The sequence below is a fragment of the Trichosurus vulpecula genome, chromosome 4 (assembly GCF_011100635.1).
Source record: "Trichosurus vulpecula isolate mTriVul1 chromosome 4, mTriVul1.pri, whole genome shotgun sequence".
Lineage (NCBI taxonomy): Eukaryota > Metazoa > Chordata > Mammalia > Diprotodontia > Phalangeridae > Trichosurus > Trichosurus vulpecula.
In genome coordinates this window covers 192,411,416-192,555,594 of record NC_050576.1, presented here as the reverse complement: position 1 = coordinate 192,555,594, position 144,179 = coordinate 192,411,416, and the positions used below count along the sequence as shown (strand labels likewise).

Sequence of the window (144,179 nt, the reverse complement as noted above, 5' to 3'; positions counted from 1 at the left end):
TCATAGGAGCATAGAATTTTTTCATTTAATTTTTATTTTAGTTTTTTCAATTATATGTAAAGAAAATTTTTAACATTCTTTTTTTAGAATTTCGAGTTCCAAATTCGTTTCCTCCTTCTCACCCCTCCTTAAGAAGGCAAGCAATTTGATATAGATTATACATGTGTAGTCATACAAAACATTCCCATATTAGCCATGTTGCAAAAGAAAACACAGACCAAAAAAAACCAACAAAATTTCAAAAGTATCCTTCAATCTGTATTTATATACCATCAGTTCTTTCCCTGGAGATGAATAGAATTTTTCATCATAAATCCTTTGGAATTGTTTTAGATCATTGTATTGTTGAGAATAGCTGAGTCATTCACAGTTGATCATCATAAAACATTGCTGTTAGTGTATACAGCATTCTCATGGTTCTGCTCATTTCACCTTGAAACAGTTCATGTAAGTCTTCCAGGTTTTTCTGAGAACATCTTGCTCATCATTTCTTATAGCACAGTAGTATCCCATCACAATCATATACCATAACTTGTTCAGCCATTCCCCAATGGATGGGCATTCCCTCAGTTTCCAATTCTTTGCCACCACAAAAAGAACTGCTATAAATATTTTTGTGCATATAGGTCCTTTTCTTTTTTCTTTGATCTCTTTGGGATACAGACCTGGTAGTGGTATTGCTCACTCAAAGCGTAGAAACATAGAATTTTAAAGTCAGGAGTTCAATGGCTATTACCCATACTCAAAAGGAATCCCCACTATAAGATACCTAAGAGTATGATATAACTCTTAGTCTCTGCTTGAAGACCACCAATTAGAAAGAAATCATTCCATTTCTAAACTCTTTTAGGAAGTTTTTTTTTTTCCTATCAAGCTTACATTTGCCTTTTTTTGTAACTTCTATTGATCGCTCCTGGTTTTGACCTCTGGGGCCAAAGAGAACAAGTTTTAATGACAGCCCTTGAAAATAGTTACCCTGCCCACTCTGAGTCTTCTCCAGGCTAACTATCCTTTAATGGGTCCCCACATGGCATTAATTCAACCTGGTTGCTATCTTTTGAATAATCTCCATCCCTATGAAAGTCCTTAAACTGTGGTGGCCAGAACTGAACATAATACTATAAATGTGATCTGATGGAGACAGAATACACTGGTACTATCACCTTATTTAATCAAGTATTATATTAAGTACTGTGTGCCAAACACTATGCTAAGTGCTGAGGGATGCAAAGAAAAAGCAACCAAACTCAAGGAGTTTACATTCTAATGGAGAGACAGTATGTATACAAATAGGTACAAGGTACAGAATATATGGAAAGTATCCTTAGAATAAAATCCACTAGCTCTTGCAGGGACTGGGAAAGGATCTCCTGAAGAAGGTGGGATTTGAGGTGAGATTTGAAGGCTGCCATGAATTCTGAGAAGGAGAGGTGAGAAGAGAAAGCATTCCTGGCATTGGAATCATCTAGTACAAAGACACAAAGATGAGAGATGAGGAGCAGTAAGTACGCCAGTAAGTCCGAAGGAAAGAAGGCGAAGAAAGGAAGGAAGGATTTATTAAATTCCCACTATGTGCCAGGCACTATACTGAGGGCATTACAAATATTTCATTTGATCCACACAATGCTGAGAGTTGGGTATTATTATTATTATTTACATTGTATAGTTGAAGAAACAAGCAAACCGAGGTTAAGTTTGCCCAGGGTCACAAAGCTAGTTGGTGTCTAAGACCAGATTTGGACTTGGGTCTTCTTAGCCCCAGGTTCCCACCAATAGAACAATGGGCCAGTTTTCCAGAAGCCCATCCGACATTTGTCACCTTTTTGGGGGTCAGTTTTGCCAATCTGATGAATGTAATGTGAAACCTCAGGGTTGCTTTAATTTGCATTTCTCTATTAGTGATTTGAGGCATTTTTTTCATATGACTACTGATAGCTTTGATTTTTTTTTTCCTTTGAAAACTACCTCATCATGCCCTTTGACCATTTATCAATTGGGGAGGGTTCTTATTCTTATAAATTTGAATCAATATGGAGCCCAGCTAGTGGTTGGGCTATAACTGTCCTAAAGAATTGATGCCAAGTTCAGAAAGGGGGGAAACGTTGAGAGCTTGGAGTGCAGGGCGAAGTGAAGTGAGGGACAGTTGGCACAGAATGGTAGATGTGATTGTATCAAACATCTGATCAGAAAAGCCTGGCCCACAAGTAAAGCACATGGAAGACTTCCAGCATACAGACCTAGGGCAATCTAGTGAAACCTAGAACCCACTAGTGGATACCTGAGGTCAGGGAAAGGGATACCTGGAGGCTGCAACTATGTCACTCTTACCCCAGGACAAGGGGTCAAGAGCCTACAAGACTCAGAACAGGAGGATAATGAACAGGAAGCACCTTGTATCAAACAACTCCAACAAAATTTATTGGCCTGAGTCACCCCTAGGATCTTAGGAGAACGTGATGCTCAGTACTATGACAAAATAGTTGTAGGACCCAAGACAATATAGATCAGAACAAAACAATGCCTCATTTGTTCAGAAACACACAAAGTCATGCAGAGCCATGCTTTTATATGAGGCTTTGGTTGTAAGATCTACTAGAATTCCTGGAAGAAATGAAGCAAATATTTCTTTTCACATATTGTAAATGAAATGAGAGCTCTGGAGGAAAAAATAGGAAATGAAATGAGTGCTCTAGAGAAAAAAAATGGAAGCAGAATAGACATTAACATAGGAGGTATAAAACATATGTAACCAAGTTACATAATGCCTGGAAAATTAGAATGTGCCAAACAAATCAATAACTCCATGAGAAAATAAGAAGTACATGAACAAAACTGAAATATTGATAAAAGAGAAGAAAATGTAAAGAATATTTTGTTAGAAATATTGGCCTGGAAAACAGGTCAAAGAGAGATAATCCAAGAAGGATCTTGAAAGGGATGAACTTAACCCCTAAAATGGAGGGTAGTAGAAGAGATTAGAAAGCAGAATCCAACTATATGGTGTTTACAAGAAGCGCACTTGTAACAGAAAGGTTCAGTTAAAATAAGGAACGGAGCAAATTCTATAATGAACTCACCCCTCTCCTCTCTCTTTCCATTTCTTCCTCCACTGCTGTATATTCTTCTTATTGAACCCTACTATGTGACATATTATTCCATCTCCTTTCCTCCATTTTTCTTCCCTGGTGTATTTCTTTTTTCCTTCCCTTTTCTTCTCTTAAGATAATAAAAACTTAACAAAATCACACCTAGATTTGCTGTATTATTTGATCTTTGTACAATCCCAGTTCTCCCCCAATTATAATATAAACATGTCCTCCTTGTATAGTCTCTTCCAGTTGCTGAAATATATTTAATAACCAAATATGAAAATCACATAATTATATCAATAGATGTAAAAAAGGTTTTGACAAAACACCCCTTTCTATTTTAAAAACAATTAAAAATATGGTAACAAATGGACTTCTTACTATGGTAAATGGTATCTATTTAAAATCAAAAGCAAGCATTATATGTAATAAACTCTATAGTTTGTCTCTATTACAATTTCCAACAAAATTAGGGATAAAGGATGTCCATTATCACCGTTATTGACTGGAAATACTAGTTCTAGAAATACTAACTATAGCAATAAGAAATAAAAAGAAATTGAGGAGATAGACATTAGCAAAAAGGAAACAAAATTACCTCTTGTGGATATGATAATCTGGTTATGGAACCATTTAGTCCATTGAAAATTAGTTGAAATAATAAATTCCTGTGCAAATAAGGTCACTAAAATATCCATACACTTTGAACCAGAGACTCCATTACTGGACGTATACCCCAAGGAAGCTCATAGATAAGAAGAAAATCCCTCTATGCAATAAAATATTTGTAGCAGCACTTTTTGTGATGGCAAAGAATTGGAAACAAAGTAGATGTTCACAGATTGGGGAATAGTGAAATAAATTTTGGTACATGAATATGATAGAGTATTACTATGCTGTGAGAAATTATGTGTATGAGGAATACAGAGAAACATAGAAAGACCAATATGAACTGATGCAGAGTGAAGTAAGCAGAGTCAAGAAAACAATATACATAATAACTATAACAATGTAAATAGGAAGAAAAACTACATACCAAAAAATCAAAAGTGAATGTAACAAAGTAATAAAGATCAAGCAGGATTCAAATGAAGATGTATAAGAAGACACTCACCAACCCATCCTCTCGTGGAGGTAAGAAAGCCACAGGTTCTCTAATGTTTTGCATATGTTTTTGGACTTTTTCACGTATTGATCAGTTGTGCTGATTTTTTCTCTCTTTAAAAAATACTGTTTGTTATACAAGATAACTCTCTGGGAAGGGGAGAGGAAGGATATTTGGGATAACTATGATGATGTAAGAAACAGAAAACAATAAAGAAAACTTATTTAAAAATAAACTTAAAAAGCACAGCAAAAAAGTATCAGCAAATCAATAGAATACAAAATATAAATACCCAAAACATACTCTAACTATATATTATTAAAATACCCACCAGGAAGAAATGGAAAAATTCAATTCAAAATAACTACAGAATGTATACAATATTTGGGAATCTACCTACCAAGACACAAGAACTATAATTTTTTAAAAAATCCACCTGGAGGAACAAAAAAGTTCACAAATATTAAAGGAAAAATAAGAAAAGGTTGGCAATAGCAGATTTCAAATGACATTACAAAGCAGAAATCATCAAAACTATTTGGTACTAGTTAAAAAGCAGAAAAGTCAATTCATATATGTGATGTACAAGCTTATGAACATAGCATATTGCTTAATAAGCCTACAGAAGCCAGCTACTGGGATACGGATTCAATGAATATTGCTGAGAAAATTGGAAAGCAGAAATTAGGTTTAAACCAGGGGTTCTTAAACTTCTTTGTGTCATGGACGCTCTTTGGCAGTCTGATGATGCCTATGGACCCTTTCTCAGAATGTTTTTAAATGCATAAAATAAAACACAAGGATTACAAATGAAACCAATTATATTGAGGTAATTATCAAAATATTTTTTAAAAATTCACTGACGCCAGGTTAAGAACCATCCCCAACCCTCATTAGACAGTAACAACAAAGAAAACTTTGAAAGACTTAAGAACTCTGTTCAATGCAAGAAACGATTAGCCATGATTCCAAAAGACTATTGATGAAGCATCCCACATATCTCCTGAAAGAGAGGCAATGGATTAAGGTGCAGAAAGGGATATACATTTTCAGACATGGCCAATGTAGAAATATTTTGCTCAACTATGCATATTTGTTGCTAGGGTTTTCTGTTTTTATTCCTTTTTTTTTAGTCTAGAGGGGATAAAGAGCTAGCAATAGGTCTGGGGGGGAAGAAAAAAAGAATTATTTATAGTATATATAGTCAATACAAGGTACTAAAGGTAGCAGAATTTCATTGTCCATTTAACAAAGTAAAGGGAATACTGGCCATGTATCCATTGGCTGTGAGGCTTAATTTTGATGATGTAATCAACCCCTAAAGAAAGAAAAACTATTGCCACCATTCTTAAATCTACAATTGTACTCACAGGGATCCATAACTATGATGTTTGTTTCTTTGTTTTTGCTGCTACTGTCACTGCCAGACCTGTAAAATGAAATTAATTTCTCTTTTACATGATAAATTTATGTTTTTACTGTTATGGAGTTGGGGGCGGGGGGAGGGGAGGTGCCAGAGGAAGTTTGTCTGTGGAATGCAAATACCTTGGCCCAGTGTATTGGTAATTAGGGTGGGACTTTTTTACTGGTTTCTCTTTTGGAGCACTGAGGTAATCAAGTGCCTTTGATGAGTCTGGCATTTGTTTCTTTGATTAAAACGGAAGTCTTTGATGACCTGCTTAAGAAACAAGAAAGCCTAGTTCATGTAGATTTGAGTCACATAGTTGAGACGCCTAAAGAAATGTCACATGGTTTTGAGTCACATGGTTGTAACACCCTTTGAGCTTGAGCAGGGTATATAAACTCAGAGGTTAGCATTTTGTTTGGGGCTCTCACTCACTGGAAGAGTGTCGTGTGATTTGACCAGACGAGGCTATGGGTAGCTGCTGGACGCCCCCCTTCCTCGTGTCCCCCTTCCCCCCCCAACCTGCTTTAAAAACCGAGATGTTGGTGCCTCTCTCTCTGGTAACTATGTAATTCTTTGGTCAGACAGCTAGAGACCTGTCTGTTGATAACTGTTTGTTTGCTCTGTTTATATTGTCTCTGTTTGTAATTTCTGTTTGTATTCTTTCTGAAATTCAGAATGCTGGCTTTTTCCCCTGAACTAAGTGAATGATATATGTATATTTAATTCAACTGAGATTGTTAACCCCTTAAAGTTGCTTTTCTTAGAAAAGCAGATAAAAAAACCTGTGCTAGCAGCCCTTCTGTGTCCTCTTGTTGTTGGTCTTGTCGTTGGCCTTTCATCTCCACAGCAACTGCTAGCAGTATTGTTGTTACCCCCAGTTTGGAGAATGAGATCTCAATGTAACCGACGCATGATATCCAATGTGACATGCCTGCCCTCCCTGCCAACACACACACACTTTCTTCTCTCTAGGCTGATTCATTCACCCCAACCCACATTCACACTGTAGCCTAGAGGATTTTCCCAGATTGCAGGGCCTGTTTTGGCCCCAACCACATGGATACTACTCAAGCATTCTCTTAGAGTCTTAGTGATAACCCTGGTATGTGTGTGTGTGTGTGTGTGTGTGTGTGTGTGTATGTGTGTGTGTGTATTGGGGGCAGGGACAGCAATCTACTCCACTATTTACCAATGTAGCTTCTGAGCCCCCAGGAACATGCTTTCCCATTTATATAAAACCAGTCACAACACGACCAATTCATATATTTGATCAGCTTAAAATCAAGAATAATCATAACATATATACAATAGAAAGCAAAACAAATATAATCGTCCAAGTTATACAATATAAGATATACAATATAAGGTAAGAGCCAGAATAACTATAATATTTACTCAATAGAAAGAGCAGAAATAACAGTCCACCTATAAAATTGCATCACACTCTCCCACCCATCTTCATTGTCCACGGGGGGAAAGTAGACACACTTAAAGAAATCTAGCAATGAGGAACATAAGTAGGGAAACTCGTGCTTGGGGCATCGTACAACCCTGAACATCAGGCCTTGATATCCTGGGTCTCCTTACAAAACAATTTGTACCACCTGTCCACTGCTGGGTAAAAGTGCTTCTCTATCTGCTCCCCATCTGGTCCTCACAGCTCTCCTGTCAGGCAAATTCTTTTCTCTATTCCCCTAGGGCCATCAAAGCAGAGAGAGGCTTTATCATACAATCACCCTTAGAAGAGTACTGAAAAAGCTGTATGTTCTCTCAGTGGCCCTTAAGCCAGAGCACTGCCAAACTCCTCATAACCATACCAGCCCAGATAAGATAGCCTAGGATTGGCACTGAACAACCATAAAGGTAGTGTATCCTATCATAGCGCCCTTTTTTGTCCTCTTAGAGTCTGCCTCACTCACTTTAATCTGCCCTCATGCTGTCAGGTCAAAAGGTTTTTCCAGAGGGGCGGCAGTCATGGCCACTTGGTTACTACTAAACTCTCAGGGTCCATGGGATAGCTCTGGTATGGTGGGAACACAGGCCTATTCCCTACCACTGTGGTTCTTTAGCCCCCAATAGCATGTTTCCTATTTACACACAACTACTCTGACACTGTGGACTCTTAAGCACAAAACATTTGCTAAATGATAAAACAAGAGAAAGAATAATCATTAGAATTGTTCAACAGAAAGGAAGATCAGCAAAAATCATAATATAATAGTCCATGCATAATCCTGGGTCACATTCTCCCACCAATGCAAAGGAGAGTGAGCACACACTGTAGAAGTCTAATAAGCAGGCACACAAGTAGGAAAACCCATGTGCCCAGAGCAATTCACAACTCTGGACAGCAGACCTTGTTTTCTTGGGTCTCCATAGAGAAGAGTCTGTACCACCTGACCTCAGTTGGACAAAACCACTTCTTACTTTGCTCCTCTTTTACTAGACAAAGCCATTTCTCTGTTACTCATGGGACACTAAAGCATTGGCAAACTCTTAGCACACAGCTACCCTTGGCAGGGTGCTGGAGAAGTTTTATTCCCTTTCAATGACAAGCAATTCCCTTAATTTAGAGTACCGCCAAACTCTTCAGACAAGCTTGGAGCTCTGAGAAGTGTTTCCCTCTCAATCTGCAGACAGCATCAGAGCCATGCAGCTTTCTCCCAATCAGCCCTTCAAATAGTAGGATTCCCAGAATGGCGGTTGCGGATCCTGCCTCTTAACTTTGATTAGTTCCTATCGGCCACTGTTTTCTTTTTTCAGTAAGCAGCTCTTGTTACCTCTTGTGCCTTCTTTCCCTGATTCTTCCTGAACTTACCTGCCTCTTCTGCTTTTCTCTTCATCTGGTCATCTCTTACCCTTCCTCTGTCCTTCAGTGCCTCAAATCATGGCCTCCTTGCAAGCAGTGGCAAATGTCTAACATGATATGAAACTGAAAAGATTCAGCTTTCTGTTAGGTATGTCCTTAGCAGTCCTTATATAATCTTCCATGGTCCCCAAACAGTTGTTTTATTTATACTTTCCCAATTATAACCTTCAAAATTCTGAAACAAGTAATATGAAAGCGATAAGAAGCACCATGAAGTACACAGCAGCCATCTTGACCTCTCCCAGTGCTCTGCCTCCAAACAGCCTCTCTTCAGTATATTTATTTATCCGAAGGTCAATTCTCTTCCAGCTTCTCAGAACAATCTGTGTCTCACCTCAACGATTTATCTAAGAGGCATTATTTCTTCCTGAGCTGTCTTTATCAATGTTCCTTCCACAAATGTTCTTTTTTAGCCCTTTCAATCCACATACGAAAGGGGCAGTACCTGACACCAGAAGTAGTTACGGATCACATAAAAATGTAAATGACCAGAGAATAAGGGCAATTTTCCTACTGGGTGCTAGGCATTTCTTAATAGAAGTGATGCCCCACCTAATCTCAGTGTGGTTATGGCTCTGCACAATAATCTTTAGCAAGAATCTAATCAGACAGGGTTCAGTAAGCCAAAGAAGTGGGGAAGCCTTGGGGCACAGTTTTGAAGCAACATGGAAACATGCCTTCTATGAGCCTTGGAGAGTATATCAGATTGTATAATACACATCGTTGACAAGTGTGAGGTACCTCCCCCATATCGAATCAGTAAAACTCACCAACCTTGGCTGATTACCTTTTTTCTGTGAAGTTTAGTTGTGGCCAAAGGAAAATTAAGTCAATCGACATGGAAGGGCTGAGTGACTAGACCACACCAAAGAACCATTCCATATGACTAGGGGGAGTAAACGCAAGCCACCTTTTATTAATTTGTGTATTTGTAGGTATAGCTTGTATCCCCTAACAACTAGGCTATACGGCCCCCTCAGATAGCTGTCGAGACTCTTTTTTCAACTTCACTGTAAACCATGGGAGAATTAAATTCAAGATCGTGGGGAACACCATAGCAATGAGGGCCACAATGCAGCATAGACCGTCTGTCTTGCCTATATAGGTGATACATGTGTTCACATAGTTTTCCTTAATGTTCTTTACAGGGATATCTTTCAAATTTTGCCTTCACTCTAACGTTTATTTTGTTTTTTGCCTGGAAAGGAACAGGAGAATGGGGTTCTGAGCCTGGCCCATTCTGCTCTCCTCAGAGAGGTGATACTGGGCTAGAATTGTATCTAGCTGCCACCCCCACAAAAAAATCCCAAATCTTGCTAATCTAGGGGAAATGATTTTTTTCTAGTCACAATGTCTTAATCTACACTTGAAGCTATATCTGAAGACTTGACTCCTCACCAAATGCTATTTACACAAAGACCATTACAAATATTGAATAGCAAATAAACCCTTTTATCTAAGTCGATAGTAAATGGAAATAAGAGAAGTTATATAAATTAAAATATACCAGACAACACTAATTAAATAAGCTCTCCCACTGGGGGTGAGAGATCTTAGCTCACCCAAAAGAGAGTCCCTGATTCCATCCACAGAGGAATTCTCTGAAGTTTCTTGTGTGACAAGGTGGAGAAATCACAGAGTCAAGATATTGTCTCCTCTCCACATCAGCTTCTTCCCCAATCCTTTTCTCTCCCTCCAGGGGCCCGTCCTTGAAGAAAACCTAGAACTACCTATGTCCTCTCTTGAAGCTGGAATTCTGAAGCAAAAGGATCTCTCTACTCCTAAGCTCTTGCTAACTATACTCTTCATAGAGGCTCACAATATTGACTAATCATTCTCTTTACCAATTAGGATAGTATTATGCAAATGTCAAGTCCTGGAACCTGGTATAGTAGTAACAAAAATAATGTTATTAAAACAATAGAAGATCCCAATAACACCAGTGCAGAATGAGCCAGCTGCTTGAGGAGTTCCCAGCAACGTGAGTTTAATCCGTGTTAAAGCCTGACTGAGCTAAGCCGGAACAATACCTTTTTAAAAAAAAAAAATAAGCGTTTATTGATGCATTTTGTTTTTACACCACCAGAGTTTTTCCCAGTGTCCCTTCTCCAATTCCTCCAACCCCAGAGAGCATCCCATGTAACAAACAGTATTTTTAGACAAAAAAGGGAAAAAATTAGCATAACTGATCAATATATGGGAAAAAATCTGAAAACATGTACAATGTACAATACTTGTGGACATCTCCCACCTCTGCAAAGGAACGGGGTGGGAGCGGCTTCAGAGCAATACTTTTTTCTTAGCTTTCTGATGTCTGGTGCTTTTATCAGTCATTGTCGAGGAGGATCTGAAGGAGCTAAGGCAAAACTGCTGTCACTCTGCCATCTTGGCTCCACCTCACCCCACCCCAACCCCTCTCTCCCAAAGTGATATTTTTTATATGAAATTGAGTTGTTTGGGAACCAGATCATTAGCTGGGTCTTGCACAACAAGTGTCACCCAATGGTTTAGCACTTTGTTGTTATATAAAAGGGGATTCTGGTGGCGAGGTTCAAGCAAAGATCACTACATGTCAGAGACAGACAAACTTTTTATTCAAACTACCTTTAAGGAAATATATTCTTCAGTAGAATTCCCTGTTGGATATACTCACATACCACTTCACTTTTTGATAGAAAGTTCCCCTGGTTTCCTGATAGTTTCAAATAAGCTATGACAAGAGATCTTTACCTGCTGGGTGACAGTTAGGATGGGAGAGATATATGTGACAGGTACATGTGGTAGCAATGCCATAGCTATGTCCATCTACACCTGGATACTCCCCCTGCTTTCTGCACACAACAAAGTGTAGTGGGTTTAGTAATCAGATAATTAATTAATTAACCAGCTAGGGGAGAGGTGGTTGCATCATATATAATTTGATCACCAACCTAGTACATGGATCAGAGGTTAGTCAGTGCTCACGTCAAGATTTTCCTAAGGGCTGCAGTCTCTGTCCCCGCTCACCAGAGGGTGCTTCAACTGCACAGGAGTAACCTATGTTCCCCTCAGTTAACCACATGGTGGAGGGAGGCTCTTTGATTGTCTAGCCAGTGTCCACCATCTTTCTGTGGCCTCAGTCCTTCCAAGTGCTCTATTTCTGATGGTGCGACTCCTTCACTCGTAGCATCTGGTGAGGCAACCATGCTGTCAATGGAGTCTTCCTTCCTCTGATACCATCTAACCCTATGAAATAGGCCTCAGTTCTTGGCCTCTGCATTCATCCTTTTTTCTTACCTAAGTGAAAGGAATGGAGTCTCCAACTTTTTAAATTTGAAAGATCAGAAGACTGCTCCAATATCCCAGCATTCCAGAGACTGGCTTATTGAGGCAACATCAATGCCCTGTGGAGCAAGGACTTTGGTGAGCAACCTTTGGACTCCATTCCAGTGGTAGCTGAGATGAGCGCTCATCTGGAAATCATGTTGTGTCCAGACATGATCTTGGTGGTACCAGTGCTAAGGCAGCTAGGTAGCACAGTGGATAGAGTGCCAGGCTTGGAGTCAGGAAGACTTGAGTTCAAATCCAGACTCAAATATTTACTAGCTGTGTGATCCTGAGCAAGTCACTTAACTTTGTTTACCTCAGTTTCCTCATGTATAAAATGGGGATAATAATGTTTTTTACCTCCCAGGGTTGTTGTGGAGGTCAAATAAAATAATAATCATAAAGTCCTTAGCATAGTCAGTGCCTGGTACATAGTAAGTGCTGTCTGAAGGCAGGGGTTTGATCTTCTCTCTAGCAGATATCATGAGAGTGTAAAAGAGGAGCTAACAACTCAATGACTTTTAAAATGTGATTGTTTCCAACTTTTATGCCTGCTTTTGTCATTTTTGCCTTAATTGTCAACTTTCAGTCTTTGTCTCAATGAAATCAAGGGAAGAAAGCCTTTAACTCTTACTGAGACCAGAAGACCTGGGAGGGGGGGGCAGCTACAGGTTGGGGGGAGCACTCCAGGGGGCTAGGGAGGGATTGGTAGTAGCTAAGACTCAGTGAACTGCCACTCTAGCAAAGATGAGATTCAGTCCTGTTACAGATGGGAGAAAACTATCAAGTATGGGTTGTATCTCTAAGATACTTCTTTACTTACTAAATAAAGGCCAAACTCCTTAACCTGGCATTTAAGGCCCTCTACAAACTGGCCATAATTTACCTTTTCAGCTTTACCTCCTGTTCCCCCCTCACACGCGTACTACATTCCAGCATAAGTGGAAATACTTGCTGGTCCCAAAACCAACCTGGGCTTTCCCACCTCTGTGCCTCTGTTAATTCTGTTCCTTCTGCCTACGATGCCCCCTTTCCTCATTTCTGCCTGTAAAAATCATTTCCACGATTCAAGGTCCAACTCAAATGGCACCTTCCCTCTCCTATGAAGCCTTTCTTGATCTCCCTAACTGGAAGACATTTCTCAATCTGACTTCTGGGGCAATTTGTAAGTATCTCTTTTATGACACTGACTACCCAGTTTTGTAAGACTTATTTTATCTCTGAGCTTATCTTCTGATCCTAAGGGACAGAAATACAACCACACCCATTCCTAATCTAACTCTAGGGTTTATTGATGGCATACAAATCAACAATGGAACATTCACTCACAGAAAAAAGGACACTGGAAGATATAGGCCTCTGCCTCCCCACCACCTTTGGGCACCAGTCCTGGTTTTGTTCTGGGAAATGAAGCCGCACATGAAAGTACAAACCAAGAAGTCTGCTCTATTCAGATTATAGACCCATGTTGAGTGACCCTAGTATATGGAGAACTGTCTGGACTCTAAAATAAGATAGACAAAGTGAACAAGAGCCTTTTACAAATGTATTAATCAACAAATTATCATCTTTGAATATAATAGGATATTATTATACTACAGGAGACGATGAGGCCTGCCTCCCATCTCTTGGCAGAGAGGTGATGGACTAGGTGTATATAACAAGACAGATATTTTCAGACATGACCGATGTGCTATTGTTTTTTAATTTGACTATACAATTTGTTGCTAAGGCAGGCTTCTATTTGGGAAAGGGGAAAAGAGGAGAAGGGGGAGGGGAGTTGGAGAAGGGGACACATGCAAGCAGGTCTGTTTTGTTAATATTGTGTCAAATTTAGTACACACTTTAAAACCATATGTTAACAGAAGTTCACACTTTCATTTACAATCCTCTTTTCTGTTCTGTATTTATTGAAATTTATGTTTATTGATATTAGTGAAAATAAAAATGAAACAGCCTAAGAGAAGCAGATTACCAGGCACTTTTGAATGTGTCAATCACGAGCAGATCTGTTGAGGGAGAAATGAACCCAGGGATGTAGAAATCCCAAACCAAAATTCCCAAGGCAAGGCTGCCTGTAATGAATTCGTGGACCCAAGCATTCTTTAAAGTCAAGGAGGCAAGGATTTATTAGGCTTTACGTAAATAAAGCAGACAAGAGTTCTTAGGGAACCTGCAACCACACAGGGCTACAGGGAAAGTTTAAGTACAAGATTTAGGGATGAAACCTGTCAATTAGGTGTATTGGGTGGGATTAGGGAGTGGTTTAGGCGTGGTCATTTCTTAGAAGAATATGCAGCTTTTGTATCTACTGTGCAAGTATCTTACCCAGAGTTCACTGGGAAATAGCCCACAGAGGGGCTACCCGGGGGTGTGGTTTTGCCTGTGAAAAGTCACTAAGTCACCAAAAGTTCATGGCTGACTGGGAATATCCAGGTGGATTCCATCACGTGTCTTGTTAGACAAGATTAATGTAAGGGAGTATACATTTGACTATGTCTAGCATACATGTTAGACTCAGTGTATAGTCAGTTATCAGCACCTTGAATCAATCTATAGTTGGGCATAGCTGCTTACTGAGGAAGAAGCAGAGATAATTTTGGGGCACATTGCCCTTTAGCTAGAGAGAGGCTGCCTGGGAAAGAATATGTTTGAGAACTAGATGTGTTCTGAAATTGGAATTCTGCCACAGGCACAGGCAGAGGCTAAGGCGAAATGTGATGTTAGAATTAGGGTCCAAGCACAAGCACACCATCAGATCCATAAGAATATACATTGTGAGTGTGGGGTTATTGATAAATCTCTTTGGGTGTCAGGACTGCACTCATGAATTCATTAGTCATTCTATGTGTTTTTGTCTACATTTCCTTCTTCCTGCAGCCTAAAATAGTATGAAAGTAGACCTTTTCTAATTACTCTTGGTAATCCAAACAGTGTTGCCACGGCCTACAGTAGATGCTCAAAGGGTGTTGGTTAAATGAAAACGAATATGCTCCGAGTGGTTACACAATAGTGGGTACTGAATTGTCCACGTGCTCATCTGATGACCTTGTGACCACATGCATGCAGTTGTGATATTGAAGGGTGTGATCTGAGGCAAGGGAAGTTGTTCTCCAAAAGTTAACTTGGTTCTTGGAGACAATCTTTTCTATTTACGCGTAGTTGCCTAAAATGGAATAATAACAGTGGTTCATGTTTATGTAGCTCTTTCTTCACAATAATTCTAAGGACAAGAAAGAAGTACCTACTGACTGCTTTACTTCCTTGGGCCTCAGTTTCCATCTTTAAGATGAGATAGGCTGGTCATGTACCAGTATTATAATATATATATAATATATGCATATTATATATTACATATATATTATAATATAAATATAAAATAATAGCTAGCATTAAGTATACACTGTATACTGTATTAATTTACACTTGGAGACTCCCCTCCTTTTTTCACTCTTTTACGAAGTGTAGTATACTTAGTAATTATATAATTAATTATAATTTGGTCACCAGCCCAGTAGATGGCTCAGAGGTTAGTCAGTATACATGGGTTAGCATTTAATATATAATAGCTATAAAGAAAACCCCAAATGGGGTCACAAAGAGTCGGACAGGACTGAAAATGAATGAACAGCAACAACGGTAAGTGCTTTTTGGAAAGCATTTTACAGATCTCATCTGAGCCTCATAACAACCCTAGGAAGTAGGTGTTATTGTTATCTCCATTTTACAGATGAGGAAACTGAGGCAAAAAGAGGTAGGTGATTTGCCCAGGGTCACACAGCCAGTAAGTGTCTGAGGCCGGATTTAAACTCAGGAAGGTGAGTCTTCCTGACTCCAGACTGGTGCCCTAGCCACTGCTGCCCCAAGGAAGACTTTTTAAAATGTAAGACTCAAGTTCTGGGAAGGATCCTGAGGCCTTAAAACTAAGATGATTAGAGTGAGTTACCTTGTTTGTGGTGGCCAAACTAAGAGTGAGACTGTCTTTTGATTACTTCAGTGGAGCAGTATCACTTTTTTTTTTTCACCCCAGACCAGAAAGGGAAGTAATTAGAGAGGGAGTGATTGGTTTCTGAAGCTATTCCCTACTCCCACCCCCAATGCATAGTGCTAACATTGACAAAACTATTGTTCTCTTTAAGCAAATCAAAAGAAGTTAATTCTGTTTGAGTCAGAGAGAATTCCAATTAGCAAAGTAGAAAAGCTTCTGTATTAATAAATTGTCTCTGACAAGATAAAACATACAGTTTTTTCTTCCACTCTACTTAATAATATTAATATGGAAGTATGGGATGTATGGAGGGCAACTAAACTAGGTGGTCTAGTGGCTAGAACTCCAAGCCCGAAGTCAGGAATACCTGAGTTCAAATGTTACCTCAGACACATACTAGCTGTGTGACCCTGGACAAGTCACTAATCCCTGTTTGCTTCAGTTTCTTTATCTGTAAAAAGAGCTGGAGAAGGAAATGGCAAACCACTGCAATGTCTCTGCCAAGAAAACCCCAAATGGGGTCACAAAGAATCAGAAATAACTGAACAACGAATGGGGTATATGGGGTGTTCAAGGAGGAGTAGCACCTCTGGTGTGAGGGCTTATGTAGCAGCAATTTAGATTTGAAGACCTTTCCCACCCATTAATAGGCCATGTGAACTACTTACGTCACAGGAAGCCTAAGTCACATGTGGTAGGAAGAGCTTCCTGACAGGAAAAGAGAGAGAGAGAGAGAGAGAGAGAGAGAGAGAGAGAGAGAGAGAGCAGTTATGGCTGCTAATGGCAGTTAGAGCTGAACAGGCTGACTTAGCTGTACTGTGAGTTTGTTTTTAGGAAGATCCTAGCAAGGGGTTGGAGAGATTTTGGGATGTTGATGCTCCATGTCGTGACATTATGTATTGAATGTTTTACGGCTCTGACAGATTGGATAAATGGCTTGTGGGATATGGTTCTCTGGCGTCTGAATAAATGGTTTCCTTCTTCCACCTTCTATGTGGAGAGTCTCGTATACTTTGCAATACAGAACTACATAGGCATTTTGACAATTATCATCTTCATTGTTATTATTGCCTTACTGATACATCATTTGGCATCACAAACAGGATCGCAAGGTATAAAATCTCTATTTAGAGGCAGAAGGGCTTTAGAGGAAGAAATGGTTATCCCAGGATGGGAGGATGTAACTTATTGCTCCCTAGCAAGGGAATGGTCTAAAGGCACTGGTCTCTGTGAAGACCAGAAACAGAGGCTACACAGTGGAGGACTTAGAGATTTGGAGCCGTGCCTCAGACGAGTTACTGTTGAGCCAGAAACGGAAGTGCCAACAGAGATCTCTAGACAAGGCTGGATTTCACCTATCGTACCTGAAAGCAGGGACAGACTATTATGAGAGAGAACTCAGACTCAGTTGCTGAAAGGTCTGTTAATTCAAGTGAGAGTGCTTCTCTTATACCACTGCAAGATGGAGAAACTCAGCAATCTACTAACTTTGCTGTAAATTCAGCCAGAAGGCAGAGGGAGCCAAGGAGGTCAAGAGTGCACCTCAGTTCAGCAGTCTGTCTGGTTACCATGGTAACAGGGGGAGAGAAGCTAGACAGGAGGATACAATGTCAGATGCAGAAGATACTTTGTTGCATGATGCTTCTCACATGGGGAATGAGACATTGCTACACTCTCAAATAGAAATGCGCCCCATACAGCAAAAGAGGCAAGAAACACAGGATCATAATACTGTGTTCAGGAAGATTTGGAAAGATTTTACATAGCAGGAAATCACAAGATATCTTGAGTAGGTTCACCCAGAGAATGAGAGAATTGTTAATATCTTGGATGGTGAGAATCAGTGATGAAGGGGCCACAGGAGTGTCTGTAGATACTGTGGATTGTATGAGATTCATAAGTATTAGTCAGAATTCTTTTGTACAGCAAGTTTTTAGGGATTATCATTTGCAGAGAGGTAACCAAACAACCAATTTGTTGGCTTTGGCTGCAACAGGTTGTAATACAGAATACCTTGCTGATTCTATGTGGCCTACTGCAGATAGACCCTGGTATTCAATTAGAGATTGTATGAGAAAGTTAAAGAAGGAGGTAATGAGGACTGCTATTATGTTAGGGAACACTAAAGTTTATTATGAAACTCCCTTGGGAGTGTCTCATAGGAATTTGATAGTTAAAACGGCACCCTCCACTTATAAACATGTAATTCTGACTTTGCTAATTGCAGAAGTAGGGAACCCTCTTTCAGAGGTATTGGATAAGATTTCACAGTTAAGTGATTTAGGAGATTAGGGAAATGATAAATTTCCTTGGGAGAGAAGGGTAAAAAACCAGCAGATTCAAGAATAGAGTGACCAGAAATGTTTAGTGCTCTACTGAAAGCAGGGGTAGATTTTAGAAGAATAGATGGTATTTCAGCTGATAAGCTATACAAAATGTACCAAGATAAGGGGCTTAATAGCAAACAGAATAGAGAAGAACTGTCCCTACAAATCCTACAGATCTTGAACCCTTGTATCCAAGTGAGTCACACCTTCAGGGAGACTAGGAAATAGGCTAAGCCCCAGCTCAGATTAAAGAAACATGCAGATGGGATTAAAAACCCCATATTAATCTGACTACATATTGGAAGAATGGATCAAATACTATAACTAGGGCATTGATTGACACTGGGGCAGAGGCCAGCTTGATTTATGGAAACCCTGACAAATTTAAGCATGGAACTCTTATTACCATCACAAGACTAGGAGGGGCTGAAATATCAGCCAAACAAGTGAAACTGATGATGAAAATTGGACAATTGCCTAAGAAAGAATATACTGTGGTCATTGTACCCATTCCTGAATACGTCATTGGAATAGATATATTGAAAGATATGACTCTAATTTGCCTGAAGGGAGATATCAATTTGCAGTAAGGAAGATATGAATTAGTAGAGTTTTAGTGGGTAAAGATGGACCCAATCACTTTACCTGAGCCTTCTAAAGTGATTACTTTGAAGCAGTATCGTGTGCCAGGTGGGCAAGATGAAATTGCCAATGCTGTAAAGGAATTTGTTGAAGCAGGAGTGTTAATCCCTACAACCACTTGATGGAAAAATCCTGTATGGCCAGTATGAAAGTCAGATGGAACATGGAGAATGACAGTGGATTACAGACAATTGAATAAAGTGACTCCTCCCTTGTATGTTGCTGTTCCAGACACTGTTAACTTAATAGAAAGAATTCATAAATATGATGGGACTTGGCATGCAGTTATTGATTTGGCCAATGCTTTCTTTATGATCCCAATAGACTCCAAACAATGGGACCAGTTTGCTTTCACATAGCAGGGCTGATGAAATACTTTTACACAATTGCCACAAGGATATCTGCATAGCCCAACTATTTATCATAAAATTGTGGCTGAACATTTGGATGAATTAAAGTTACTTGGTGTGCAGCTTACTCACTACATAGATGATATTATGATATGGGGAGAAAATGTAAAAGAAGTGGAGAAGAGTTTGATACTTTTAATTGAGCATATGAAAAGCAAAGGGTGGGAAATAAACCCTGCCAAGAGTCAAAGACCAGCTCAAACTGTAAAGTTTTGGGGTATACAGTGGAATAAAGGACTGTAAGAAATTCTCCCACAAGCTTGACAGAAGATTCAAGATTTTCCTATCCCCACCAATAAAAAAGAGGCCCAAAAGTTCATAGGACTGTTTGGATACTGGAGGCACTACATTCCACATCTTGGACAGATTTTGAAACCCTTGTATAAAGTTACCAGGAAAAAGTATGACTCTGACTGGGGACTTGAACAGAGTAAAGCTTTTGAAGAACAGGAAGTTGCTATACAATTGGCTCTGGATTTATGGCCTATGCAAAGTGGAATTACAGGTGACTGTACAAAATGACTATGTGAATTGGAGTTTATGGCAGAAACAACAAAAAATGTACCTTTAGGATTTTGGTCAAGGAAACTACCTTCATCTGGATTACAATATACACCTTTTGAAAAACAGTTGTTAGCTGCATATAGGGCTTTGGTAGAGACTGAGCAGCTGACTCTGGGCCATGAAGTGATATTAAGGCCTGGAATTCCAATTATGACTTGGGTAATGAGTACCCCAGCATCTCAAAGAATTGGACATGCGCAAGAGGCTAGCATAATTAAATGGAAATGGTATATTCAGAATAGATCAAAAACAGGCAAAAGTGGAGTTTCTACTCTACATAAATCTATAGCAAGCATCGACATTGATGGGAATAACAAACCCTCTGTACCAAGGCAACAGTTGGTACAATCCTTGGTAAAATGGAATCATGGATATGATGGACTGACTGAAGAACAGAAGAAACATGCATGGTTTACTGATGGGACAGCAAAATATTTGGGCAATAAAAGACATTGGAAAGCAGTAGCCTATAACCCATATACTAAGAGAACTTTGGAAAATACTGAGATAGGTGGAAGTGGTCAATATGCTGAACTTATGACAGTACATCAATGTATTGAAACATAGAAAGGAGGACAGTGTCATACATTCACTGATTATTGGGCAGTAGCTAATGGGTTAGCTACATGGACGCCAACGCGGAAAAATCAAAATTGGGAAATTCATGGTAAACAAGTTTGGGGAAGGAAGTATGGGAAGATATATGGGACATGTCTTTGGTTACTAATTTGTCAGTTTTTCATGTAGATGCTCACATAGCCCTCACTGCTCCAGAACATGAGTACAATGCACATGCTGATCAACTAGCAAAGATTGCTACTGAACATATTGTCCCTACTCCAACACCAACTGATGATCCAGTACTAACAAAATGGGTCCATCAAACAGCTGGCCATTTAGGAGTCCAGGCCACACACTGGTAGGCACAAGAACAAGGTATTAGTATTTCTTATTCATTGTTGAAGCAAGTAGCAAAGGAATGTCATATATGTCAATTGGAAAAGGAACGAACTGTTCCTCGGGTAGTAACTGTAAAAATAGCAAGGGGAAAAGTTCCAGCCCAGATTTGGCAGATAGATTATATTGGACCATTACCCCAAGATAAAGGATGCATATTTATATGTACTTGTGTTGACACCTATTCAGGTGTATTAGTGGCTTGTCCTTATAAGAATGCAACCCAGAAAAACACCTGTAAAACTCCAAATATTCTAAGTCTATATTATGGAACCCCAATGCAGATTCAAAGTGACAATGGGTCACATTTCAAAGGTAATGAGAAGGAGAAATATTGTGTATTGAACAATATAGACTGGATATATCATATTCCATATTATCCACAAGCACCTGGATTGACAGAAAGAATGAATGTTGAATGAATTGTTGAAAGAACAGTTAAGAAAGTTAAGTTCTAATAATTTGTATCAACATTGGAAGGATAATTTGTTCACTGCTTTACATAATTTGAATAATAGGCCATTAGGCGGAAGTACACCTCTAGCCAAAATGATGACCCCAAATCTGCAAATTAGAATACATTAGACACCTAAGATCCAAAATATTGAATATTGGATTGTGAGGGAAGATGTCCCACCACCATATCCAGGAATACCTGGTTTGGCAGGTTATGATTTACTTTGTTTAGAGAACTTTTGGTTGAATAGAAAAGAGATATGAAAATTCTCTACTGGGATATGTATGAGAATCCCTAAGAATCATTATGGATGAATATTACCTAAACCAGGATTAGCAGCTCAGGGAATACATCTATTGGCTGGAGTGATAGATTCTAGTTATCAAGGAGAAATTATTGTGACACCCCAGAATTTGGGTTAAGTACCTATACAGTTGTGTAAAAATGATAGAATAGTTCAATTGATTATTATTCCTTGTGAAACAATACCTCTTGTGAAAACTAACCCTCCTTCCAAAATAACTATCAGAGGAAAGGAAGGATTTGGTTCTACTGATAGAATAAAATTGGGAGCTAAAGTGTGGGTAAAGCAGAAGCCAGACGATGTTCCAAAGGCTACAGAAATTATAGCACATGGTAAAGAAAACACTGTAACAGTGGTTTACCCAGGGGAAAACAATTATGAAATTGTACCCTTGACTCATGTATTCTATCACAAGTGAGGCTAGGATAGTCTCTTTGTTTCTTTTTTGGACTTTTGTCTATTAAATTCATTTGTGAGATTTGTTTTCTGCAGGCTTAGTACCATCCACCTGTAGATGCCTGATCGCTTAAGTCAGATGTCACCCTCTGATGTGTTCAGATGTCACCTCTGGACCTATCCATGATTGTGATATGTCATCTCTGGACCTGTCCACAACTGTGATGGACCAGGCATCAACCAAGTTCCAGATGCCAGCTTCTTAAAGAACTGACCTCTTAAATAGGACTCTTAATCTCTTGGGGCAGGGACAGTTCTATGTCCATTTTCAGCAGGAAGAAGCTTTGGAGGACGAGACCTTTGCCCCTTATGCCAAGATTTTGAGCCCCATTTGTTGAAGGGGGGAATGATGACGTTTTATATGCTTATTTTGTGTTATTCCTGTTATATTGTTGTGTAAAGTTCTGTTGACACCAGTTGTCCCAGAAATCCCACTGCCCTATATAATAGATATGAAAGATCTTGGGGCCAAATGTAATAGCAATTTAGATTTAAAGATCTTTCCCACCCATTAATAGGCCATGTGACCTGCTTATGTCACAGGAAGCCTAAGTCACACGTGGTAGGAGGAGCTTCCTGACAGGAAAAGGAATTTATGTCACAGGAAATTCAGAGAGAGAGAGGGGGGGGGGGGAGAGAGAGCAGTTATGGCTGCTAATGGCTGCTGTCATGATAGTCGGAGCTGAACAGGCTGACTTAGCTGTACTGTGAGTTTGTTTTTGGGAAGACCCCAGCAGGGGGTTGGAGAGATTTTGGGATGGCAAGGCTCCATGTTGTGATATTGTGTATTGAATGTTTTACTGCTCTGATAGATTAGATAAATGGCTTGTGGGATATGGTTCCCTGGCATCTGCATAAATGGTTTACTTTTTCTACCTTCTATGTGGAGAGTCTCGTATACTTTGCAATACAGAACTACATAGGCATACTGACAATTATCATCTACGTTGTTATCATTGCCTTACTGATACAGCTTGCCAAGCCCTTTTCAGGATTGTTCATCCACCTTTGGTGTCCACCTGCTACCCAACTCTCACCTGTGACTCTGAGAAGCTGCAGTATTTGCAGCAGCCACACCCCTATAAATCATCCTGGCAGACAAGCTAAACCAGGGTGAGGGTAACTGACAGGTCTAGACCCATTGGTGGGTTAAGAGGATGTCTAACTCAAGCATATAAAGACTTCCCTGGCAGAGCAGATAGATACAAACTATTTTTTATAACAGGCCATGAAGGTGGCTTAAGCAGGTGATGTAGAGCAGCTAGAGCTCAGTCTGACATAGAAGACATCAAAGTCATATACTGCATCTCAGGCCATCGCCAGCCAGTCATTCTAACTTTTTGTCTTGCCACTGGACTTTGATGACTTAGGAAGAGAAAGACTGACACCTTTTGCAAATTTATCTCATTTAAATCCAATTCATGAGCAAATCAAGACACCACCCTATGATGTCATTGGTTCTTCTTGAAAATGTAGGACAAACAACACTATGCAAGTAAAAATATCAGTCCTTCCAGTTGTCAAGATAAGGAATGTTAATTACTAGTGGTCTTCACCTCTTCTTCACCGCCTCAGTCAAGATAAATTAATGGTCTAGTGCCAGCCATATTAGTTCTAGGATGCTTTAGAAATTATAGTCCAAAAAGCAATCATTTGTGGGTTTTATAAATAGAATCTAGGCACTGCTCTCCTGAGACTCTGTCTTCCCTTTTGCAAAGACACTAATAAATGGACCATAGACACGGCTGATAAAAGTTTCTGCTAGTAAAAATGAGCTGGTTTTCATCTATGGACTACGCTATGATTAGGACTTGTATTTCTATTTGTTTTTTCCTTCCAGTATTGGGAATAAAGCACACAGAATCAAGCCACATTTTCTCATCCATGGCATTTATAAGACTCCTATATTCAGCTAGAAGTGCTATGTGTGGCTGCGGAAAGCTGTGATGTTTACTGGATCAGTTGGTGTTGATTTCACTTATAGGTGTTTTTTAGTCTTCTCATTTTGAGCTAGTTCCTTGAAAAGAGGAAGTTTCTATAGTAATCAAACTTCCTGCCCAGGTTTTCTATGGGTAACTAAAAGGATTGATTTTTATCAACAGACACAAAAGAGGGGGTATTATCCAACCCTTGCAGTCAGGTTCAGAGCTTTTGAAAAGGATTGAGCTCTTAATACTCTTTCCAACAAACTGGGCTTCCATATTTACAGTCAAATAGCATCTACCCCTACCCTCTGGATTCCCTTGGATATACTATTTTAGCTGTTAAATTTAATGTTCTACAACAAGTCACACAGATTAGCTTCTTAGCTTTCAAGACAGAATCACAGAATATTATTAGAGCTAAAGAGCCCTTAAAGAGGTAGTGTGATATATAAAAACTTCAAGAGACATAGTTTCTGGGCAATTAATTATTTTATTAATTATTGCTAGTGGATAATTTATAAAATGATTGGTCATTTGGTCATCTCATGTGAACCAAAGACTGATCATGGTGTCTTCTTGATGTGTTTATGCCCTTGGAAGAGTGGGTATTCCCAATAGGTGACAATCAACTCTGATTCATTAACAATTAATTAAAAGAATGAATATTACATTGTTATATATTACATATTGTCAAGATATTAGGAGACACCCCGTTTTCCAGAGCTAAGGCCCAGTAAGTAAGCTGTGCCCTGAGCTTGGCATCACAACAATCCTTTCAGCTCACCGTCTGGATGAGCTCACCCTCTGGCGAAATCATACAATTATTGTATTGCTTTGACCAGCACCAGGTATTTTCTGAGCTTGGACAAGCACCTGCTGTGTCCATGTTCCAGTCATGAAGCCCTGCTATGAATCCAACTTGTCTCATTGTTACTGTTACCCCTCATTGGCAGGGCTACAGCTCACTGCATAGCCATCAGTATGTGTATTGAGATCTCCCCATGTAGCCTCTGGTCCTGGTGGGGCCCCAGCACATGTGTCCTTCCTTGCAAGCTGTTTCCTTTACTTTGAAATTAAACTTCTGTTTGATTCCTGACTCCCCTGTCTCTAGCCTGCTCTGTTTGGCTCTGGCCATCCACAGGTTAGAGTCTGGTTCAGTCTAGTTGACATTAATTGGTGTCAGAAGTGGGATTGGACATGGAACTGGATCATTGGACTCTCCAGTACCAGTGGTAATGGACTAGGTGCTACCAGAGATTTATTTCTCCAGAGTCTGAACCTACCTCCTACACTCCCCTTCCCCCTGCTCCCCCACCCAAATCTCGTGAGTCCTCTGTCCTTGTCCTTGCTCCAATCCTCCAAGTTCCCATCTTGGTTGATCTCGCCATCCTTTGTGAGGAAAACTCCAGGGCCCCTCCAGTGACCCAGTTCATCTTGGTTCACTCTGGTAAGAATATCCTTTCTTAAACTGTATACCTCTTTTAATTGGCCTCTCTGTGTGCCTCTGCTGTTTTTAAACTTCACACTTTGGTAGCTGTGCCTCTGTAAAATTAGAATTGTAATTACGCACTTTGTTAAAACTATCTGTTTGTTTGTATCTGTCTTGCCATTGTGTTTGTGTCTTTGTAAAATGTAAAATGTCTGTGTCACTTCTGTGTTGTGAGCTAGATTCTATAACCTTGAAAGATTTAAGATGCAGCCAGCCAGAAAAACTTCTAAGGGCTGTGCCAGAAAGTTTAGAACATTGGGAAAGATTAATGAACTTTCATAGTTGAAGCAACTGTCCCAGTAAGCAGGACAAACTCCCACTTTAGGCTTTCTACAGGAGATTAAGTTATAAGAAAAGAGAAAAAGAAAAAAATCTGCAAGATATTTTTTTCTGTCATTTCAGTTTTGGTTATGTTGGAATTAAGAGAAATAAAGTCAGATAATCAAAGTTTGTGGAACTACTTAAAACATTTTAGCAGATTAAGGAGTTTCAAGATTTATCATTTTAAGATTGTAGGGGAGAACTCCTGGGACCTTGGGGCAATTCCAGGAACTTATTCCCTTCTGAAATATCTTACTAAGTTTTGGGGTACCACTCTGTAGAATTTGTTTTAAGGAAAAATAAGGATTAGATTTTACAAAAGTTTTAAAAGTAAATGGCAAGATTAATAGCTTCATTGTTCTAGAACAATGAAGGCAGCTAGTTTGTAAGTAATCCCAGAGTAAGGAAAGAAAAAAAAATAGGTAAGCAGTTTGTAACCTCTTTTTAACACTTCTTTGACATTTCTGACCATGGAAAGAGAAAAGACTACTTAAACCATGCATAAATAGAAAAGGCTGTGGTGAAGGAAGCTTAAAAACAGTACTAAGACATGGAATAGGGCAGCTAGGTAGCACAGTGGATAGAGGACTGGGCCTGGAGTTAGGAAGATTCAACTTCCTGAGTTCAAATCCAGCCTCAGACACTTACTGGCTGTGTGACCCTGTACAGACCCTCATCTGTAAAATGAGCTGGAGAAGGAAATGGCACACATCTTCAGTATCTCTGCCAAGAAAACCTCATATGGGGTCATGAAGAGTCAGACACAACTGATACATGGCTGGACAACAACAAATTAAACACTGAAACTGTGATACTTGAGTAGCCAGCTATTGCTAGAAAAACCCTGCCCCCAGCCCCTAACTGCAAACCCCAGTCTGCATAAAAAACAGACTGAGTTCCTGCCGTTTGGCGAGTGTCCTGGGCCCCTAAGACATTTCCAAGGAATGTAAGCTAATTACCAGGAAAGCCTAACGATCTTCCTTTGTCTGAGTGGGCTGAGAGACAACTCTGTCTCTTGTCTCAACAAAGCCAGCTGGAGCATCCCTCAGTCTGCCTATGGCCTTGAAGGATGAAAGCCTTAGCCCCAGATATTCTTTTGAATTATGTGACTGTTCCTAGCTCTTATCTCATGAGTCATGTTGTGGGATGTATGGCAAACTGGACACAGAGATTCTGGGTTGTAATTCAGTTGACACTTAGTCAGCTGTCTGATATGTTGTATCTACAATCTATTAAGGAGTTTCCTTTGATCATGGTCATAAAAGGTACAGGCGTGCCGAGTCTGCAAAATGACATTTCAAGAGATAATTAAGCACTGAATCCTGTATTCTCTATAAAAACTACCCTCTCCCTTTAAACGTGGTCATTTGATTTGGGAATTTTTCCCCGAATGACCGCCGGCTAATAAACTTCTCCATTCAAAACTTATACTCTGTGGTGTGTCTCACTCGCTTCTGGTATAACAAAACCATTCTGGTCCTGACAGGACTTCACAATCTCGGCAAGAAAGACACAGCATGTATCCCCGCAGAGTGTTCCAATGCTTAGTGCAGTTTTTAAGCTTTAATAGCTTATACATGCACGGGTGCACACAGGTACACACACCAATATACAAGTACGTACACACATATACACACAGAGCTGGAGGAAGTATATGTAGTTAACGTTCAGGCGTTTTTCAGTCATGTCCAATTCTTTGTGACCTTATTTGGAGTTTTCCTGGCAGAGATACTAGAATGGTTTGCCATTTATTTCTCCAGCTCATTTTACAGATGAGGAACTGAGGCAAACAAGGTTAAGGGTCACATAGCTAGTAAGTGTCTGAGGCTGGATTTGAACTCAGGATGTTGAGTCTTCCTAATTCCAGGCCCAGTCCTCTATCTGCTGTGCCACCCAGCTGCCCTGTCCCACATCTTACTGCAGTTTTTAGGCTTCCATAGCTTATATGCACACACATGTGTATGTATGTGTGGATATATGTATGTATACACATAGACACAAAATAGACATGAACAAAATAGACATAAAATATAGACCTCTTTGGTGTCCTCTGTATGTCAAAATGTTTGTCAATGATTGTTTAGTTCACAATTTTTAAAAATTACTTTTAAAAAAGGGCAGAAAGAACTATGTAAATGTGAAAACAAAGATAGTTTGGGGAAAAGGCACTGGCCGCCAGAGGTGGCCAGGAAAGGCTTTGTGTAGGTGGTGCTTGAGCTGAGCCTTGAAGGAAACCAGGGATTCTCTGAGACACTGGGGAGCATTAGGCACTTTCCAAACGTGGAGGGGAGCCAGTATAAAGACAAGGAGATGGAGTGCTGTGTGTGGTCAGTTTGGTTAGCCTGCTTGTGTATGTGAAAGAAAGTCATGTGTCATAGGGCTGGAAAGGTAGGCTGGAGCCAGGTTGTAAAGGGTTTAAAATGCCAAACGAATCATTTTATATTTGATGGTAGAGGAAATAAGCCACTCAAGTTTATTGAGTAGGGTACATATAGCCAGTCCTATACTTTAGAAAAACCACTTAGGCGGGTAGGTGGTGCATTTGGTGGTGTTCTTCCTTCCTTTCTCAAAGAGTACCATGACATCAGGAAGGTGATACCATGACTTGCAAGTGAATTGGATTTAAGTGAGAGGGGTCTGTGCAAAGCTCCTCTGGAGCCATCTGGATCCAGCTGCAGGATATAGATCAGGACTACTAGAGACAGGCCAGGATGCAGTTGGGAGACCATGGCCTTTTTAAGCTAAAGTCTTTCCCAGTTCTCAATTTGACTGAGGCAACGCCCATTCAATGATCAAGGCTAGGTAAGAAATGAGGCAAAGAATGGCCTCTTTTCCCTAGTTCAAAAAAACATATGTGTGTGTGTCTGTGTGTGTATGTATGTATACATACACACATACATATGTGTGTATAGTATGTATATATGTAGAAGGGGAATACCCTCAGGGTTTCTGGGCAAAACAGAAACAATTGCTATTTACATTCACTCTGAGCAATCAGGGCTTGGGCTAGGATCTATTGTTAGCCAATCAATGAGAGCCAGAGTGATTTGGGTTTAAGGCATCATCCATAAGAAAGAAATCTAGCCAGTAAACCCCAAGATCTCTTTCGAGGTTTCAGCAATCAAAATTTACATTCTTTTGCACAGAGCACCAGCAGGTAAGGGCATGATACCCTATGTGGAAAGGAAAGGATTTAACCTAGTAAAGAATGAGGAAATAGTAAGGGAAAAAAAAATCCCTGCATCTCTCCAATAATTGGTTATTAAAATTATCATTTCTCTCATTAGTGTAGAAAGAGCACTAGACTAAAAGTCATAAAGATTTGGGCTCACCTGGTCACTTGCAATTAAAAGATGTGTGACATTGGGCAAGTCACTTAAAATGGGGATCATGACATTGTCATCCTCACAGGGTTGTCAATGGAGATTTGTGGTAAATTTTAAAGGATAAAGATAGGAACTAGATCTTTGCTATTCCATTGGTACAGGGAACTCCAGGATGAGCAAACTCCCTCTACTAATGCCTGAGAACATCATCTCTGCAACTTAATCAACATATATCAGGGGTTCTTAACTTGGGGGTCCATGAACTTGCTTGTTAAAAATCTTTTTATTTCAATATTAGTTTCCTTTATATGCCTATTTTATTTTATGCATTTAAAAACACTATTCTGAGAAGGGTTCCAAAGTCTTCACTAGACTGCCAAAGGAGTCTATTTGTTTTACTTAACTATGCTTGTTACAAGGGTTGGGTTTTTTAAATTGCAAGAAAAGGTTAAGAACCCTCAAAAGTGCCTTCTCTGTAAGATTATCTCCATTTTGTCCTGTCTGTATCTTCTTTGTACATAGTTTGTTTGCCGTCTCCCCCATTTGACTGGGACTTGTGAGAGAGGGTGACTGTCCTTCGGTTTTATTTTGCTTTTGTCTCCCTGGCCTTAGCACAGCAGGCGCTTAATAAACGCTTGGTGTATATGTATATACTGAAATGTTAAGTGTCTCGTCCAGGGTCACATAGCCAGTATGTGGCACAGGTGGGACTTGAACCCAGGTCTTCCTACCTTTGAGGCCAGCACTCCTAGCCACCGCACCGGGCTGCTTTTCTAAAGCATTACATCAATTAAAGTTGGTTAGTGGGTCCAGCCCCGTCATTTGAACAGAAGGAAACTGAGGTCCTGAGAAGGGAAGGGGACGTGAACAGGTCCAGGCGGGCTCTTCGGCTCCAGCCGGCCGCTGGGGCCGAACCAATCCACAGGAGTGGGCCAGAAGAGCCCTTTCCGCGGGGTCGTACATTCGAGGTGCTGACGAATGACTTGGGTACCAAGCCGCCCACAGTCCCAGACCCTACTGGAGGGCGCCACTTCCACGTGAGGCCTCCCGAGCCACAGGCCCCACCCCGCACCGGCCCTCGCGCCCGGGGATTGGCCGCACGGGATAGGGGGTGGGGCTCACGCCAGGACGACGTGATGGCGTCATCAGCTGCCAAAGCAGCTTCCTGTTATCTCTGGCCGAGAGGCTGTAGTTTCCGGGCAGAGACGAAAGGGTTAGAGTGTGGAGGCAGTTCTCGTGCTCTTCATCTACCCCTGAGGTGAGTCTGGGGTCCGAATGGGGCTTTGGTCGGGGGATGGAGGGAGCTCAAACCGGGTCCCAGCGTCGCCAGAGAAAGTGTCCGTCCCAGACACCCAATCCTCGCTTGTCCCTCTCCCCAATTGCCGAGGCCCCCATCCCGGACCCTCCAGGACCCCCCCATCCCGTGCATCCTCGTTCTCTAGCCCCTACCTTACGCTCCATCCTATGCCACGCCCCCTCCCCATGATTTCCCACCCCTAGACCTGCCCTCCTGACCCCCCATCCCATTACACCCTCCCCACCATGATCCCTCCCCACCATGATCCCTCCGCACCCCCATTCCCACATCTGCCGCTTTCCACCCTTTCAACCTCCTCACCTACATCTCCGTCCACCGCCCCCCCCAACTCTTCCCGCTAATCTGTCTGTTCTAACCTTTCTACCCTACCTATCAAACCCACCAGTTTCAACCTCCAAACCTAACCAGCCGCGGCTCTCCATTCTCCCATTCACGAACCATTCAATTACCGAGCATTCACCAAGCGCTTAACACTGGCGATATAGTGGGGGCGGGGGGAAGCAAAAACAGGCCTGCCTCTCGAGGAGTTCGCATTCTAGTGGGGAGACATGTACAACATATAGGTATATACAAGACACATACAGAGGTGCTTGGTTCTGGGTGGGGAGAAGGGAGGGATGAAGATGAGAGTGGGCTGGGAAGGCCTCCTGCTGAAGGTGGAGCTTGAGCTGAGTCCTGAAAAAAGCCAGGAATTCCAAGAGGCTGAGGTGAGGAGGAAGAACATTTCAGGCATGAGGAAGAGCCATTGCAAAGGCACAGAGCTGGAAGATGGGGCATGTGTGAAGAACAGCAAGTAGGCCCTGATGGTTGGATTGTAGAGTTGGTGGAATGGGGCAACTGATTGGTTGGACATGTGGGATAGGTGAGAAGTAGAGGATGACACTGAGGTTGGGAACCTGGGTGACTGGAATATAGTGATGCCTTCCACAGTAAAAGGGAAGTTTGGAAGAGAGGTGGACTTTTTTGGGGTAAAGATAATGATCAAAGCCAGCTAGGTTGCATGGTGGATAGAACTGGATCTGGAGTTCAAATGCTGCCTTAGATACTTGCCATATGATTCTGGGCAAGTCAGTTAACCTCTGTTTTCTCACCCGTCAAATATGGATAATAGTAGCACCTTTTCCCATAGAGTTCTTGTGGCACCTATAAAAGTTATTATTAATGTAAGAAAAATAGAGAGATTAAACAAGACCAGGTTACAAAGGGAATTAAATGCCAAATTGGATGTTGTATTTGATCCTACAGGCAATAAGAAGGCAAAGGATTTGGGGGCTTTGGGGGAGGGCAGTTATATGATCAGACCTGCACTTTAGAGAAATCACTTGGACCACAATATGGAGGGGGAGAGAAATGAAGCAGGGAGACTAATTAGAAGGTACTGCAGTAATCAAGCAAGACGAGATGAGGGGCTGAACTTGTGTGGTGCTTGTGAGAGTAGACAGAAGGGGACTTATGCCTGAGATGTTGTACAGATAGAAATGACAAATTTTGTTAGTTGGTTGGATATAGGGGGTTGAGTGAGAATGAGTGGTTTAGCATGACATTGGGGCAGCTAGGCGGTCCAGTGGATAGAGTGCCAATCCTGGAGTCAGGAGAACGTAACTTCCTGAGTTTAAATCTGGCCTCAGACGCTTACTAGCTGTGTGACCCTGGGCAAATCACTTAACCCTGTTTACCTCAGTTTCCTCATCTGTAAAATGAACTGGAGAAGAAAATGGCAAGCTACTCTAATACCTTTGCCAAGAAAACCCCAAATGTGGTCACTGAGAGTTAGATACAACTCAATAGACTAACAGCAACAAAAGCATGACATTGAAGTTGCAGACCTGTGTGACTTGAAGGATGGTAGTGCCCTTGACGGTAATAGGGCAGTTCAGAAAAGAAATAGTTTTGAGAGGAAAGGTAACAAATTCTGTTTTGGACATGTGGAATTTGAGATCCAGTTCAAAATGTCCAGTAGGCAGTATAGGAGCAGTATAACTGGAGATATAGATATAGGTATATATGTATGTGTGTGTATGTATACATATATACACATATATTCATCTGCATAGATAACAATTGAACTCATGTGAGCTGAGGGGTCACCAAGTGAATATGAAGAAAGCTTAATGTACACCCACAGTTAGTGGATTTGACTTAGACAAAAATCCAGCAGACAGATTTGTGTGATGTATTGAAATGAAACTGTCAGATAAGTGGAAGAGAACCAAGAGAGAGTAGGAAAACAGAAAGTCAGAGGAAAGAAAATCTAGGAGAAGATGGTCAACAGCAGGGCCAAATGTTTCAGAGAGGTTAAAGGGGCATGAGGGGGACTGAGAAAAGGACAATAGATTTGGCAGCTAAGAGATCAGTACTTTGGAGGGAGCAATTTCAGTTGGATGATGTTGGAAATATGACTTCACACCTTCCCTCCCCCTCCCCCATCTTTCCAGTCTTCTTACCCACCTTAAATCCCTTCCTCCTTTGGTCCAAACTCCCCACCTCTTACTTTGCTCCGTTTACGGTTAGGATCGCTATTTCAAATCACTGTCTCTAAGACCCAACACTGCTTAGAGCACCTCAGTTAGTACTGAATCTGTTGACTCTCCTTCCAACCTCTGTGTCAGATCAGTTGGTCAGTTAACAACTTTTTATTAAAGTCCTACTTTGTGCTAGTCTGTGTGGATACAAATATAAAGAATGAAATAATCCCTACTCCATAGGAACTTAAATTCTAATGGAGGAAACAATAAGGACACATATAAATATATTCAAAACAAACAAAAGAGAATCAATTTACGTGACTGCTGGTCTAGATAGGCTCCTAACCAAAGGGAGTCCCATCTTGCCCCATTTTGTCAGTCTAGCAGTTATATATACCTGGTAAGCTTTGCCTTCCTCATCTCTCTTTTTTAATCTTCCTGATTCTCCTATATCTCCAACTCCTACCCCAGCACACCTATAGACTTGCTCTGATCCTAGCTCATAAGTTCCTGAAGTTTGCTCTCCACCCCAGCTCTGTCTGTGATTGGGTCCAGAACAGTCAAAGTCCCATAACTGGGCTCTGGCTTTGGGGTTTGACCTATCATTAGTTCTTATCTGTTCAGTTCTGGGATTTGTGTTTCTGGCTGAATTATCCCTTGTCTCAATCACTGTAATGGCAGGTGTTATCAGATACTTTGCATAAAACATGTCACATGTACCCTGCCTGGGGCAGCAAACTCAGCTATCACTTCCTATTCACTGACATCTGGATGGTACATGGAAGGATTACTCTAATGCTATTTCTTAGGGGGTACCTGCAGTTCACAGGAGTGATTTTGAGGTAAGTTATTGACTTATTCATCATTCTGGCTTAATGAATTAGCCTTCTCCCAAAACCAATTACCCACCAATCTGGTAGTGCATAGAAATGAGTCTAAACACTGATAATAGGGGAAGTGAAGAAAACAAAAGAAGTGATGTGTATAGTTCATTCTACAGATTAGTCTCTTGTGGAAATGGAAGCTTCTATTGGCCATAGAGACTGCTGGGGATCAGTTCTGCTTTTTGTGAGGTTTGGGTTTGGGTTATTTTTTTCCTTTCACCAGATGTCATGGGGAACATAATGATTCCAGAACTAGTGCAGGAGGAGTCCTGAAGTGGCTAGTGAGACTTATCTACAAATTGTTGCCTCTTTAAAAAGAAAACTGGTGGCAGCTGAACAAATACCCCCTCAGCATCCAGTCAGTGTTTGGACTTTTCCCGATAGCTGCCACTTAAACAGATTCTGTCGTCTGAGTGCTTGGAATAAGAAGCCACTTGCAGAGTTTTATTTGATTTTCTCTCAGGCAGGCCTCTTGCCACAAAGTATCCACATTGGTTCCTCACCTTAACTCCCCATCCTGGCTTTTTCATTCACCATGGTAATTTTATTCCTTTGAAAGGGTGGAGCTTTCTAGATTCCTCCTTTCAAATGCAAAACTCTATCAGCTAACATGTTTTGAAAGCAAATTCCTGTAAGAATGGGTCCGAGGTTAGGCACCTGCTAGGAGAATTGGAGGTGAAGAGGTGGGAGGGTACCGACACAAATTTTGCCAACCTGTAGTATTACATGAAAATGATACTTTATTTAGACTGTTCAGCTGTAAGAAAATTAAAGTTCTCAGCACTATTAAGAAGGGCCTCAGAGCTGCAATCTACCTTCTCTGACCCCAAAGCCCCATGATCTAGGGACACTTTTTTAAGGTGGAAGGGCATTTACTCACTGAATACTCACATGTCTGGAAGATCAGCTGTCTTTCTGAGCTCTGAATCACTAGATAACTTGGACATTATTTTCCAGCAGAAAAAAACATGACTCATGTATTGGTACAATAACTGCATTCCAGGCTGTTGTTCAGGGATTGCCTGTGTGTTGGGTGGTTAGGTTTGAGAAGTTTTATTTAGAGATCAGAAATCGCCTCTTTCTGGTGGATTTCAGCATTTTGATTGCTATTAGTGGAGATATCCAGGTTTTACACTTCCTCTTTTCAATTCTAAATCTGCTGTAAATCATTCTTCCTTTTCTTTTGGTCCTAGGCATCAGAGACAAGTGTCCTAAGTGTAGGGGTCGAAGTAGATGGGATGCCTGAATGGACAGAGCCAGGGGACTAGGAAATGGGCAGTCTGGATTTTGTTTCTAGCTCCACTAGGGATTCTTTAGGTGACCATAGCAAGCCTCTAACATGCTTGTTTCCACTCTCCCAGGAGCTTGGTAAGAATAAAGGTGGAGTAGTTTAACATCCTGGAAAGGAACATATGAGGTGAATTCCAGAAAATATTGCTGAGTCCTATGTTTGTGGGTTTGAATCTATTGTGTAAATCTTGACATAATTTTAAAAAATCGTAGAGAAGTATGCCTCCCACCTGGGTTTGTCTTAACTGTTACCGCTTCAGCCTCTAGCTTTTATGGTACTGTTTTTAGGAGAGAAGGAAGTAGAAGGCTGGTGCAGCTGTTTGGCTGGGGACTTCCATGTATATACTAAGTACTATGATTTGCAAAGCCTCTGCATTTTCTTTTGTTATTTCTCCTATTCCCTCAGCATATACACTCCTTCTCCCTGTTTCCTTTGGGAATGAATTATGCTTGTTGTTTTTCTTCATTCTACTGCGACTTCTTTTTATTGTACCGTTGGTTGGGTCTACCAGGCCGACTAACAAATAGTGAGAGGATGGAGGAGAAAAATACCAGGCCACATGACCACATAGCCATTTGAGAAGTGTGTAATAGTCACACTTGAGTCTGTCTCCTTCCCAGCTCCATACACAGGAGAGAAGTGTGTCCTGTCATCTGTTTTTCTGGTCTATATAGTGGTCATTAAAATCAATCAATACTGTCAGTGTTTTTTTGGTTATTGTAGTAATTGCATATTATATAGTCTCCTGGTTTTACTTCACTTTGTATCAGATCATACAAGTCTTCCCATACTTCTCTGAATTCCTCATAGTCATCATTTCTTACAACATGTAATATTCCATTCCATTCATATACTATAATTTGGTCAGCCATTGCCCAGTTGATGGGTACCTACTTAGTTTCCAGTTTTTTGCTATCACACACACAAAAAAGTGATGCTGTGAATATTTTGGTGTATATGAGAACTTTTAAAAATATCTTTTATCTCTTTGGTATATATGTCCTGTGGTGAAATAATTCCAAGTTGCTTTTCAGAGTGATTGGTCAGCTCACAGTACACAATTCACAGTACAATACACAGTACAACAGTATATTAATGTGCCTAGCTTCCTACAAACCATCCAGCACTGATTACTTGTCTTTTATTGTCTTTGCCAATTTGATAGGCCTAAGGTGAAACCTGAGTTTAATTTGCATTTTTCTTATTAGTAACATGGAGTATTTTTATATGATTATTGATAATTCATAAGTTGCCCATATGCTCTGAGCACTTATCTATTGAGGCTACTGTGTCAGTTCCCTATGTATATCTTGGGTTGCTGGGGAGAGTAGAATGTTAATTTCATCCGTGTGGAATCTCCTTTCAGTATAGAGCACCAGCTCCCCTGTAAGTTATAATCTTAGAAGGATATATGAAGCACTGAGAAATAAGACAACTTGCTGGTAGTCCAGTAATCATTACTGTCAGAGGCAAGATTTCTTGACTGTTCCTTAGCCTTTCCAAGGCCAGTTCTCTATCCATTCAACTAGGCTCTCTCCATCTTAGATATCAGACTTTTATCAAAGACTTTTTCCCCCCTCTGGCAGTTTCTCCTATTTTAGCTCCATTAATTCTAACAATTCAGTAGCTTTTAAATTAAATTACCTTGTTCCCTTGTTTGGCTAAAAATTTTCTCCTATCATAAAAAAAAGAAAGTACTTCAGCTCCCTAATTTTTTTTAATGATGTGAACTTTTACATTTCAATCATATGGCCATTTTTAAGCTTACTGTGAAATATGGTATAAAATACTGGGCTAACCCTACCAAGTAGTTTTCCAATTTTCCCAGCAGTTTGAAATTCTTCCCCAAATATGTTGTGTTCTTAGGGTTTATCAAACCTATTTCACAGGTTGTGTATGATTACTTCTAATTCTTTAGTCTTTTTCATTTATCTACTTTCCATTTTTTAAGCCAATGCCAAATAGTTTTTTGCTGGTTTATAAATATAGCTTGAAATGTGGTAATGCCATATCCCCATTATTCCTTCTTTTTATTACTCCCATTGAGATTCCAGTCTTTTGTTCCCCCAAATGAATTTTGTTATTTTTTTCTAATTCTATAAAGTAACTCCTTTATTATAGCACTAAATTAGTCAATTAATTTTAGTATCATTTTTATTATGTTGTCAGAGTCTAACCATGAACGAAGAACTTTTTAATTATTTGCCTTTCTTTCTTTGGTAAAGAGTGTTTTTAGTTCTCTTAGATATAAATCGTGAGTTTGACTCTCAGATAGTTTCTGTATTTTGTAACTAGTTTGAGTGGAATTTCCCAAGAGAACAATTTTGAAACACTTAAAACTGCCATAGCACCAAATTTGCATTTAGTTTGTTAACTCTGGAATCTTATCTCTCTATTGAAGCAAAATTAGCTATATATCTCTTAACAATTAGTAGTGTGTGTTACTTTATCTTAAAATAATAAAACTGAATTTCTCTTTTTTAAAAAAATCCACAATTCATATTGGCCTTCCTAAATTAGTGTGGTTTGATTATATCCATATTAAGTGTGAGAAGAACTTAGAAGTGACAGCAGGACTGGAAACATTGGTGGCTGAAATATACAGTATGATTTGAGTAGGGGAGAATATCCTGCACCTCCACATATCGTTATACTCTGCAAATAGAAGTACTTGAGATTCTCTCATTATAAAAATGACTTCATCCTCAAATCCCCATGGATGATAAGTGAGGCTGTTATTAAGTATTTACCTGTCATTAAGAATGATCCTGTAGGAGGTTATGGTCTTGAGGGAATGAGTTTTGAAGAAGAAATAGAGAAAGAATTTTGAAGCATGAACCTGTCTAGGGAGGGTAGACTTGAGTAAGGGTCCCTAGGCAACAAGAAGATAGCAGGTAGAAAGGAGGTAGAATTGGAGGGTTTGGGTACCAAACCTTCTGAATTGTTGCTGACCCCAGGTAACAATATGGAGGAGCTGAACATCCAAAGACAGTTTGATTTTAAGAGTAATTTTAGGGACCCCCTGTAATGCTTAACTGCAGCAAAATGTTTACTTGTGGCATCTTTCTTTTTCTTGTCCTGATTACCAACTAAGAGAAGAAGGAGGATTGAAGGCCAGGTAGTAGCTGAGAATATGGTAACTGTGAGAATGGGTACAAGGACTCAGGAGATCATGGTGGTGTTGTTACTGGTGGCCAACAGAGATTGTCATCGTAAAGGAGTCTGAAATGGTAGCTAAAGCAGGAATCTTCCTCACCACCCACTGGTAGCGCCAGATAGTGACAGAGCTTGCTTCCACAGTCCAGCCCCAGCCTGCACTTTCCTGACCTATATTCCACTGCTCCTCTACACAAACACACCATTTCATTTTAGCCAAACTTAACTTACAATACAAATATGTAAGGATGTATGCATGCATGGGTGTGTGTACGTGCACGTACACACACAAACTCACTTTTTCAGTTACTTGGCTGCTGACGTGATGTCATAACCTATTCAAATCCTACCAGTCCTTTAAGGCCAAGCCTGAATCCTAGTCCTTTCTTCCTTGTTCTCTTTTTCTCTTGCCTGTCTCTCCCTAGCTTGCCCAGGCTGGAAGTACAGTGTCCATTCACAGGTCCAATCTCATTTTTGTTAGTCCTTGTATTGTTGCCTTCAGTTTTCTATTATTTTATTTGTTTGTATTCTCTTTTCAAGTGGATGGTAAGTTTCTTGAGCTGAGGTGCTACCATGTCTTTTTATCCCCCACAGTTTATTGTAGATGATTAATACCCAACAAATACATGTTTTGATCTAATTGTTATGGGGATGACTTGTGGAGAGCCTCACAGAAGCTTGGACTTGTAACTATTTCTTGGCCAGTTTGCCCTTCCATAAGGAGTATGGTAGCAACCTGGGAACTCCCCCTATTGGGGCTGAACTTAGTGAGAACCCCTGATTGGCTTTTAACTCTACTGTGGCCTAGAACTCCAAAGCTCAAGGGATCCACCAGCTTCAACCTTCCTAGGAGAAGGGACTTGGGCATGTGCCACCACACCCAGCACTTCCTCTTCTTAAAGCCTTTCCAAACCACTAAAGCCTGAAATGATCTCTCCTGAATTCTTTCAGCAGCTATTCTCCCTGTTACTAATTTGACACTTAATCATGTACTTTTGTCATTCCTTGTATTGCCGTCTTAAGTCTTCTGGTATTTAACATGTTTGTATTATCTTTTCAACTGGATAGTAAATTTCTTGACTGTTGGTATCGCCATGTCTTTTTATCTCCCACAGCTTATTGTCCATAATTGGCACACCACAAATATGTGTTTTGATTTGATTGCTTTGGGGATGATGGAGAGACCAGGCTACTTGTCAGCCATGCTCAGAATGAGGGCCATGACTCTCTTCATGGAGAAAACCAGATATCCCGATAGCATTGTCCTGTCCCATCCTCAAGGTGATCCTTCTCTCACCAGGGACTGAGGATGTGGTTCTCATGGGCCTGTGCTAATAATGAGCTCTGCTGATTGATGGACACAGTGGGATGGTGGGAAAGAGGGGCTTCTCACAGCAGAAAGTAAAAAAGAAAATGGTGACACTTTAAAAATGAGCCTTTATCCTGAAGGAGAAGCAAAAGCAGCAACACCACTGAACCAAACTTCTTTCATTTTGACTCTACTGAGCCAGTAAAAAAAAAAAAAAAGAAGTACTGGGGGCAAGGGAAGCTATTTTAGTGCCCAGCCTGCATTGTAGGCTGCCCTAAAATATGGATTCTGAATTATTGGGTCACTCCCATGTTCTTTACTGCTCTCAGTCAGGGTAGCATCCGTTCTGACCTCAGCTTTGTGGTTAAATTTGGTTGGAAATTCCCTTCCAACTTGAAATTTCATGATTCTGTGAAATAGGCTTTACCCCTTTCCTGATCCTACAAGACTCCTAGTTATCCTTAAGTGCCGAACAAAAGTTACCATGCTGCTATTCCTAGAGCTGGCTTATCTGTATTGAACAGACCTCTTCATCTCCCAGAACCTTTTTCTACTCATTTCCTTTCTAAAAAAACTTCCATTTTCACTTCTCTTTTTCAAAAGAACACGTTTTATTAACTTCTGGCTTCCCCCTGGTAGGTACATTGGAGAATAGCCAGAGAGGAAGAGAACCATGGGAAGAGAAGTGCAAGGAGCTGAGAAGCTGAGTTCACTATGTGTTGTGGATGCTCTTTTGTGTCCTAGCTATCATGTGATGGTCTAAGTGAATTGCTGGAGGACTGGAGATGCTTTCAGCTGTGGAAAACGGGCTAGACCCTAAGGCAGCTATCCCAGTAAGTGGTTTGGTTTGGTGAGAAAAGAAAATGGAGACAAAGACAGAAAAGGAGAGGGAGAAACTGGGCAGGTGGTTTGGACATTTCGTTAACTTTTCTCTAACAAAGTTACAGTAATTTCTAAGTGGGCAAGCATATTTCACTTTCCAAAAAAGAAAAGCCACCCCCTGAGTCTAACCCTGAAGGATTGCCCAGTTACTGCTGTCTGAGCACTCCATTGAAGATTCTTATCCTGTCACAACCAATCTCTGATTAATAGAAATAGGTGAGAATTTTTCAGGTGGTTTGCTTTTTAAGGTAACCTTCACTTAAAAATACATGCCACCATCTTCCTCTACAAGTTAATTACCCATAATCACCCCCTTTTATTTCTCTTCCATGTAGAAAACATAAGCCCAGTTAAGTTCATAGGTATCATCTGGGCTCAGGGAGAGAAAAGGCATTAAGAAAAATAACTGGGCTGGACCCCACAGAAGTTCAGATATATGATGATGGGGAATGCTCTTTTCTTACATGTTCTTCTATGTGATTGCCTGCTGGGCCTCCTGTCTAATTTCTGGTAGGCTTCACCTGAGCTCATGCACTGGCCTCCCTGATTAGGGCTAAATCTAGTCGGAATTGGTGTCAAGCCCTTCTGCCTTCTATTCATACCTCCATCAGTTCTTTGGCTTGGTGCCTTTGGAATCTCAGGGTGAATGCAGGCTCTTAACATGGTCCAAGGGAATAGTGATGATAACACATTTGGAGAAATGAAGCACTGGTCTTAGAGTCACGAATCCATAGTTCCTGTCCTGGCTCTGATACCGATTAGCTGTGATATCACTCCCCGAGCCCCCAATACTAATGACTCCCAGAATCTATGTGGGAAAACCCTCTGCAAGCTTTAAAGTAATATCTAAATTCAATTTATTTTTATGAGGTTTTTTTACTTAAAAGCTCGTGTGATCTTAGGCAAGTCATTTACCCTTCTGAGACTCAGTTAGTTCATTTGTAAGATGGGGGGTGGTGGCGTTAAGCTAGATGGTCCCTTCTAGCTCAGAATCTGTGATCCTGTGGATCCCATGTTTTGGGAGCATTTGGTAAAGTGAGAGGCCTCAGAAGGCCACCAAGGAATGATTTTCTAAAGGCTTTTGGTATGTTGGCTGCTTTCCAGGTGATTAAGAAGAAGCTGGTGGGGTCTGTGAAGGCGTTGCAGAAACAGTATGCAGCCTCTGATGCTGTTGTCACCAGTGAAGATGGAGATGCCAACATCATGTGCAGTGCCTTGGAGGCTGTGTTCATCCATGGCCTGCAAGCTAAGTACATCAAGGCTGATGCTGGAGGAAAGAGGAAGAAAAAAGGTGGCCAGACACCTCTGCCTCAGCCATCTTTCTGGCCTCTCCTAAAAATCATTACTCACAGGTTAGAGCCCTATAGCATAACAGGAACGAAGATGCATTTCTCTTTGGAAAGGAATGTCACAGAGCAATATTAGTACATGGAAATATTTTAATCTCCCAAATGTATGTCCTGAGCTGCCATCTAATCTACTGGAAAAGTCTACAAATAATGATGCCTTTCTAGGAAACATTCACAAGTTCTGTGCGCAGCAAAAGAGACAGTGGGACAGGTGTCTAAGTGAACCAGAAAGCTAGCTATGAACCAGGAACCTATGTATTGAGGATACACTTCCAGCTAAATTCTCTACTAGGTACTGGATGTGGGGTATTCATTAATGAGGTATTTATTGAGTGTTTTTTATATGTAAGTCACTGTGCTAAGTGCCGTATAGGTATAGGACACAGAAGAATGTTCCAGTTGTAATTCCATCCCTCAGTGGCAGCATGGTGCCTTATGTATAAAAACACTCATCCCAATTTGAAACAATCCCTCTGTATTTTTATGGCATTTAAATTCTTTGGTTTAATCTAAATTTCCTGGTATTGTAGATATTTGTTCATTTTTTATCTCACCTACTGCACCACTTGATACTTGAGGGCAAGGATTATGAGGGTTAATATCATTGTATCCATCAATGTGCACCTTTGCATGTAGTAGTCAGTCTGTATTTTTTGAATAAATGTTAGGTCCTAAGGTAAGGCTTATGGATAAATAACAAAACTTTGGTGTCTTCTATGATATATTGACTTTGAGGATATACCCTATATATTTTAAACAGCCTTAGTAGATATATTCTCCAAGAAACACTTATGAAACCTGTTCGTTTTCTGCCTATTTGAGTCATTCTATGAGCTTATTTATTGCTTAGTCTATAAAATTGTACTACTTTTATTTGTGTTCTGATGGGGTTGTTTGAAATGAACTTTTTCCTCCTATTTCCTAGAAACACAATTACTGATTTAGAGCATTTGACCTTCATCAATACAGATGTTGGCCGCTGCCGAGCCTGGCTGCGGTTGGCCCTGAATGATGGGCTAATGGAGTGCTACCTGAAATTGCTTCTACAGGAGAAGTCCCATCTCTGTAAATATTATCAGCCAACAGCCTTGCTACTAGATCCTGAGGAGAGTGAGATCTTCCTCAGTTTATTACAAGGATTGACTTCCTTGTCCTTTGAACTCTCCTATAAGTCTGCCATCTTAAATGAGTGGACCATCACACCACTGGCACTGTCTGGCCTTTGCCCACTATCAGAGTTGGATTCTCCAACTGGAGGTGTGGAATTATATCGGAAGAAGTCCCTGGATTCCATTTCACAGTCTTCAGGCTCTGAGGACATTGAGGTCCAGCACTCAAGCAATAAGATTAGATGTGGCATGAAGCTTACTTCCTCCTCTCTCAGCCTCAACACAGCCAGCTCCTCTCAGTTGTCCTGCAGCCTGAACTCAGACAGTTGCCTTCTCCAGGAGAATGGTACCAGGAGCCCTACCCGCTCTGAGGAGCCTATGTCCTATGACTCAGACCTAGGGACTGCAAATACCTTTGATTCAGACAGGTCTTTGCAAGAGTAAGTATTCATTTAGTCACTTATTGTGCTTTTGATGGCCACTGTACAACACTACTGGATCATCCCTTTTTTCAAGAAATGTAGTCCCATAGGTGGCTGAATCTGCGATCTCCAAATACTGGGTGTAGACAGTTATAAGAGGAGTGACCAGAAACAGGTGAGATTGGTCAGAAAAGACTTCCTGAAGGAAGTTATGGACATGTTTGGCAAAGAGGAATCTTACATGGGCAGAAGCATAGAGGGGGAGAGGGTACGGTGATCGAGCATTTTACCCAGCTCTCCAGAAGGGCATGCCTGCCTGGTGGGTAATGAAAGGAGATATTAAGGAGGTAGGAATGATTCCAGTAGAGACAAACATTTCAAGTACTAGTCTAAATAAATTTGTTGGAGTTAATGGAAGAAAAAGCTTATCTCTGTAGATGCCAGCTACCAAAGCTCTGCTTAACCTGCCTTACTGTTTCTTCCTCCCACCATATCACAAGCCTTCATTTCCTCTTGTAGAGCAGTCATCCTTCTCTTTGTCATATCCTCAACCTTTTGGCTGGAAGACCTACCTCTTTTCAGACGGACTTGCGGTTGGAATTTTCCAGACCTTTGAGTTAAACATTTTAAGTGTTTGGGAAACTCGGTGCTAAAAACCAAGCAAATGCCCCTTTCTGCAGTGCTATTGGTTATTGAGGAGATTGGGGACCATATCTGAGAACCTCATGCTAGACTGCTGCTTGTGGAAAAGCTGCCCTTTTCAGAGCTAGAAGAAGACCTCACTCTGGGACAGATAGTGTAGAAATGCTTAAAATTGGTTGGCAGAGGTTCTTGTCTTTACTACAACCATGCTGTTATTTTAGTTCTTGACTAACTCCAAGTTACAAGTTTGACTTCTCTAAAGATTGTTTTTAGAAATAAATTGTTATTGCTAAAAATGTCACTTTAACCCAAAGAACCTTTTTTTTATACCCTTATCTAGATTAAGGGGTCTGTTCTTAAATAGATAGGAGCAGATAGGAGCACAGAAGCAGGACTGGATTCTCCTTTGTCCCAGCTTCATATTAGAATAGCCCTGATTTTCAAATTTGATTCTTCAGTGTTTGTATTAATAATTGTGGCTCTCCTGCTGCTAGACCAGATGTGTTGTTGCTATGTTCCAAAAAACTTGATTACTCATCGGAGGATCCTGGATTTGACAGTAGAATAATCCAGTGGCCAAATGGAATACAAGATGGAGAATATGGAGGGAAAAACAGTTGGCTTATAAAACTGCTTGAATTCTTAGAAGGGATAGATAAAAGGAGTTCTTCCCAAAGGTTGTTTTTACAGGGTCAGGTATGTCTCAGATACAAGGTAGAGCCCTCTTACACCTCACTCCTCCTCCCCCCAGAAGAGGTAGTATGATGATGATACACTATGTCAGCACTTCCTGACTCAGAATTTCTTGGGAAGGGAAGGTTTCCCTGTTTTCAGCAACTTCCCACACACCAGTTCCTAGTCTTATTTACTTGTTTCTGCACCCCACCCCCCCCAATCCATCCTTCTTTCTCTGCCCCACCTCGCTGTGGCTTTTACTGGTACAAAAGCTATCTTCTCTGTTATTGCTTAGAAACTCATTGAAATATCTCCTGAGAAGATTCCACATCTCTTGGATGCAGAGTTTAAAAGCATCAGCAATCTCTGTGGAGCCTTAATTGTTGATGGTACCCTAGCTTTCTGAAGTAGTTACCATTGAGTATAGTTACCACGCTTTTCTCCATCAGTAACTACTTTGCCCTTGTTACTTTCCAGTATTTGGACTAAATGATTTTCCTTAAGGAATACCTTAGTGAGCACTCCATTGCCCAAGGTTAGGGAGCTCAGTAGCTAATTAGCAGTGATCGCCATACTCGTAGACTGGTCCTTGACATTTGGAGTTTGGGCTTTACTGAAGGTGGAGGCCCAGCTTCCATTTCCTGCTCCCCCTTACACACATTGTAAATTTTTTTGTGCCCTTTGCTCTCACCACTCTTCCTCTTCCCTTCTTCCACTCTTTCCTTGCCTCTGATCTTCTAAGTCCTGGAAAAGGATCATAACACACTGGGAAAATAGGGCACTGTGTATGGAGGAGGAGCAAGGTATGTGAGTTGTGAGTGGTAAATAGAAGGATGCTTAGGGGAATTTGGTTGTGGTCTCTTTACTCAGCTATTAGCGGATAATTTGTCACACACAAGTCTCTGGGATGTTTTTTTTTAATTCAGCAAAGCAAAGGTTAATTTAGTACCAACCTCAGGATCAGAGGTTCCTCCACTTTAATGATCTCTTCCTTCTCCCATCCTTAGCACTACAGCACACCTACATTTGGATGGATCTGCAGGACTGCTCACCGCTCCAGGATGCCCTTTGGATATCAACCACAAACAAGTGCCAGTATCCCTGGTTTCAAGTGCCCTGAGGTTGCCTCAGCCTTGTTTGACTGACATTGATCATACAGGCAGAAGTTCATCCCTACAGCTTTATTGTCCTAAGGAAGAGACACGAGCACCCTGTGCATCAAATGGCCAGGAGACGAGCCAGGAGCATGCCAGCTCAGAGATGGATTATTACGTTGCTTCCTCCGCTCCCTCTCCAGTAGGTGTTGCACATTGTTCTCTTGGGTCAGTAGTTATTGACCCTGGTGGAGGGCTGCTTGGGAGGCAGCCTGGTGTAGTGAAAAGGCCATGTCCTTTCAAGTCATTTTACTTTTCTTAACCTTAGTTTCCTCATCTGTAAAATATGAAAGGTTGTACTACATGATCTCTGACATCCCTTCCAATTCTCAATTTCATTTCAGTAGATATTTATTAAGCACCTACCATGTGCAAAGCCCTCCCTGGGTGATACGTAGTTGAAATACATAATATCTGTCCTCAAAAGCATATAATAAAATAGGAGAGATAGGATGCACGCACATAGGTACTGTGCTAGGTAGGGTTAGAGGTGTCTGCTAACCTCTCTAATCTCTATGACTGAACCGAGATTGGAAGGCAGCAGCGCCAAGGCAAATGAGGATAGAGTGGGACCTTTGCTGAGATTAACTAAAGCTGTGTCTCTTACCAGGAGCCTGGGGGCTCTTTTTGGGAGCAACCTGTTTTTAGTACCCCTTCCCCACTCAGTTGCCACATCCTGGCTCTGAGCAGCAGCGTCTTTCTCTACCCTCAGGGTTTGTGTTTGATGGTTCAGTTCACCCTGAGATCTCAGGGCTGAGTGATAAGACCAGAGAAGAATCAACTTGAGGGGCTGAGAGAGCCCTAGGCTCTGGGGCCCTGGCTCTTCAGTTCCCAGAGCTCCTTTGGATGTGCTGGTTCCAAAAGAATAAGGGTGAGGCAGCCCTTAAAATGCACCATTCAGATATGGAGACTGAGAATACCATATTTCACCACATAGTTGTCGCACCTTGTTTTTTCAGTCCAAAAATTGCTTTATAACCTTTCATCGCATAATCGTTGCATGACATAATTCTGTTTGTCACGCCACTTAAAAGGTAAACTGAGCAGCAGCGTATTCACCAGTGGCATTTATCTCGAGCTCATTGCAAACCTAGAGCCTAGAATTCTCAGTGCATGTGCATTGTCAGTATATTTCTGAAAGCCAACTTGTGTGATTTGTTAGAGCACTGCAGTAGTAATGGTATTGTCACTCAGCTCAGTGAAGAGCTGTAGGCACAAGGGGAGGGGGCAGGCAGGCGAAACTGCCATGACTAAGTCATGGGATACAGTAAGACTTACATCTTCCTACGCTAGCTAAACTGTACGGTTTGTCTGCCAGCGATACATTAACGTACAAAGCATTTCTTTCTGCTGATGGGCAAATATAAAAACTATTCTTCGAGCTTCAAGCTGAAAGTGATTGCGTTTGCTGAACAACATGGAACAGCTTTGGAAAGACAGTTTTCAGTGAGTGAAAAGTTGGTGCAAGACTGGCATAAACTAAAAGACAAGGAATACCAGCACAATTTAAAAATAAAAACACAAAAAACCTTCACATAATGGTTGTACCCTACTTTTTTTTTTTCAAAAATTTGGCATGAAATTTGTGATGATTATGTGGTGAAATACAGTGGGCTGGACCAGAAAGGAATTTGGTTTTTAATCAAGAAACTTTTCAGTTCAACCATCAAATGTATAACAGCAGAGCTAGCCTCAGAGCCAAGAAGACTGTAGTTTAAATCCCATCTTATACACATACTAGATGTATGACCTTGGGCAAGTCACTTAACCTCAAGCCCTCTAGGCAATTCTCTAAAACTAATAAGTCATAGGGAGAGTGCCAGCCTGAACTGGCTTCTTCCCAAAGTTCCCTCCTCTCCACTCACAGCTACCACCCTAGCTCAGGCTTTCATTACATCTCCCCTAGACCATCGAAGCAGCTGCCTAATTGGTCTCCCTGCTTCAAGTCTTTGCCAATTCAGTCTGTCATCCACTTAGCTGCCAGAGATAAGTCTAACCATGTTCTCTCCCTACTCATAGAAAGCCACTCTTGTGGTTCCCTATTACCTCCAGGGTAAAATAGAAAGTCCTCTGGGTTTTAAAGCTCTCATAGCCTGGCCCCTTTCTACCTTTTCAGTTTTCTTACGCTTTACTCCTCTTCATGCACCTTAAGATCCAGCTACACTGGCCTACTTGCTGTTCTTCTCTACACAACACTCAGTCTCCCTATCTTCAAGCCTTTGTACTAGATGTTCCTTCCTCTCCACTTGCAGCCTGGAATGCTTTTCTCGCTCACCTCTGCCTCTTAGCTTCCTTGGCTTCCTTCAAGACTCCATTCAGATCTTTCCTTCCATTGAGGGGGGACCTTTCCTAGGCCCTCTACTCCTTCTGACATTACATCATCTTCCATCTACTCTTGTATGTGCTCAATCATTTACATGTCTCCTTCTTAGAATGGGAACTCCTTGAGGAGAGGAACTGTTGCTACCCATCATCCTTGTATCTCCAGCACTTAAGACGGTTCTGGGCACATTATAAGCCCTTAGCAAATGTTTCTTAACCTATGTCCTGACTATCCCTTTTCCCCAGCAGTATATAAAATTGTATTATATAAAATGTATTAAATTTCATATTTGTTATATACATATTTAAGGACCATAGACTAAAACAAGGTAGAGATAATAAATTCATAGTCATAGATTCATGCAATTTTCAAGCCGTGAGGGACCTAAGAGATCATATTTAGGATGCTTCCATGTGGCCTGCTGCCTGGGCTCCTGTGAAGACTGTAGGAGCTGCATGTGTGTGTACTATGTTTTGAATTGTTCCTGTGGTTGCTGAAAGGCAGTGGAAATGATGGTCATGTTCTGGATGTTGATTTTTTTCATATTTAGGAATCATGAAAGCACAGAGGAATTTGTCTGTGAATAGACAGGAGCCACGTATGTGCACACAAGAAAGTGAAGGAAATAAGAAGTTAGCTTTATCATTTGATTGAGAAGTATAGCATTAGGAGCAGGGGACAAACAGTGAGCAAGTTTTGTTTGTTCCAATGCAACAAAGCTGCTCTTACCACTTTCAATGCTGCCTGAGGCATTAGTAACTCCTCTCTATGACATTTAGATAGCAATAGGTTTTCTCCCAAAGGGATCCTCACTTGACATCTGTTACCATAGCAACTTCATGGTTTTGGTTTTTTTTAGCCTACTGGACCTGTGTTAAATGTATTAGCCTAGTTATGTTATGATACTTTGACAGTAAGGACAAACATTTCCATCAAAGCCTTCAGTACCAGCCAGGTGAATCTGTGAGCGGGTATCCTGAATTTGGACAGACTGCTACTTTAATAGCTGTTGGGTTATTCTTATATTTTTTAGAAATTGGTCTCCCTTGTATCTGTTTGACCTAGGAATGCTGTTGTTCATGAACAAGCTGCTGTTATGTTACCTTTGTAGCACATACAGGAAAGCTGTCCTGGATGACTCATCATCCTGTCTCAGAAAAATATACTACTTGCCTATCCCTTTTGAAAGGGCCCTACTTGGTGGAAGAGACTTTAAGGAGGGCTAGGTTTATAGGATGCTTCCTGGCCTTGTGGCTGAAAGCTTGTGCTGTTAAAAGGAAGAATTAGTAATTCACCCACAAGCTTTCTTCTTTTCTGAATTGGAGGGAATAGGTGGTCATTTAGCACCTAATAGAATTAATCTAATCAAGAGAAAATCTTCAAGTGCATGTGTTTATAGAAATCTAGTTGTGGGCGGAGGGGATGGGTTTGGTTGCTGTTGTTTACGGAGGGACTTCTAAGTGTGATGAGATGCAGTATGTTCTGCAACCACAATGTAAGTGTTAAAAACAACATTGTTAAGTGAGCTGTTCTTGTGACTTGTGGTGTGTGCCTGGTTTCCTTTGAATAGACTGCCAGACATTCAATCTGCTTTCTTGCCTTTTCTCTTCTTGGTTTTTAGATCTAAAACTGATCACATATAGGCAGGAGCTGAGGTAGGAAGGAAAAGGAATGGGAATCACTGCCCATCAGAGCTGGAGGGGGTGGTGCAAAGGGGATGAGAGGTGAGAGACTTTGACTTATATTTAGAAAGACTAAATGACCAAATAAAGAGCCTCCTTCCCTTCAACTTCCAGCATGGCCTTAAGATAAAAACATTGAATTTAGAGCCTTTGATGTAGTAGAAAGCATGACCTGGGTTCAAACCCCGCCTCTGACCCTCATTGGCTGTCAGACTGAGACTCCTCAAGTCTTTGATATTTCAGCATCATCTCACTTAGGTGAAATTCTGATGGAGAGGCATTCCGTTATTATCCCACAGATTGTAGCTTCATTTAGCTGGCACCAACATTTAGTCAAACACATAGACCAGAATGTCTAAGCTAGGCAGAATCATGATGCTGACAACCTAACCTGGAGCCTCAGTGTACCCCTTTGTAAAATGGGGATAATAACAGCCATGCTACTTCATTCATAGGCTTATTCTGAATCTCACATAAGGCAGTGTGCCTAAAGCCCTTTGCAAACCTTAAAGCATTATATAAGTGGTGGCCAGTTTTTTGGACGGGACCTATGATTTCATCAGTATAGGGAACTCTCAGTGAGGAACATCCTCTCCTAATGCGGATTGATACCTGCTTGACAACTTAGAAATATTAGAGGGTTGCCCGCACACATTGAGAGGTTAAGTGACCTCCTCAGGGTCATACAACCAATACATATCAGAGGCAGGACTAGAATCCAGGGCCTCCTTTCTCAAAACTGTTTACTATATTGTTTCTCATGGTTAATATTTGTTGCTTATCTCTTACAAATAGGAAAACAAAAGCTGGATCTCAGAAGATGATTTCTATCGGCCTTCCCCTGAGAGGGTCCCAGATAGTGCTTCTGATCTCTCTGAGGAAGGGACCCCAGAGACAAGACCTGACGTCCATAATCCTGCTTCTGAAGGGCCAGGGAAGAACCACTTTATGGGCCCCTCGGATCAAGCTTGTGTGCCTTCCTTGGAAGCCAGGCCAACCAAACCAATCCCTGATCCAGAGTACAAACACTTCTGGGTGGTCCATCGGAGACAGATCGGTATGCATTGGCTGCCCCATTTCTTTCTTAAGCTAGAGCCCTCTGCTGTGTGTAACAGATATTTCTATCATTTGAATCCTGGTTCCTGTTCATTTCTATTATTAAATGTGTTCCCCTTGAGGGGGTGGGAAGGAAATGCTGGTATCAAGCCATAAAAACTATAATTAAATCATGCAGCAAACCAATTTAAAATCACATATTTAATGGAAAGTTATTTTTCCTTGATAGCCTTAATAATGCTCAGGATTATGAATATTGTTTTCATAGCCATTCTACAAGAGACTGTTCCCTTGGACTTAGAGCCACGTGATAGAGAAGTGTGTGCTGCTTGATGTTATAAAATAAGTCTAACTCTTACCGATACCCCAAGGTTCCTTTCAAAACTCCAAATTTTTTTGCTATTCATTCTAAAGATTTAACAGTCTTGATGAGGGCCGCTGACAGTTGTGTTAATGTTTAGCATCCTTTGTCAGCTCTTTATAGTGAGAATAATCCTTCCACATTGGAGACTATTAGATACCATTTTAAAATCGTCAAAACCTATTGTATTTATAAGTTTAGATACTCCTTTAAAAGTGAGTGAACATTTCTTCCTGTATTCCCTCTATTTCCTATGACCTGGTAGAAAATTTTTGGCTGGGTTGATGAGGACCTGGCCTTGGCAGTAGCGTGTGGGATTCTGAAATAGAAACGGTCTTTCATTTGGTTTTACATTAAATCTATTCTACTCCCTAGATTTTACCCTGAGCTTTTGAGTGGAACTAATCTGTCATACTACTCTGCCCTTCCCACTTCGAAGGAGTTGCTCCATGCTTGGCTTCTAGGCTGTGGATCCCCATAGGAATTCTCAGGACACCTGGTTCTTTTCCTAACCCTTAGAGTGGTTCAGAACACCTAAGAGTCATCTCCAAAATTCAGTTAAAGAAACTCATAATGTGCATATGTTTGGTACACACACACACACACACACACACACACACACACTCACACACTCACTCTGACCATAGACTTTAGTGAGTCAGATCTCTTGAGCCAAGCACTTACCCTTTAGCTGTAGTATTTTATTCCTCAAATTGTCCTTCTGGTCCTTCAGAGTATCTGATTTTTATTCTGAGACTAGGAAAACTTATAATTTTCTGAAATCCCTTTGATTATAGGGCTCTACAACCCATTCAGGGGCCTCATAAAGCTGGGTACGCTGGAACGCCGTGGGGCCATGGGCATCTGGAAGGAGTTCTTCTGTGAGCTCTCCCCGCTTGAGTTTCGCCTCTATCTGAATGATAAGGACCGGGAGTGTGTAGAGAATTGCTCCCTTCTTCGATGTGAGTCTGTGGGGCCAGCCCAAAGTGATGGGCGCTTTGAGTTGGTATTCTCCAAAAAGAAGTTGACAATGCGTGCTTCCTCCCAGGATGAGGCTGAGGATTGGTTGGACCGACTGCATGAAGCACTGCAGAAATGCCGACCTCAGCAAGAACAAGAATGGGAAACACTCCAGCCCCCAGACCCACTGGAAGATCTAGAGCACCCCCAGGGCAGCTCCTTTAGCCACCCCATCCCAGTCTCCCAGGAGGAAGCATCTTTAGATGGCCATTTTGATTGGCCATTTCCACTCATGCCTGAACTAGATGCTATTAAAGAATCAGTTCTTTACATGCATACAGAGAAGACCTGGACTCCCTTAATTTTTTCCTTGTCTTTAGAATCTTTAAAATGCTTCAAAATGAGAAACAATGAAAAGATATTAAGTGATAGCCATGGGATTGAAACAGTCCGAGATATTCTCCCTGACACAAGTCTGGGGAGCCCAGCTTTCTTTAAAATCATCACAGCCAAAGCCACCTTGAAACTGAAGGCCCAGAGTGCAGAGGAGGCAACAGCCTGGAGAGAGCTTGTACGAAAAGTCTTAACATCCTATTTGGAAACAGCAGAAGAGGCATTGACTCTTGGTGGAAGCCTAGATGAAAGTTCCCAAGAAATCTTGAAATATACAACAGGGAAAAATGGCTTCCTGTTGCAGTACCTGGTGGCCATCCCCACAGAGAAAGGACTGGATTCCCAGAGCTTCTTTTGTGCAGGTATGAGTGAGCCTAGGTGCAGAGAGCACCCTTTAATACAGTGCTTCATTACTGGTGAGTCAAGACACAGTGTGAAGATCTCTTTGATAAATTACTGTTTCTTGATCCGTGTGCTTTTTCTTTCTCTCTTCCCCTCCCTCCCTCCCTGTCAGTTCATGCCCCTTTTTCCTCCCACCTCAATAGGTGTCTCAGCTGTTGTCAGGGATGGTTTGCATTCTGTTTTGAGCCATCCTCATGCTATCACCCCTGGGAACTGAGCTGCATTCCCTCTCCTCCTGTATTATTCTATTCTATTTAAAAGTGTTTCATCCTGTCCTGAACCTTGTTTCCTAATCCGCCCACTCCAACACACGTGTCCATCAATTTATACCCCTAGGTGAACAGTCTGTATTCTAAACATACCAAAGAATAGAAAATGTTTGGAAGCATTTTTTTTAAAAACATCATTGAAAGTGAAGGAAATAACGTGGTTCAGTTAAATAATAACCAAACAATAGAATGTTAGGACTAAGGAAGATAGTCCCGTGGTTGGTACCTGGTTGAGAGCCATGGGGTTAAGGAGGACAGAATAAGAGAGGAAACAGTGGCCAAAGACAAACCTAGCAAGCAGCTTCTTGAAAAGCCCTACTACCTACCCAGATTCTATTTCAGCTAGCAGTTGAGGGGAGAGGTGGGGGAAATAGTGTGGGAGAATGCATGATCAAGACTTGTAGTCAATCATTAAATACTTATTAAGGGCCTTCTATGAGACACGCACATATGTAGGAGGGAAGGCAGGAGAAGGTGGGTTGGTAGGGTGGTGGCAGGAGAAGAGTCATTGAAGCTGAGGCTTAGGACTTAAGGCTCAAGCAGTGATATGGTAAGGGACCTAGGGACTTGAGAAGGAGAAAATGTAGAGCTGAACTGGTTCACCATGGGGTTCAAGATAGGGAGGAAAGGAGAGAGTGGCTGGTATAAGGGAAATGGCCTGGGAGAGAAATGAGGGATCAGGGTATTGGAGTCACAGTATGGGCATAGAATAAAGTTTGGTAAGGAAAGGTAGAGGGAGAGATGGAAAGTCAAAAGAATGTCATAAGAATTTTGGAATTCTCAAAGATGGAGAAGGTGGTACATTTGTGGGTGTTGACAAGACCCAGGGCATGACCATTTTTGCGTGTGGCTGAGGTGAGGTGGAAGAGAGTCGAGTGGAGACTGAGTAGAGAATAAGCTATTCAGGGTGTGAAATCAGCCGTATCTTTTCCACAGGCTGCCATTCACTCCCTTTGGAACCCAGCCAGTTTGGTGTAACAATTCCAGAAATCTGATTGTGTTCTTGATTATTAAGTGCATCGTGTCAACTGGACACTGTTGGGCTTTCATTCAGGAAGATCCAAATTGTTCAAATTCTGCCTTTGGCACTTACCAGCTGGAGGCCTCTGGACAAGTCACCTAATTTCTGGATGCCTAGGCAACCCCCTAGAATTAGGGAGTCCACTAAATCACTGTGATTGTGATCTGCATTGGTGACAGAAATCTCTCCCCACTGATGAAATCAGAGTTCCTTCCCTTACTCTCATAGTGATTGCATTGCATTATGAAGAGAAATGGGCTTCAGATGGCAGGGGGGCACCGTGTGGACTCTGCTCAGCTCCCTTCAGTAGAAGGTGTGCTGAGGTATGGGGGAGCTGGTACACTTAGTGCTTGGAATGGACAAGGTTCTGCAGAGTAGTACTTGTAAGATCCTTCGAGTCCGAGAATATTAGAGCTGAAAAAGACCTTTGAATCAACCAACTCAAGCTGTTCATTTTACAAAGGAGACCCGTGCCCAAAGAGGCTGTGATTTGTTTAAACTCATGCCTGAAGTGACTGGTAGAATTAGGACTAAAACTCAGGTCCAGGGATGATAGTGCTACACCAATCTCAAAACAAGGAGAGGGGGAAGATTGTTCCTTTGAAATTGGGTTTTAGGCATTTTCACAAGTTCTCCAGTGATTATCATTCCATTGAAGGGAAGGTCCATGATCTAAGAGAGAAGATGGATCATGGGTTGAATGTGAGTCAGGCATAGCTTTACGCATCAGCCTACACCCTGTTTGTCAAATCCCCCCCCCCCCCGCCCCGTTATTCTTTCCACTGCCCATTTCCTTGCATCTGGATTATGGAATCTTGGAAATCATCTAGTCCAACCTTGTTATCTTACAATTGAAGAAACTAAAGGATCTCCAAACCTTTCCCCAAATTCCTTATACATAGATTAGCCTTTGCTTAACTACCACCAGATCCTTCTGTCATTCACAGATTTACCTCCTCCAGGAAGTTTTCTCCACTATCTATCTCCATCTCTGTTCCAACCTAACACAGCCCTCAAACTAGTCCTTTTATTGTACTTGGTAAGTCTTGCCTCCTCTGTTGGATTGTAAAGTCTTCATGGGCAGGAACTAGCCTAGTTTCCCATACCTCTCTGCTACAAGGTCTGTACTCCCTGTGAGTGCTTCATAAACACTTCATTGACTAGCTGGCATGTTAACAAGCCATTTATGTCTTACCTATAACTCTTACTTAGTCTCCCTTGCTCTTAAAGAGGAATGTGGAGAAGCCTGCATTGGGGAGGACGCCAGTGTTATTTGAATATAACCTGTTGAAAATGGAGAGTTCAGCTATTTAATTATAATGACCAAGCTTGGCTCCTGAAGAGTTGAAATGATGCACCTCCGCCCCACCCCTGCCCCTCTGTGGGTATGGAATATTACAAGCACTGTCAACCATAGTTGATGTGTTTGGGTGGTTTTGCTGAATTGTTTGGTTTTTTTCCTTTTTAAAATCTTTGTTACAAGGATGACTCACCAGACAAGACAGAGTGTAGTGTCATAGGCTTATCAATATAGAGCTAGAAGGGGCCCTAGAGGTTGCCTAATAAAATCTCTCATTTTTCATATGCAGACATTGAAGCTGGGGGTGGGGGTGGGGGTGGCACTTGCCCACAGTCACACAGGTAAAGTATGTCAGTAGAGGGGTCTGAGGCCAGAAGCTTTGACTCTAGAGACTGGAGTGTAGTGTAAAAACAAAAGATAAAAATCACACTTGGGAATGGTCTGGGACCCTTCTTGTGTTGGCGGGGGCGTCGGGGCGGGGGGGGGGGGGGGGCACGTTGCTGAGACTTTTGCTTTTTGCTACCTGGAGTAGTGACTTCCTGCTGTAACTGCACCTGCTGGGTCCCGTTTCGTTCTTAGTATCCTCAGCTGGAAATGTCAGGACAGCCTTTCCAGGGTGTGAAAGGGTCTGTTTGCCCAAGAGCAGGAAACGTTGAAGTAGTCTTATTGACTGTGTGAGTCCAGTCCCTTTGTGGCTCCCCTGTAGGCCTGGGCCCTGTCATCAGCAATTTCCCTTTCATCGCTTCTGAGGACCCAAGTTAGTCTGATTTTGTCAGAAATCTCTCCAAGTCAATCTGTGTTAAACTTGACATTGTCATTAGGGACTTGAAATGCCCACACTGTCTTTTGCTTCAGATGTAGAAAGCCCCATGGGATGAGTGAGACTGGCATCAGTGTTGGGGGCTAGGGAGGAAGGAATGGAATGGAATGGAATAGGAAAGGCTGATTACAGGCATTCTGGCTGCTGCTCACCCTCTCACAGTCTCCCTTCCAACCCTCCAGGCTGCTCCAGACAGATTGGATTCTCATTCGTGAGACCCAAGCTCTGTGCCTTCTCTGGCCTCTATTACTGTGACATCTGCCACCAGGATGACAGTTCAGTGATTCCAGCCAGGCTCATCCACAACTGGGACCTCACCAAACGCACCGTAAGTCCCTTGGACAGGCTCTGACTTCATGGTTTCTGTGGTTTAGAAAACTCAGACTTGGTCTGCTGGGTAATTAGATTATCTCTACCCCTTCACCTAGTGCTAGCTCAGGGTGGCAGGAGTGCAGAGTTATAGGTTCAGGCCTTCCCACCCCAAGTACTGTGGTTCACTTAAGAGAAACCTCTATCCCATGGCCACAAACTATATTTCTCATCCTAAGCCGCCATCTTGGGATTATAGTCAAATTAACATTTATTAAACACTTGTGTATATTAGTCTATATTTAGGGAAGATAGAGAGTTTACAGAAGCCATAGTTCCTCGATTCAATTCAAGAAATACCTGCTTTGTGCAGGGCACTGTGGTGCTGAATACAAAGATGAAAAACAACACAGTTCTTACCCTCAAGAACCTTATAATCTAATGGGAGTATATGACATGTACACGTAGGATCCCAGGTAGTCAACTAGCAGCATACCAGGCACTGTGCTAGTGTGCCAAACAGTCCCTGCTCAGTAGGAGTTTATAATTTAGTCAAGAGAGACAACATGTATATATAAAAAGTGTATGTACAAAGTAGATACTTGTGGGAATGGGAAGGGATTCACTAGCAGCTGGTGGGGGAGAGGGAGGGGATCAGGAAAGGCCTTATAGACGGTGGCACTTAAGCTGAGTCTTAAAGAAAATTAAGGTTTTTAAGAGGTAGAGGTGAGGAGAGAATACATGCCAGGGTCCAGGTATGAGAGATAGCCAGTACAAAGACTCAGAGAAGAGACAGAGTGCTGTGTGTGAGGACCCAAAAGAAGGCCAATGTGATGTGACCATATGATGTGTAAAGGGGAGTAGTAATAGGTTCTAATACTAGAAATGTAAGGTGGAGGCCAGGTTGTGGAGGGCTTTAAATACCAAGTGGAGGAGTTCATGTTTTGTCTTAAAGACAGTAGGGAACCGTGGGAGTTTGAGCAGAGGAGTGACAGGCTGACCTGCACTTTATGAAATTCATTTTGGCAGCTGGGGGAGGATGGAGCAGAGAGGCCTAAAGACAAGGAGAAAGTATTATAATAGTCCAAGGGAGAGGTGAGGAGGATCTGTACTAGGGTGGTGATCGTGTAGGTAGAACAGGTCAGATGCAAGAGATGTGGTAGAGGTAGAAATGACAAGATTTGTCAGCTGATTGGATATGTGGGGAGAGAAAAGGTGAGGAGTTGAAGGCAATACCAAGTTTGCAAACCTGGGTAACTGGAGGATGTAACTGGTGTACTTAACAGAAATAGGGAAGTTTGGAAGAAGAGGATGGATTCAAGGAATAAAGTGATGGCTTCCATTTTGGACATGTTGAGTTTGAGTTACCTACAGGCCTTTAGCTCACAGTGTCCAAGGAGCGGTTGGGGATGTGGGCCTGCAGCTCAGGAGGGAGATGTGGACTAGATACATGGATCTGGGAGTCATTAGCATTAAGGGGATCATCCTCATGGGAATTGAGGAGGGTCACCAAAGTGAGAGAGAAAGAGGAGTAAAAGAGCCCAGGACAGACCCTTGGGAGTACAGTTAGGGGACATGACATGGATGAAGATCCAATAGGGAATACTGAGCAGTGGTCAGGAGTGCCCTGAAAGCTCAGAGATTTGAGAGTATCCAGGAAAAGTACCCAGTGGAGTCAAATATTGGTAGAGAAGTCAAGGAGAATGAGGGTTCAGAGGACGTTTGATTTGGTGGTTTTATTAATTTGCCTGTCTCATCTGTTGAAGTCAGGGTAGTCCTCTGGAGTAGTATTACTGAGGATGTGTTAGAGTCTGGGCTTAGTTTTAAAAGCAGATGTTTGGCATCTGAAGAGGTGGTCTTTTCCAAAAGAGAACTCACTTCCTCAGGTGCCTGGGAGGGCGGGGCAAGTGAGAGGAGGAATTAGCTATTGGTAGGTGAGAATTTAGAAACCACTGGGAGAGCTTACAAATAGGAAACTGGCGCCAAAGTGTTCTCCTTGACTATTTGATTGCTCCGGGGTCAGGGGTGTAGACCATTATGAGCCTGCCACGTGAGCTTAGCCACATGTCAGATGTGGCATCTGAGGTTGCAGAGGGCTTAAAGTCAACAGTAGGAACAAAATTTGAGGACAGAAGGAGTTAGAGATCATTTTATAGATAAGGTTAAGTGATTTGCTCAATGTTATATGCTAGTATCAGATCAAAAGTTGGTTGAAAAACGCTATGTTTTGTCTGGAGAAGTGAAGACATAGAAGATTGTCATGTGGAAGGACAGATATTGGAAAGACAGTCCCATGGAAGACAGTAGAACTAGGTCAGTGGGTAAAAGTTGCAGGGGCAGATTCTGACTTAACATAAGAAATCTATTTCTTAAAATGAGAATTGTCCAAAAATGGACTGTCTCTTGAGATAGCTCATTGGAGGTCTTCAATCAGTGACTAAAATGGTCACTTATTGGGAAGGCACTTAGGGGAGACTCCTGATCAGGTATAGGCTGAATCCTCTCTGAGGTTCCTGCCAGCTGAGAGGAAAAAACCTTAGATATCAGATCATGCCCTTCCAAATATCTAATATTTGGAGGTACTAAAGGTACTTGGAGCTGATATAGCCTATCACATGACTCCCCATCTGGTTTTGTGTCATGTTAAACACAAGAAATCCCTTATCAGAGCACAGGCTATTCATTGGCACCACAGAGGAGAAGCAAGCTGTCATTTGGCAGTGACTGATCTAATACTTCCTGTGGCCAGAACTACCTCTGGCCACTTTGTCTCCTAGTCAGGGCAGAAAAAGAATGCTTGCTGAAAGATTGATTTCCTTTAGTCAGGAAGAATGAGGTCTAAAAGAAACCTGGAAGAGCAGGAAGCAGTTGGAAAGGGTCTGTGGTGCTGACACGGGGGAGGGGATTAGGTCCACCAGAGCCGTGGATGCCTCTAGCTCTCATCACCAACTTGGTGCTGTGTCTGTGTTGGTAGGTTTGCCGCCAGGCCCTAAAGTTCCTAACTCAGATCCGGAACCAGCCCCTCATCAACCTACAGCTGGTGAATAAGTCTCTTTATGACCATGTGGAGCGGATGAACCATATCTGGAGAAGCCGGGAGCAGCTTAAACTCCTAGGTGACTACCTGACCTTGTGCAGAAGTGGGGCCCTGAAAGAACTGAGCAAACGGTGAGTGCTGGCCCAAACCACTGTATGCACCATGTATCTTTCAGTCCAGAGTAACATTCTGGAATCACTACTTCATCTTCCGAAGCAGTCCTAATCGAAACATGGTGGTGGGGCCGTCAAACGAGTGTCTAGAAAATTTGGCTTGGAATCAGGCCCAGAAAGCCAAGGCTTAGAACCCCTCCTCGTTATGTTGAGTAACTTGGAATAACTCACTTGTGCCTCAAACTTCCTGACTCAATCCAAGTCTCTCTATAGGAATATTGGAGTCATACTTAGATCTTCTGGGCTAAAAAAGGTACTTGAGAGAAATACCCAGGACTAATATACCTGTCTAGGAGGAGCTACCTATTTAAAGGGCTGAGTTTTCCAAACCATGATTTTATTTCCCACTAAAGTCACTCAGACATCACCTGATAATGACCACAGTCAGTTTACTAAACGAGTCCAGAGTACAGCATGAGAGACTTGTTATCTTCTCCAGTTTCCCCTGGTTGCTTGTTCTGGCTTCTGGACCTCATGCTCCTCTTTGCAGATTCCTTGCAATAGAACCTCATCTCCATTTTTTTTTAAAGGCTGCTCAAAGTTTATTAGTTTCTGTTGAGTACCAAGTAAACAAGTTACTGAGGCTGTTGAAAAGCACATGGGTGATTCAGGTAGTAAAAAAACCAAAATAACAGTGTGGTTTCTTTTACTCGTTTTTTGGTGTTTTGCTTTTGTTTTCCTTTAAAAAAAAAAAAGAAAACCACACACACAACACAACTACTTCTACATTTAAGCAGCCTATCTATTCTAAGGGAATAGGTGGGAGAGGGAAGGGGGAGGGGAGGGGGAAATGGGCTCTGATGCCCAGCACATTTCAGAAGCGAGGGAGCAGCAAGGAGGGTGCTGCTGCTCATGCAGAAGGCCCAGTGTTGGTCTTGCTGGGCTTGCTGACATGCCGCTTCCTCATGGCCTCCTGAGCCAGGTCACAGGTGATCGTGCCATGAGCAACCTGGAAAGTTCCTGAGTGCTCTGGGGATTCCAATACAGTTGTCATGAATGGATGACTCGACTTCCCGAAGAAGAAGCTTGCCCACCAGTGGCCTGGGTCTGATTTGGGAAGACCAGGATGGTGGGGGATCACTTCCCCAGAGCAATCAGCACTTCCACAGCAGCTGTTGCTGGAAGTGGAACCCAGACACCTTCGGTAGTAGTCATGGGTTGCTACAAGTGAACCGCTGGACGGGATTGCTGCCACGTTGCTTGTTCTTCTTATGATGATGTAAACCTTAGTGGCAGCTCCCGAGCAGCCCTTGTCAGGCAGTGGGCTGCGGCGGACAATCACGGGCGACCTGGCTCGGGGGAAGGGGGCGCTAGGCCACAGAGCCCATTTGTAAAGGAGATTACGGAAGGATACTCCATGGCAACGAAAATGCGAGAGTTCTTTGGGTTTTCAGAACCTCATCTCTTAAAAGAAAAGGTTGATTTTTTTTTAGGAAGCACTAGTTCAGCCTAGGTGATCCAAAAGCCTGCATTGCCAGGAAGAAGATCAGATAGCATGTTGAAAATTCTGAGCCTGTGTGTAAAGACCCCTCTTTCACCTTTTTGATGAGACCTTGGAGAAGCTCCATAATCAGGTTTTATTCCTGCCCTTGTGGTAAACCCCAAAATCTGAGCTTTTAAGGTGACTAAGAGATTACATTGTTAGCACTCAGGAGGAATTGATTCATTCTTACTTTTACAAGACTCCCATGACCAGAGATTCATGAGTATACAACCCTCCGTACCCTCTGTCACTAGAGATGGCGAAATCTTTGTCAGGTGAGAGCTAAATTGACCTCCCTGTCCGTGGGTTCAGGTGTGGGTGCAGATTTCAGCATATCTTGTGTCTGGGCAAAAACCAGGCATCTGTCCTCACGTCTTTGGATTTGTAGAACCAACAGGAGGTTATTAGCCCTGGACTAGTTTGGGAATTGGAAAGTCACTCATGGCATTACAGCAGGTGACCAGCTCTAATAACCATGCTTTCCACCTTCCTTACACTGTGGCTTCTGCAGAAAAGTGACCCTGAGTGGTACACTTAAGTCTTGACTTTTAGAGATAGAAGGGGTCCCAAGGATAATCTGACCCAGCAGTTTGGTTCACAGCTAAGTGAGGCTGTAGCACCGATATGTCTCTTTATTATCTTTATGTATAGGCTGGGTAACCAGAGAGCAATCAGGGAGCTATGAATTTCAGAGTCAGTGCTTACCACAGGATTCTTTTCTACCCTTCTCAGTGGAGCTGGGACTTTTCAGTCATCTCTGGGCCTCAGGTTCCCCATCATATATGAATTAATAAGGAGATTTAATTAGATGGACCTGAAGCCTGACAGTCTGGGTTTCCTTTCATTTGCCCTTTAGAAATAAAGATGTGTAAATTGCCCAGGTTAACAGAAGAGGAAGTAAAATACCTAAATAACCCCATCTCAGAAAAAGAAATTGAGCAAGCCATCAATGAACTCCCTAGGAAAAAATCTCCAGGGCCAGATGGTTTTACATGTGAATTCTATCAAACATTTAAAGAACAATTAATTCCCATACTTTATAGACTATTTGGGAAAATAGGTAAAGAAGGAGTCCTACCAGATTTTTTTTATGACAAAAATATGGTACTAATACCCAAACCAGGAAGAGTCAAAACAGAGAAAGTAAATTATAGACCAGTTTCCCTAATGAATATTGATGCAAAAATTTTAAATAAAATATTAGCAAAAAGACTGCAGGAACTTATCATGAGAATAATACACTACAACCAGGTAGGATTTATTCCAAGAATGCAAGGCTGGTTCAATATTAGGAAAACAATCAGCATAACTGATTATATCAGCAACAAAACTAGCAGAAACCATATGATTATCTCAATAGATGTAGAAAAAGCCTTGAACAAAATACAACAACGATTCCTATTAAAAACACTAGAAAGCATAGGAATAAACAGAACCTTCCTTAAAATTATAAATAGCATCTACCTAAAATCATCAGCAAGCATTATGTGTAATGGGAATAAGCTAGATGCATTTCCAGTAAGATCAGAGGTGAAACAAGGATGTCCACTATCACCCCTACTATTCAATTTGGTACTAGAAATGTTAGCTGTAGCAATACGAGAAGGAAAAGAAATTGAAGGAATTAGAATAGGCAAAGAAGAAACTAAATTATCACCTTTTGCAGACAATATGATGATTTACTTAGAAAATCAAGAAATAAAGAAGATGGTCACCAACTTAATTTCCTAAACCTATGGGCCAGTAACTACCACAAAGAGAAAAAAGGTATAGTGTCTTAAGTTTAGAAAGCTTTTGAACAATAAACCTCTAGTAAATAAATATATCATGGATAGAGAACAAGCACTCATGATTGTTAACATGAAGGTGAAATTGGGCTTAGTTAGCCAGTTGCCTATCTCCTTCCCAATTGATACTTGGGGGACTAATATCATATTTATAAGATGCTTAGAGAGCTTTGAAATAAATTAAGTGCTCACAACCAAAGAGTAATCATTAATGAATCAGAGCCAATATGGAGCAAAGTCTGCCATTGAATGTCCTTGGACCCCTTGCTGTCCAACATTTTTTTCAATTGCTTGGTTGAAGGCATGGGTGACATGCCTCCCAAAACCAGAGATGACAGAGCTGGCATAAACGCCAAACACATTGGCAGAAAAATCAGGATCCAAAAAGATTTCCACAAACTGAAAAATGAATAAGGGGGAATCCAATTGATTGGCACTTTCATGGACTGCAAGTTCAGGACGAGTGGGCAGTGTGACCTTGTAGCCAAATGTGTAATGTAGTTACGTTGAGAGGTGGCATTGTGTCCAGAAGGACCTGGCCAGACATCTGGAGGGTTGGGTTCAGTTACAGGTGCCACATTTTAGGATAAGCATATGGACTGGACTCCCAGTCACATTGGTAATGGGAAACTCACTCTACCAATGCAGTTCAGCACCTTCTCCTCCACTTAGTCTGAGACAGTTCCCTGGGCACTGGGAGCTCAAGTGGCCACATTTTTAAAATTCTGAAAACCTGGAGCACATCCACAGAAGGGCAGCCTTCTGTATGGGGGACTGGCCACCATGACATCGGAGAAGAGAACTGGCAGGAGAGGTAGTTTCAGGTATTTGGAGGATTGTCTTATGAAATGGAGATCCCAGACTTTCCACCAGAAGGCAGAATCAGGAATAGTAGGCAGGAGTTAAAAGGAGACAGGTTTGGATTCGGTGTAAAAAGAAGCTTTTTAACAGGAGGCACTCTGTGATAGAATTGACTGGACTGCCTTAGGAGGAAGGGAGTATCTCAGCAATGGAGGGCTCCATGTAGAATTTGGATGTTATAAAATAAGAGTATGCTCTACACCTTGCTACTTATAATAACCATTTTCTCCCAAAGAGCTTCTATAGAAATGCTTATCTTAAAATTTTTCTTTTTTATTATAAACTTAAAAATCATCAACAAATATTTCAATATACAGAGAACAAGAAAGATTGTATAAGAAATTAAATGTCAGTGATGTAGCTTTTAAAGAAACATTTAATTTTTAACAAGGAGGTAGCAAAATTACCTTATTTCTGCCCCCTTCTATACTTATTTTCTTGTGTGCCTTTTTAAAAACTATTTTATTGCTGCTTTTTTGGCATATCTGTCACTAACCACTAACCCACTCCAACCACAAATAAAAACCTTCCTTTGAAACAGATACACTCACATACATATATTGTGTATATATGTGTATGCATACACACGTGTGTACACATACATGTGTACATGCGTGTGTGTGTGTGTCCATCCCAGCCAAACAAATTTCACACATGGCCCATGTCTGGGAATGCACATATCATTGTTCCCCTTAGTGCGTCCGCTGCCTATCTGCCAAAAGGTGGTATATCTTATCACCAGTGTTCTGAAGTCAGTTGATTGCTGCTTTGATCAGAGTTCTAATGTCTTTCCAAGTTAATTTCCTTTATATGATAATTGTGGTCATCATATAAATCATTCCTCTGCTACTGCTTGTTGAACTCTGCATATGACTCATTCCTCTTACCTGAATATGTCATAGTCATCATTTCTTTTGGTATCTTAACAGTGTCTTAACAATCCCATCACATTCATATACGCACAATTTTCAGCCAGTTCCCAATCAATAGGCACCTATTTTGTTTCACTGCTTTGCTACAGTAAAAAGTTCTGCTATCAATATTCTTTCCTTCTGTCCATGACCTCCTTGGGCTAGCTGCCTAAATAGTAGGATCTCTGGATCAAAGGATAGTGACCCTTTAGTTATAGTTCTGAATCGTTTTCCAGAATAGTTGGACCAAATCATAGCTCTCCAGTGCAGTAGTGGGCCTGTCCTCAACAACCAATCAAACAATTACTATTTCCTTCTTTTTTCTCTTTGCCCATCGGATACTACTGATCAGCAGTAATTTGGAGTGTTTTTTCGTATGATTGCTGATAGTGTTTCTTCATTTGAGAATAGCCTGTTCATATCCTTTGACCACTTATTTATTGGAGGATGGCTCTTTTTATAAATTTATATCAATTCTTTTTATATCTTGGCTATCAGACCTTTATCAGAGAAATTTGCTACAAGGATTGTTTAAATCACTTCCCTTTAAATTCTAACTGCATTTATTTTGCTTCGTGGAAAAGTTTTTCAATTTAATATCGTCAACCCAGCATGCATTCTTTAAGGGCCTGCTATGTGCCATGCAATGTGCTAAGCATTGGGAATACAGATACAAACAAAAGATCATTCCTGCTCTCAAGGAACTTAGATTCTGATATTCTGGAAGACACATAAGAGAAAACTGGAAAGCAGGGACCAGGCAGGAGAGGGAGAAACCAAAGGTACCCGGGTGGGGGAGGGAGATGGGGGGCAGGGAGCACGGCTCCAGAGTAGTTTTTCTAACGTGGAGGTTTCCAGGAGGAATTGACCAAGCAGAGGAAGGGGGCTTCGGGGTGGAGTGATCTCACAGGGGGAGAAGGCTGCTGGGTCATGGTGGAGAGAGAACTTTGGAGAGTCAGGCACAGAGCCCAGAGATGAATGAAGGTGGGAATATGGCTCGGCCTTTGAACAAAGTTAGCCATTTCATCTTTTATGATAATCCTTTTATTCCTTCTTAGCAAAGAATTATCTCCATACGTAGGAAGGCCGGCTTTTGTGAGTTTATATAAAAACTCTTTATGTCATCGACCTTCACACTGAGAATTATTCTTCCCATTAAGCAAATAGAGAACCTGATGCCTAGAGAGGACAATTTCATGCCCAAAGTCAAATAGTAATTTCTTAATTGATTCTAATGTAGGTTACACTCAGGGAGTATGCTCTCTATTTAATTAACCTTTCTTTCATCGCTTTTTCAACTCTAGACAATCAACAGACCAAGAAATCAAGCCTTGATTTGTGTCTCTGTGCTGATTTATAAGGTGTAAGCGTTCACGCTGAAAATTTAAGTCAGCTTTCCGGAGCTAGTATGAGCTGGCTCTGTGTGAAGGGGGAGCTGCTATAGGTGTGCACTGGAAAAGAATGCTAATTACACATCTTCTTTGGCTTTAAAAAAAAAGCCAGCGTTAAAGGAGGAAGTGTGGTCTATATTTGGACCAGTATGGTAAAGGATGAAGTGCAGGAACCCAGCCAAGTCTTTTACCCACCTGACCGGAGAGTCACATGGCATTTGGTCTGCCCATGGGGAAGGACCTTCTGCTCTTGCTAGATTCCATAATTTCCGAAACAATGGGACAAGATGCACCGATGGGAAAGATAGCATTCTGTCCAAATACAGCTCCCCCCACTTCCTTTGGGACACCGGGGCCAGGCCACAATTCACATTCACTGTCTTCCTGCTCGTGATGAAGGGCACCTTCCTGTTCCGTGTAAAGCTGGAAGTGTACTTGGGAGAAGTCATTGCTCTCAAAGTAGTGACGGTATCTCATGGATTATACTGACCTCAGGTTCTCGTGGAAATCTCCAGGTTCACAGTAACCCCTTTGTGTACAGGTTTAAGGAGGTGTATGTGTTGTGTTGTGTAGTTTTGAGAGTATGTCTCTTCGTAGGAGGAGGAGGAGGAAGGAAGGAGAAGCAGTCACCTAATCCCTAGATTAGATAGATAGCTCTAGATATCTATGTGTTTGCATGTCTCTCTCTCTCTCTCTCTCTCTCTCTCTCTCTCTCTCTCTCTCTCTCTCTCTCGATATATACATATATATATATATATGTATGTATGTATGTATGTATGTATGTATGTATATGTCTCCCTGGATATCTGTATAGAAGGAAAGAGAGAGCTATGAAATGCACAGCACGGTTCTGACTAAGCACCCTTAGTTGTTCCACACCATCCTTTCAGACATTAGAAGGAACCCTTGAAGAGTGACATGCAGGTTACCAAGCTGAAATTTCTCAAGGATCCGTAAAGATTTGGTTTTCTCCACTTGGACCCTGACCCTTCTTCCCTCCCTTTCCCACAGTGAGACTGATGAGATTTTGTGCCAAAGCGGTGGCTTCCCCAGGTGTTTCCTCTCCGTTCCTCAGGATGTAACCCTGTAGGGGATCTGTAGCCATCTGTGTTGTGTAAGCCAAAGTTTGGTTAGCATCTGAGCCCGTTTCCTCCTCCACCCCCTAAACATTTTTGGTTCTAGGGAAATACCTCTAACCACCCTCTCTCATGTTTTCTCTGAAGCCTTGACTACCGAAACTATCTGTTAGAGTCTCCTCACAAGTACAGCGTTGCTGACCTCCAGCAGGTGAGAATTCAGCCCCTGTTCCACAAAGATTTTACAGGTCCATTCCTGGGGGGAAAATGAATAGGGCATGGGGAAAGTGCCTAAGGGCTATTGATGCTTGGGACAGTAAAAGCTCATTTTTATAAGCTTCGGCCTAGGGCTAAAAGCTGCCTGGGCAAGTAGACAATCTCCACAGTTCCCTGTGGTGGTGGGCAAGAACAGTCCCAAATACATGGAATGGTAATGGAGTCTGGGCCCAACGGTCTCATTAGTATGTGTATATGAGCTATTTCACCCTCCTTTTCCCCTTCTCCATCTTAAATGTCGGGGGAGGAGAAAATGTTAGTGATAAAAGGGTCAGGAAACTCTGGATCTCTCCCCCTCCCTTTCATCACCTCTCTCCTCTCTCACATGGTCTGTCCCACAAAGACCATGAGGGAGGGTTTGGCAAACCCAGAACCAGGGTGGCAGGACCATGATCCACATGTACAGCCCTCATGGCAGAACTTCCCTTGTTCCTTCCTCTTGGCAGATTGCTGATGGGAGTTTTGAGGGATTCCTGCAGGATCTGATCGAATTCGCTTCCCAGCATGTCTATCACTGTGATCTGTGCACCCAGCGGGGCTTCATTTGCCAGATCTGCCACCACAAGGGCATCATCTTCCCTTTTGAGTTTGATACCACAACACGGTAAGTGACAACTGCCTCCTCCCTAACCCAAACAGGGCCTTCAGATGGTATTAATAATTCTTGTGCTTCTTGCTTTTGGAAGGAAAAAGTTGGCCCTGAATATTTTAGGGCCCTTAGCTCTTCAGATCTCTAAGCTAAGAATAAAAGTCCACTGTACTATCTGGGTGAAAAGTGCTGCCACTTAGGATGTTTCCAGGGCTCAGGTCAGCCCTTTTAGATCCAAAACTCCTGCCCAGCTGATCCAGGGCCTGCAGGGGTGTCCCACAGAGGTCACTTGGACCACACTGTTTCTTCTTTCCCTCTCAGGTGCAGAGAGTGCAAAACCGTCTTCCATGTCAGCTGCCAAGCCCAGATGAAGAACGGATGTCCCCGTTGTACCCGCAGAAGGAAGTATCAGGAGCAAAGTCTCCATACCTAACCCTTTGCCATCAGCCTTGTGTGCTTCTCTACCTCAGGCCACCAGGGAAAAGAAGACATGGGTTTAACATTCAAATGCATTTCCAGCAGGGACAGCGTGTGCGGATTAAGGGTGGGGAAAAAACCCATCATCCATCTCCCCGCCCCCTTCGGCATTGACTGGAGGGCTCACCCAGCTGACTCTATAGCAGTCACCCACCTGTCCAGCCCCTGGGATGTGAGCACTGGAAAAGCTACTGAAGAAGCATCGGTCACTTCATATACAGGACACGAGAAGCTTTTGCTGCCATGGAATGCCCCTAAAGACTGATTGCCTCTATTTGCACTAATCAGGTACTGGCCTTTCCCAGTCTCCCTTTTCAGGGACCTACACCTCACCTCACTTCACCTCACCTCACCTAAGTCAGCCACTGGCACCCACTGTGGAAACAAGACTTAAGGACATTCTAAATTCTGCATTACTGATTAAATGCTCTAGTTTTCTAAGGTATACTTTTTCTTTTCCTCCCTTTGAGTGGAAAAAATATTTTTTATATTTGAACTCTGCCCAGGCCACCCAAGATATCCAGTCCCACTCACGATGGGGTGGGAACACAAGTGGCTGCTTGAAGCAACAAAGAAGATGGGGGTGCAGCCCTGGGCAGGGTTTGGAAGCCTGCTGTGTGTCCTGAGGGGCCCTGCTGAACTCCTTCTGAGCAACATTGTGCCAAATAGCCCCGAGTGCCTGATGGTGGAATCAGAGCCCAGGCAGATGCGTTTTCTTTTTCCTTTTTTCATCTCTCCTCACAACTGAGAATCCTGGCCCCCTTCTCTTTGGGGGAGGAGCTTTGGACTGCCTCGTTTGCTTCTCATCTTGGATCCTCATCCCAACTGGAGACCACCACAAAACCACGCAAAACCAGCACTAAAAGCACTTTCCACCTTCCTTGTTCTTTAGGAACATGGACCAGTGTCCTGCTTCTTTCCCCCCTGAAAGACAGCCTCAGACTAGAAGGGGCAGAAATGGCACAGCCATTCAGGAGTGGTCCGGGAGCTTCTGAAGTCTCCTTGACCTGCTCGTGTTTGTCACTGTCTGTGACAGAGGCCTGGCCTCAGGGATACCTGGCATCCCTCCCATCTGCAGGTCTTCCAGGCCCTGAAGTGCAACAGTGGCTTCTCCTGCTGGCCACGAATCAGCAGCAGCAGCAGCAGCCTCTGCCTGGCATGCACCTGTCCCTCACTGGCCCCATCGAAGGCTGAGCATGGGGGAAAGAATCTGCGTGGCAGCCCCAACCGCCCAGACGGAGCTCCTGCACCAAGCCTTGTGTTTAAAGGGAAATTTAATCACATCTTTATATGAAGCCATTATTTTATGAGACATTTTTCAACTCATCCATTAGAGAGGCATTGTAAGAGACTATGAACTTGTTCATTAACAGAACTAGCATTAGAATTGGCGTGGAGGAAGGGGGAAGAGAAGGAGTATGCGTTTTTTCCTTCAAAGAAATGAGGTGCTCACCCCCCTGGGGGTTTCAGGTGACTCATTTGTTTTCATCCACCAGCTGGCACGGCCTACTGCCGAACAATCCATTCCTAGGGCTCCTTCCTCAGCCTAGATACCTGCAGATTAAGGGCACAACATGGCATTTGAGGCACAAGGTGGCTATTATTGCTGGCACTGTCCCTCCCCTGCCCCCACCCCAGGAGGGAGCTGCTTGGGCTGACTAAGCTTCTGAGTCACCTGCCTAACCCAGTAGAACTGTGTGCATTGTGCAATTGATGGAGGCAGAGGCCGGGTGTAGGGAGGCTTCTGTCATTCCTGTTCCCTGTTGCCACCTGCAGATAGCCAAGTACCCAGGCCCTCTACAGCCTTTTGGGATAGTAACTGTGTCACCCAGACAAGTGACCACAATTCATTTAAAGCCTTAATTGCCCCAGTTTTCCCAGCTGATTGGCCCTGTGTCTGTATGTGTTTGTGTGTTGGAGGCGAGGAGAGTATGAATGTGTGCTGGCCCTGCATGGTGACTTTTCTCCAACATCCAAGTGACTGTATTCATTGGATCCTCCCTCATCCCCTCCACATGTGACCCTGCTCCCTCATTACTGCCATCTCTGGGTTTCTGTGCATTCATTTTTAACCCCTCCCAAATTAGCCCCCAAATCTACTTCTGTTTTCACAAGTGTTGACTTTATTCCCCATCTGGCTCAAAGCTAAGTGGATTCCAAATGGTGCCTGTGTAGGTTTTGTGTTTTTAATTTTATTTTATACAATAAACCATTTCTTGTGAGTGGGGCTCTCTCCCTGGGGAGTGATTTGCATCAGATGTACTTCCTAACTACGGCTGCTCCTCTGGATGGTATTTCAGTAAAGACCCTATCATCCCAGCTGCCTGGCCTGCCTCAGACTCCCAGGGACGTTTTTGCAGCTACAGACCTGAGCCTGTGGGAAGTGAGGAGCTGGCCCTTCATCTCCTCCCACATCCTCTGATGAAAACTCTGCCCTGGCCCTGATGGCGATTGGATGGAGGGCAACGAGGCCTGTGACCTTGCAGGAAACAGCAGTAACTCAAACTTCAGGCAATGTCCAGTCACTGGACATCAAGGACACTTGAAGGGACAGGTGGCCACCTCTGAAGTATGCTGTTAGGGGCTTTAGGAAAGGTTCTCCGTTCAGCTGAAGGTCTGACCTTAGAGAATCCTTCTTTTGGTTTAAAGCTTTAGTGAAGACAAAAAACCCCTTGGAAAAAATGAGGCACATTGCATTTACAGAAGTGTGGAAGAGTTTACCCGATCCTTTCCTAAGTGGAATTCCCACACCCAGGTGTTTCAGTGGGGGATGGGGGAAAGAAAATGAGAGCCATGGGAAGGAAGAGTAGGTGCCCTTAAAAATGAGGAAGGAGTGAAACCAAGGACCATCAAGGCAGGTTTTCAGCGGAAGCCAAGTTCCTGTCTCACTTCCTGCGTGACCTTGGCCAAATCACTTAATCTCTGGGCATCAGTTTCCTCAACCTTTAAATGAGGGGATTGCTCTAAATGGCCTCTGAGGTGCCATCCAGCCGTAAATCTCTGTCCTCATTGGCTGGGTAGAGTAGTCCTAACCATAATATCACTGAGGGGACTGCAGTTGTCCTGACCTTCTCCCAGCTGCGAGCCTGCTAGAATCCATCCAGACCATTGGCCTGCTCACACAGCTTGGATGAGATGGGACTTTCCAGCTGTTCCTTGTGAGATGGCGTATCACCAAGCCTGCCCTGCCACTGCCTCGTAAAGCCCTCCAGGCCTTACCATCTGGCCTGCCTCAATGCCCTCCAGACCCCCAGCATGGTCATCTGACCTGCTGATGTAATGTAAGGATGTCTGGGCCTTGCCCAGAGGCAGCTGGTGACTTGGTGGATAAATGGTTGGGCCTGGAATCTGGTGGACTCGAGTTCAAATCCAGCCTCCAACATTAGCTATGTGACCCTGGGTGAGTCACTTCACTCTGCCTCAAGTTGCCTTAACTGCAAAATGGGGACTATAATAGCATGTACCTTACAAGGTTGTGAGGAGTGAATATTTGTAAAAAACCACTTAGCATGGTGCCTGGCACATAGTAGGCCCTATGTAAATGCTCATTCCCTTTCCCCCATTCACCCCAGCAGTGCACCCTTAGGCTGTGCACCACAGCTGAACTTTCACACCATGAGTTCCTCGAGAGCAGGGACTGTCAGCTTTTCTGTTAATACTGCCAGCCCTGGGCACGTTCATTTGTTCACTGCATAGCTAGAATAAAGTAGGTGGTTTACAAAATGCTTCCCTCACAGCCTATGAAATAATTAGTGTGATTATCTGCAGTTTAGAGAAGAGGAAACCGGTCCAGAAAGAGAGAACAAATTGTCCCAAGGTCACAGAGGACGTGTCAAAGATGAGATTTGGATCCCGGCCTCCCCAGTCTGAAGTTCTTTCATGGTGCAGGATAAAACCGTACCTCAGACGCTTGCCAGCTCTGTGACCAGAAGCAAGTCCCTTACCTCTGTCAACCTCAGTTCCTGTATGTGTATGTAGAATGTGGTTAACTGGCACCTACCTGACGGGATTGCTGCAAAGTTCCAATGTCATGTCTCTAAAGGACATAGCAATCCTTAGTGCACTAGATAAATGCCAGCTGTTTTTACCATGCCATGCTGCCCCTTATAATAATAGCTAACATTTATATATAGCACGTTAAAAAGAGGGAGAGGGTGGGTTCCGAGGCAGATGATGGGGCTGTGACTCTTCCCCATGGAGGCTGTGAGTCAGTGTCACAGTGATAACACTGGCTTCCAAGGATATTGGGCTTCAGGCAAATGAGAAAGTCTATCAATTCCCCAGGCAACATCTTTCCCAGAAATCTCTCCATATGAAAAGTCAGTGTCTTCATGCAGAGCCTTGCTACCTCTCCTGGACTATTAAAACAGTCTCTTAGACTGCCAGCTTCCAGTCAATCTACCTTCTCCAGCTCTACCTCCCCACACAGTTGCCAAAATCTTCAGTGCGTCCCTATTGCATGGAGGATCAAATAACTCAGTTTGGTACAGTCTATGGATTCCAATCCTTCCCTAATCCTCTCTCTAATCCCAGACTTATTCTCTCTATTGCTCCCCTTCATGGACTGTGTTTCAGTCAAACTGGCCTACTTGCCAGACTCCTCGCTTCTCCCTATATTATCTTTGTAAAGACTGGTCTCTATCCCTGGAATGCGCTCTTCCCCCAATTGTTCCAGGGAGCACCCTAGGTGTCATCTATGGGAAGTCTTTCTTGATCCTCTTAATTATTACTGTTCTCTTTAATGTATCATGTATGTGCTCATCTTTACATATTAGAACCATCCACCCACTCCCCTAACCCCCAAGAATGTAAGTTCTTTGTGGACAAGTGAGTAGGGTGTTCCAACAATCTGGCTAGCAGCTGTTGTGTGGGTGAAAGACCGACACAAGCCCAACAACAAGAACACTACCAGCACGCTGCAAGAGCACAGGTTCTTTTGATCTGCTTTACTAAGGAAAGCAACGTTAAGGGGTTGACAAGCTTACTTTAATTCAGCATACAAATATAATTCACTTAGTTCAGGGGAAAAAACCAGCACTCTGAACTTCAGAGCAAAATATAAACAAAATACAAATATCAACAGACAGACCTTGTCTGATTCAAATCCCAATATGTAGTTACCAGAGTTCTACAAAGTCTCAGCATCTGGGTTACAAGCTGGAGGGCTCTTAGCTACAGCTGCCTGGAGTCTCCACATCAGCGCTCACCACCGAGAGTGAGAGCCCTGCGCAAATGGCTCTGTCTTCTCTTCTTACAGTATTTCAGACATCATCAAATGTCATCTGAATGACCAGAACTTAGGCTCCTATGATTGGCTCTTGAGTTAGCGCCTCCCCTTAGTACCCTGGGAGCTTCACACCCACATAGGCTTAGCATCTAATAGGGGTTTGGGCCTGGGGCTTAGCACTTAGTAAGACTCAATGAAATACATTGAATTACTCAAAGGAAACAAAAGCCAAACTCTTCAAGGGCACTTGGTTGAACTGAGTGCTAAGAGCCCATTTTGCTTACCAACACAGAGGGCTGGGGAGTACTTCATTTTGTCAACCCCAGTGCCTTATGCGTAGTAGGTGGGTGCCTGATAGCGATTATTAGGTTGATTTTAGGGGTCTGGTCCCATCCTTTGGGCCTTCAGTCATCATTTTGGTATGATGATGGTACACCAGTCATGCAGCCAAAAGGAAACAGAGCAGGTAGACAGCCCAAGCACTACACTTATGTCCAGGAAATAAGAGAAGTACCAGAGGAAAGCTTCTAGTGCATTGGGTGAGTCATCTGTAGGATTTAGGGAAAGATTCTGTTCAGAACTGATCAGATTGAGGTATGAGAGGGTGCCCCCATCAGTAAGATCATGGATCCTTTGAGACAATAAACTGACAAGAACAGGTAGGGAGATGCTTTGAGAGCGACTTGGTTCAGAGAGCTCCCTGCCCAGTCCTGCTTCCAAAAATGTGTAACAGACATTGGTGGGGGAATGCCTTGCCTTCCAGTAGTGTGCGCTTGGGACGGGTAGGGGGTGGATTCCCCTACCAGCTAGAAAGAGGGCAAGTTCCAAAGGTCACCAGCCACTAGCCCCATCTCCACCCTAGTCTTCTGTGAGGGTTCCCTTTTAGCCTAAGGCCCTAGAATTTCTGAAAATGAAAGTGGTCCATCTTGGGGTGAAGAAGGTGAGTAAGAATGGGGAAAGGGTTTTATTCTCTAGATGAGAAGTGAATAGACAGGCCCTTGCTTCCTCGGCCTAGTTCCTCTCTCTATCCAGACTGGGAGAAGCAGGGCCTGTAGCTAGGCAAATATCTGCTCCAAGCTCGATTTGCTTTTCTTGGTGGGAGTCAGGGTGTCTGTGTACTGGGGGTTTGGGCTGGGGGTGGGAGTCCTCGTTGTTACTGCTGTCATCTTCTGATCCTGCACAAAGCCTTTCCACCCTGATTCTTCCCTGAGGAACCCAGATTGACATCCCTGGGGACAAAAACAAATCATAAAGTGGGAACAGGAAAGAGAAATATGAATCGGATGCTGTCTTGCTGCCTGCTTCAATGAGGCTTTCACCTAATCCATTCATCAATGAAGGCTCTTCTCACTACCACTACCACTACCCCTCGCCTAGTTAACGTAGGGGAAAAAAAATTGTGGAGTTTGGTGACTTCATCTTGAAACAGATAGACTTCTCTTCCCTAAGATTTAGCTTCAAATTTGAAGTTCTCATTTATAAGCTAGGCATAAGAGGTCCCTGTAGGACATTGCTTGCTACCCAGAACCTCTCCCTTAAAGAGGTGTGTTGTGATTGGGAGCTTCATCTATCTCTTCATTAAAATACTACATAACTATATATGGAGAATGAATACCAGAGCAGCTAGGAAGGGGATCTGGATGACTGTACCCCATAGGGTGTTTGGGTGAAGGGGTAAGGGTCTGGTGACATTACAGAGACCTCTCTGCCTTGGAAGTCAGGGCTCATTGGCTGAATTATCACTTGCTGCCCAAAGACTCCTTCACCAATGGAGGAAGTGACTGTGGTCTTTATGGGAAGTCCCCTTTCCCATTTTCACCTCAGAAAAGGGACTTGAGGAAGAAAGAGCTACTCTCTGCAGCCTCCAGGTTATTCAAAAGGCTTTTCTTAAGCAATTTCTTTGTGTCAGACACTGTATTAGACACCCGGGTCGCATACAAAAGTGAAACAGTCCCATATCTTGGAGAGCTTACAACCTATCACAGACAACAGGTACATTTGCTGGTATGGTACAATGCTCGAGCCTCCCCAAGTCACTAAGGTGTTATCTAGAATTTGGGATGATGGATTTTGTCAAGGGTACTCTAGTTGATTTGCTGGGGATGAAAAATGTCTAACTGGAGGAAGAATTTAAGGGAGTGAGTGGTCTCTGGAAGTCCAAGAACTATTCACAAGAAAAGGAGCTGAAATGAGGTATTGAACTATCAATGATGCATCCACACAAAAGGTTATGAGGTTCAAATTAATTCCTGGAGTCAGTCAGAAAGAAATGAAGAATGAAAGGCCATGCCTCATGGTGACCTTTAAGAGTCATTTCATTGTGTTCAAGAAACAGTTTCAAAGAGGAACCCAAACTGAGTCCAGAAACAGACTCAAAGAGGAACCCAGCTCCTGATGGGACAAACAGAAGACACACACATGAAGCTAGAGAAGGGGAAGCTATAAGAAGCCTTGTGGAGCCAGGAGAGTGAAACCACAAACAGAGGCAGCCACAACAAAGAAAGAGGCTAGGATGCTGGAACTGAGGCCCTTTGGGTCTATCAAGGACAAGGTGGGTCAGGATCAAGACAGTGATGCCGTAATCCTCCCACCCCAAGACTACATACACTAGGGTGATAACCCTCTATTTCCTTTTTCCCCTTGAGTTCCTTCAAGGAAACCTAAAACCTTTTCTTCCCAACTAGAGGAGAGTCTACCTTTCTTTATTTTAAATGTTTACTTTCTCTTTATAAACAGTGTTAACTACTCTACCACTGAAGTGCTTTGCCAGAAGCACTGTCTTTGGCTGAGAGTTCTGAGCTAACAAAAAGATCAAAAGAATTACAGATCCTTTGATATTACATCCCAGAGTGAGGGGAATTTTCTTGGTTGTTGTTGTTTGTCTTCTTTTCTTTTATATCCTAGGGAGCCAAAAGTAGGGTGAGAGACAAAAAGGGGTGATTGCAGGACCCTGAACACAGCCACAACATCCCTTTTACACTGTTTCTTTTTTGTCTTTGTGTTCCCAACACCCAGTACAGTTCCTGAAACATAGTAGTTACTTAATAAATGCTTAATGAATTGTATCAAACTCCCATGTTATAGGACCTTGAGGAACAATGTGAGTGGGGAGTAGGATGAATGGGGAAAGGAGACAATAGGATGGGCCAGAGCAAAGAAACCTGGTCCCCTTCCAGCCCCCTAGTCAGCCTGTAGGCAGCTCAGGGCTCCAGTCAATCTCGTATAGGATCATGAGATTGTAGGATTATGAGCTGGAAGAGACCTTAGAGATCATTTAAAACAACCCCTTCACTTTGCAGTTGAGAACACTGAAGCCCAGAGAGGTTAGGTGAGCTGTCCAAAGTCACACAGGTGGTCAGCGTTAGAGCTGAGATTTGAATCTAGTTTCTCTAACTTGAGAGCGAATGCTTTTTCCACATTCAAAGGATTGACAGGCATCAGACATAATGCGAAGAAAGAAATCATTCTATCAAGATTTAGATTCAGAGGACCTGAGTTTTTATCCCAGCTCTGACACTGTGTGACCCCAGGCAAATCACATAACCTCTCTATACCTCAGTTTCTTCATCTGTAAAATGAGGATATTACTGGCACTACCTAAAATTGGTGTATTTTTGAAAACTTAAAAGTGTAAGCTACTATGTGTACTGGGGACCAGACTGCTACTCTACAACACTACCTTTTTTCAATGCTGATAAAGTGAACAGGGATACACTATGAGACCCTTTTAAAAGGGGGAGGGGAATCTCCCTTATTAGAGGGAGACCCTAGTAAAGCTTAGGAGTCAGGGCAGCAGAAACTATCCTTGACCTGAAGTCAATAATCATGGGATTGAATCCTGCCTCTAATCCTGACTGTGTGACCACAGACAAGTCCCTTAACCTTTCTAAGCTTCAGTTTCTTCATCTGTAAAATGGACAGGACTACCTTGCTCACAGAATTATTTGGGGGCTTAAAATAGTGTATGGGAATCAAATGAGATAGCAACATATGTAAAGCACTTTGTAAACTTGAAAGAGCTATTATAAATATATACAAATGGTAGCTCATCATCATTATTATTAATTATTAAAAAGCTTTTTGCAAACCTTAGGGTGCTATATAAGAAGCAACTTTTAGTATTTTGGTGAAAGTACAATAACAGTGGGGTGAACCACAGGGTCCTGCCCCCTCCGCTTCTGGAACCATGGAGGGGTGGGGAGGCTCTGGGTGAGAGGGGATGGGGAAGGTTCTGTCGTGCGTGTGTGTGTGTGTGTGTGGCGCGCGCGTGTGTGTGCGTGCTCATCCTTAGCAAAAGGACAAATCCTTTTCCCTCATTCCACTCACTGCTGGGGAAAAGCCCAGGTGTGGCTGAGGTTTCAGCCCTGGGAGGGCTGGCCCAGCAGGGACAGGAAGCAAGGACGCCGGGGATTGTCTCTCCCAGCAGCCGCAGTCCCCAGATTAGGAGGAAGTGTGCTGGGCGCTCTCCGCCGGTGACTCCACTCTCTTATATTGTTCAACAGGAAACGAGGGAGCGAGCAAGTGAGAAAGAAAGAGAGGGAGGGAACCAACCAACCAGCCAGCCAGCCAGCCAGCCCTCGGTCGGCTAGTCCAGGTGAGTTCGGGGACCTGGCAGCACAGCATGGGTATGTGTGTTGCGGCGGAGGGGGAAGATCGTTCCCAGGAACCAGAGAGGAAGAGGAGGCACAGCCTCAAGAACCACTTTGGGACCCCAAGCCAAGACAGGCTGAGGGAACTACAAGCAACAACACCCCGCCCCGTCCCCCCACCACCCAGCCTCCCCGGGAGCCCTGAGCAGTTTGCACTGAGCAGTTATAGGTTAGACTGAGAGAAGTCAATCCAGACTCCAGGGCTCCCTGAGACGGTGAGGTTACAGAACAGCAGGAAGAGAAAAGGAGGGGGTGGGGAGTAGAAGAGAAGGGGGGGGGAAGGTGATGAAGGTTTAAGAGGAAGAAGAGAATGGAGAGAGTAGAGTGAAAGGAGAGGGTATGGAGTACATAGAAGAAGGGTGCGAGAAGCAGTGAAACTGTGTGTGGGTAGGAAGGGGCACCAGAGGTTCCTGACACACAAGGAGAGTGGAGGGGAGGCAGAAGAACCTGGAACTCCGCTTTCCGCGGATTTAGCGGGGTGCTGGCCCGTGGGTCATAATGCATCACTCCCCATTACTTCTAGATAGGTAGGGGGAGGGGTGATGACACATACTCATCTAATCTGCTCGGTTCCTCTTTTGCTGAACAACCTTTGGGAAACTCATACCTTCCTTGGCTTGTACTGGGGGCTATTCCTAGTTTCCTTCCCCCAATCCCACCCCCAGAGCTCTCTTCTGCTCCCCCCCATCTTTAATGACCATCACTTGCACTCACATACACACTTATTCATATCCTTGCTCTTTCCCCACCCCCAGACTGGGGGGAAGCTGTCTCACACAATGAGCTGGAAGCTAACCAATTTTCCCTCCCAACCCCAACCTGACTTAGCAGACACTTTAGGAAATTGTAAGATGGGGCCCTGTGGTGGGTGTTAGGGGAACATCGCTGAGAGGACAGCTAAAAGGGGAGCCCGGATTTAAGGAAGTTCTTGATTTGACTTTGAATTGGATGCAAAATATGTTATTTTATTCTGCATATGAGCTTTCGGTTTTGAGTGTTTTGCTGGTATCCCACTGAGTCTGACTAGCAAGTCCCTTGGGTCTCCCCACCCCTTGAGGTTGAGGGGGCAGGACTGGGCAAGGGGGTTGGCATGGCGATTCTGCCTTTTGGGTTCACTCCAGTCCCACCCCCATGGACCTTGCAGGCAAGGGGTGGGGGTGGCACTGAGATTTTACCCTTCACTCCAGCTTCCCCTCTCCACCCCTGCCAATGAGCTAGAGGGAGGAAAAAGTTGGAATTCTCAGCTTAAGTATCTTAAACATTTTTTTCCCAGGGTCCTAGCTCCCCTAGTTCAATGTTGCTCCTGTTCCTCTCCCCCATTATTACGTAGGGCACCCCTTCCCCAGCTCCCAGACATTGTGAGGCAAGCTGGTCTGACCCAACCTGGATCTAATCCTCAATGGATCCCTAACGGACACCAGGTTGCTAAAGGGCTCCCTTATCTGAGGGATCCCCTTTGTCATCACCCTAAGCTCAAGGCCTGTCCTGGGGATGAGGCGGGAGGGAGGCACTCACAAGAAGGGGGGGATGCACCTTGGCTGCTTTGGCCTTTTCTTTTTTCCCAGGGTGTAACTTTGGGAGAAGGGGTTGTTCGTTAGCCTGTAGTTTTTGCTTGGGATGAGAGGCTCCTCTTTCCCTTCCTTACCTTTCTTCTTCCTTCTAGGCCCCACCCTCAGCATTCAGACTGATCTGCTCGGATGTCAGAAACCTGACTTACTTTCCAGCCAGTCACCTCTGAAACTCCTCTCAGTCCAGCTCATGGGTCCCCAAAGTGGCCAGCCCCTTTCCAGTAAGTTTCTGATGGATAAAGAGGCAGAGATGGGGGGGAGTGGGGAAAAGATCCGAGACTCGTGGAAGCAAGACACGCCTGCTGGCCAAGTCTGGCTATAGTCCCCTCCCTCTCAGTGCCTCAATTTACCCTACGATTCTTCTCCCCTGGAATGTTAGGAAGAACAGCTGTGGGGAGTTGATATTCCTTCATTCAAGTTCCCAGGTCCCAGCAGTCCTCTGCCTGCCCAGCCCGCCAGTAAGGAGCCACCTTTGTTGGGCCGGAAAAGGTGTGGTCAGTGCACAGCCTAGAGGGGCTGAGGCTTTTTCAGTCTCTGACATTGACTCACGGCCTACATAGGAAAGGGTCACAGCAGCCCCAGGATGTCAGGATCTGCCTCTCTCCCCCTCCCATATTTTCCTCCCCTTCCTCTGCGTCAAAGCTGTTCCAGCCCCTACTCTGTGGCATGGGACTGCCCCGCTTGGGAGGAGGGACATTTAGATGGTCACTTCCATGGAGGGACAGTATGAAAAGGGGGCAGTAGCTACCATGAGTTACTCACGGTCACTCCTGAAGGCAGCCTGGCCATCTTTCTTCTTCTGAGAAAGATTTTCCCTGCATTCAGTCGCCAGAAATGAGTTGGACATCAAGCTCCCTCCTTTTGCTAAAGTATCACCTCCATGCTCATTCACTACCTACCTTAGCTGCTGGGACACTTAACTATGGCCCCGCACAATTTAGAACTTAATTGTTCTCCAATGGTTTCCCCAGCTAGGAAGATCCCAAGGGGCAACATCCTGGGCTCCTGCTAATAAGAGACAGTAGTATGAGCTGTCACTTTTAAAGGCACAAGCTGTCCAGTGGTGTGACATAGGCCTTTTCGGGGCGGGTCTGGGCCCCGGGTTCATGTTTATGGTGATGCTGTCGAGCCACCGCCCCGGGATGAGAAACCGAGAGAACCGGTTTCCCCTGAGTCAGCTCTCAAGGCCAGCGGAGCAAGGCAGAATTGGGCATCCCCTCCCCTCGGTTCCTGCCACTGAAGCTCCTTCCCACGTGCTTACAGTGCCTAGGTCACCGACGACGGTGGGTGCGGCTGGGGGGCCTTCCTTTCTCTTTGGGTGGGGCTGCTACAGTCGAAATCTCTGACCCCGATGCCTGATACTACCTCTGCCCCAAAGGGGTAACCCCAAAGGATTGTGCTTCTCATTTAACAAACAAACTGAGGCTCTGTTGGGGTGCTCCTTGTATCTCCTCCCTCTCTCACTTGCGCCCTGCTGTTTCTAACTTCTCTGCTCCCCTCTCGATAGGGTAGCGAAGCTGTTGGAGAGGTCCGAGAGCCCCAGGCTGGGGCCGGAATGGAGACAGCGGATGGCCCGGGGGACGAGTACGTGTTGGTGGAGCATGCCTTCGAGTACACCGGAAAGGATGGACGGCGCATCAGCATTCAACCCAATGAGCGCTACCAGCTGCTGCGGCGGAGCACAGAGCATTGGTGGCACGTGAGGCGGGAACCTGGCAGCCGTCCCTTCTACTTGCCCGCTCAGTATGTGCGGGAGCTGCCGCGGCTCAGCTCCCCTGACGACCCGGCCTCTCCCCAAATGCCCTTGCCCGCCGCTGCCCCGGCCACCCGCGCCCCGGAGCCTCTCACTTACGATTACAAATTCGTGAGCATCCCCGCAGAGACCGCGCCCGCCCCGTCGAGTGGCGACTCCGGGAGCCCCTCGGAGCATGCGGCTGGAGCCCTGGGCCGCTTCAGCTCCTTCCACAGCCCCGGGCGGCGCCGCGATGCTAGCAAGCGGAGCAGTTTGGCCCCTGGCCTCCCCACCACCCTCTACCTCCGACCCGCAACCCCCATCAGGACGGCACAGTCCTTAGACGACCTGGCTCGGACCGCAGTCGTGCCCCTCTCCGGGCTCCTGGGGAGCTCGGGGTCTTACAAGGCTTGCAGCGTGGCGGGCTCCTGGGTCAGCCCCCGGCCCCTCGCCAAGAGCCGGCCTCTCCCCCAGAGCCGGAGCGAGTCGGAGAACATCTATGAGTCTATCCAAGACGTGCGAGGCGAGCTTCCCAAAGAGAAGGTACCTAGGGAGTGGGAGCAGCGGGGGCCTGATGGGGAGGAGCTGGGGCAGTGAGTGACCATCCCCGAAAATCCTCCTGTGGGAGGGAGCTAACTTAGGGACCGGGGCTGCCCCTTTCCTTCGTCTTCCCACTCATCTCCCCACTCCCCCAGTTACTTGCTACCAGTCTGTGCCCCTCCCTCCAATTTTCCCCTCCTTCCATCTCCCTTCTTAGCTCCATTTTCCCCCTCTCTCCCTGCCCTTTCTCTCCTCTTATCTATCCCCTTCCCTCACCTCCTACCCACTCTCTTCTACCTCGGCTTCCCTTTCCTTGCCCACGCTAGTTCCTCATCATACATTCCGTTCTCTTTCAGTCCCACACGCTTCTTCCCCTTTTGCAATGCAGTAGCTGTCGAGGATAGTCTGCCCCCCTGTGGTCAGTGTAGAGAGAGGCGCCGGGTGAGGATGTGATGCTAACCTGGGGACACTCCAAAGTGCCCGAAAATCGGAGACGTAGAGGAGTGGACGTGAGGGTTCTGTGATTGCAGTTTTCATGGAGGAGGAGAGTAAAGGGAAGCAGCGGGTCGCCCTGCCTGGCTTCCCTTTTGGCTAACTACCGCGAGCCCAGCATATCTGGATAGTCCAGAGTCAACGGTCTTCACATCTGTATTGTTTAACACATCTGTAGAAGTCTCCCTCCGCCCCCATCACCCTCCTTCCTTCAGAGAAACAGAGAAAAAGAATGAAGGCAGGGGAATAGGGTTAGACGTTCGGTGGAAGCAGACGTCTGATAAATTCTTTCCCACGCCTCGCCCAGACCCCACACACACACACTTAACCCCACCTTGAGCCATACTGACCCCAGTCCCCCCAAGGGTGGCAATGGCTACCCCCAGGCTCTTCCCATTCAGACTATAGTTCCTTTCATAATGAGAAATAGCCGCAGGCTATCAGGCTGTTTGTCAAGGCGGGTCTATGCCCAACTATCCCAGCTATGCTAGAGGGGAGGAGTGTTTCTACCCCTGCCCTACCCTACCTTCAGGCAACTGGCTGTTTCCCTCCCAGAGGAGGAAAGGTAGTAGACCCCAGACGAGGGGACTGTTGACAGAGGCTGGCATAGCGGAGGGGTCACAAAAGAGAGCTCTAGTCCTGGAGTCAAAACCAATGGGTTCTCATTCTGGCTGTACACGAGCCAGGCATTTAACCTCGCTAAGTCTTATTTGTTCTCCTCTGTTAAACACGGCTAATCATATCTGATGTACCTCTAAGGGCTGGATCATCCTGAGGCTCAGAAAACAATCACAACTGCAGTAATAGTTAGCATTTATATAATATATGTCATGATTATATAACATATAATTATGGGATATATATCTCTAATCTATAATTATAGAACATAATTACATAATATATTATCATTTAATATAGCTTTAAGATTTACAAAGAAGCTTACATATATTATCTCACTTGATCCTCACAACCCTAAAATCCCTTCTTTATAAATGAAAGGTGCAAGACTCACAGCCCCTCACATCCCACATCTCACAAAGCAGGTCACTGCTGAGGTCGCCCTGCTTTTAAGAAAGGTGTCTTGCTTCATACTTCAGGAAGTGGGAAGATGAGCTCTTACCTATTTAAAGAAGACTGCATCCCGCTCTCTGATCATTCAGTTGAGCGCTTAAGGGATAGCCCAAATGGGAGGAGTTTATAAAGCTAACCTCAATCATCTCCATGCAGATGAAAACCAATTTCCTTTTTTCTTTTTTAATTTTACTTACAGCTTTTATTTAGAAATACATTCCTTCCTCCATGTAGCAATTTTCCCTTGTAACAAAGATTATTAAAAGAAAAAGAAAAAAAGTCCAGTAAAGTCAAAACCAATCTGATCACTTATGCAACATTCTGCACCCAAATTCCTCAGTCCCCCACTTCCTCAATGACTGGAAGAGCAGGTATGAAAGAAGGAAGGTGAAACTTCTTTTATTTTGGTTCAGTCTTTAGTAGATATGAATAAAAGATGGCCCCTCTCTCTTTTTTCTGCTTCATCTAAGAGTTCCACATCCCTAAGTTTGAAAGTACCCTCCCCACCACCCCATCCCAAGGAAATACAGGACAGTGTGGAAAACAGAAATACTAGGTCTGTCCCAGCTCCTTTTCAAGAAGGGGTCCTATTTGAGGCAGCAGGTTGTGGGCTCATTGGGTCAGCCTTCATCCCAGCACCTACTAAGGTGCTTATAACATAGTAGGCATTTTACAAATATTTGTTGATTGATTGATTGGTCAGCTTGTCCCCACTCACTGTCCTCAGTCACCCTTGAGGCAGGTTAGTCTTTAATGGGTGTCTCCTAGGTGCCCAGCACTATGCTAAACAGTGAAGGGTGTACACAAAGAAGAGGCAGCATTTAACTAAAACTGTTCTCTGCAAGGTCACCAATGACAATCATCTTTTCTTAGCCCCCATTCTCCTTGACTTTCCCACAGCATTGGATACTACTGACCTCTCACTGCTTCTGGATACTCTGTCCTCCCCGAGTATTTGTGACGCTGTTCTGTGGTAGGCCTCTGTGGACCAAGCCTTCTTGGTCTCCTTTGTAGGGTTTTTGTCCATGTCCCACCCCCTCGTATGAGTTTGTCCCAGGTTTCTTTTTTCTCAGTGATCTCACCGGCTCTCATGGATTCAACTATCACCTCTATACAGATATCTAGTCCTCATCTCTCTCCTGAGCTCTAATTTCTCATTTCCAGTTCCCTGCTTAACATCTCCACTTGAATGATCTATAGTCATCTCAAACCTAACAGGTCCATGACAAAACTCAATGGCTTTCTCCCTAATCCACCCCTCCTAACTTCCCTATTCCTGGTGAGGGCATCATCATTCTTCCAGTCTCCCCGGTTCCTAACCTGTTGTTGTTGCTCAGTCTTGTATGATTCTTTGTGACTCCCATTTGGGTTTTTCTTGGCAAAGATACTGGAGCAGTTTGCCATTTCCTCCTCCATCCCATTTTACAGATGAGAAAACTGAGGCAAACAGGGTTAAGTGACCTGCCCAGGGTCACACACCTAGTAAACATCTGAGGCCAGATCTGAACACCTTGACTCCAGACCAGGTGCTCTATCCACTGCTCCACCTAGGAGTGAGTCATTCTCTGCTCATCATATTACCTACATCTGATCAGTCACCAGATGTTGTCAATTCTATCTCTTCCATATCTCTTGTATCTGTCCCTTCTCTCAACTCACACTACCACCACCCTTATCACCTCTCCCCTGAACAATCGCCATAGTTTCCTAATTGGTCTCTCTGCATCCAGCCTCTCACTACTCTAACCTCCAAACAGCTGCCAAAGTAGTATTTCCTAAGTGCAGATCTAACCATGTCACTGGTCTTCTCAAGAAGCTTTCATGGCTCCTCATTTTCAGTAGAGTACAAGCCCCTCTGAAGTCCTTCACAATCTGGCTCTGGCCTATCTTTCCAGGCTGGCTGCACATTACTTCCTCGTACTAGCTCTAAGCTCCAGCCAAAATATCATTGCCAGGGTACGATATTGCATCTTCAGTGTCTGTGCCTCTGGCTATTTCCCCATCCCTGGAATGGTCATTCCCTCTCATCTCCATGTATTGGGTTTTTTTGTTCCTTTCAAGGGTCAAGCTAAAGAAGCCTTTTTAAAACAAAACCAATTTTCTTTATTATGAACCTAGTCATCAACAAACATGAATATTACTAAATAAGAGCAGAAAAAGTAGATTGCTTATGAAACCAGAATCTATCATGTACAACTTATTTTTTTTAAATATAACAGGGTAATGCCAACACTTTCTTTGTTGTCTTTGTCCCCTTTTGAAATTTCCTCTTCTCTCTTCTCTGTATTTTTGTAATTCATCTACACTCTTTCTTTTGTTTTTGTTTTCACCTTACTATCACCTGATCTTAGTCCCCTGAACAACCTCCCCCTAAAAAATTAAAATCCTCCCTGATAAACAAAGAAGTATAATCAAGCAAAACAAACTTGTGTTCTGTTAGTGGTGTCTGAAAATGTATCATTCTACAGAGATGAGGAGGGGAGAAGAGGGACCTCTAATTCATTCTAGGCTAATGTCTTCAATTTTTTTTCAGTGAAATGTAAGGCAGGATTCCCAAATGAAAGGGTTGAAGGAGGTAGGGAGAGAGGGAACCAAGGGATAATCGAGCAGGTATGAAAAGGCTTGGAAAAGGTGAGTGGGAAAGTGAGTCAATGGGGAACATATAAAAGGATTGCCTTGAATCAGAGAGGGCCCAGTTGAGATTATGGGACGTAAGTTTGTAGTGGACTCCGTCAGCGTGGTTTTGTGATTTTCTTCATCTTTGTTCAGCAGCACATGAGTAGGATGAAAACGATGGTGGGAGTAATCCAGGACTGAGCACTGGCAGGACAAGATCAGGATAGGATAATGGGGCAAAGGACTAAAGAGAAAAAGCCAGTGTGTAGTTGAACCGGTTCATCAGGGGTCAAGATGGGGAAGGGAAGAGAATGTAGCTAGTGCAGTGATGATGGTCTAGAAAAGAACTGAATCGCTAGTCAATAAATGTTTATTGACTGAATCAGAGGTCACTGTCCCCAGAAAGCTTTAACCCAGATGTGGAGGCAGAGATCACTTACATTTTGAATTGTGTGGTATTGATAGTAAGCATGGTAGAAGTGCAGAAAAAAAGAGTAAATCACTGGCAGAGGTTGCCTTTAAGTTGGGACTTTAAAGATGGAGATAATTTAGATAGAAGAGAGGCTAAAGGGTGGTAGGATTATAGATGATCTAGAGTGGGAAGGAACTTCATAGTCCATCTTGTCCAATGGCATACACCCCTCATTTTATAGATAGGAAAACTTGAAGCCCAAGGAAGTTAGCTGACATGCCCAAGGTCACATAGGTAGTAAATATCAGAGGTGGGATTTGAATCTAGGCCTTCTGACTCCAGAGGTAGCATATTTGTTTTCTTTGGGGTGGGGGAAGAGCGGGATGCTCAGAGAGATACAATGAGCACAGACCCTGAGGCTGGAAGCAGGTTGTCAGAGACTTCCTTTAATGCCTATTTGTCCATGGCATGATGGCAGCTAGGTGGAGCATTGGATAGATTGGTAGGCCTAGAGTTAGAAAAACCTGAGTTCAAATCCAGCCTTAGACACTTCCTAGCTGTGTAATCCTGGGCAAGTCACTTAACCCTGATTGCCTCAGTTTTCTTATCTGTAAAATGACCTGGAGAAGGAAATGGGAAACTGCTCCATTATCTTTACCAAGAAAACCCCAAATGAGATCATGAAGAGTCAGACATAACTGAAACAACTAAATGAAAACAAGCCCTTTGATCTGAAGCAATCCAGAGAGAGTCATGTAGGTGCAGTTTGTTGCTTTTAGATAGCTCATCATCAAAGAACATATATATAGGTGTTGGAAAAAGACAGAAGGCAAAATGAGATAACAAGTACTGCAGACATTTATTAGGTGCCTCTTTTGTGCAGAGCCCTCCTACTTCCTTCCCTTTCCATCTCTTGCTGGAAGACACAGAGGCAGACATGGTCCCCGCATTCGAGGAGTTTCTTGTCTAGTAGGGGAATAATGATGATATTAACCATAGGGCTTATTTATATAGGACTTTCAACTCAACATTTATTAAGCTCCTATTGTGTGCCAAGGTCCAAGGACACATAGACAACCAAACAAACCAATATCAGTCCCTGTCCTCAGGGAGCTAACATTCTCCTGGAGGATACAACAGGTACCCAAGTAAGTAAATGTAAAGTAATTTCCTGGGGGAGAGCGTGCTCAGAACTGTAGGTCTTAGGAAAGGTCTTGAGGAGGAGGTAGCCCCTGCTTTGAAGGATGCTAGAAAGTCTACAAGGGAGAAGGGATGCAGGGATGCATTTAACACATGGGGAGACCACTTGTACCAAGGCTTCGAAGTGGCAAATGAATGACCTGTGTGGGGAGCAGCCAGCAGGACAATTTAATTGGAAGGGAAGTAGTATGAGATAAGACTGGAAAGGTAGATGGGAGCCAAATGGTAAAGGACATTAAATGCCTAGCTGAAGGCTTTGTATTTTATCCTAGAGGTAATAGTGAGCCATAGAAGCTTTTTGAGTATGGGGGCGAGGGGCAGTGTTACGGTCACATTTTTGTTTTTTTTTTAATATATAATATTTTATCTCCCCCATTACATGTACAAAAATTTTTTAACATTTGTGTTTTTTTTTAAGTTTTGAGCCCCAGATTCCATGTCTCCCTCCACTTCCCCGCCCCACCCCACCCGAGATGGTAAGCCATCAGATATAGGTTCACATCTTTGTTTTTAAGAATATCAGTTTGGCATGTATGTGGAAATGGGGCTAGAAAGGAAAATCGTGGATGCGAGAGGACTAATTAGAAAGCTCTTTCAGTAGTCCAGGAGAGAGGTATATAAGGGCCTGAATTAAGCATGGTTGGTGGCTATTTGAATAGAAATAAAGGGAAAGAGGTGACATGTTGTAGAGGTGAGATCAGACTCATCAAGGGACTGGATATGGGAATTTGACAGACAAGGAAGAATCCAAGGCTGTGAAACTGGGTGACTAGAATGGTGTCATTGACTGAAATGGAGATGTTTGGAGAAGGGATGATTTTTGGGGAAGTGAGTTACGTTTTGGGTATGCTGAGTTTGAGATTCCCATATATATCAGAGCAGAGATGTCCAGTAGAACATCTTTTCCCACAACCACATGGTAGTAATATTACGATTCCCATTTTGCAGGTGAGAAAATTGAGGCTAATAATAGCATTTCTATAGCACCTACTATGTGCCTGGCACTGTGCTAAGCTCTTTACAAATATCATATTCGATCCTCACAACTCTGCTATTATTATCCCCCATTTTACAGATGAGGAAACTGAGGCAAAGAGGGTTAAGTGACTTGCCCAGGGTCACACATCTACTAAGTGTTTGAGGTTTGATTTGAACTCAAATCTTCCTGACTCTAGGCCCAGCGCTGTGCCACTTAGAGGTTTCAAAAGAAAATAAATGATGTAGAATTGGCTAGTAAAGTTCTTGTGTCTTATGTGGCATTGTGGGTGCTACAGGTGTCAAGGTAAAGGCATCATTAAAATGGGGAGTATCGCTGATCGGGAAGTGACAATGGGACTTTACAATTTAGTCTGAGAAGGTCAGAGAGGCCCTCAGATCACAAGATAGCAGAATCTATGCCTGGAAGGTACCTTGAAGAACATCTAGCACAATCCATTTATTTTACTGATGAGGAACTGAGACTCAGAGAAGAGAGACTTGTCTAAGGTCACACAGGTAGGAAGTGGCAAAGCCAAGATTCCAACACAGACCCTTTCCCCATGCCCTGCTGCCCCCAAGACCAAATCCGGTGTTCTTCCCATTATATCAGGGTGCCTCTCATCGGATCAATATGGTAAAGTGTCCTTGGGAGAGGAACCAAAATCTAGTGCAGTTTCCATGATGCGAGGCAGCTTAATTTGATCATTTGGTAGAGTCTTTCAGTCCTTCTTAGTGTTCCAACACTGAAATAAATCAGCTCAACATGAAAAAGGAACAAATGTTGTCCTGCTTTCAAAAAAAAAAAAGGAAGGAAGGGTGGGAAGAGAATGGACTCTGACAACTAGAGGCCAGTGAACCTGGTTTGGATCAATATCAGAATTCTAAAACATGTTACTAAAGGGATGGCTAATGAATGTCTAGAAAAGGAAACAGTAATCAAAGAACCAGTATGGCTTTTTCATAAATGAGTCATGCCAGACTAACGTCATTTTCCTTTCTGTCTACATTTTAGCAAAGCATCTGATGAAGTCTCTCATGCTGTTTCTGGGGAAAAGATAGAGAAATGTGGGCTAGATCTCAATACAATTAAATAGATTCTTTGCTGGTTGAATGACTAGAGTTTAAGACTATTTGCTAATGAATTGAAGTTAATTTGGAAGGTGATCTTTGGTGGAGTAGGACAGTTAAGTGGCACAGGAGATAGAATGCTGAGCCTGGAATCAGGAAGATTCATCTTCCTGAGTTCAAATCTGGCCTCAGACACTTATTAGCTGTGTGACCCTGGGCAAGTCACTTAACCCTCTTTGCCTCAGTTTCCTCATCTGTAAAATGAGCTGGAGAAGGAAATGGCAAAGCATTCCATTATTTCTGTCAAGAAAAGCCCACAATGGGTCATAAAGAGTCAGATACAACTGAAATGACTAAAGAACTCTAGAGGAATGCCTCAGAGATTTATGCTTGGTCCTGTACTATTTTAACATTTTTGTCCATGACTCAGATAAAGGAATGGTTATCAAATTTACAGAGAGCACAAGGCCTGGAGGAGTAACTATAACATACTTACTGGCAGGATCCAAGAAGATATAGACAGGATTGAAGTGGAGTGGAATTTATATTTTTTAAATTTTAAATTTTATAAAGGGAAGCAATTTGATTTCAGTTATGCAGTCATGTTGCAAAAGAAAACACAAACAAAATAAAACAATAAAAATAAAGTTTAAAAAAGTATGTGTCAATTTGCATTCAGAGTACCGCAGTTCTTTCATCCATTCAGAACTGTCTTGGATCATTGTCTTGATCAAAGTAGCTAAGTTTTTCACAGTTGATCATACTGACAACGTTGCTGTTATCGTAGACAATGTTGTCCTGGTTCTGCTCGCTTCACTTTGCATGAGTTCATATAAATCTTCCCAGGTTTTTCTCAAACCATCATGTTCGTCATTTCTTATATAGCACAATAGTATTCCATAACAATCATATACCACAGCTTGTTTAGCCATTCCCCATTTGATGGGCATCCTCTCGATTTTCAGTCCTTTGTCACCACAATAAAAGGCTGCTATAAATATTTTTGTATAGAAGATCCTTTTCTCTTTTCTTTGACCTCTTTGGGATACAAATTTTAGTTGTGGTATTTCTGGGTCAAAGGGTATACATACTTTATAGCCCTTTGGGCATAATTCCAAATTGTTCTCCAGAATGGTTGGATTAGTCCACAACTCTACCAACAATACTTTAGTGTCCCAATTTTTCCATATCCTCTCCAGCAGGAGTCATTTTCCTTTTCTGTCATTTTAGCCAATCTGATAGGTGTGAAGTGGTAATCTCAGGGTTATTTTAATTTGCATTTCTCTAATCAATAGTGATTTAGAACCTTGTTTCATGTGACTATTGATAGCTTTGATTTCTTCTTCTGAAAACTACTTGTTCATATCCTTTGACCATTCATCAACTGGGGAATAGTTCTTATTTTAACAAATATGGCTCCGTTCCCTAGATATTTGAGAAATGAGGCCTTTATCAGAGAAACTTGCTGCAAAATTTTTCCCCAGTCTCCTGTTTTCCTTCTAATTCTAGCTGCATTTGTTTCATTTGTGTAAAAGCTTTTTAATTTCGTGTAATCAAAATGATCTATTTTACTTCCTGTAATCCCCTCTCTCTCTAGTTTGGTCATAAATTCTTCCCTTACCCATAGATCTGACAGGTACATTTTTCTGTGCTTCCCTAATTTACTTATGATATCACCCTTTAGTCTAAATCGTTTATCCATTTTGACTTTATCTTAGTATATGGTGTGAAATGTTGCTCTATACCCAGTCGCTGCCAAACTGCTTTCCAGTTTTCCCAGCAACTTTGGTTGTCAAATATTGAGTGTTTACCCCAAAAGCTCGGATCTTTGGGTTTATCAAACACTAGATTACTATGGTCTTTTATTATGGTCTATTGATTGTATACCTAATCTACTCCACTGATCCACTTCTCTTTTTCTTACCCAGTACTAGATCGTTCGCATGATTACCACTTTGTAATAGAGTTTGAAGTCTGGAACTGCTAGGTTGCCTTCCTTAACATTTATTTTCATTGATTTCCTTGATATTCTTGACCTTTTGTTCTTCTATTTTATCTAGCTCTATAAAATAATTCTTTGGTAGTCTGATTGGCATGACACTGAATAAGTAAATTAATTTAGGTAGAATTGTCATTTTTATCCTACTGGCTTGGCCTACCCATGAGCAATTAAAATTTCTCCAATTGTTTAGATGTCTTTACTTCTGTGAAAATGTTTCGTAACTGTGCTCATACAATCCCTTGGTTTGTCTTGGCAAATAGACTTCCAAGTATTTTATATTATCTGCAGTTATTTTAAGTGGAATTTCTCTCTCTGTATCTTCCTGCTGGGTTTTGTTTCTAGTATACAGAAACGCTGATGATTAATGTGGGTTTATTTTGTATGCTGCAACTTTGCTGAAGTTGTTCATTGTTCCAACTAGTTTTTTACTCGATTCTCTAGAGTTCTCTAAATATTTCATCATATCATCTACAAAAAATGATAGTTTTGTTTCCTCGTTGCCTGTCTCTATTCTTTCGATTTCCTTTAATTGTCTTACTGCTATAGTTAGCATTTCTAGTATAACATTGAATAACAGTGGTGATATTGGACATCTTTGCTTCACTTCCTATCTTACCGGGAAGGCCTCAAGTTTAACCCCCTTAGAGATAATGCTTGTTCTTGGTTTTAGATAGATACTGCTTAGAAAGGCTCGATTGATTTCTGTGCTTCCTCGTGTTTTTAATAGGAATGTGTGTTGTATTCTTTCAAAGGCTTTTTCTGTATCTACTGATACAATCATATGATTTTTGTTGTTATTGGTATCGATATGGTCAATTATGCTGATAGTTTTCCTAATATTGAACCAGCCTTGCATTCCTGGTATAATTCCTGCCTGGTCATAGTGTATGATCTCCGTGATATATTGATATAATATATACTAACTCCTTGCTAGCATTTTGTTTAAAATTTTTGAATCAATATTTATTAAGGAAATTGGTGTGTAGTTTTCCTTCTCTGTTTTTGCTCTCAAGACCATAGGTATCAAAACCATATTTGTGTCATAAAGGAATTTGGTGGAATTCTTTCTTTACCTGTTTTTTCAAATAGTTTATATGGTATTGGGGTTAATGGTTTGTTAAATGTTTAGGATTCAATTGTGAATCCATCCGGTCGTAGGGATTTTTATTTTGGGAGCTCACTGATGGCTTGTTCAATTTCTTTATCTAAGCTAGGGTATTTGAGTATTCTATTTCCTCTATTGCTAATTTGAGTAGTTTATATTTTTGTGTATGTTCATCCATTTCACTTCAATTGTCAGTTTTACTGGCTTGTAATTAGGTAAAATAACCCCTGATAATTGCTTTAATTTTATTTTCGTTGGTGGTGCATTCACCTTTTTAATTTTTGTTAGTAGTAATTTGGTTTTCTTCTTTCTTTTTTTAAGTCAAACTAACTGATAGTTTATTTATTTTATTGCTTTTCTAATAAAACCAGTTTTATTTTATTATTTTTATTATTTATTATATTATATTTATATATATTATATATAACAATATATTATATATTATTATTATTTAGTTTTATTTATTAGTTCATTTTTTTAAACTTTCAATGTTATTAATCTTACTGATTTTGCTGTCTAATTGTAGATTTTTAGTCTGTTCTTTTTTTAGTTTTTTTAGTTGCATGCCTGATTCAATGTAGAATATGATTAAACTTAGGACAGCAGGTTAAATAAAAGTTAACCATTTAAAAACCAACCATACTTTAAAACTCAAGTCAGCTACCTTGAATTCTACATTTCATCCAATTTTATCACAAGAATTTATTGTTAAGGCAGAAAAATCTAATATTACATGTAAGGAATGATTTTTGCATGTGTGGGTCAAACTAAGATTACAAATATATAAACACAGGGGTTGAATGGAATTTAACAAGATGAAACTCAATAGGGAAAAATGTAGTCTTACATTTAAGTTTAAAAATTTGACTTAATAGTAACAGCTACCCTTTCTACAACACTTTTAAGGCTTACAAGGCACTCTGTACTTTCATTTGATACTCACAACAACCCTTGGAGGTAGAGGATGTTATCATTTTCATTTCACAGATGAGGAAACTGAGGCTGAGAAAAGTGAAGTGACTTGCTCAAGGTCACACAGCTAATAACTGGCTGAGATGGGAGGTGAACTGTTCTCCCTGGTGGACTCAGGTCTAACACTCCACTCACCTGGCCATCTAGCTACTTTTACTTCAAAAGTAAAAAATAGAAGTTGGCGTAGCTAGATGGAAATTTGGCTGAAAAAAGATGTGGAGATTTTAGTGAACTATAGACTCAACATGGATCCTTTGTGTGACATGGCAGCCACAAGATCTGATGATCTGAGGTTGCACTGAGAGGCTCACTAATCAAGAAGAAAGAAGTGACAATCTGGCAGACCAAATCTGGAGCGCTGTGGTCAGATCTGGGCACCATATTTTAGGAAGAACATTGTATAAGCTTGACATCATCCAATGTGGTTGTGGAGTCTCCCTCTCTGTTCTCTGCTTTCACTTTCACACTTAAAAGCGGTGGCCACCTTCCTTCCCAACCCAACCCCATCTTTGGGCATCTCCTTAGGACCTGGTCACCATATACTGGGGATGCATCTTTATCCAATTCAGAATGGGCAAATCAACCTTTTATGCTTCTTCCTTTGTCTTCTTTCCCCTGCTCACTAGTCTAGCATTCAGTTTCTGACACCAAGGTCATCCCCTACATCCCAGGCCATCGTCAGTCATCTTGACTTTTGTCTTGCCATTGGACTTTGATGACTGAAAAAAATAGCGAGGTTGATGATTTTGTGCAACTCTGCCTCACTTAAATCCAATTCACCCATGAGTCAGGACATCACCCTGTGATGTCATTGGTCCTCTTCGAAAACGAAGGACAAACAACAACAGCAGCAGCAGCCATTCCTGGCACCATTTCTGTGTCCATCAGTCCCCCGCTTACCAATTTGTATCAAATCGAGATGCACAGGGAGTGATCACAAAAGGCACTGCCATTCATAGAATGAATGCTGTTGAAAGGCTATACAGGTCCAAGAGGCTTGAAAAAAATCTTATCAACTAACTGAGGGGGTTCAAATCCAGTTCTGCTACAGTCATCCATATGATGTTGTGCAAGCTACTTAACCTCCTTGAGCGCTTTTTTTCCCTAATCTACAAAATGAGGGGTGTTGGACTTGCTTTTGTCTAAATGCCCTTCTGGGCCTGAATCCAGTGAAGATTTCTGAGGAGAGTATTGACATAATCCTAGACGTACTTAAATTATCTTTAAAGGAAGCTTTAAGATGCAACTCAGACACCATTTTCTTATTTCCCCATCTGCTAGTACGCTTTCTCCCAGACTACCTATATGTGTTATTTATTTATTAATTTATTAACTACATTTATGCTGTAAATGTTTTTTACATATACTTGTTGACTTCCCCATTAGAATGTGAGTACGGATTGTTTCGTTCTTTGTATTTCTATCTTTAGGTCCAGCACTGTATCTGTCTGTCACACAGTAGGGCGATTAATAAATACTTGTTGGTTGACTGAGAATAAATTGGAGGGGGGAGTAGTGAATAAAAGCAGAAGGACCTCTTAGAAGACTATTACAAGGGTTGGGGCATGTGTAATGTCAAACTATACTTGGGTGGTGGATTGGGGAATAGAAAGGGACAGTTTGGAGAGATGTCATGACCTGGGAATGGACTGAACTTGATAAATGATTAGATACGAGAAGTAAGGGGAAAAAGAAAGAGTCAGAGATAATTTCCCTGAGGTTTCAAACATGGGAGACTTGGTGAATCAGGGGAAGCTCAGGCAAAAATAGTGATAGCAGAAAGAACAGATTTAGGGGGAACGATAAGTTCAGTTTGGGACATAATGTGTTTGAGATGCTGTTGGGTCATCCAGGCAGGGTGGTCCGTTGGAGGTTTGAACCAATAGATCATGAGAGGTCGGTGCTGGAGATGTGGACTTAGGAGTCATATGTATAGAGGGGATCATTGAAGCCTTGAGCAAATGAGATCACCAAGGGAGAGAATATATAGAGAGAAGAATACCAAGGGCAGGTTCTTGGCAAACACCCATGTGAAGGGCTCGGAAAGAGGATAGGGATCCAGAAAAGCAGACAGAAAAGGGTCAGTTAGAGAAGGAAGACGAAAACCAGGAGGGGAGAGTGTCAAGAAGAAAGGAGTGACTGGCAATATCAAATACTCAAAAGGGAAGTCAAGAAGCATGAGGCCTGAGAAAAACCTTTGGATTCTTGAAAATCAAGAGGCCATAGACAATCTTGAAAAAGACTTTGAACAAACAATATGTTTTTTTGCTGCAATCACCTGGACTCTAAAAGGAATGAAACTGATGATAGGTAACCCTTTAGAGGAGGAGGTCCATAGATAGATTTCAGGGGGTCTGTGAACTTGAATGGGAAAACATTTTTTCTTTATTTCATTATAATTGGCTTCTTTTGCAATCCTTTTCTAAAAAATTTCTTCAATAATATTTTTCCCAATTACATTTAAAAACAATTTTTAACATTCATTTAAAAAATTTTGAGTTCCAAATTCTTTCCCTCCCCCTCACCCCGAGATGGTTAGCAATTTGATACAGGTTATATACGTGCAATCATGCAAAACATATTTCCATATTAGTCGTGTTGTGAAAGAAAACCCAAACAAAAAAAAAACCCACAAAAATAAAGTTAAAAAAGAGTATACTTCAATCTGCATTCAGGCTTTATCAATTCTTTCTCTGGATGTCGATATCATTTTTCATTATGAATCCTGTCTTGGATTATTGTATTGCTGAGAATAGCTACAATTCATCATTGTACAATGTTGGTGTTACCATGTACAATGTTCTTCTGGTTCTGCTCACTTCACATCAGTTTGTGTAAGTCTTTCCAAGTTTTTCTAAAATCATCCCACTCATCATTTCTTATAGCACAGTAGTATTCCATTACGATCATATACTAGGACTTGTTCAGTCATTCCCTAATTAATGGGCATCCCCTCAGTTTCCAATCTTTGCCACCACAAAAAGAGATGCTATAAATATTTTTATACAAATAGGTCCTTTTCCTTTTTTTTTTCTTTTAATCTCTTTAGGATACAGACCTAGTAGGGGTATTGCTGGGTCAAAGGGTGTGCACAATTTGATTGCCCTTTGAATATAGTTCCAAATTGCTCTCCAGAATGTTTGGATCAGTTCACAACTCCACCAACAGTGCATTAGTGTCCCAATTTTCCTGCATCCCTTCCAACATTTATCATTTTCCTTTTCTCTCACTTTACCCAATCTGATAAGTGTGAGGTGGTACCTCAGAATTGTTCTAATTTGCATTTCTCTAATCAACAGTGATTTAGAACAGTTTTTCATATGACTATAGATAGCTGTAATTTCATCATCTGAAAACTGCCCATTCACATCCTTTGTATTTTATGTTATGCATTCTAAAACATTATTCTGAGAAGGGGTCCATGAGGTTAACCAGACTACTAAAGGGGTGCATGAGACAAAGAAAGGACTAGAAGCCATTCTCTCGAGCAGGTAGCAATTACATGAACTGCAGGTTCTGGAGGGGTGGGGGAAAACACTCTCTGGGTATAGCTGAACCAGATTAAAACGTGATTAGAAAATATTTAACAAAATTTAAAAATACAATAAAATGTAGATAACATTACATTTTTAAACTAAGTCAATGGCCCACCGGGTTCCTTATTTAGGGATTAGTGACTCCTGTTTCTATTTGAGTTTGACACCATTGATTTTAGGCATTTGAGATGCCTTTTTCCTGCTTTGCCTCATAGCCGGCAAATGAGTCAGATGGCATTTATTAAGGGCTTACTATGATTTTTTTTTCCCTCTTTTTAAAAATGTTTGTAATTTTCTTTTTCTTTTTCAATGAACATTCATTTTCTCTCCTTATGATCCCTACACCCCCATGTTGGGGGTGGAGGGTGAGGGGAAACACCTTGTAACAAATATGCTTAGTCAAATAAAGCAAATTCCTGCTTTGGCCGTGTCCAAAAATTTATGTTTCAGCATTCACCCGGTGCTAAGGGCTAAAGATATGAAGTTGAAAACACGGTCCCTGTCTTCAGTGTGCTCATATTACAATGGGGAAAACAACATATAAAGAACTATGTACTTACAAGAAATATATGGTGGAAATGAGAGATAAATGGGGAGGAATATTTCTGAGGCTGGGGGATTTCGAGGAACAAATCAGTGAGCCTTCACTGTCTTTCCCTTTCCCTCTGGAGGCAAGGAGGGCTTAGGTGGCAGTGCCAACCAAGGCTGGCCATGAAGGTGGAGCTCCCAGAGAGGCAGGCTCCTCCTTCCTCCTTGAGCCAGCCGCTTAGGAAGTCCAGGGGATGGGTCAGCAGGGAAAGGGTTACATCCAAGGAGGCTTTGGCCCCTCCCTATGCAAATAGCCCCAGAGGTGCCCCACCTGGGCGCTTGCCCCCCGGCCCTGGGAGGAGACTGAAGCCTCGGGTGTTCTGTGGATCTGGGCTGAGGCCAGAGCTGGGCAGCAGCAGGAAGAAGGAGAGGTGCTGGGTGCCAGCCACCTGCCAGCCCCACTCCTGCTCGGAACTGTGAGTAACCTTTCCTTCCCAAGTCCTGGGAATAGGAGCCTCCTAGGAGAGGAGGGCTCCCCCTGGGCAGAGCTGGGCATAGAGCAGGAGGCTGGGCCTCTCTCTCCTCCCTCCCCCCCTTCCTTTCTTCCTTCCTTCCTTCCTCTGCTTCCTTAACTGGCCCGGTGACCTCCAGTCTAGGTGGCCCCTTCTCTGCCCCTCCCCTCTTTCATGTCGCCAGCTCTCCCCTATACCCCGCTCTACATTCGTTATCTGCCTCTCCCAGGGACCCCTACTTTTTAACCTTCCTAAACTCCTAGCTAGCCTGGAGCCTGGCAGTGATTAGAAATGAAGGCATTCTTCCCTCAGGCCAGAAGCAGAGGGAATCGCCACTGGCCTCTGATCACACGCTGTCCTTAAGAGGCAATTAGTGAGAGCTCCAGGATCCTGTTTGCTGAAAGGCTATCCCTGAAGAGCAAAGGGTGGAATCCTGGGTGTCTCCCTGCCATCTCCCCCAGCAGCCCCACCAGTTTCATTCATAACTGGGCTATGTGACTCCTGGAAGAGCTAGGCCCTCCCACTGACTCACCAAACCCAACCCCTGACTGACCCAGGCATTCTTGCAGTATTAAGTCTCAATGACCTGAGCTCTGTTGAAGGAGGGACCCCTTCCCCACTTTTAAGGTGTGGGGCACCCACCGGTCAGCTTTTACCCATATCCTAAGGCCATAAGGTCATACCAGGCAGCATCTAAAGCAAGATCCAATTTGGGATCCAATAAGTTGTCTTTAAAAATAGTTTGATAACTGTATTTCAATATGATCTATTTCCTTTGTAATCTTATGGTTTTTATAAAATTTTTCATTTAAAAATGTTATTCTGTTCATGAAACTGTATATAGGTCTAAGGAAAGGCTCAAGCAAAGGCTTTTTCTCCCTTTCAATCCACACTCAACGAAAAAGTTAAAAACAAACAAACAAAAAAAAACCTCACACAGAAAAACACACCAGAGGATCTCCCCCCAAGCCATGGTGATCCCTTGGCCTCTGTTGAGTAACTAACTGTCCTCCTCCTCCTAAACTGAAACCTTCCTCACTCTGTTAGCCTTAGTCTTAGTGGAAATAAGCATTTATTAAGGTCCTACAATGTGTCAGGCACTTTACAAATACTATCATTTCATTTATCTTCACAACCGCCCTGGGAGATAGGGTGCTGTTATTATCCGCATTTTGTGGTTGAGGAAATTCAGGCAGACAGAAGCTATGTGACTTGCCCAGGGTCACACAGCTAGGAAGTATCTGAGGCTAGATTTGGACTCAGTTCATCCTAGGTTTAGTGCTCTATCCACATGGTCACCTATCTGCTTCTGGGTGCAAACTACTGAATATTAAGGAATTAAGATAATAGTTGTTTAGTGGAAAGGAGACCCAAGGCTTTAGGAGCCTTAACTATGTCTCTAACTAACTGTGTTACCTTGGGCAAGTAACTTTTCCTTTCTGGGCCTCCACTTCCTCAACAGCAAATTGGCAGAGGGTTGTCAAACGATCTCTAAGGCCCTTTCTGGTTTGTATATTCTGTGAATCTACAAAATACCCCATCCCCAGGACACATCTCACCTCCCCACCCCCAGCCATTTGGCTTTCCGGGATTTGAGTCAACCTTTGGTTTCTTTACCAGATCCAGTCTTCGGAGTGGCTGGGGGTAGTGGAGAGTGGGGAGAGGACAATCCGTGCCCAATTCCAGAACAGGGAGGAACTTTCAGTGCCAACCTCCAAAAGGGAGGCGTGACAGTTAATGCCGAGGTCCCAAGGCACAGAACAACCTGTGCTGATATCAGGGAAGGACAGAATGGTCACAGTGCGAACATTGAAAGGATAGTCCATAGCATTGTCTAGGGGGATGGGCTCAGCAGTCCAGGAGTACATGAGGTAAGTAAGTGAAGGTATCCAGGGGAAGAGGGGAGATGGTATTGGGGGAGGTGGGATGGTTAGTGGAAAGCAGCCTGGGGAGATAGGATGCTCGATGTAGGTGACCCTTATAGGTTAGGGTCGCAAGCTCATGTTTAGATTTTGAAGGGGGAGGGATTTGTTCTCCTATATCAAAGTTTCTTAGACTTGGGGCTGACAATAGGAGAGAGGAGGAAAAACATGAAAGAACTGTCCTTTCCCTCCCTTTCTGCTCCCACTTCCTGGGTCTCAGCTTCTTTCAGTGGCAGGAGGGTGGATTGTGTCAGTGGGGAGTTGGGAAACATTGGCCCCTGACCCAGGGGCCTCACCATCTGTCACTTGGACTCTGGAAAAAATGAAGAAAGAATTACCCCCAGGGGGCCTAGCTCCCATACTCTAAATACTTTCTTCTCCTTTCTCAGCTTTTCTGACCTCCACCTCTGTGGCCCTAACCAGGCACTTTGGATTGAGAGGGCATAGGAGTGGTGGGTCTGGGGTTTATGGGGAGGTCACCTGACAGTAAACACCTCTATTTTTCTCTCCCACCCCTAACTCCTCCCTACCCAAAGGGCTTTCCTGAAACTTGTACGTGGGGAAGAAACGCAGGCAGCCTCACAAGGTCACTGGCAGTTTGGGGGAATTAGCCCAGCTTTGCAGACATTTAATTGAAAGCCTTGTGACTGAAAAACCAGAATCACCTCAACTCACTTCCCTGGGTCACAGGCCTTGGGGGATGATGGTGGCCATGGGTACAAAAGAGTTAGACAATTCAGGTTTCTGCTCATACAGCCTACTCACACAGACAGAGTTAGGCACGAGGTAGTGTGAGGAGCCAGTATCGGGCTGGAGTGTCCTGTGACCTCGGGCAAATCATGTTTAACTGCTAGACCTCAGTTTCTTCCTTTAAAAAAAGACAGGTTCAGGCCTGGCCAATCTCTAAGAACGTAAGCTTCTTTGAAAACGGACTGCTACATTTCTGTCTTTGTTGCCACCCAGCCTGCCTTGCCCCAGTGCGATGCTCGACACACAGTAGGCACTTAAATTTTTGGTTTCTTTGCTGGAGAGTGGGTAACCTTGTCTCGACCAGGCTGGAAGGGCAGTGGTCTCTCACCAGCCTTATCTCACTGTGGATCACAGCAGAAGCTTGAACCTGGGCCTGCCATTCACTCTGCCTTAAGCAGCCTGGTCCCCAAGCCCGACGGGTTCCATATTGGTGTGGGATTTGCTTACTACAGCTCAGAACAGCTCCACCAAACTCAGGCTTCCCTCTTAGCAGTGATGACAATAGTGTACTCCAATAAATGTATGTGTTCTTGTCAATCCGACTGCAAGGGACTCAACCAAGACACAAGAGAGATTTTGCAGTTGTTTGTTTTTCATTTGGAACATGGGGGGGACAAAGTGCTTTTCATGTGCTTTGTCCGAATTGAGGAGCAGCTAGGTGGTGCAGTGGACAGAGTGTCAGACCTGGAGTCTTTCTGAATTCAACTCCGGCCTCAGACACTTACTAGATGTGTGACCCTGGGCAAGTCACTTGACCCTTTTTGCTTCAATTTTGTTGTTGTTGTTGAGTTGTGTCTGACTATTAAGTGTCTGAGACCAGATCTGAACTCACAAAGATGAGTCTTCCTGACTCCAGGCCTAGCCCTCTGTCCACTGTGCTACCTAGCTGCCTCAGTTTCCTCATCCGTAAAATGAGCCGGAGAAGGAAATGGTAAACCACTCCAGTATCTTTGCCAAGAAAACACCACAATGGGACTGCAAAATGACCCAACAACAAGAGCAATCTGAATTAAACCTCACAACAACATTATGAGATCAGCGGGGCAAGATATCATTGCATCCATTTTATGGAGGAGGCCTAGAGGAATGCAGTTCCTTGTCTGAGGTCACACACAGTGACTTCTTAGCAAAGCTGTGGCCAGCCTCCTGTGCATTATCCCGAACCTCTTCCCATGGTCCAAAAGCAGTGTGTAACAGCTAGAGAAATTCTATCTAGAGATATTCATCCTTTTGTGTGCAGAAAGTGTAGCATGGTAGATAATAGGAGCTAACATTTATATTGAGCCATAAAGTTGCCAGGTACTTTACATAGGTTAATTTTATCCTCACAACAACCTCGGGAGGTAGGTGCTATCGTTGTCCTTCACTTCTGTCCAATTCTTCGTGACCTCGTTTGAGGTTTTCTTGGCAAAAATACTAGATTGTTTTGCCATTTCTTTCTCCAGCTCATTTTATAGATGAGAAACTGAGGCAAACAAGGTTAAAGTGACTTGCCCAGGGTCACATAGCTAGGAAGTGTCTGAGGCTGGATTTGAACTTGGGTCTTCCTAACTCCATGCCTGGTACTCTCTCTGCTGTGCCATCTAGCTGCCCATGTCTCTAAACCTTTAGGCAACTGGTTAGTTAGAGGGGTGGTAGATGTTCAGTGAGAGAGCTGCCATACCAGAAGTTCCCCATGCTGGTCAAAGCCCATATCTTTCAGGCATTGGTGTAGATTCCTTTGTGATGATTCCCTTTACCCTACCTACTGACTCCCTCCCTTCTACCACACTCCTACCCACACTGGATCCAAGGCTGGGATTCAGCACCTAGAAGCCATGATCAGGTGGAAAAGCCATTTTTTCCCCTCTAACAATGAGTTTTTCATTGTGTTTTTGCCTGGCACAAGGACTGGGCACCATGCCCCAAGATACAAGAGGACCGTAGATTCATACCTGAAAGTGACCTCAACAATGATCTCATTCAACCCCCTTATTTTATATGGCAACCAATCGGCTGCCATTTATTAAACACCTACTATGTGCCAGACACTGTGCTAAGAACTGGGAGTACAGAGAAAGACAAAAAAGAACCAGGTCCCCAACCCCCCCACAGTCTAATAGGGGGAGACATCTTGCAAACAGCTATGTACAGATAAGATATAGATGGGAGAGATTTGAGCTCATCTCAGAGGAAAGGCACTAAGTTAAAGAGGACTGGGAAGCTTCAAGGAAGCCAGGAGGTAGAGATGAGGAGAGAGAGCATTACAGGCATGTGGGACAGCCAGAGAGGCTGCCTGGAGGTCCAAAGATTGATCATGGAGGCCATAGAAAGCCACCAGCATTTACTGAACAAGGAGGGGGCATGGTCAGAGCTGTGCTTTAGGAAACCAAGTCTCAGAGAGAGTCAAATCACTCACCCAGAGTCAAATATGTAATTAAGGACCAGAGCTCAGGATTTGACCCAGGTCACCTAGCTCCAAATACCATGCTTTTTTCACCACACCCTTCTTAAGGTGACAGAATAATACTTTAGTGCTACAAGGGACCTTTGCAGTCATCTAGTCCAACCCCTTCATTTTACAGATAAGAAAACTGAGGCTAGGGAAGAGTAGTGTGACTTGCCCAGGGTCACACAGGTAGTGACAGGTAGGATTTGAACCCAGGTCTTCTGACTTGAAATCTGTTTTTGCCTTTAAACTGTGCCGCCTCTTAAAAATAATAGATAGAGCACCGGCCTTGGAGTTAGGAGGACCTGAGTTCAAATGTGGCCTCAGATACTTACTAGCTGTGTGACCCTGGGCAAGTCACTTAACCCTGATTGCTCCCCCCAAAATAAATAAAATAATGGGGACCATACATCCAAAGCTTATAGATTGTAAGTGTTAAAGTCAGGATTTAGCTCAGGTCTTCTGACTCAGCCAGAAAGTACTAGCTGGGGAAGCAGAATGTACTTACACAAAATGGAGAAGGACTGGATGTTGTCTACACACCTTCTCTAGGTTTCGGGTCACTCCCCACCTCTGGCATGTAATCAGATTGAGCCTCTTGACTGGTTTAGTTGGAAATGTTTTGCTTTTGACTCTGTGGATTCCATAGGGTTTTCTCACCCTGTGTCATTGTGATGGGAGCTTCTGGGGAAAATTGAGCTTTGGAGGGAGAGTTGTGTGAGAGAGTGGGGAGAGGAGAATGGACATCCCTACCACTGGATTGTTCTGGGGACCCTAGGGCCTCTGTCTCCTTCAGCATCCCCAGTCCCTAACCCAATCTCAGAGTATGCACGACTCACTTTTGGGCCTGGGGTGAGGAGTGGGGGGAGAGAGAAGAGGGCATGGAGGAGGGAATGGGGCCTCTGGGGATGGGCACCCGAGTCTTGGAGCTCTTCCTCCAAGAATCATTCCCCTGTTGGAGGTTGGAAATGAAGATGCTGATGATGGGAGGGGTGAGCCCCATGGAGTGGGCAGGAAGGGGAGGGTGGAACCTGGCTGCTTGCCCTGAAAAATAAAGGGATCTGGAGTTTAGCAGGATTTGCTGAAGTCTCGAGGGTGAGGAGGGAGGGAGAGCTGCCTGAACACAATGGAACAACAGACCAAGCTGCTGGTCAAGGCCCCTTCCCCCCCTGCCAACAAAGATGCCCCTTCCCTTCAAATTCAGATTTGGACACTTTCTAGCTGTGTGGCCCTGGGTACATTATCTGACCTCCATCTGACTCAGTGTCCTCACCTGTAAAATGGAAGTGGTATAAATAGCCTCTATCTCCCAGGTTGTTGTGAGGATTAATTAAGCTAATAATTGTAACACGCTGGCACATGGTAGGCATAAATACCATTTTCCTTCCTTTCCTTACTTCCTACTGACCTTTGGGTTCTCCCTCCCTCCTTGGAGAAGGAGGCGGGGAGCTTCTCCTGAGTTATCTGGGGCTTTTGGCAGGGCTTCCCTCATAGCCTTAGAGTTTTCTCCTACCACCTGCATGGGGCCTTGACCTCCCTCTCTCTGCCCTCCTATCCCTCCTCATATCCGTGCCCTCTCACCCCTTCCTCTCCCTGGTGGCTCGGTATCTCCTACTGCTCTGGGATGTTTTGAGGTAGGTCCTTCTTTTTTTTCCTTCTTGAGTAGCTGTTTTGGGCATGAGAGCGCGCGCGCGCGAGTGTGTGTGTGTGTGTGTGTGTGTGTGTGTGTGTGTGTATGTGAGAGAGAATGTGAGAATGTGCCACTCTAAGGCCTTGGGCAGTGGAGTAGGAAGGAAGGTGCCTTTATGTTTCACTATTCAAGAAAGTGTGTGTGTGTGTGTGTGTGTGTGTGTGTGTGTGAGAGAGAGAGAGAGAGAGAGAGAGAGAGAGAGAGAGAGAGAGAGAGAATATGTGAGAATGTGAGAAAGTGCCACTCTAAGGCCTTAGGCAGTGGAGTAGGAAGGAAGGTGCCTTTATGTTTCACTATTCAGGAAAGTGTGTGTGTGTGTGTGAGAGAGACAGAAAGAGACAGAGAAAGAGAGACAAAGACAGAGAATAAAGAGAAAGTGTAAGAGAGACAGACTTCCCAGATGTTGAACGCCATCCTCTTTATGAAAGGCCTGTTTCTCCTCTGCTCTGACTCTTTCCCTTGACCATAAGACAGCTAAGCCTGTGGCAGGGCTGTTGGCTGCCGGAGCTGAGTCACAAGTGATGGGCGTACTTAAGGCTTAAGCTTAAGGAGCCTCACAACTGAACCCAGTCTGGTATCTGAGGTCAGGCTGCCGCGTGGGGGCTGGGAACTAGAGGTGTTCTGGTCAGTTCCAAAAATCTATAGATCCTTCCACAGATCTCTCCACACATTGAGTATTGGGTACTAGTGCTTCTTGCCCTGGCTCTCTACAGCCAATATATCCAGCCCCGGGGTCATTTGGGAGCAGAGGGGCACTGGGAGATGGAAGGAGTAAAGGTGTATAGGAGAGGGAAATCCTTTTAATAGCAGAGAGTATAAAGTCTGGCCTGGGCCGGGCCAGGGAGTGGCTGAGGTGGGGTGGGCAGATGGAGTGGGGGCCCCTGATCAGCCAGAGAAGGAATTGGTCCAGAGGGCAGAAAAGAGGAGGAAGAGAAAGCCACCCTTACTGAGATAAGAGATACCCATTAGGGCCACAGTTCTTAACCTGGGATCCATGACCTTTGTTGTTTTTTTATATTCATTTATTTATATTGTATTAATATTATATTTATGAATTTTAAAACATTATTCTGAGAAGGGATCCATAGTCTTCATGAGACTGCCAGAGGGATCCATGATACAGAAAAAAAGAATAATCTCTACTACTGGAACCTAGAGAAAGGGACTCTGTGTGTGTGTGTGTGTATGTGTGTGTGTGTGAGTGAGAGAGAATATGTGAGAATGTGCCACTCTAAGGCCTTGGGCAGTGGAGTAGGAAGGAAGGTGCCTTTATGTTTCACTATTCAGGAAAGTGTGTGTGTGTGTGTGTGTGTGTGTGTGTGTGTGTGTGTGAGAGAGAGAGAGAGAGAGAGAGAGAGAGAGAGAGAGAGTGAAAGAGAGAATGCTTGTACACATGTTGAACTTTCATGTGTGGTTGGGACTGGAGATAATTTGAGGGGAAGTATCCTCTCAGGGAGGGGCTTGAGAAAGTGAAATCACTTCCCTACTACATCATAGTGGGGAAAGCACTGGCCTTAGACTCAGAAGACCTGGTTTTAAGTCTAGGCTTTGACACTAGATGAGTGACCGTGGGCAAGTCACTTGACCTCTGTTTGCTCCAGTTTCCTCACTGGTAAAATGGGAACAATCACAGCACCTACCTTCCAGGGTTGTTGTGAGGATCAGGTGAAACGATAATTCAGCTAGGTGAATAGGATACTGGCCCTGGAGTGCAGAGGACCTGAGTTCAAATCCGGCCTCAGATGCTTGACACACTTACTAGCTGTGTGACCTTGGGCAAGTCACTTAACCCCAATTGCCCTGCCTTCCCCCTCCAAAAAAAAAAGATAATCCCTCAGCCCTTAGCATAGTGCCTGACACACAGTAAGCACCATGTAAATGTTAGCTATTCTTATTATTTACCAATCAGAGGTCATCAACACTTGTGCTACGTGCCTCACAGGATTTCTTGTGGGCCACCATGGGGTACCCTGCTTAAGGGAACTATGTGGAATGGAATCAAAATCAGGCAGAGTTGCTGATGAAACATGGCATGTTACCTGCAAAGGTTCAATTTGAGCCCTCTATAAAGGGAGGCTTTGGGAGGAGTTTATTGATCCATCCTCCAACCCTCCAGTCAGAGGAGAGAAGCAATTGGGGGAGCTGAGAAGGCTTTGTTGTTGTTATACAGTGGTTTCAGTCAAGTCTGACTCTTCTTGACCCCATTTGGAGTTTTCTTGGCAAAGACACTGGAGCGGTTTGCCATTTCCCTCTCCAGCTCACTTTACAGATAAGGAAACTGAGGCAAACAGGGTGAAGTGACTTGCCCAGGGTCACACAGCTAGTAAGTGTCTGAAGCTGGATTTGAACTCACAAAGAGGGGTCCTCCTGATTCCAAATCCATTGCTCTATTCACCGCACCAAGGTGCTGAGTCTCACAATCAGAACCATCAGGAAGATGATGAGAATTCAGGTGATCTGCTTATCCTGGGGGGAAGCATGATGTTGTGTGGAGACTTAACCAAGCAGGACTGTTCATTGAAAATGGAGAGCCCAGTCAAGAAGCTTTTAGGAAGTGCCTGCTGTGAGCCAGGCACTGTGCTAAGCACCAGGGATGCAAAGAGAGACAAAAAACAGTCACTGCCTCCAAGTAGTTCACAGTCTAATGAGGGGAGACAGTCTGCAAACAAGGATGTACCAACAAGCTATAGACACGAGAGATTGGAGTTAATCTGCAGAAGGAAGGCCCTAGAATTAAGGAGGAGTGGGAAAGGCTTCCTGTGGAAGGTGGGATTTTTTTGTATTTACTTTATTTATTTTATGAACTATTTCCTGTTAGAATGTTGCCAGGGAAGCCAGGAGGAAGAGAATTCCAGGTATGGGGGACAATCAGTGAAAATGCCTGGGGTGGAAAGAGGTGTGTGTGTGTCTAAGAGAGAGAGAGAGAGAGACAGAGAGAGAGAGCGCCAGAGTAGGAGAGAGGAGGGAAGGGAGAAACAGACAGGAGAAAGAAAAGACAAGTGAGATAGCGTCAGAGAGAGAAAAACAAAGAGAGAAGAGACAGAGAGAGACTGAGAGACAGGAGAAAGAGTCATAGAGAGAAAAGAAGGAAGAAAGAAAGGATGGAAGGCAGAAAGAAAGGAAGGATGGAAGAAAGGAAAGAAAGAAGGACAGAAGAAAGGAAGAGACAGAGACACAGAGACAGGAGAAAGAAAGGCCAGACAGGAGAGATAGAGTCAGAGAGAGAAAGTCAAAGAGGGGAGAGACAGAGACATAGAGAGACTGAGGGACAGAAAGAAAAGACAGGAGAGAAAGAGTCAGAGAGAGAAAAGAAGGAAGAAAAGAAAGAAGGAGACAGAAGAAAGGAAGAGACAGACAGAGACACAGAGACAGGAAAAAGAAAGGCCAGACAGGAGAGATAGAGCCAGAGAGAGAAAGGACCCCAAGGATCTTAGATGACTCCTCATAAATCCAAAGCTTGAAACAGCTGAGTTATAATTTCTGAAGTTCTTGCACTTGAATAAAGCAAGGCATAGAAGTGATCATGGTCTTAAAATTCCCAAATCCGCTTTTCCTTTCCTGATGCTGGAGGTAATAGGGAGCCACTGTATCCCATAGAGTGCTGGGTGGGACAGAAGAGAGATTCAGACAAAGTGCTCTAGGGAGAGATTGAAATTTTTCAGTTGTCCTCAGACCCTTCTTAGCTGTGACCCTGGGCAAAGTCACTTAACCTCTGCCTCAGTTTTTTTCATCTGTAAAATGACAGCACCTATCTCTCAGGGTTGTTGTGAGGAACAAATGAGATAATGTTTGTAAAAAAAAAAACTCACTTAACACAGTGCCTGGCACATAGTAGGTATTCTCTAAAGCTTATTCCCTCTGCCTTACTGGGGATGGTGCCATGGTAGGGGGGATAGTGGGCAAATCAGGGAAGGCTTCCTGGAGCGGAGCCTTAAAGGAAGAGAGATTTCCACAGATAGAGATGAGAAGGGAGTGTGTTTGTGTGGGGCAGGCTACGTAAATTAATGGAGATAATCAAGGTTAGGAGGAAGTCTAGGAACAATTAGTAGCTCAGTCTGTTTGGAACATGGTCTGTAAAGTATATAATGGGGACGAAGATGAAGTGAACCTGGAAAGGTAAATTGGAAGGCCTTAAATACTAGGATTAGGAGTTTGCCTAGAGGCAGTAGGGAGCCCCTGAATGTTCTTGAGCCAGGCAGTGATGTGGTCATACCCCTGCTTTGAGAAGCTTCTGTATTTTGACTCCTTTTGAATGAAAGAGTCAGGGGCAGAGAGCCTAGTTAGAAGATGATCACAATAGCCCAGGTGAGAGATAGTTAGACCAGCAGTGTCAAACTCAAAAGAGATAAGGGGCCAGTAATGCAAACATAAGGATCTCTGTGGGCCTAATATTCATCTGGTTTTAAAATGTAAGATTATCTGTGCTTTACTGAATTTTTGTTAAATATTTTCCAATTACATTAGATCTTAAATCAGGGTGGTGGCCTTGTGGGGTAGAGACCCAAAGTGTTGAAGGCATAGTTGACCGATTGAGTATGGGAAAGGAGGGCAGGAGAATGGTATGGTGAAAATCTTCTATAAGCCCAAGACCTGGGTTCAAATTCTGCCTCTGATGTTTCTGACCTGTGTGATATTGGGCAAGTCATTTAATTTCCCTGCCCCTCAGTTTACCCATCTGGACTAGGGGCCTGTGAGGACCCTCCCAGTTCTAAATCTGTAGTCTTATAATCTTGTTCTCCTAAGAACCAAGGATGACTGGAGCCTGGGTGACTGGAAGGATGGTAGTGCCATGGTAGCGACAAAGGCCAGGAGCACCATGCTATGTTAGATGTAAGGGGAATGAGTCAGGGGCTTTTGTGGGGTTATAAGTAGGACTGTGTGTGTTTATATGCAGGTGTTGTTTCTAGACAAGCCAGGAGTTCTTAACCTTCTGTGCATTTGTGTGTGTGCATGTATGTAAACATGTGTACATGCATAAACACACGTGAGTATGTGTGTATACATGTACATGTATATATATATACTTATGTGCACATATACATAAACACATAGATAGATAGATAGATAGATAGATAGATCAATTGAGCTCCACCCCACAAGGCTACTGTTATCCTGATTCAATATCTAATGTAATTTAAAAATTTACAATTAAATAAAAATAAAAATAAATAAAATACAATAAAACATAGATATTACACACATATATGTGTGTATGTATCTATGTATGTGTATATATCAAGTGGCACAGTGAATAGAGTGCCAGCCCTGGAGTCAGGAAGACCTGATTTCAAATCTAGCCTCAGTTACTTACTAGCTGTGTGACCCTGGGAAGGTCACATCTCCCTGTTTGCCTCAGTTTCCTTATCTGTAAAATGTGCTGGAGAAGAAAATGGTAAACCACACTCCAGTATCTTTGCCAAGAAAATCCCAAAAGGAATCAGGAAGAGTCATACATGACTCAACAACAAATGTGTGTATGTGTGTGTATACACACAAACTCTCTCTCTCTATTATATATGTATATTTATATGTTTAATATTATTTCAGTATAATCACTTTCCTTTATGATTCTGTCTGAGGCAGCTGGGAAGTCCTGGGCACAGAGATCTGGACCTGGAGTCAGGAAGACCTGAGTTTGACCTGGCCTTCTACTCTCACCAGCTGTGTGACCCTGGGCAAGCCCTTTAATCTCAGCTTCCTCGTCTGTAGAACCCAGCCTCAGGGTTGTTGAGAGGATGGAGGGAGATGATATCTGTAAAGCGCTCTGCAAACCTTGATGTGCTCTGTAAATAAATGTTAGTTATATTAATTTTATGCACTTCAAATCATGATTCTGAGGAGGGGGCTGCCAGAGGGGTCTGTGGCACCAACAATGTGAAGAATTGTGGAGTTCAGGAAGAATTACTGAAATAAATCTGTTTCTGACCCTCTGGCACGCGCTCCCTCTTTGGTGAGCAGACCCTCCCCTTCTTCTCTCCTATGTCCTAACCCAACTGTCCAAACTAACCCGAGCCTGAGGGCCGGCCCTTACTTTTCTAAGCATGCTGTCCTAGAAATACCTGGCAGGGGATGGGGCTGCTCCTTGGGGTGCTGAATCACAGGAGGATTATGAACAAAGCATAAATTATTAGGTCATATGCTGTGGGTCCCTGATGCCAGAGGAGAGTTCTGGGGAACCATATCTTCTGCCCGGCTTTCTGGAACACAGGGGGATGCATTTGGTGGTGTCCTGGGGCACAGCTCAGGGCAGTGGGAGATGAGTGAGCCTCAAACTTATCTGGTTCCTTGGTGCAGTGGGAAAAGAAGAAAACAAGCACTTATTAAGCACCTACTGTGTTCCAGGCACTGGGGCTAAGTATTATCTCATCCGATCCTCATAACAACCCTGGGTGATAGGTGATATTATTATTTCTATTTCATAATTGAGGAAACTGAAGCAGAGTTTAAATGACTTATTCAGCATCATACAGCTAGCTGGGAAAGAAGAAAATAAGCATTGATTAAGCGCCTACTATGTTCCAGGCACTAGGGCTAAGTATTTTCTCATTTGATCCTCACAACAATCTATAGGTGCTATTATTATTCCAATTTTATAATTGAGGAAACTGAGGCAGACAGAGGTTAAGGGACTTGCTCCGTACCATACAGCTAGCTGGGAAAGAAGAAAATAAGCATTTATTAAGCACCTACTATGTTCCAGGCACTAGGGCTAAGTATTTTCTCATTTGATCCTCACAACAATCTATAGGTAACTATTATTATTCCAGTTTTACAATTGAGGAAACTGAGGCAGACAGAGGTTAAGTGACTAGCTCAGCCTCACACAGCTAGGAAGTGTCTGAGGCTGGATTTGAACTCAGGTCTTTCGGACTCTAGGCCCACCAATTTATCCACTGCATCATCTAGCTAGCCGCCTAGGGATGGTGAGGGGAAGAAGTTATACTGGACCATCAGTCCTGATGCCCTGACTTGTCATGAGGATCTGATAAATGTTGAGGGACTTTTGGCTAAGAGACTCCTGGGGCATGTGCCTAGATGTAGAGGGTCAAACTTGCCCTATTTGTCTTTTACTGTAGAAGAAGGGGGCAGGGGGTAAGACAGCAGGAGAGTCAGCCCTGGACACTCTCTCATGAGCTGGCCTCAGTGTCTTGTCCCTGAAGCTTTTTGGCTACCCTGGACCTCCAAAGAAAGGAGATACTCTTTGGGGTTTGGGGGTGATGATCTCAGAAAAATGTGGACAAGGGATTGACTAGACCCCCAGCTCTGCCCTCTGCCAGGGGGCTTCCATTGTCATCCCAGGAAGTGTAAAAATATCAACTCACTTATTAGAGCCCCACTCTGCCTCTCTGTCTGTCACCCCCAGCAACACTTCCGCTCCCTTGGCCCTGACAGGAAATGTGCTGGAGACGCAGCCTCCTTCACCTCTGGACAACTTCTCTTTTTGGGCTCCCCTGTGCCCCATCCCTGAGACAGTGCTCTCTTGGGCTCCACCCCCTAGATCCACCGCAGGGCCCAGTTTCTGGCTGACCTTGAAGGGGCTAGGATGGTAGACATGATTGCCAAGCTGAGCCGGAGACGGAGCCAGGCCTCTCGGAGGCAGGCGGGATGCCTGGGTGAGGGGCTTGGTGCCAAGGACACTTCGGAGGTTGGTATTAGGGATGTGGTGAGAGAAGGACCATCATGGAAGGGGCAGAGATATGGGGACTTTTTTGGGGGGGGGAAATCATAGAACACTAAAATCAAGGGGGACCTTCAAAATCACCCGGTCTGTTATCAGAATGTCACTGAAATAGAGCATAGATTGGAGAACTGGGGGAGGAGGCTGCTTTCATCTGGATTTGAGGACTTTGCAAGGGATGAATGGGGTTTAAATTTGGCAAGCATCATGAGACTTGGGCAGTGATGACGGGAATCTAGGATCCTTGCCCTGTGGGCTCTCTCTCTCTCCATGCTAGGAGAGAGGGAAAAAAGGGTAGACTGATGTGGTAGAGGTGCATAGTGAGGACGGGGAGAGAGCCAGGGTAGATCTAGGGGAGGTGACAGTGCTACCAGTGTGAGAAGGAGGAAGGCCTGGCCTGGGGAGATTGACTTGTCAGGAAGTGCTGTGAGAGGGGTGGGGTGGGATGTGGTAAGAACCTGGTTAGCTTTAGGTGGTGAGGCTGAGAAAGATGGGTGGGACCAATGGTGCAGTCCCACAACGCCGCTTCTGGGCTTCAAGAAGGCTGTATCAGTTATTTGGAGGTCCCTTTTGTGGTGCTCCTGATGCAGAAGCATGGCAAGAAAGTTTTGTGTGTGTGTGAGTGTGTGTGTGTGTGTGTGTGTGTGTGTGCGCGTGTATGACTGAGACCCAGAGGGCACAGCATTCTGAGGAATGGGGTCTATAAATCCCTAGCCTTCAACCTTACGCGCAATATTGGTACTGATCAGTTATCTCCTGCCTGGCTTCTGGGGCCAGAACTGTGGTTTTCTCACCAAGCTCAGCAGAGGTCATTGGCACATTTTGCAGAGGTTGGTGGCTGACAGCAAACTTCCCCTTGAGGGATTGGAACATAATACCATTTTCTGTGAGTGTTGGGGGTGGGGGTGGAGAGAGCTAGGGAAAATGGGCTGGGCAAGAGGCTGGCTATATCTGAACCATTAGCGAGAAGCTTTTCACTATAGAACCTGGCTTGTGGCCTGAACTCTATGGGGTAGCCAAGCCTTCCAGAGGTCACTGTCTAGGGCAGGGTTAGGGTTAGGGGTGGGGAACCTGCAGCCTTGAGGCCAGATGTGGCCCTCTAGGTCCTCAAATGCAGCCCATTCAATTAACTCATTTGGCAGACTCGAGGGCCTAGAGGGCCACATGTGGCCTTGAGGCTGCAGGTTCCCCACCCCTTCGGAGGTCCTCTTGATAATAGTAACAATAACAGGCATTTCTCTAGTTTTTTAAAGTTGGCAAATCACTAGACATATGTCAGGTCATTTGAATGAGGCAGGTATCGTCATGCCCATTTTTATTAGATGAGAAGAGACTCAGAAAGATTAGTGCCTTATCATGGTCACACAGTTTTACAACTGCAAGCAGCAGAGGTGACATTTGAACCTGGGTCTTCCTTCTCTCCAACTGAAGCATTCATTAGTTCAAACTCTCATAAGCCAGAAGCTCCCTATGGCATCCCTGCCAAGTGGTGAGCAGCTTCCACTGAGATGGGCAACTCATTCCTTCTCAAGGCAGTCCCTTTCTCTTTCTTTCATTCTTTCCTTCCCTTCTTTCCTTCTTTCTTTCCATAGGGCTAAGTGACTTGCCCAGGGTCACATAGCCGTTAAGTACCTGAGGTTGGATTTGAACTCAGGATCTCCTGACTCCAGGGCTGGTGCTCTGGACACTGTGCCACCTAGCTGCCCCTGCCTTCTACTTTCTAATTATTAAGAAGTTCTTCCTTATGTCCTACTGAAGCCTTCCTCCTTTCTTGGAACTTAATGATCTTAGCTCATAGTTTTGAAATACTTCATAAAATGCAAAGTACTCTTTTCCTAACAACCTTGTGAGGCTATTTTACAGATGAAGAAACTTGATTCTCACTGAGGATAAGTGACAGCACAAAATCAACCACACAGCTAGTGTCAACACCAGGATTTGAACTCAAAACTCCTGACTCCTAGGTCCAGTGGCGTTTCCATCATATCAGATTGTTTTTCACCACACTATCCACTGGTTTTAGGCTTGCTCTCTGGGGTTGCAGAGAACAACTGCTTCCTTTTTCACAGGCCAGCCCTTCAAAGTTGGCTCTCTGTAGTGTCTTAGACCAGCTAGATGGCTCCGTGGATAGCACAATGGGCCCGGAATCAGGAAAACCTGAACTTAGATCCAGCCTCAGACACTTAGTAACTGTGTTACGTTGGGCAAGTCACTTAGCCTGTTTACCTTAATCCACTGGAGAAGGAAATGGCAAACCACTTCAGTATCCTTGCCAAGGAAATCCTGTGGACAGTGCTGACATGCTGTGGTCCATGCAGTCGTGAAGATTTGGACACAACTGAACAGTAACAAGTGTCTTAGGAGGGCAAGAAAATTAAACCTATATATACCATGTTCATGTTGCTGGCATCTCCTCTTATATCTCCGTGGGGATTGTAGTTAGCACCACCCATCCATGTGACATGTAGGTGACTCATACATAGGATATGAACCTGGGTCTCCGGGCTTCTCAGTAGGCGCCTGTGTAAAGCAGGAGACGATCCCACCAAAGCTAGAAGCAGAGCCACGAAAATGGAAATGTCCCATTCTGGAGTCACTTTTTTAATCATACTTTTTTTCCCCTTGCTCTAGAGGGAGGGAGAGAACAAGCATTTGTTAAGTAAGTGCCCACTGTGTGCTAAGCTCTTTACAAATTTTATCTCACAACAATCCTAGGAGGTAGGTGCTATTATAATTCTCATTTACAGTTGAGGAAACTGAGGCAGGCAAAGGTTAAGTGACTTGCCTAGGGTCACACAGCTAGTTAGTTGTCTGAGGCATGATTTGAATTCAAGCCTTCCTGACTCTAGGCACAGTGCTCTGTGCATTGCACCACCTAGCTGCCAAATGAACATAGACACAAAGCTGGAAGATCTTCTAGGGGTCACAAAGCCCATCCCCACTCAGAGGTGGTTACAGACACTCAAGCAGGAGAAGTAGATAGCATAGGCATAATTTGAACCCGGATCTTCTGAGAACAAGTCCAATGCTTTGCTAGAGGTGATTAACTTCATTATGAAGCACTTTTTCTGACATAGGCCTTTATGGTTCCATTCTATTCAATAAGCATTTATTTATTAAGTGCCCACCATATGCACAATTTTGAGTTAGTAGTGGAAATACGAAGACAGTTCCTGCCCTCAAGGACCTTTTTTTATTAGTTGTGTCCATCTCTTCTGTGACCCCATTTTGAGGTTTTTGTGGCAAAGATACTGGAGTTGTTTGCTATTTCCTTCTCCAGTTCGTTTTACAAATGAGGAAACTGAGGCAAATAGGACTAAGTGACTCGGCTGGGGTCATACAGCTAATAAGTATCTAAGGTCATATTTGAACTCAAGTCCCTCTGACTCCACGGCCAGCACTCTGTCCCTACGTTCTACTGGGGAAGCACATATAAGTAAATACAAGATAATTTGTGGCAGCAGAGAGAGTACTAATGCCCAGGGATATTAGATGTCTCAGTCACTCACATAGACCCCTACCCACGTTCAACCCCTGACCTCATCTCCCATCTTCCTCAATCTGTATTCGGTAGGGATGCCAGTTCCTGATGATTTCTAGGAAAGAATTCCCTGACCTTGCTCAGGCAGTCATCCCCATGGCTATGACCTGCCCCTTCATTCTCAGCAAGTTCTTCTCATATGTGCTGTTACTCTCTCCTGCTTCACATTGGCTCGGCTGCCCGCATTCTGCCTGGGAATTATGACATCAGAGGGCACTGGGCGCATTACTGTTCATTCTCCACTTGTGAGGGGATGGTGGTGGGGACAATGTGTCAGATGGTGAGTATATGGTGAGGGTACAGAATCATAGACTTAGAACTGGAAGAAAACTTAGAGATTGTCTTTTCTAAACCACTCGTTTTATTTTATTTTTCTTAACTTTAAAAAAATGCATCATAATAATTTCTCCTATTTTCCATTAGAATGTACATTCATTGCCAGTAGAGATTGTTTAATTCTTTGGACTTGTATCCTCAGCCCCTAGCTCACTGCCTGGTATACAGCAGGCACTTAATAAATACTGGTTGATTGATTAATATCCCCTCTTCCCATATCAGAATAGTCTCTTGTTACACAGTCAAGCAAAACTGACCAATATAACTATATCTATTCCCATCTTCTTCATTTGGCAACCATAGCCCCCTGACCTTTGGAATCAACATTGGGCATTTCATTTATTCTGGCTGAGATCAGTTGCTTTTTGGTACTATTTCATTTCTTGAAGTCATTGCCTATGTGTTCTCCTGCTTCTGCTCTTTTCACTCTGCCGTAATTTCACACAAGTGTTCCGATGTTTCTTATGATGCACTAATAATATTGCGTTATATTTGTTATACCACATTCTGTTCAATTGTTCCCAGTTGTTGGGTACTTTTTGGTTGCTGTTGTTCGGTCGATTAGTTATGTCTGACTCTATAGAACCCCATTTGGGGTTTTCTTGGCAGAGATACTGGAGATACTGCCCCTGTTGGGCATTTATTGTGCTTCTAAGTTTGTTGCTGCCACAAAAAGTGTCGCTGGGAACATTTTGGCATATATGAGGTCTTTCTTTTATCTTTGACCTTCTTGGAGTATATACCAAGTAGCAGAACTGCTGGGCCAAATATTGTGAACAGTTTAGCAGATTTTCTAACATAATTGGATACTGTTTACAAAACCAGTTGGGCCAATTTGCAATTCCACCAATATTGTATGTGTACCCAACTTTTTTTTTAAAGTTTTTATGCCTTTTGTCTTTATATCAGTCATTTTCCACCTCTATCCAGATTAACCCTTCCTTGTAACAAAGAAGTAAAGAAAAAAAAATTCTGCTGCAGAGACATATCTGACAAAGCACATAATATTCTGTTCTGGCAGTTCACCCACCCCATGTGCTTTTCTACAGCTCCTTCAACATTATTTCCATCTTTTTCACTTTCGCCAATTTGATAATTATGAGATGTAACCTCAGAGCTTCATTTGAAATTCTCTTATTAGTGATTTGAGGCATTCACCCGCCTCATTTTAAAAGACAGCGAACTGAGACTGAGAGAAGTTGAAGCTTGCCAAAGGTCACACGAGGAATAGTAAGTAACAGAGATAGGATCTTAACTTTGGTCCCCTGATTCCAAATCCAGTGCCTTTTTTTCTTAGTCCATTCCTTTCTTCAGCCCTCCATGGGTATGACTAGTGCCCAAGCCTCCTGGTACTTTGAACCTACCCAGGACCCATTGCCTACCCAAGAAGGTTAGTGGACTGTCTTGGAGAGTGATTCCAGTTTACTTTTACCTAGCTCAAACTGGGTATGACTGATCATCTCAGCCAATTATCAGAAGTTCCCTGTGTTTCATCAGTTGCCTTCATTGAATGGTCAATGGGCTATACAGTTATCCCTTCTACATCACGACTTTCCCCATTATACTTTCAAATATATCATGAGTTGGCCTAAGAAATTAAATGGTAATTTTTTGGGAATTTTGCAAAAGCCTCAGATGACATGCAAAGGCCAGCAGATGACACAGAAAAAGTTTAGAAACTCAGAAATGGATAAAATATATGTATAATATTATAGAATATTGAAACATTTTATTTTTAGTACCATAATAACTCTGACTTCCTTTCTGGTATGAAGGGAGGGCCAAAAAATTTTACACAGATTTTTCATATTGTAGGGGCACCATGCCCCTAACCCTTACAATGTGGAAGAGATAACTGTAATTCCAATGATTTAATTAAGGAACTTCTTAATTTTGCTCCTAACGAAGAATGTCCTGCACTCAATTGTTTTATCAGGTCATTTAGGAAAACTCCCAAATTTCATCTCAGATTTCCCCTGATCCATTTCCTTTACAGCAGCACTTTTGGTGGCCTCAAAGATCTGGAAGGAAAGTAGGTGCACCCATCATTGGACAGTGGCTGAACAAATTTTGTTATCATAAGAAATGATAAGTATGAAGAGTTTGTAGAAACTTGGGAAGACCTAGATGAATTGTTGCCAGGCAAAGTAAGCAGAACTAGAAAAACCATTAAAAAAATTCTTGAAATTCTTAAGAACACTGACCAATATAGTGACCAACTAGTGACCAACTCCATATTTCCAATGATAAACCATACTGCCCCTTTCCTAAAAGGAGGTAATTGGTGGATTTTTTTTTTCACTTTGCCCTCTGGTTCTAATAGATTTGGTCAGTTTTTGTTAATGATTTCTTGAAATATAGAATCCAGGAGTTTTTTGGTCATGGCTTTCAGGGAGTTACAATGGTTTCTAAATGATCACTTCCTGGACCTGTTTTCCAGGTCTATTGTAGGTACCCCTTTACATTTTTTTCCATTTACAATCTTTTGACTTTGTCCTAATGTTTCTTCTTGTCTCACAGAATGATCAAGTTCTGTTTGCTTCATTCTGTTTTCAGAAGGTTCGCTATTTACTTGGGTAAAGTTTTCTACCTCCTCTTTTATAAGTTACTTTTTTACCTTATTCTTAATCTTTTTTTTATCTTGAACTTCACAATGCAAAAAAAATCAAAACCCAAACCATGAGCATTTCCATATACAAAATTGGACACAGAAAAGGGATTGTATGAAACAATATCTATCCCATGCCAGTTGCTTTTTAAAAAATCATATAATAAATTCAACCTGTTATTTTCAAAATTACCGCTTTTCTGTGCTTCTCTGTATCTGGACATTTTCACTTGCTGTTCGCCATACCTATTTCCCTTCTCAAATGTATGTGCTGCCTTTTCTGGCTTCAAGTCTCATTTAAAATTCTACCTTCTGCAAGAAGAGTTTCCCAGTCCCCTTTAATTTTAGCACATTCCCTCTGTAGATTATCTCCAATTTAACCTGTCTATTGCTTTCTGTACATAGTTGTTTGCATGCTGTCTCCCCTATTAGATCATGAGCTCCTTGAGAGCCAGAACTGTCTTTTGTCTTTCCTCATGTCCCCAGCACTTAGTATGGTGCCTGGCACGTAGTAGGTCCTTAATAAATCCTTGCTTGATTGACTGTGCTTTCTTCTAAACATTCTATGTTCTTCTATGTACTTTTAAAAATGTTTCAATGACTTTTTTTCTTTTTGCATCCCCATCAATACTCTCCCTTCCCCTTACCACATCCCCAATTATAAAAAAAGAAAGGCAAATCTCTTGCAACAGATAAGCAGAGGCAAGCAGATCAAATTCACACTGTGATCATATCCCAAAATTCCTCTCTGGGGAGGAGAGTGACATGCTTCAGCAAAGGACCTCAGGAGACGTGGTTGGACATTACTTTGATCAGAGTTCTTCAGTTTTTCAAAGTTAGTTTTCTTTACAGTCTTATTGTATAAATTGTTCAGGTTCTGCTCACTCCATTCTGCCTCGGTTCTGACTTCTTGGGATTCTCTGAAATCATCTTTTTTGGCATTTCTTACAACTCAGTAAAATTCACATACCACAGTTTGTCCAGCAACTGGTGATGGACACCATCTTAGTTTCCATTTCTTTTCTTTTTTCCCCACTTTAATTACCTCTTTGGGATCAGGAAGTCGGTTTTGCTTGTGACTGTCCTTTCAGCTGTATTAGCTTTCCTCTTAACCCCCTCCCCCTATATCTGCTTTTTCCCTGTTGAACTTGTTGTATTTCTTCACCAAACTCTGTGTGTGTGTGTGTGTTCGCGCGCGCACGGTGTGTGCATGCATGCACGTGTGCAAACCCTTTTTGTCAGGTTCAACTAACAATAAGGTTCATTGATCCCTGCTACTCCACTCCTCCTGCTTCTGTGTTTCTATACCCCAAATATGAGAAATAACATGTTCCACTCTGTTCTTCCTCCTTTCTACACTCATGTAATCTTTTACTTTCCTCTTTAAAACTCTCAGAACAGAACCAATCCACACCCGCCAGTCTTCTATTATTATTAAATATCTCCCTCAATACTAAATATTGAGGTTCTGAAAAGATATTTGTTTCCTTCTCCTCCAAGGAATATTGGCCATTCATCATCATAAGTCCCTTCTAATTACTCAAATACATTGACCTAGTTTCTAGATTTCTCTTGAATCTTGCATTTGTGTTTCTCAGATCTGGTGTTTTAATTGGGAATATTTGAAAGCTCTCATTTCAGTTCCCTCCCCCCCAATAAGATATTATACTCCATTTTTTCAGGTTAAGTTATTCTTGATCGTAAATCTCTCTCTCTCTCTGTCTCTCTCTCCCCTCCCCCTCCCTCTCTCTCCCCCTCTCCTCTTCCTCTCTCCCCACCAATAGTATATTCTAAGATCTGCTCTTGTTGAAAGAGAAGCTGCCAGGACTTCTGTGATCCTGACTAATTCCTTGGTTCTTGGATTCTTTCTTTCTGACTGTTTTTTCTTTGTCTTGGAAGCTCTGAATTTTGGCTATGACAATTCTGGGACTTTTCCTTTTCTTTCTTTGAGGAGGTGATTAATGGCTTCTTTCCATCTTTACTTTGCCCCCTCCAGCTCTAATAAATCTGAGCAGTTTTCATCTATGATTTCCTGAAATATCACATGAAGGCTTTTTGTTTGGTCATAGTTTTCAGTAAGTCCAAGGATTCTTAAATCACTTCTTGACCCTTTTGTCCAGGTCACTTGTTTTTTGATACCAGATACCTTACGTCCTCTTTTTTTTTCAGTCGTTTGATTTTGTTTAAATATTTTTCCTCCCTTGTGGAGTCATTAATTTCTGTTTGGTCTATTATAATTTTCAAAGAATCCCTTACTTGGCTTAAGTTTGCCATTTCCTGCTCTAATCTTTATTCTCCTTCCAATTCTTTCCTCCAAAGTTTTTATTTCATTTTCTAAATGTCTTGCTTCATTTGTTCCAAATATTCACGCAGTCCTTGTGGAAAATCTATTTTTCCCTATAAGTTCCTGGTGTCAATTGTGGAATTATTTTCTCTTCCTGGGTTGGATTTTTGTGTATCTCTGAATCCATTGTATTTCCTCATAGTTGTCTGTATCGTCTTGTCTTTGCTCTTATCTCCGGCCTTAGGGTCTGAAATGAGGCATTGTGCCAGGACCATCTTCTGCTGTGTTTTGGGGCTCGATGGTCAGCCCAGCTTTGTTGTAACCTAGTTCACCTGGGTTCCTATACTGATGTCTGTCTCCCAGGGTTAGGCCTCCCTTGAACTTTTGAGGTTCGGAGCACTGAATCTTCAGAGCCCTTTGATGGCCACAGAGACCTGGGAGGAAAGCAGGTGCACCCATCATTGGACAATGGCTGAACAAATTGTGTTTTCACAAGAAATGCAAAGTATGAAGAATTCATAGAAACTCGGGAAGACCTGGATGAATCATTGCCGAGCAAAGTAAGCAGAACCAGCAACACCATTAAAAAACAATTCTTGGAAGACTTAAGGACGTTGACCTATGCAATGACCAACTGTGATGAACTCCCCATTTCCAATGATCAAGCACCGCAAGACTGAACACTGGAGACCTCGGAGCCTTTAGTACTTGGGATGTCCCCATATGAGCACTGTCCAGCCCATTCTGGTTACTACCACTCCACATCCCTTCCAAGAGGACTGCTGTGTATTTCCAGCCCCCCTGGGGCTTTCTTGGGGGAGCCCTCCACTCTTTTGATGCCTCCTAATACAGAGCCATACAAATTAATAATTATAATGATAGCTAACATTTATGTTGCACTTACTGTATGTGGTTCACTGTCCACTTAATAATTGTTATTATCCCATTTGATCCTCCCAACAGCCCAGCAAGGCAGGTGTTCTTACTATCTCCTTTTTTACAGAAAAGGAAACTGAGGCAAACAGAGGTGATGATTTGCCCAGGGTCACAGGTTGGCCAGATTTGAACTCACCTTTTTTTTTTTACTTTAATCCATTTTCAACAGAAGTTTGGACATTTGGTGGGGGGGGGGGGGGCTTGTTTTTTTTTTGAGGGGGAAGGCAGGGCAATTGGGGTTAAGTGACTTGCCCAAGATCACACAGCTAGTAAGTGTGTCAAGTGTCTTACGCCGGATTTGAACGCAGGTCCTCCTGACTCCAGGGCCGGTGCTCTACTCACTGGGCCACCTAGCTGCCCCATTGAATTTGCGTCTTCCTGACCAAAGGTATTTGGTATTTAAGCATTGTTCGCTTGGACTGACACTTTTCTGGTAACCCCTTTCTTATGAGCTTCTGGCTTTTTGTGTAGTTCTCAGGGGGAAGACGTTATTTACCACAGTTTCTTATTGTATTTCTTTTTTTTAAAAAAATATATACTTTATTTTGTTAAATATTTCCCAATTACATTTAAAAATTTTTAGCATTCATTTAAAAAATTTTTGAGTTCCAAATTCTCTTCTTCCCTCCCATCTCTTCCCTACTCCTTTAGAAAATAAGCGGTGTATCAATTTTAAAACATATTTCCATATCAGCCATATTACAAAAGAAAACACCAAAAAACCCAAAACAAGAAAAATACCATGAATAAAGCATGCTTCAGTCGGCACTCAGAGTTCATCAGTTCTCTCTCTCTCTGGAAGTGGATAGCATTTTTTCATCATGAGTCTTTCAGAATTGTCTTGGTTTGTTGTTTTGTCGAGAATAATTAAGTCCTTTACAGTAGATCATTACACAATATGGCTGTTACTGTGTACAGTGTTCTCCTGGTTCTTATCACTTCACTTTGTATCAGTTCATTCTTATTGGATTTCTTGATAATTACTTGGACTTGTGCAATTTTTAGGTTTTTGCTGGGGTAGATCTGTTGAAATTTGGTGGCCTGCCCACATTCAGGTAGCCATTCGGGCCAGAAATCTCTGTCTAGTTCTCCCCCACCACAGCTCTTTTTCATTAATAATTTCATTTTTTTAATGTCTTGCTTCATTCCTTCCAGGTACTCTTATAGTCCTTGTGGCCACGAATTCTTTTTCCCTCTGAGGCTTTGTTTGTGGCAGTTGTGGAATTACTACCTTCTGGGTTGGACTCTTGTAGATATACAAATCCATCATATTTATTTATAGAATTTGGTATCTGCTTCTGTTTACTCATATCTATAATCTCTGTTCCTGGATTGGGGCTTTGGGCCAGGACTTTGTTCTGCCCCACTGTGTTTGCCCGGCTGGAGTAGTCACACCCTATTTGGTTCTGAATTCAGTGACCTTAGCTCCTGCTGCTGACTTCCACTTCCTCTGGTATGACTGAGCTCCCAATGCTGGTAGGCTTCAGACCCTCCCCCCAATTCCCCAGATTGTCTGGGTTCCCAGCGCTGGATCTTCAGGGTCCTCTGGAGCATCTCACGTTACAGTTCTGTGGACTTCCAGAGCCAATAGACCACCCCAGGCAGATCAATACTGGCTCTGTGTCTGCCTCTGCGGTCAAAAACCTGCAGGTTTCTAATCAGTGTAAAACTTCCTCGTTCAATCCCTAAGGGCTTCTGACCCCCAGGTAGATGGTGCTGAAGGGATCAGGTGTCCAAGATCTCTGCTCAGAGTTCCATCTTGTTTTCCTTTGATCACACTCGCATTTTTCTGGAAGGATCTCCTTTCTCTCGCTTTTCTAGGTTTCTGACTGTCTAGGTTATAGTAGGTAGAGTGCAGGACCTGGAATCAGGAAGTTTGTTGTTGTTTAGTCATTTCGGTCGACTCTTCATGACCCTATTTGGGTTTTTCTTGACAAAGATACTAGAGTGCTTTGCCATTTCCTTCTCCAGCTCATTTTACAGCTGAGGAAACTGAGGCAAAAAGGGTTAAGTGACTTGCCCAGGGTCACACAGCTAGCTAGTGTCCTAGGCCAGATTTGAACCCAGGAAGATGAGTCTTCCTGAATCAGGAAAACCTTAGTTCAAATGTGGCTTCTGATAGCCTCTAGCTGTGTGACCCTGGGCAAGTCACCTAACTGCTGTCTGCCTCAGTTTCCTCAGCTGTAAAATGGGGCATAATAACACCCTAGTTACTATAAGGACCAAATAAGGTATTTGTAAAGTGCTTAGCAGAGTACCTGGTGTATAGTAGGTGCTTAATAAATGCTTGTTTCCTTCCTTGTTATGTAGTCCTAAATTCGATGAAAGAACTCACTTGCTGTAGTTTCTCTTTGCATTTCCTAATCTTTTTTCAGTTTGGTGCTGTTTTTAGGTCTTTCCTATGGCACATGCATGAGCTGGGCTTCTCTGCCACCATTCACACAGACATCTTTCCTGGAAGTCACTTATGGCTTGACTTTTTATGCTTTACTTAAGCCCCGATGCCACCTATTCCCACTGCCTCCCAGGAATGGAATCATCTTCATCTCTGATTCTTTTTTCAAGGCCCCCAGCTCAGATGCCACCCCCTCCTGGGAGCATTCCCTGATTGCTTCCCCTCCCTGCCAGCTAAATTATTCTCCCTCCCCATTCTCAGATATTCCTATGGCATTTTTTCTGGATCTTCACTTTGCCCTAATACAACCTACCTTGTCCTATCCCTTTTCTAGGCACATGTTGGAATCCCCCTCCTCCACTAGCTTAGGAACCCCTCGAGGGCAGAGACACTTTTAGATTTCTGTTTGTATCCCCAGCACCTAGTTCTATAGTCGTCGCTTCTTAGTAAATAGGTGTCAGATTGATTCCTATTTGGAAAGGGGGTAATCCTTAAAGAGATTAGGAAACATTGGCAAAAGTATCTATCACACCCAGCCGTTTGGGGGAAAAGGCACAAAATAGTGAGAGGGGGCGAGAGTGATGAGTTACAATGGATATTTATCTGGAGTTCAATCAGGAATCTGAATACTCTTCATCCGTCCGTGAAAGTGATCAACTGTCCAGAGGAGAAAGTGAGTGGGTTAAGGACCCCCTTAGGGGAATGGGACCTTAATTAAGAGAGCTCCAAAAGGTGATCATCCCAAGCTTATTTCTCTATTCCTCTTTGACTTCTGATTCCCTTCCTTCCCAGTAACAGGTGGGCCAATGCCTGATGCTTTTTGTTCTCTCTGTTTCTATGACCTCTGACCCTCATTCTTCCCTTCACAGGTAGAGAGTTCTCTGGACCCTGTGTATGTGAATGTGGAGAGGCAGCAGCGAACTCCAGCTCTGGCTCCAGTCCCTGCCCCTGCCCCTGGCGCAACCCCTACCTCCACCGGCCCAGTGTGGGAGACTCATACAGACTCAGGCAGTGGACGACCCTACTATTATAATCCAATCACTGGGGAGACCACTTGGGAATCTCCCTTTGGGCCTCCCGAGTCTGCATCTAGCCCAGCTACCTCTCTATCCCCTCTGGGCAGCCCGGGGGACCCTGAAGCTGAGTGGGATCAGTACTGGGATGAAGAAAGCAGGAGGGTGTTCTTCTACAACCCCCTGACTGGTGAGACTGCATGGGAGGAGTCCACCATCCCTGAGATGCAAACAGAACTTGCCCCCTGTAGCCCCATGGACCAACGGGTAAGGAGGGGATGGGGAAGTTCAGGGGCAAGGGAGAAGTCACCTTGGGGTAGAGCTGAGCTCTTTAGGGTGGTTGAAGGTGGGTGGGGGATGGGCTGAAGGAGTAGAGGACTCTTGGGGAGGGAAGCACATCCAAAATGGTGGAGCCATACACTGATTCTTGACATGGGCTGTGTTCCAGCCACCAACACCAGAGGCAGACTATCCAGAGGAACTGACCTGCTACCCAGATGAAGACTACTCTCCAGGGAGCTCTTACACTGATGCCAGCCTGGGCTCCCCAGCCCCAGGGCAAACAACTGACCCCTACATACCCCCTGGCTGGTCCTGCCACATCACCCCGGATGGGCATTTGCTCTATACCAATCTTTATACACAGGAACAGGTATGTCAGGACTGGGCAAGGGAAGAGCTCTCTTGGAACCCTCTTTCCAATATTCCTCTGGAGCCCCCTTCCGCTCCAAATCTAGTCTGTCATTTCCCATGGCCATCCACTTTCTTTTCTGAAATGTTATCCTCCTCGCCTTTTCTTCCTTCTCCTCTCTCATTCCCCTCCTTTGTCTCTCCTTCCCCCTCTCATCCCGTCCCAGCCTCAGAGAAGCTCACCTGTCTAAGAACTTCTTCCCTCCCCCCACCCCCAACACGCAGTGGTCACTGATTGGACTTTTCCTCACCAGTGGATGAGGTCCGAGGATGAGCAGGGGAAGCCATACTTCTACAATCCCAGTGATAGCACCACCCAGTGGGAGCTTCCCCAGGTAATGGCCCTGGATCAGGGGGAGGGGGAGGGAAGGGATAGACATTACAGGGCAGGTGGAGGGATTCTGAGTGTCTGTCCCCTTCCCCCAGGTACCTGTCACGGGCCAGCGCCACCAAAGCAGCGGCAGCAAGTCCAGCCAGAGCAGTGATTCCCTGACACCAAGCAGCCCTCCAGAGGAGAAAGTGAGTGGGTTTGGGGCTCCCCAGAATGGAGCTGGGGAGCTGGGCATGGAGAGGGTTCTGTGAGAAAGGGACCAGACAAGCAGCGAATGCTGTCAGGGGAGTTTCTGACTCTCCTTCCCAATCTAGGCATTGCTTCTCTCTTTTTCTTTCTCTCTCTCTCTTCCTCTCTCTCTCTCTCTCTCTTCCCCCCCCCCCCTCTCTCTCTCTCTCTCTTCCTCTCTCTCTCTCTCTCTCTCTCTCTCTCTCTCTCTCTCTCTCTCTTCCCCCCGCCCCCTGCCCCGCACGCTTATATGCTGGGGGTAGGGAGGAGTTTTTCTACCCTCTCTCTAATCTCTTCTCCTGAACTCTGATCTCTCTCACACTTTCCACCTGTCAACTGGGAGTGGGGAACAAGAATAATAAACATCCTCTTCCTCACCATCATGGGAATGGAACAGTTCTACTTAAGCTGATTCTACTCCTGGATGGAGAACTTCCCTCCCTGTACCCCCATGATGGATACTAGAGTCATGAGCTTCGCCATTAACATCCCATGGCAGCTAGATGGCACTGTGGATAGAGCCCTACAACCTGAATCAGGAAAAACTTGAGATCAGGTCCAGTCTGGAACACTTCCTAAGTTGTGTGACCCAGGGCAAATCCCTTAACTTCTGTCTGCCTCAGTTTCCTCATCTGTAAAATCTTGGAGATAATAGTAGCACCCAACTCCTAAAGTTGTTGTGAGGACCAAAGGAGATAATATTTGTTAAGCCCTTTGCAAACTGTAAAGGGCTATTATTGTTTTTATTCTATCTTATCCTATAGGGGAAAACTGTCTAAAAGTAAAAAGGACCCCCAAGAAGTAATGAGTTCCTGTTCTAATTCCAAGGGTCAGAGAGGTAGGGATTAGGCTCTCCTGGCCATTCCCCAACATTCAGCCCCTAACACTCTCTAAAGAGATAATTACATGATAAACATTACTCTCATGCCACTAAAAGATGAAAGCAAAACCCAAGCCACAATTCTACTCATATTCTGATGAGATTTTTATTGAAGGTTAGGCATTATTGTAGAGATAAATTGCAGCCACCTAGATCTTGGATGATAGTAAGTATGGGAGACTCCACATTGCCCATCCCTTTCTTAGGGATTTCTGGATGAAGGGCACACTTCCTTTGGTCCTGGAGAGTTTCTTCTGGTTTTGCATCAGCCTTCTTGATGCCAATACAAATACACCTCTCCTTATGAGGGTCACAAGATAAATCCTCATTAGCAATGCAATTTGAGGCTGGATTGCTCCTGCCTCCACTCTGAAAAAGCCCCTTTTTTGCCATCTCTCAGTACTTATCAATTAGGCCCCTCGATCCTCAAGCATTCTTGTAGATTTCCTAGCACTGATTGGCCTGAGATAGCATGTACATGAAGCTACAGCTTGTATTTTCTGAGCGATAATTGGATAAGGCACATGACCTAGCTTATGGACCATGCTCATGATTGGTCTCTGACCCTCAGCAGCATCAGATGGAAGCGCCTTTTGGCTGGGAGATGCCTACGATGAACTGGTCCCATAATTAAGCTAAGGATGGCACACAGTCCGTGCCACTGGATGTGGTGGTTATTTCCGGATGGACGATATGCTCGTTTTGCATTCTAATAAGTATCCAGAGAACAACCTTGACAGAAGCTACAGTTATCTCGGTGGAACAAAGCCTTCTGCAGAAATTGGAACAAGAGGGAAAAAATGTTAGATTTTTGATAAGCAAATTTAGGAGAAAATGATTAACTCTTAGCATACAAGCAAAAAGGTTTTTTAGTAAGCAATACTTAATACAAAAGTTTCTTTTGATCAGAAAGGAGTCTCCCAACAGCAGGGGCTACACTTTCACTCTCAGTGCATACATAGCTGTAGTACCTTGAAGAATGAGGGGAGTCACGGCCATCAAATTAAGGCACTAAAAAATGAAAAAGGCTCCCCGGGACAGTTACCCATCACTAGGCTCTCTAAGCAGAGATTGGATGACCACTGGTCAAGGATATGGTAGAGAAGATTCCTGGGGCAGCTAGATAGTGAAGTGGATAGAGTGCTAGGTCTGGAGTCAGGAAGACTCATCTTCCTGAGTTCAGATCTGGCTTCAGGCACTTGCTAGCTGAGTGACCCTGGGCAAGTGACTTAACCCTATTTGCCTCAGTTTCCTCATCTGTAAAATGAGCTAGAGAAGGAAATGGCAAACAGTTCCAGTACCTTTCTTCAAACATGACTGAAACAACTGAACAACAAGAGAAGATTCCTGCTTAGTTCTGTATTGGGTTAGGTAACCTCCAAGGTCCTTCCAGCTAAGTTTCTGTGATTCTGAAGCAGGACCAAAAGGTGGACAAAAGTTTCAGGGTAGAACTATTTTTTTTATTTAGTATTTGTTTCCCAGTGATGTGTAAAAACAATTTTAAACATTTGTTTTTAAAACTTTGAGTTCCGAATTCTCTCCCTTTCTCCCTCCCCCCCATTGAGAAGGCAAACAGTTTAATATAGGTTATATATGTGTAGCCATGCAAAACATATCCATAATAGTCATGCTGTGAAAGAAAACATAGGCAAAATATAACTCAAGAAGAATAAAGAAAGTCTAAAAAAGTATGCTTCCATCTGTATTCAGACACCATCAGTTCTTTCTCTGGGTGTATGGAGGGCATTTTTCATCCTAAGTTCTTCAGAGTTGTCCTGGATCATTGTATCACTGAGAATAACTAAGTCATTCACACTGATCAATCTGCAATACTCCTGTTATTTTGTACCCAGTGCATTTTGCTTTGTATCGGCCTATGCAAGCCTTTCCAGGCTTTTCTGAGATCATCCTGCTGATCGTTTTCTTGAAGTACAATAGTATTCCATCATAATTACACACCACAGCTTGTTCAGCCATTCCCCATTGGGTGGGTATCCCCTCAATTTCTATTTCTTTGCAAGGTAGAACTTTCTAACAGCTCTCCAGAACAATGAAGAAATGGGCTATCTTCAATTCAGGTCAATTAAATATTTATTAAGCTCCTATTAAATATTTATTAAGCCTGGCACACAGTAGGCAAAAGAGGCAAAAGACAGTTCCTATCCTGAAGGAGCTATGTCCAGGCAGGAGCATCAAGGACTGCACTAGTTTCTGTCTCTGAGATTTAAATTCATTCAAAAGACTTTTACCAGGCAGGTGAACAGAATACCTGGCTAGGCTTGAAAATCTGTGATGCCCTCTGCCCACTTGCTGTTTTTGACCTTGTCTCTTCTTTCCCCAACATGCTCATAGTCCAAGACTCTGGATAAAGCTGGTGTCCTTCATCGCACCAAGACAGTGGACAAAGGGAAACGTCTACGGTGAGCGGGGGCAATTGATAGAGCTCAGTGAGCAGAACCAGGGACCAGAACTTGAGGGGAGACTGGATGGGGTAAGGGGTGTCATCGGGGTAGCTTCTAAGTACCCAAAGTCGAATCGCAGTGTAGTGGACAATATACATTTGAATCTCACCTCTGATAATTCCTAGCTATGTCTATGAGCAAGTCACTTAACCTCAGTATCTTCATCTGTGAAATGGAGATAGCTGGAGGAGGTGTATTTTGTGGGATTGTTTTGAGGTTCAGGTGAGATCATGTAGGCAGATTCTTAAGCATTATGTAAATGTCGGTGATGATGATGACAATGATAATGACATTGCTTCCCTCTTCAGTAAGAAGAACTGGAGCCCATCTTGGACTGTGCTAGAAGGCGGGATTCTGACCTTCTTTAAGGAATCAAAGGCCTCAATTGCTGGTGGCCTGGTGAGAGCCTCACCTAACCATGGGTCATGTCAGGGACAATCTCTTATACTTTACCCCTATAGACCCAATCCTCAGAGGGAGGGTTCCCCCTTGACATGGAGGTAGCTATCCTCTTCCTGACCATAGCAAGGGAAGGAATTTCTAGGAATATAATGTGTGGGACTTTGTGTCTTCCTTACAAACATACCTTATCTGAGACATTGGAGGGGGGAGACAGTGATCATTAGGATATATACCTCTCTTATCACTCCTCTTCTTGGCACTGCCTCCTACATTTGGGCTACTGCTTTTATTTCTTTCCCAGGGATATTCAGTCATTTCAATCATGTTCTGACTCTTTGTGACTCCATTTGGGGTTTTCTTGGCAAAGATACTAGAGCGGTTTGCCATTTCCTTCTCCAACTCATTTTACAGATGAGGAAACTGAGGCAAATAGGGTTAAGTGACTTGCCCAGGGTCACATAGCTACTAAGTGTCTGAGGCCAGATTTGAACTTAGGAAGATGAGTTTTTCCAACTCCAGACTCAGCACGCTATCTACTGTGCCACCTAGCTGCACTCAGCTAGGGCACCAGATAGCTTCCCTATATCCCAGGGATATAGAGGGCTTAAGGATGGGAACCTCTGGTCACCCAGTCCAAGCTGGGCTTCTCAGGCAGCTGGGTGGATAGAGCACTAGACCTTTGAGTCAGGAAGACCTGAGTTCAAGGCTGGCCTCAGACTAGCTGCATGACCCTGGCTAGATCACTTACCCTCTGTCTGCCTCTGTAAAATGGGCATAATCGCAGCACCTACCTCCCAGAGTTGTTGTGAGGATAAAATGATTTGTAGATCTTAGAAAATAATGATGAAGATGATGATTCCCATGCTGGCCTGGTGTCTTCAGTTACTGGGGATGTGGGAGAGGTGGTCTCATTGAGGCGGGGGCCAGTTGCAGGGAAGGGTTTTTTGAGCATATTATCAGTTATCCACTTTTCTTATGTCTCTGGCTCCTTTCCATCCACTGGTTGAAGAGAGGGACTATAGGATATAGGAGGAGAAGTTAATAGGACTGGAGCATAGAGGACCCTCCACCCCCACCCCAGGGACAGAGGAAGAACTCTCAGGGTGAACATCCCCTGAGTTAGCCACTGGGCTTGAGGAGTTCCAGTCCAAAGGGAGCAAGGAATGGGATCTGGCCTCATTACTGGAATAGGAAAATGACAAAGCAAATCCCACACACAGCCCATTAGACTGTGAGCGCCCAGAAAATAGAGACTGGTTTTTTTTTAAATTTTTTTGGAGCAGGGGAGGGCAAGGCAATTGGGGTTAAGTGATTTGCCCGAGGTCACACAGCTAATATGTGTCAAGTGTCTGAGGCTGGATTAACTTAGGTTCTCCTGACTCTAGGACCAGGGCTGCCCCAAGACTGCCTTTCTTTATATCCCCATTGCTTACCATAGTACTAAGCACATAGTAGGTGCCCAACAAATGTTTACTGACTGGGGTAGTCTTAACTTTTTGTGTGTCACAAACCCCCTTAGCAGTTGGATAAAGATCTCTCCTCAGAATAATGCTTTTTGTAAATGCATCATATGAAATACCTAGAATTACAAAGGGAACCAATCAGATTAAAATACAGTTATCAAAAAAGGGTTTTTTTTAAAGATTACAATCTCCAAGTTAAGAGCCCCTCATTATAGTGTACTGAACATGGAGTCAGGAAAACCGAGGTTCAGATCCTGCCCAAGACAGATACTTACTAGCTGTACAACCTTGTACAAGTCACTTAACCTCTTGGTGCCTTCATTTCCTCATCTGTAAAAATAAAGGGGTTGAATCTAGTGATCTTTAATGTCCCTTCCATCTTTAAATCAATGATCCTATTACTGTGTGACCCATTCTCCTTGCATTCCAGTACATATACTATTGGGACAGCCAGGTGGTGCAGGCCTGGAGTCAGGAACACTCATCTTCCTGAGTTCCAAATCTGGCCTTAGACACTTACTAGCTTTGTGCCACCGGGCAAGTCACAACCCTGTTTGTCTCAGTTTCTTCATCTATAAAATGTGCTGGAGAAGGCAATGGCAAAGAACTCCAGTATCTTTGCCAAGAAAACCCCAAATGGGGTCAAGAAGAATCAGACATGACTAAAGAACAACAAAACATATGCTGTTGTGGGGGGAGGGTTAGGGGGCTGAGGATAAGTTATACTTAAAGAGTAACCACAAACAAAAAGCTTCTCATTCCCCCAAGGTCAGAATCCCTCCCAGACACTCAAGGAATCCTGGGTGTTTGATCTCTCTTCTCAGACTGAACATGGCAGTTGCCAGATTCTTTCTTGTTCTCTGGCTTTGGAAGTTTCATCCGAGTTGGGGAAATGAAGGGGATAAGAAGAATGAGAGCTCAATGAAGATATTTCCTCCCCATTTCTTGCAGAGACAGCCATCCACCTTATCTACTCCAGAGTACACCGTAGACCTCCGAGGAGCCACCCTCAACTGGGCCGCCAAGGACAAGTCTAGCAAGAAGAATGTGCTACAGGTGAGGACCCTGGGACCCTTCTCTCACCCGATAGCTTCTGATGCCTCAGATCAGATCCTTTTTATGAGTAGGAGCCCATCTTTAACTTGGATCGAAAAACAAAAAACCCTATCTATCAGGTATGGCTTGCACAGTCAGTATATAGATTTTTCAATAGCTCCCAAACACTTCTTTGCTTTAGTTTCTCAACAATGTCCTTCAAACCTCTGAAAGCAGTCATATGTAAACAAACTGATGGACCACAATGCCTTGCAACCATCCCCACCTTTAATCTCTACTTGTGATAACTGAAGCTGCCTTAAAACAAGTCCTCTTAGCATATTCACGTGAAGGGCAGTTTTTCCTAGGTCCTCAGAACTGTCTTAAGACACTTTTCTCACAAATGTCCTTTTTCTGCCCCTTTTGGCAGATATAATATTTGGATGAAAGGGGGCAGTGCCTTTTCATGTAAACTTAACAAATGTCAACAAACACAAACACTTCAATAGATGAAGAAGAAAAGAGGAGTATTTATGAAACTGGGAACTTTTATGCAGCTTTTCCAAAGTGTATATTCAATTTAACAAGATAGTCACAAAACTGCCCTATATCTCTACATCCTCTTTGAATTTCCTTCCGTTCCCTTCTGTAGATTAATTTTTTTCCATTAATACTTCTCTTTTTCTTCTTTTTAGATTTTATTTATTTATTTATTATCATTATATTATATATTATATAATTTATATTATATATATATTTTTTACATCACTACCATTATCTACCAACTCTTCCCCACTCCACCCTCCCCTCTCCAAAATAAAAGTCCTCTCTTGTAACAAATAAGTACAGTCAGACAAAACAAATTCACATATTGGGCATGCCTGGAAAATGTATGCACATCTAGTCCCTTTCTGCCAAGAGATAGGAGGCATGTCCCACTGCAGGATCTTGAAAACTGGGGAGGGACATGGTTAGGTATGTCCCTCTCCCATAGTTCCCCACTGTCTACAAAATTTAATTATAAACTTTTGTGTATAGCCCCTAATATTTGAGGTTTCCATAATTGAAGACCCCACCTCAAACCTTTTATTCCTCCCCTTCATGGTTGTATTCTAGTTAAACTAGAACAACCAATCACTCTAGCCCCCATATTCATCTCACCGATCTTGTCTTCTCCATCTTCTATGCCTTTGCTTTTGAAGTATTCCCTGCCTAGAATGGACCCTCCTTCTCCTCTCTCTCTTCCCCACTTAACTTGGGTGCCATGAAGCCTTGCCTGACTTGCCCTGCCCACACTCACCCCAGGCTGAAAGTCAGCTCTCCCCTCTGCAGGTGTCTCAGTAAACCTTGCCTGTGGGTCATGTCAGACTAAACAGCCTCCAAGGTCCCTGCTATCTTTCTATCTGTGCTTCTGTGCTCCTGTGAATTGCTCCAAATTGCTCTATTTACCTTACTCCCTGTTGTTTCATAATTGTGTAGGTGTGTTTTCCTTTGTTTGATCATAAACTCTCTGAGTACATCTCTATTTTTATATCCACAATGGATAATACAGTCTTATGATGTAATACAGTTAATGATTAATGAATTACTATCACCACATAGTGGGAGGTGGTGGCTTGGGTGGCATGCTATCCATAGGACTCCGTAGTCTGTCTTGTCCTGTTAGACATTTTTTTAATCAAGAACTTGGACAAAGATTTAAATGACCCTTGCATATAGTAGGCACTTAGTAAATGAATACATCAGGCCAGGGTGGGGAAATTCAGCTCAGATCAGGGCCTTCCCTCTTCTGATCATAAATGCCTTACTGAATTATGTGGAAATGTTTTGCCGTTCCAGCTCCAGAGCCGAGATGGCTCTGAGTACCTGATTCAGCATGACTCAGAGCCCATTATTGGGACGTGGTACAAGGCTATCAGTCAGGGAATCCGGGAGCAGGTAACAATATTCATTGTGGGGAGGCATGGTTTGGGATGGGAGGAAAGGGACCAGTGTTCATGGATGGAATGGGCCCAACTTTCAGCTGAGATCAAGCCTGTCCTTGGGACTGGGAGCCAATACTCACAGTCTTGACCTAGATTAGATAATTTGCTATCACTGTAGAAGAAGGAGAGAAATCCTATTTTTCCTTCTGCTGGATTATGTTGCTGTGTGTGTGTGATAAGGGAAGTCATTCATAGTCAGAATCAGGAGTTGGGAAGGACCACAGGGATCAGCTACTTCAAACCCCTCAGTTTAACAGAGAAGAAAAGGAAGGCCCTCAGCACCTATCCACCCACCCACCCACCTAGGTCCCTCAGAATTGAGACCTGATCCCCAGCAGGGTTAAGATGGAGGCAACAACAGCCCTGACTGTGTCTTCTATAGCATGGTGGATGGTTTCCCATACCTAAAAATGTTGATTAAGGGATTGATGTCACTCTGGACAGGGGTGAGGAGAGTTGTTCTTTAGTGGTCTGCCATAGGCTCTGATTTTTGCGTTGTCCTATTTGACTTTATTGTTATTTTTGTATTTTAATAGCTTATCTGCATTTTAAAAATTAAGAATTAAAGATGTAAATGACACACTTATATAGCAGGTTTTTAGAAATAATTACCTCCCTCTCCCTCATGCAGCCTAGTGACAATCACACCAGACCTCCACTTCCAGGCAGCTAGCTCTAAATTGTCACCTTATTCTCATCTTAAGTTCTAAAGAAATCAAGATGTATTCTGATATTTCCTCATAAATCAGTAGGAATACAAGACTTTCATTTATTAGCCAATTATCTCTGACCAGTTTACTAAACCAAGGAAACCTCTTTTCTCATAAACTTTTTTTCTTTTCCCTTTCTCAGAACCCCACCCTCCCCAATTCTATAGGATTAAATAAACATAATTGTTACTGGCTATACAATTTATTAATAGTATAACAATAGAAAGATATATTTAAATAATATATCACAGTAAGAAAGATAATAGCCAGTCACCTCTAACCCTCAACTACAACTGCTGACTTCTCCTCAACTCTGGAAAGCCAGCCCCACTATGGTGCCCTCTCAGAATGTCAGTAAGAGTCTCTTAAGAATTCTCTTTTGGGGTACTTTCTCAACAACCTAAGACAAATTTCTTTCAAGAAATACCTCTTTTGTCTTTCTCAAAGGTTTCGAAGTCTCTCAGGAAAGAAGTTCCTTTAGTCCTTTGACTTTTTTCCCCAAGTCTTTCTCCTGGTGTACCAGTTAACAGTCTCTAGATGACAGTTTTATTGCTACTCTCTTTAAGATTTTATTACTGATTAAAGATAGAGTGATAAACCCAAGTCTCTGTGAAAGGGGTTACTGAAGCTAGAGTTAGACTTACTAATTTTGTGGATGGTACAAATGTGAGAAGGAGAGGTAAGCTCAGGCACCAGAATCAGGATTTAAAAGTATTTACACAGGGGCAGCTACATGGCACAGTGAGTAGAACACCAGCCCTGGAGTCAGGAGAACCTGAGTTCAAATCCAGCCTCAGACACTTGACACACTTACTAGCTGTGTGACCTTGAGCAAGTCACTTAACCCCAATTGCCCTGCCTTCCCCCCTCCAAAAAAAAGTATTTACATGGTCTGGCTCTATGGGCCAGAGAACTAACAATATGAAATTTAATAGGGATAAATATAAAATGAGGGTCACAGTGACCAGGCAACATAACATCCACCAGTGATAAAATTGTGCTGGAGAAGCAGTGTAAAAAATATCATCACAAAGCTGTGTGACCATAAGAGGAGGTCGGGTGGTCATTTATCCAGAGGAAAGGAGATCTCATTGACTGTGTGGTCCACAAAATGTTAAGCGATCTGGAGGAAAACCCCCAACACCAGGGGAGGGACCCCCTGTAGAACACTCATGGGAGGATGTGGATAAGAAAGATTCAAAATGGTAAGTCACGGGTGGGCTATGATTTGTACAACTGGAGGGAGGACCCACATTGACGAGATCACTGGTCCATCAAAGCATCAAAACATAAAATCCCACACTTGGGTTTAAAATAATCAACTGTACAGATACAGGATAGGGAAGTTCTGACTTAACAGTTGTTTATGAGAAAAAACATCTAAAGAACAGGAGTTCTTAATTCAAGGTCTATGGATAGATTTTAAAGGAGTCTATAAGCCTGGACAGGAAAAATTTTACATCTTTATTTCAATATTATTGGTTTCCTTCATAGCCTTATGTATCTTATTTTATTTAAAAAAACATCCTTCTGAGAAGGAGTCCACAGGCTTCACCAGCCAGCCAAAGGGGTCCATGACACAGACCTGCTTTAGAGGTACGAATAGACTGCAAACTTGATATGAGCCAACAGTGTATAATAAGATCATTGATTTAGAGCTGGAAAGGATCTTCAAGGCCATCGAGGTCAATTCCCTCCCATTTTTCAGATAAGAAAACTTAGGCACAGAGAGGTTGAATTAACAACTTGCCCAGGGTCACACAGCTGCTAAGTGTCTAATGTGGGATTTGAACACAGATCCTCTTGACTCCCAAGTCTAGTGCCTTTTCCATCAAACCAGTTGTTCCCAAAGTACAATTCTGAGATCTCTGGGGATCCCCAAAACCTTTTTGGGGGTCTGTGAGGTCAAAGCAATTTTATATAATATTACGATGTTTTAATTTCTAATATAGTAGATATCTATATATATATATATATATTTCACAAAACAAAAGCACTTTGGGATCCTAAATTTTTGAAAGGGGTCTTAAGCCCAAAATATTTGAGAACTATTATGCATGCTACCTTTCAAATTTATGTTCTAATTTCTAATATAGTAGATATCTATAGATATAATTCACAAAACAAAACCTTTTTGGGATCGTCAATTTTTAAAAGTTATTTTTTTTTCTTGCAGAGGGGAAGGCAGGGCAGTTAGGGTTAAGTGACTTGCCCAAGGTCACACAGCTAGTAAGTGTGTCAAGTGTCTGAGTCCAGATTTGAACTCAGGTCCTCCTGACTCCAGGGCCAGTGCTCTACTCACTGCACCACCTAGCTGCCCCTTAAAAGTTATTTAAAGGGGTCCTGAGCCCAAAATATTTGAGAACTATTGTGCTACCCCATGCTACCTTTCAAATTTATAGGAAGGTAGATTTCACCTTGATAAAAGGAGAAACTCTCCATTGTCCAATGCTGGAAGTTTATCTTATGAGACAGTGAGCCCCCATCACTGTGAGTGTTCAAGCAGATCAGACCCCAGAGGAGGACCTATCAGGAATGCTATACATGGGATTCCTATTTTGGGGAAATGAGATTTGAAAAGAGGGCCTCTTCCAACTCCGAAATTTTATGACTCTAGTCCACAGATGCCTACCCTGAGACTGACAGTGAAAATAGTGCTGACTTTGGGTCCATTGAGCGGCTGGGAGGTGGAAGGGAGAAAGAAGAGGAAAAGAAACATCCTAGTAAGTAGGACTAGGAACTGGGAGGTGGTGGGAGATATTGGGGTGGGGGAGGGGGAAGAAAGGAGACTTCCATCACAGGGCAGGGAAGTCTTCTCCCCACTCCATCTCAGTGGTAAGGTTGGAGAGAAATCTCTGAGCAACCTTATCTAGGATGAAGAAGTTCTCTTTGAAGGTTATTTGGTACCTACAGTCCTGGGCTCTCAAGTAGCTCCCCTAATGGATGCTGGGCTTGCCACCCACAGTGAGTCCCATGGGTCCTGAGAATGACTCCAACAAGGTTCGGCACAAACTCCGAAAATTCTTATTGAGGAGACCAACCCTGCAGTCTCTTCGAGATAAGGGCTACATCAAAGGTAGGGGGTGTATATGTGTGTGTGTGTGTGTGTTGTATGTGTATGTTGTGTGTGTGGTTTTGTGTGTGTGTGTGTGTTTGAGCATGCACATACAACAGAGAGGATGAGAGGCATGATGGATAGTATGGATCTATGTATCATTGGATTTTTTGGAAGTATTTTCTCTCTCTTTCACCTCCTCCCACCCATAGGAAAAAAGAAAAAGAAAACCCATGTAACAAATATGCATAGTAAAAACAAATGAGTTACCCATTGGTCATGTCCCAAAATGTCTATTTCGCCTTCACCCTGAGCCCATCACCTCTCTGTCAGGAGGCGGGCTGCATGCTTCATCATCAGTCCTCTGGAATCATAGCTGGCCGTTGCATTGACCAGAGGTTTTCAATCTTGCCAAACCACTTTCTGTGCAATAAATTCCAGGATAAATTGTTCTCAGTTTGCCCGTTTCACTCTGCATTGTCTGCCTAGGTTTCTCTGAGTCTCTCTTGTCATGTCTGTATATAGCCCAGTAGTCAGCTATGTGTATTTTGTTCTATACCCTGCCCCACCCTGGATCTCTGTTTTCTGAATGCCGGGGAGGGGGCATCTGGAGGCAGCCTTCATGGTACTTGAGCTCTGGTTCTCCCGTCTGCCCTTTCAGACCAGGTGTTTGGCTGCGCGTTGTCTACATTATGTGAGCGAGAGAACAGCCTCATACCCCGCTTCGTGCAGCAGTGTATCCGGACAGTGGAGGCTCGGGGTACGTGGGCACTAGGAACTGTTCTTGTCCCCCATTCCCAAGAGGGGAGCTCCTCAAGCCTAGGGAGGACATGGGGTGGGGCTGGGGTACAAGGAGCCTCCTAGTCACCGTTAATCTGATTCTCTCCCCTCCTCCTTGCCCTCTAGGCTCAGACTTCTCTTCCACCTCACCATGACTCTTTATTGAACTGGGTACTAGGTGAGGTCCTATACTGAGCCAGGAGAACAGAGCAAAAGCCCTGCTCTTTTGGGAAGTGTGGAGTTGGGGGTGGGGAGACCTGATCTGAAATACAGATGCAGTTAGACATAATGCCCTTTTCATCATTAACTGCTCCTTATGAAAAATGAGACCATGCACTTTATAGAGACAAGGGGAGGACAGAGAGACAGCGGAGCAAGCGCTGGACAAGGAAGGTTGAGTCAAATCAGAAGATAAATACATGACTTGTTGAGAGTAGATAAAGATATCGCTTTGGGGTGAGAGGTGGTAGTGGGGGAAGGGGAGTTGTGTCTCTTCTGTCCCCAGTGAATCCAGGAGGGCTTCCTGGAAGAAGTGGAAGCCAGCTTCTCTTTCAACTCTGCTAGGGTTGGACATTGATGGATTGTACCGCATCAGTGGGAATCTGGCCACCATCCAGAAACTTCGTTACAAAGTGGACCATGGTGAGTCTGCCTGAGTCGTCTTGTTTCTTTTAAGCTAAAGAATGTACTAAGACACCCACATTGCAGGTGGGACGGTGGGGAAGTATTTTCTATTAGGTTCTATGGCTCATAGAGTAGAGGAACCCTTCATTATGAGGCCTTGTCCCTGGAGTTCCCATAGTCCTCTCTTTCCCCCCCCCTCGCTTTTGGAGGCAATCAGGGTTAAGTGACTTGCCCAGGGTCACACAGCTAGTGTCTGAGGTGGAATTTGAATTCAGGTCCTCCTGACTTCCACAGCACCACCTAGCTACCCCTTTCTCATAGTCCTTTGCCAGGAAATAGCTGGATCCAGGCCAGTCTCCAGACATATGAGAAGGCTGAGTTGTGAGGGAGATTCCCTTGGCTGAGAGAGCTATGAAAAATCCCTCACACCTGCCCCATGGAATCTGAGGTCCTGTCAATTCTGTCAAACTTAGCCAAGGCCTTGTTTGGATTCCCTGGGCCCCAGGGCCTCTTCCCTCCTTGCCCAAGGCATCCTTCCCCCCTCTTTCCCCTCTCCCAATGACGGCTGGGGAGAGAGGACTCGAGCCAGCTCCCCTCACTCCCACTCCTCTCTTCTCTTCCTCCTTCAGATGAGCGGCTGGACCTGGATGACGGGCGATGGGAGGACGTCCACGTCATTACCGGAGCATTGAAGCTCTTCTTCCGGGAGCTGCCTGAGCCCCTCTTCCCCTTCTCTTACTTCCGCCAGTTCATCGCAGCCATCAGTGAGAGATGAGGCCTGGGGGGCAGTGGTGGTGACATTGAGCTTATAGGGAAAAGACAGGAATGGAGAGATGGAATGATCTAAATGGTCGCAATCCCATCAGGTGTCTCCCTGGGAAAGGAAGGGCGGCTCCTTTATCAATAAATACCGACATTTCTAGAGCATTGTAAAGTTTGCAAAAAGCTTCATGTACATTATCTCATTTGTGAGCCAAGTGCTATGGGTAATATTATCTCCATTTTATAGCTAGAGAAACTGAGGCTCAGGAGGCTAAGTGGCTTGCTTAAAGTCCCATAGCTTGTAATTATCAGAGGTGGGATTTGAACCCAGTTCCCTGTTGACACCCAAGTTCAGCATTCTTTCCACTATGCCACCACAGGCAGCTTCTTTCGTCCCCTCTGGGTTTCTCAAGAATGCCTTCCCCAACCCCATCCTCTAAACGTCAGGAGGATGCTGTAGAAGGAAAGATTTGACTCAGCTGAGGGTGGGAATTCAGCTCTTCCTTGCACCAGACAGAGAACACTTTCCAGCCCAGACTCCCTTGACTGAGTTCTTTCTCCCCTCACCCCAGAACTCCAGGATCAGGCCCAGCGGAGCTGCCTCATCCGGGACCTGGTGCATTCCCTTCCCGCCCCCAACCAAAACACCATGCGTGTCCTCTTCCAGCACCTCTGCAGGTAAGGAAAGGTCTTTCCTCTTTTATTGGGGGGGGGTACCCAGAGGGGTTAACCCTACAGCTCTGAGACACCCGGATTTAGCATTTGAGCTCAGGCTCTGCAGAAGTCCTCAGTGGGGTTAGGGGAGCCCCATGTCCACATCCACAGCTTGTCTTTCCACCCTGATCCCTGTGCCTTCCCTCCCCAGGGTGATTGAGCAAAAAGAAAAAAACCGCATGTCCGTACAGAGCGTGGCGATCGTCTTTGGGCCCACACTGCTGCGGCCTGAGTTTGAGGAGGGAAACATGCCCATGACCATGGTGTTTCAGAACCAAGTGGTTGAGCTGATACTCCAGCAATGCAGAGACATCTTTCCCCCATGCTGACCCAGCCTTGCCAGAGGCCAGGACACACCTGGACAGTGGGATGTAGACACAATGGGGCGGGAGGGTAGAGAAAGGGGTAGGGGGACATCGATTTAACCAATAAATGGAGAGAGTTTCCTTTGTGCTGGGCTTGTTGTCCTGTGGCTCAGCAGGGTGGGGGTCTCTAGCAGGTCTTGGGTACCCAGAAATTTGGCAGGAAGGGAGGAGATAGCCTGCATCACCCTCCCCTTCCCAAATCTCTCCTCCCCCTCAGTCCCCTAGTATAGAAAGCTAGAATCATGGGCTTCAGAGTTGGAAGGGACCTTAGACATCATCTCGTCCAGCCCCCTCACTTTATGGATAAAGAAAGAGGCCGCATGGGTCCAATGGGGAAACACCCATTGAGTGACTTGCCAAGATCACTTAGGTGGTGGTGTAGAGAGAGGTGAGGGGAAGAGTAGGAGACAAGGCTAGAAGCAGAGACTGGTGTCAGGCTACAGAGCCATGAATGCCAGAAAAAAAGGAGTTTGAATGTTATTTGGACGGCAGGAGGGAGCCATGAACAATTTTTGAGCAGAACCACATAACCCACTGAAGGAGAAAGATTTCTGGGTTACTCTTCAAGGTCAAGGTGTCCCCAGGGGCTCATGGTGGCCTTCTAACCTCTGTGAATCCAGAATCTCTCAGCCCACATAGTCCTTAAAAGACTCAACAGTTAGAGAAATGAGTGAGCATCCCGTGCCTCAGCCTGGGGTTAAGACTGACAAAACAGGGACAAATGGAAAATGGGACAGCTATGGAATGAGGCACCCTAATGTTAATCTTCAGGCCATGAGGCTCACACTCTTTATCTGTGACGCTGTGCATCATTCATTCTGCACCCCTATAAAGGCAAATTCCTTGCCTTTGACCACCACCAACGGGACTTAGCCCTGGGGAATCCACAGCGACCCCTGGTGGCAAGTTTAAGTAATAAAAAGGATCACAACTCATGATCAGCCATTAGGGAGCTGAGTCCTGCTGTCTAGAAGAAGCCTACAGTTTAAGTCAGTGGATTTGAAACTTTTTTGATTGCTCATGCCTATCAATAAAAAAAGTTGGAAAACACACTGCCAATATGTGTGTATTTACTTATTTGCAAATTATATGCACAAATTGTACTGGCGAAGCAGCCTTAGCCTAGTGGGCACGGAGTTGGTTGGGAAGCCAGCAACACTTGGGTTTTAGTCCTGCCTTTGACACGGTATGGCTTTGTGAGCCTGGGCAAGTATTTTAACCTCCAGGGGCTCAAGGTTGCAGAGAAAATGCCAACCTGAATTGGGAGACAGAGTTGGAGCACGTAGGAGTTCCCAATATTATTAATAACACAGATCTAGCCCTTATTCATACTATTGTACTAATAATT

At 43.3% G+C, this 144,179-nt stretch overlaps 2 protein-coding genes across 4 annotated transcripts; both read left to right on the top strand.

Moving 5' to 3' along the window:
- The first annotated feature begins 30,097 nt into the window (after positions 1 to 30,097).
- On the top strand, positions 30,098 to 70,783 carry PLEKHM1 (pleckstrin homology and RUN domain containing M1). Its single transcript, XM_036756263.1, has 12 exons — positions 30,098 to 30,201; positions 40,006 to 40,199; positions 41,353 to 41,600; positions 42,523 to 43,146; positions 45,453 to 45,741; positions 50,400 to 50,661; positions 51,819 to 52,736; positions 56,369 to 56,514; positions 59,470 to 59,663; positions 67,362 to 67,425; positions 67,937 to 68,094; positions 68,401 to 70,783. The coding sequence occupies exons 2-12, from the start codon at positions 40,152 to 40,154 to the stop codon at positions 68,510 to 68,512; spliced, it is 3,063 nt and encodes a 1,020-aa protein (XP_036612158.1). The 5' UTR covers positions 30,098 to 30,201; positions 40,006 to 40,151; the 3' UTR covers positions 68,513 to 70,783.
- A 7,436-nt stretch (positions 70,784 to 78,219) lies between these two features.
- ARHGAP27 (Rho GTPase activating protein 27) lies at positions 78,220 to 143,883 on the top strand. 3 transcript variants are annotated; one of them, XM_036757330.1, is made up of 18 exons: positions 78,220 to 78,377; positions 80,096 to 80,221; positions 81,508 to 82,275; positions 126,202 to 126,612; positions 126,794 to 126,997; positions 127,290 to 127,370; positions 127,462 to 127,554; positions 130,827 to 130,894; positions 131,245 to 131,335; positions 133,753 to 133,857; positions 135,676 to 135,774; positions 139,149 to 139,254; positions 139,497 to 139,607; positions 140,248 to 140,346; positions 140,931 to 141,008; positions 141,620 to 141,754; positions 142,325 to 142,430; positions 142,618 to 143,883. In XM_036757330.1, exons 3-18 carry the CDS (start codon positions 81,556 to 81,558, stop codon positions 142,793 to 142,795), a joined length of 2,685 nt encoding a protein of 894 aa, XP_036613225.1. In that variant the 5' UTR covers positions 78,220 to 78,377; positions 80,096 to 80,221; positions 81,508 to 81,555; the 3' UTR covers positions 142,796 to 143,883. The 3 variants fall into 3 exon arrangements, with proteins under 3 accessions (XP_036613225.1, XP_036613227.1, XP_036613226.1); XM_036757332.1 differs by lacking the exons at positions 78,220 to 78,377; positions 80,096 to 80,221; positions 81,508 to 82,275 and adding an exon at positions 98,657 to 98,728; XM_036757331.1 differs by lacking the exons at positions 78,220 to 78,377; positions 80,096 to 80,221; positions 81,508 to 82,275 and adding an exon at positions 113,120 to 113,199.
- The last annotated feature ends 296 nt before the right edge of the window (positions 143,884 to 144,179 follow it).

Bases quoted from the DNA above. Each gene is read 5' to 3' on its own strand.
- PLEKHM1 (XM_036756263.1), top strand. From the start codon at position 40,152: ATGCTTTCAGCTGTGGAAAACGGGCTAGACCCTAAGGCAGCTATCCCA. The intron at 41,601-42,522 runs GTTAGAGCCCTA...CCTATTTCCTAG, and splicing joins CTAAAAATCATTACTCACAG to AAACACAATTACTGATTTAG. The intron at 56,515-59,469 runs GTAAGTCCCTTG...CTGTGTTGGTAG, and splicing joins GGGACCTCACCAAACGCACC to GTTTGCCGCCAGGCCCTAAA.
- ARHGAP27 (XM_036757330.1), top strand. From the start codon at position 81,556: ATGGAGACAGCGGATGGCCCGGGGGACGAGTACGTGTTGGTGGAGCAT. The intron at 127,371-127,461 runs GTAATGGCCCTG...CCCTTCCCCCAG, and splicing joins CCCAGTGGGAGCTTCCCCAG to GTACCTGTCACGGGCCAGCG. The intron at 135,775-139,148 runs GTAACAATATTC...TTATGACTCTAG, and splicing joins GTCAGGGAATCCGGGAGCAG to TCCACAGATGCCTACCCTGA.